General features: G+C 44.2%; 1 protein-coding gene across 1 annotated transcript; it reads left to right on the forward strand.

Moving 5' to 3' along the window:
- Nucleotides 1-26,575: 26,575 nt before the first annotated feature.
- LOC137423324 (secreted frizzled-related protein 1) lies at nucleotides 26,576-101,343 on the forward strand. Its single transcript, XM_068110351.2, has 3 exons — nucleotides 26,576-27,345; nucleotides 41,695-41,772; nucleotides 97,804-101,343. Exons 1-3 carry the CDS (start codon nucleotides 26,817-26,819, stop codon nucleotides 98,133-98,135), a joined length of 939 nt encoding a protein of 312 aa, XP_067966452.1. The 5' UTR covers nucleotides 26,576-26,816; the 3' UTR covers nucleotides 98,136-101,343.
- The last annotated feature ends 4,936 nt before the right edge of the window (nucleotides 101,344-106,279 follow it).

Raw genomic sequence — 106,279 nt, forward strand, 5'->3', positions numbered from 1 at the left:
CACGCTCCCCTCGGCACCCAATGGCGCACAGGTCCTCAAGTGGGAGACAAAAGGGGGGAAGACAATTGAGCGAGGGGTAAGGTCACAAGGGTACACGTCAATAAAGGCAATGCAGGGTGAAGTGCGTACGGAGAGCGAAGTGAGAAAAAACTCATCCCTACCGTACGTCACCCCCCCCCCCCCCCCTGTCACCTACACTACCCTTGCCCTTACCCCATATTTACAAGAATTTACACCTTTACAAATTCGTCACTACGTCTTGTCTTCCCCATCTTTCCCTTCTACACCAAATTCGTCTCCAATCCCTCTACTTCAAAATTTGCCATCATAGTGTAGCAGCATAGCAAACCTGTTGTGCATTTTGTGATACAAGCACCAAATTTGGCACAAATGTACATTAATATGTTGCGAACATTTTCAGATATTGGGCCACTTGAAATTCCGTAATTTTTTTTTTCAAATTTTTTCAAATTTCGTAATTTCAAATTTTTCGGGTGACACCGTCACAATTTCAGTCTTCGAGGCCGGCCGATATAGTGGGGCGGCTTAGCCCAAATATTCAAAAGAATTGTGCATTTTGTGATACAAGCACCAAATTTGGCACAAATGTACATTAATATGTTGCGAACATTGTGTGGTCAGCAATGAAGACGAGAGTCTGAATTACATGTATGCAAAAGACCTTGTGAACCAGTGAAGCAAATACACGGGTAAGCATGAATTAAATCTAGGGCATGATATAATTTCCATGATGTTTACCTCTACACTCAATGGTGGAAGGAGGTAATGTTTTGATCCCAGCTTGTCTGTATGTCTGTTTGTCTGTTAGTCCACAAAATTCCAGACAAAGCTTGTAGTAGTGGTAGTTGTAGTGGTAGTGGTGATAACAGAAATTGTTATATAGAACTGAACTTATATTATTATTATATGCAGAAAATAACTTCATTTCTATATGCCCTGCAGTGGACAGGTTAATTGGTTTATGCACTGAAGGGGTCACCCTGGTGTGCACTGCTGTGTTCTGCCTCACTGAGTTGTTCAGGTATGATGTACTCAGCACAAGCTTCCGGTCGGCCCGGAGGTGGAGGTGCGGGGCCTGTCACGGAACGTCAAAACAAACGGCCTGCCGGGGCCGCCCAAAAGTCGGGCGTGAGGGGCGCGTCCACTAATGGAACGCCTCTCGCTTCCCAGATCGAGGGCCACGTGGTCAGGAGAACCTCGTCCCTTCCGGTCACACTTTGCCTATCGGCCGGCCTCGAAGACCGAAATTGTGACGGTGTCACCCGAAAAATTTGAAATTACGAAATTTGAAAAAATTTGAAAAAAAAAATTACGGAATTTCAAGTGGCCCAATATCTGAAAATGTTCGCAACATATTAATGTGCATTTGTGCCAAATTTGGTGCTTGTATCACAAAATGCACAATTCTTTTGAATATTTGGGCTAAGCCGCCCCACTATCACCAAATTCATCATCAATCCTCATAAGGAGGAAGAGATGGAATTACGCACAATGTCACACCCACGTCATGATGCGTCTCACAATCCAAACATTTGCATTAATGAAAAATAATAAAACATGGCATGGTGTGGAGTTCCTGTCACCTCAGGTGAGTGGATGCAGATGGTGCGAGGAGACTTCATCCTAACTACTTTCTAAATGACATTAACACACTTTACACTACCCGGGGTCTCTCCCTGCCAATCCATTGGCCAACTTACACTATGGGTTCTAAAAACCAATTCCCATTGACCAAACTGTGGTGCTTCTCAATTTGGGGTCTCACTCCCCCGATTCATCTCCCGGTGCCCTCGCACAATTTCTGGGCTGCGACGTGTAGCTCTCCCAGCAGGTCTACCCACCTGCACACCTCCACCACTGCAGTTGCCACCCGAGCTTACCTAGCTCCTCACCCTAACCTAACTAACTGGGGAAGGCCCTCTCCTGGCTCTGTCACCCCTTGGTGCCCTCTGGCACTGGGCTACCCGGGTCCGTCCTCCGGATCCTCGGGCCCCATCCACAACTACCGGCTCCCAGAGCCCACCTGCGGCCTCACCTGGCCGACATCCTCACAGTGGTGGAGTGCCCAAACCAACTACACACACTAACAGGCTACACGCCCAGCCATTTCCACAACACTAATGCACCCATCCAAAGACCATTCTTTCACCCGCACCACAGATGCCAATATCCAACCACAATTTACCTGTACCCTCTACCTAACACTTATACTACCCGCCCCGGGTATCCGTGATGGGGGTCCACTCTTCCCCCATTCACACCTTCGCACCATCCACTCCACTCCACAATTTCCACCATACTCACTCCACGACCATCCATTCCAATACTCCATTTATTCCATACCATTTATTCCACACAACCATTCTCCATACCTGTTGTTGCACACCTGTGCACTCACACCTGGTGCCACCTGCACCCTCCTTTCTTCCTGGACCATTTGGTCATCACAATACCCATCATCATCACTCACTCATACACTGCTCCATTCACCTGTTCAGTTGCACACCTGTGCAATCACACCTGTTCAATCCTCAAACACACGGCATCATCTCATCTAACTACTCCCCTCTGAAACTTGCGCTTCCCAGTCGTCCCTTTAAACTATTGCGCTCCCACGTCATTATCATCCACACTAAACTACCTGCGTCCCCACTACAGGTATCAGTCACTAACTAAACTTAACGTTACCTAATGTCATCTTCGCTAGATCCCTACACACGATATATCCTAACCCACCCGGGCTAGTTTTCACTGCCATCAACCCCATAAACTATAGCGCATTTGCCCCCACCTTCTGTGAGGGATGGTGGATTTGCCATCCCACCACATCGGGGAGGTCCTATCAATTTCGCTCGTCCAAATCCAACAAATCAAAAATTTGCCATTTACCACTAATCACCATACCATCATCAAATTTTGCTTTTTTCTAATTTTGGGTCCAAAACACTAACCTCATCACCCGTCTACTTATTAGATCCTCTCGGTGCGCCAATTCACGTCTACAGCCCGGCTTCGTACAGCCGAGCAATGAACGCGGGTTCTTTGGTGCCGGCGGCTGGATGCGTCCGGCACTCGGTGCAGGGACGGGGGCTTACCCGTGCCGAGATCCCACGCACCACCTCGGCGCGGAGCCATCCAATGTCCCGATCTCGACCTGCCGGCACGTCGCAACAAAAAGTGGTCGCCATGACGACCCTTCCTATCGAGCTGCCCGCTCCGCCTAGTGGAGCACGGACGCGGCCGTTCAAAGCGAGGCCCAGCGTGGATCGCGTACGGCGGTCCTTTCGAACCCGCCGTGGCTCGGATCCCCGCTGGTTCTCGCGGCACGCGAAGCCCGGCACGCACCGAGGGCCCGATTCGGCTATAAGTCGCTCTAACCGCTAACCCGGTTACCGTCGATGCCTCACCTGGATGCTTACATGCATACGCTACCCCTTTCTTGCTCATACCTCCAGCTGTTCCCATGCTCCTCGTACCTTTCCTTACACACCTCGGTACACTCATTCCGCTCCCAGACTTGGTCACACACCTGACCACCGAGCACCTTGGCACACATTCGTCGCTCGCACACCTCACCAACACACCTCTTCGTGCCCCTTCCTCGGTCACCTCCTCTGTGACAATCACAGGTGTGCTTTCACTCGCACACCCAACCACGTGCCTCACGACCAACTCAAGTGTGCATTCCCACACACGCTCTACCATTCCAGGTGTGCATCCTTCCATTCCAGGTGTACATCCTCGCTCACCTGTCACAACCAACTCACGCTCCGTGCCACTCTCACTACTTCCACCTCCATTCTTGACCGCGCACTCACCCTTACTCCCGACAGCACACTCTTTCCTCATGCACCTGTCCGTTACACACCTTTCTCGCGCACACTCTCGCGCACCCTCTTTCGTTACTTCCTCCGTAACACTTACCACACCGCGCTTCCATGTACCCCCTCGCACACGCGCTTCGACCAACTCACTCTTGACGGCACACTCACTCCTCGGCGTGCACTTTTTCCTCACACACCCCATGGTCGGACATTCTCGCACACCTCTTTTTTCGCACACCAGACCTGTCGCACACTTCACCAACGGCCTTTCACGAACACCCGGATCCAAACCAATCCCCAAGCCGACTGAAGCTTTCCTCACATCATGTACATTTCCGATTATATCGCCACTCACCTTGGCACCTCGTCTCCGCACCTCCTTTGCCACCTGCAAACTCTTTATTTGGTTAGTGAGCAGCACATTATGAGTTGAGCACCGACCTTGTACCAATTCCATTACCTCCTCCTGGATTTCTCTCTTAGTTTCTGTCCGTCTCTTCTTAATTTCACTCACCTCTTCTTCCACTTCCTCTAATTTTTGTTTAACCTCTTTTATTTCTCGGTGCGTCTCCTCAAGTTCGTCCTCTAAGGCTACCGTGACCGTCTCTATGTGCATCCTCACCTGCCGGTCCTTTGTCTCCATTATCTCTGTCACCTCGTCCACCCTCATTGTCAGTTCCTCACGTACCATCTGACATTGCCTCTGTGTCGCTATTAATTCGTTTTTAATTTCTTTTTGTGTCGCCTTTAACCCTCCTAGTACCGCAGTGTTCTTTTGAACCTGCTCCACTAACTCCGTCTGTCCCTCTGTCAGCTGTTCCACCTCCTCCATCAGATCTTCTATTCCCCCCTGTAACCTAGCCGTATTATTCCTCACCTCTTTCTCCATACGCTTCTCACCTCGCTTTACCTCCTCGCGTAGCCCCGAAACCTCCTCACTTACACCTCGTCGTATCTCCTCCATCTCCTTTGTAGATGCCACCCTCATCTGTCCCAATTCATCCCTCTGAGCATCCAATTTGGTTTCTACCCCGATTTTTACCTCCTCTATCTGGTTCCCCATTCGTTTGATTTCCCTGGCAGATTGTTCCCCTATTTCCCGCAATTTGTCCTCCATCCTATTTTCTAACCCCATTAACCCATTTTTCACCTATTTTATCCCGTTGTCTAATCCCTCAAAATTATTGTCTAACTTCCCAAATTTCTTGTCTAACTCCTCCAAATTATTGTCTAACTTCCCAAATTTCTTGTCTAACCCCTCACCGGTACCCCTCGCTTCGTCCCTCATTACCCCCATTTGGTTTCCCATTACCCCCATTTGCCCCATAAGGGCCCCCATCATTCTGCTTTCCATTTGTTCCATACTGTCGTTTTTTTTCTGCATTTCCACCATGAATTGGGCCATGAAGGCTTGTATTTGGGCCGCGCTCATTGGTTCCGCGACCGTGGCCCCCTCAACCACGTGCGCGAGAGCGCCATTTTGTGCGTCTGAAACCTCCGCAACCACATTGCCATTTTTCTCCTCCTCCATTTCCTCCACATACATTTCCCCGAGGTCCTGGGTCGATTCCACCCTGTCTATCTCTCCCACCGACATCCGATCGCCTTGATTGTCCATGGCGAGATCTCAAAATTCGGGTTTTTCTTTAAACAAAACAAATTTCGGCAGCTCGTAATTTTGACCAAAAATTTTTTCTAGACGTTTTAAAAATTTGGTTCGGGCCTCGAATCCCACTCCCAGACACCAATTGTTACAGACGCGGTTTAGATGTTATGATGGGCCGAGCGGATGGTCCATCCGCGACCTAACAGGATCCCCAATTGGCCCGATTCCACCCGACGTTGACCAGATCGCACCGCAGATATTCAATCGGGAAACCTCTAAAGCGACCGAAAGAGAAGGAAAAAGAGAAGAAGACAGAGTACGGAGGAAGAACAGATTTATTATACACACACAAGCAAAAAGAAAGAGCGACCAAAATTATTTACAGCAATGGATGGAAGAAGCAGTCACACAGTGCATCGTTAGCTTATCCTATTCAATTTACTTAACCCCAGGACAACGAGTAGGACAGACGACGTTCACACTTACACGGGGGATATTGCAGGCAGGGATGGCTTGAGGTGGATTGCTGGAGAGGGAGGCAGGGTCGGAGGCAGCAGCTCTCAATTCCTCGCGGTTTTGGCGGGAAAACCCTCCGTCGCGTATCCGCTGCCGATGCTGTAGACGTCACGCGCTGGCTCGGTCACACCTGCTCCTCTCCTTCTGGTGGAGCCGTCTCCCTCCTCTCAGTGCGTCTCTCCAAAGCTGGTTTCCTCTCCGAGTACCTCTCCTCTTTGGCTTGGAGCGTCCCGCATCTCACCGCTCACAGCTCAGCTCGTATGTCACCTCTTCGCTCATCTGGTGAAGCAGTCCCTTCCAGTCCCCTTTATTACTCCGGGCGGAATCAAGCCGCCGGCTGCGAGGGCACGCCTACCGGGTCGCTAACCGCGGTGCTGGTTGGCCAAGTGGGGGTGGCTCACTCCTCCCCTCTATGACGAGGTGGAGACACGCCTTTCTTCTCCGAGATTAGCACATGGGCAATGGCGGCTTGCGGGATTGAACACCACTCGCACCGCTTTTGAAAGGAACTTTGGAGAGCGGAGATGATTTGGGAAATTGGAAGGGCCTACGCTTATTTTGTTTGATACAATGCAGAGTCAATCTAGTGGGAAACACATATTTAACCTACATAGAATAAGGAAATAAACTATTTAAAAAGATATATCGTGGCCTGTGTGTAAGTTTCATGGAATTAACTAGGAGGACGGCTGCGACCATTATTTACATTACCAGGGTGTTACACATAACAAAACCATACTTTTTACATTCGTTACACTTCCTCCAAAATTGTTACACTTCTCAAAAACCGTTACACTTCTCAAATTCGTTACACTGCTCAAAACCGTTACACTGCACCCTCCTTTCTTCAGGGCCGACCTCGGGCCTACAAAACTTTAACTTAGTGTGACACGTAGGTGTAATTCCCTCTACTTTTAACCTGACCCTGAGTGTGACAATCTTAAAACACAAATAAGTATGTCCCCCTACTGCATTGCACCCTGTCTAACAGACTCAAGCCCACAGCTAACCGAATTACGGAATTATTCTCAAACTATACATTTACGGTGGGGAGCATTATTTACAGTAACGTTATTTCTTATTTACAACGCAACCCAGGACCTGTGTTTTTTTTTTCTTTTTAGGGAACAAGAAAAAGAAATTCCTGTTGGGAGGGAGGAGACAGCACGCATTGCATCGATGCACCAGTACCAATACCACCAAAGCACCCAAAAGCACCACAAAGCACCAAAAGCACCACAACGCACCAAAAGCACCACAACACACCAAAAGCACCACTCGGTGCACAGTCACCACGGTTTATAATAAACACAACAAAACAACTGGTGGTGGTCTTCTCTTTCTCTGCTGGGCCGATGTTCTTCCCGACGTCTTCTGGCTTCATGCGGCCTACTTGGAAATATAAAAAGCACAAACCGTGTCCATTTTTATTTAGGGCAACAGGGGCCAACTAAGGGTGGTCCACCTGTTTGGCATAGGTGCCACCTTACCGAGGTCCGCAAGCAAGATTCCCTGGCCACTATGGCCGGTCTCCAACAGAGGTGCCCTGCCCCAGAACCTGGGGTCCATCAAGTGGTACTTGGCCGCAGAACAGCGGTCCATAAAGTGGTACATCAACGCAATGCATGCTGGTTCTGGGAATCTCGTGCGCACAATGGCCACCTCACGCACGCTCCCCTCGGCACCCAATGGCGCACAGGTCCTCAAGTGGGAGACAAAAGGGGGGAAGACAATTGAGCGAGGGGTAAGGTCACAAGGGTACACGTCAATAAAGGCAATGCAGGGTGAAGTGCGTACGGAGAGCGAAGTGAGAAAAAACTCATCCCTACCGTACGTCACCCCCCCCCCCCCCCCCTGTCACCTACACTACCCTTGCCCTTACCCCATATTTACAAGAATTTACACCTTTACAAATTCGTCACTACGTCTTGTCTTCCCCATCTTTCCCTTCTACACCAAATTCGTCTCCAATCCCTCTACTTCAAAATTTGCCATCATAGTGTAGCAGCATAGCAAACCTGTTGTGCATTTTGTGATACAAGCACCAAATTTGGCACAAATGTACATTAATATGTTGCGAACATTTTCAGATATTGGGCCACTTGAAATTCCGTAATTTTTTTTTTCAAATTTTTTCAAATTTCGTAATTTCAAATTTTTCGGGTGACACCGTCACAATTTCGGTCTTCGAGGCCGGCCGATATAGTGGGGCGGCTTAGCCCAAATATTCAAAAGAATTGTGCATTTTGTGATACAAGCACCAAATTTGGCACAAATGTACATTAATATGTTGCGAACATTGTGTGGTCAGCAATGAAGACGAGAGTCTGAATTACATGTATGCAAAAGACCTTGTGAACCAGTGAAGCAAATACACGGGTAAGCATGAATTAAATCTAGGGCATGATATAATTTCCATGATGTTTACCTCTACACTCAATGGTGGAAGGAGGTAATGTTTTGATCCCAGCTTGTCTGTATGTCTGTTTGTCTGTTAGTCCACAAAATTCCAGACAAAGCTTGTAGTAGTGGTAGTTGTAGTGGTAGTGGTGATAACAGAAATTGTTATATAGAACTGAACTTATATTATTATTATATGCAGAAAATAACTTCATTTCTATATGCCCTGCAGTGGACAGGTTAATTGGTTTATGCACTGAAGGGGTCACCCTGGTGTGCACTGCTGTGTTCTGCCTCACTGAGTTGTTCAGGTATGATGTACTCAGCACAAGCTTCCGGTCGGCCCGGAGGTGGAGGTGCGGGGCCTGTCACGGAACGTCAAAACAAACGGCCTGCCGGGGCCGCCCAAAAGTCGGGCGTGAGGGGCGCGTCCACTAATGGAACGCCTCTCGCTTCCCAGATCGAGGGCCACGTGGTCAGGAGAACCTCGTCCCTTCCGGTCACACTTTGCCTATCGGCCGGCCTCGAAGACCGAAATTGTGACGGTGTCACCCGAAAAATTTGAAATTACGAAATTTGAAAAAATTTGAAAAAAAAAATTACGGAATTTCAAGTGGCCCAATATCTGAAAATGTTCGCAACATATTAATGTACATTTGTGCCAAATTTGGTGCTTGTATCACAAAATGCACAATTCTTTTGAATATTTGGGCTAAGCCGCCCCACTATCACCAAATTCATCATCAATCCTCATAAGGAGGAAGAGATGGAATTACGCACAATGTCACACCCACGTCATGATGCGTCTCACAATCCAAACATTTGCATTAATGAAAAATAATAAAACATGGCATGGTGTGGAGTTCCTGTCACCTCAGGTGAGTGGATGCAGATGGTGCGAGGAGACTTCATCCTAACTACTTTCTAAATGACATTAACACACTTTACACTACCCGGGGTCTCTCCCTGCCAATCCATTGGCCAACTTACACTATGGGTTCTAAAAACCAATTCCCATTGACCAAACTGTGGTGCTTCTCAATTTGGGGTCTCACTCCCCCGATTCATCTCCCGGTGCCCTCGCACAATTTCTGGGCTGCGACGTGTAGCTCTCCCAGCAGGTCTACCCACCTGCACACCTCCACCACTGCAGTTGCCACCCGAGCTTACCTAGCTCCTCACCCTAACCTAACTAACTGGGGAAGGCCCTCTCCTGGCTCTGTCACCCCTTGGTGCCCTCTGGCACTGGGCTACCCGGGTCCGTCCTCCGGATCCTCGGGCCCCATCCACAACTACCGGCTCCCAGAGCCCACCTGCGGCCTCACCTGGCCGACATCCTCACAGTGGTGGAGTGCCCAAACCAACTACACACACTAACAGGCTACACGCCCAGCCATTTCCACAACACTAATGCACCCATCCAAAGACCATTCTTTCACCCGCACCACAGATGCCAATATCCAACCACAATTTACCTGTACCCTCTACCTAACACTTATACTACCCGCCCCGGGTATCCGTGATGGGGGTCCACTCTTCCCCCATTCACACCTTCGCACCATCCACTCCACTCCACAATTTCCACCATACTCACTCCACGACCATCCATTCCAATACTCCATTTATTCCATACCATTTATTCCACACAACCATTCTCCATACCTGTTGTTGCACACCTGTGCACTCACACCTGGTGCCACCTGCACCCTCCTTTCTTCCTGGACCATTTGGTCATCACAATACCCATCATCATCACTCACTCATACACTGCTCCATTCACCTGTTCAGTTGCACACCTGTGCAATCACACCTGTTCAATCCTCAAACACACGGCATCATCTCATCTAACTACTCCCCTCTGAAACTTGCGCTTCCCAGTCGTCCCTTTAAACTATTGCGCTCCCACGTCATTATCATCCACACTAAACTACCTGCGTCCCCACTAAAGGTATCAGTCACTAACTAAACTTAACGTTACCTAATGTCATCTTCGCTAGATCCCTACACACGATATATCCTAACCCACCCGGGCTAGTTTTCACTGCCATCAACCCCATAAACTATAGCGCATTTGCCCCCACCTTCTGTGAGGGATGGTGGATTTGCCATCCCACCACATCGGGGAGGTCCTATCAATTTCGCTCGTCCAAATCCAACAAATCAAAAATTTGCCATTTACCGCTAATCACCATACCATCATCAAATTTTGCTTTTTTCTAATTTTGGGTCCAAAACACTAACCTCATCACCCGTCTACTTATTAGATCCTCTCGGTGCGCCAATTCACGTCTACAGCCCGGCTTCGTACAGCCGAGCAATGAACGCGGGTTCTTTGGTGCCGGCGGCTGGATGCGTCCGGCACTCGGTGCAGGGACGGGGGCTTACCCGTGCCGAGATCCCACGCACCACCTCGGCGCGGAGCCATCCAATGTCCCGATCTCGACCTGCCGGCACGTCGCAACAAAAAGTGGTCGCCATGACGACCCTTCCTATCGAGCTGCCCGCTCCGCCTAGTGGAGCACGGACGCGGCCGTTCAAAGCGAGGCCCAGCGTGGATCGCGTACGGCGGTCCTTTCGAACCCGCCGTGGCTCGGATCCCCGCTGGTTCTCGCGGCACGCGAAGCCCGGCACGCACCGAGGGCCCGATTCGGCTATAAGTCGCTCTAACCGCTAACCCGGTTACCGTCGATGCCTCACCTGGATGCTTACATGCATACGCTACCCCTTTCTTGCTCATACCTCCAGCTGTTCCCATGCTCCTCGTACCTTTCCTTACACACCTCGGTACACTCATTCCGCTCCCAGACTTGGTCACACACCTGACCACCGAGCACCTTGGCACACATTCGTCGCTCGCACACCTCACCAACACACCTCTTCGCGCCCCTTCCTCGGTCACCTCCTCTGTGACAATCACAGGTGTGCTTTCACTCGCACACCCAACCACGTGCCTCACGACCAACTCAAGTGTGCATTCCCACACACGCTCTACCATTCCAGGTGTGCATCCTACCATTCCAGGTGTACATCCTCGCTCACCTGTCACAACCAACTCACGCTCCGTGCCACTCTCACTACTTCCACCTCCATTCTTGACCGCGCACTCACCCTTACTCTCGACAGCACACTCTTTCCTCATGCACCTGTCCGTTACACACCTTTCTCGCGCACACTCTCACGCACCCTCTTTCGTTACTTCCTCCATAACACTTACCACACCACGCTTCCATGTACCCCCTCGCACACGCGCTTCGACCAACTCACTCTTGACGGCACACTCACTCCTCGGCGTGCACTTTTTCCTCACACACCCCATGGTCGGACATTCTCGCACACCTCTTTTTTCGCACACCAGACCTGTCGCACACTTCACCAACGGCCTTTCACGAACACCCGGATCCAAACCAATCCCCAAGCCGACTGAAGCTTTCCTCACATCATGTACATTTCCGATTATATCGCCACTCACCTTGGCACCTCGTCTCCGCACCTCCTTTGCCACCTGCAAACTCTTTATTTGGTTAGTGAGCAGCACATTATGAGTTGAGCACCGACCTTGTACCAATTCCATTACCTCCTCCTGGATTTCTCTCTTAGTTTCTGTCCGTCTCTTCTTAATTTCACTCACCTCTTCTTCCACTTCCTCTAATTTTTGTTTAACCTCTTTTATTTCTCGGTGCGTCTCCTCAAGTTCGTCCTCTAAGGCTACCGTGACCGTCTCTATGTGCATCCTCACCTGCCGGTCCTTTGTCTCCATTATCTCTGTCACCTCGTCCACCCTCATTGTCAGTTCCTCACGTACCATCTGACATTGCCTCTGTGTCGCTATTAATTCGTTTTTAATTTCTTTTTGTGTCGCCTTTAACCCTCCTAGTACCGCAGTGTTCTTTTGAACCTGCTCCACTAACTCCGTCTGTCCCTCTGTCAGCTGTTCCACCTCCTCCGTCAGATCTTCTATTCCCCCCTGTAACCTAGCCGTATTATTCCTCACCTCTTTCTCCATACGCTTCTCACCTCGCTTTACCTTCTCGCGTAGCCCCGAAACCTCCTCACTTACACCTCGTCGTATCTCCTCCATCTCCTTTGTAGATGCCACCCTCATCTGTCCCAATTCATCCCTCTGAGCATCCAATTTGGTTTCTACCCCGATTTTTACCTCCTCTATCTGGTTCCCCATTCGTTTGATTTCCCTGGCAGATTGTTCCCCTATTTCCCGCAATTTGTCCTCCATCCTATTTTCTAACCCCATTAACCCATTTTTCACCTCTTTTATCCCGTTGTCTAATCCCTCAAAATTATTGTCTAACTTCCCAAATTTCTTGTCTAACTCCTCCAAATTATTGTCTAACTTCCCAAATTTCTTGTCTAACCCCTCACCGGTACCCCTCGCTTCGTCCCTCATTACCCCCATTTGGTTTCCCATTACCCCCATTTGCCCCATAAGGGCCCCCATCATTCTGCTTTCCATTTGTTCCATACTGTCGTTTTTTTTCTGCATTTCCACCATGAATTGGGCCATGAAGGCTTGTATTTGGGCCGCGCTCATTGGTTCCGCGACCGTGGCCCCCTCAACCACGTGCGCGAGAGCGCCATTTTGTGCGTCTGAAACCTCCGCAACCACATTGCCATTTTTCTCCTCCTCCCTTTCCTCCACATACATTTCCCCGAGGTCCTGGGTCGATTCCACCCTGTCTATCTCTCCCACCGACATCCGATCGCCTTGATTGTCCATGGCGAGATCTCAAAATTCGGGTTTTTCTTTAAACAAAACAAATTTCGGCAGCTCGTAATTTTGACCAAAATTTTTTTCTAGACGTTTTAAAAATTTGGTTCGGGCCTCGAATCCCACTCCCAGACACCAATTGTTACAGACGCGGTTTAGATGTTATGATGGGCCGAGCGGATGGTCCATCCGCGACCTAACAGGATCCCCAATTGGCCCGATTCCACCCGACGTTGACCAGATCGCACCGCAGATATTCAATCGGGAAACCTCTAAAGCGACCGAAAGAGAAGGAAAAAGAGAAGAAGACAGAGTACGGAGGAAGAACAGAATTATTATACACACACAAGCAAAAAGAAAGAGCGACCAAAATTATTTACAGCAATGGATGGAAGAAGCAGTCACACAGTGCATCGTTAGCTTATCCTATTCAATTTACTTAACCCCAGGACAACGAGTAGGACAGACGACGTTCACACTTACACGGGGGATATTGCAGGCAGGGATGGCTTGAGGTGGATTGCTGGAGAGGGAGGCAGGGTCGGAGGCAGCAGCTCTCAATTCCTCGCGGTTTTGGCGGGAAAACCCTCCGTCGCGTATCCGCTGCCGATGCTGTAGACGTCACGCGCTGGCTCGGTCACACCTGCTCCTCTCCTTCTGGTGGAGCCGTCTCCCTCCTCTCAGTGCGTCTCTCCAAACCTGGTTTCCTCTCCGAGTACCTCTCCTCTTTGGCTTGGAGCGTCCCGCATCTCACCGCTCACAGCTCAGCTCGTATGTCACCTCTTCGCTCATCTGGTGAAGCAGTCCCTTCCAGTCCCCTTTATTACTCCGGGCGGAATCAAGCCGCCGGCTGCGAGGGCACGCCTACCGGGTCGCTAACCGCGGTGCTGGTTGGCCAAGTGGGGGTGGCTCACTCCTCCCCTCTATGACGAGGTGGAGACACGCCTTTCTTCTCCGAGATTAGCACATGGGCAATGGCGGCTTGCGGGATTGAACACCACTCGCACCGCTTTTGAAAGGAACTTTGGAAAGCGGAGATGATTGGGGAAATTGGAAGGGCCTACGCTTATTTTGTTTGATACAATGCAGAGTCAATCTAGTGGGAAACACATATTTAACCTACATAGAATAAGGAAATAAACTATTTAAAAAGATATATCGTGGCCTGTGTGTAAGTTTCATGGAATTACCTAGGAGGACGGCTGCGACCATTATTTACATTACCAGGGTGTTACACATAACAAAACCATACTTTTTACATTCGTTACACTTCCTCCAAAATTGTTACACTTCTCAAAAACCGTTACACTTCTCAAATTCGTTACACTTCTCAAAACCGTTACAATATATATATATATATATATATATATATATATATATATATATATATATATATATATATTGTTACGGATCTCTCCATCGGCCTCTTTTCCCCTTATCGAGGGGGGATTAATCCCCTCGTCTATGACTGACCGACGTGGTCCTGAAGTTGCCCAAGCTCCCTCCGGAGAGGCAGGTGCGCAACCTCGTTCGCGACCGCGGACAGATGTTGATTGCCGAGCGGTTTAGCAACCGCGGCACGAACCATTAGCAGGTAACTGACCCGATTCTTAACGTTGGCCAAATCGTGCCACAGGTATCCAATGGGGAAATCACTAAAACGAAACGGATGTAAAGGAAAGAAAGGCAAGGTAGGAAGAACAAATATAATTTATTACTAACTATTATTTACACAATCAAAAGAATCAAGGAGAAGGAAGGATAATAAAATAAAGACAGAAAGAATGGAAGGACCAGAAGACACAGTGCAATTACTAGCTTATACTATGCAGTCTTACTTAACCCCAGGACAAGACACACAAAACAAACTCACGTACACGAATGGATGGATGAGGCCAGGCACGGATGATTGGAAGGGGAGGAAGGTTCGGCTGGACATGGGAGGACGGCCAGGCCAGGAGTGAGCAGCCGCCGCCCTTCCTCAATCGTGTTCGCCCGGCGGCGTTGCTTCGCAAAAGCTCAAAGCTGCGGTGGTCACAACTGCGGTGGTCTCAAAGCTCATGCGTGCTTCTCTTTCCCTCAATCACCTCCTTCCTCCACTCGTCTCTTCTTCTGGTCTCTACTCGTCTCAGGTGGGGTGCGTCGCGTGCTCTCCAAGGACGCATCTCTGGTGGGGGCGTCCCGCCGCGGGTTATATAGGCCACACCCTCTCAAGCCATACCCCTGAGCCTTGGTTGGTCGTTCGGGGCTCCACCCTTCATGATGAGGTGGGGGCCATGCCTTTCTTCTCTGAACCGACCGCGTGTTTAATGGAGGGCGAATGCAGTTGGCAATCGAGGCTTTGGGAATGAAAGGGAATCTACCTTATTTGAATTCGGTGCAATGCAGTGTCAATTAATGGAAGACACAGCCTTAAACTAATACACACAATAAGGAAATAACTATTTAGAAGGATATATGATTTGCTACGTGCATGTATATGGATTAACTAGGAGGACGACCTTTGACCTTTACACTACGGAGGGTGATATTTACAACAAGATTCATTACACTACACAGTGTGATATTTACAACAATTCTCAAATCCACAACAATATATATATATATACGTATATATATATATATATATATATATATATATATATATATATATATATATATATATATATATATATATATATATATATATATATATTGTTGTGGATATGAGGATTGTGTTTTTTTATTGTGTTTTTTTTTATTGCTTTATTCTGGACCCTCCTGCCTCCAGTCTGTGTGTAAAGGTCAAAGGTCGTTCCGTAGTTATTTCATAAACAATCACGTTAGCCAATCATAGATTTCCTCCTTGTTGGTAGTTATTTCCTTATTCTGTGTATTAGGCTAAGGATTTGTCTTCCATTAATTGACACTCCATTGCACCGAATTCAAATAAATAGATCCCCTTTCATTCCCATTCCCAAAGCCTTTCCTGCCAACCGCATTTGCTGCAGCTGTGGGTTGTTGTTTTCACCGCGACTCTATTAGCCACGAGGTAGGCTCGTAGAAGAAGGGGGAGGAGCTGCCGAATCCTGGGCGTGCCGCCCATCGTCATCAAGGGTGGAGCCAGAGGGCCCGTGCCGACCAATCAGGGCCGAGGCGAGCTCACCGATGGGCGTGTTCTAGCGGCCGGCGGCTTGATCGCCCGCGGCGTTATAAAAAGCGCACACGGAAGCCTTTGAGAGGAGTGATGAGAAGGAAGCCTCTGAGAGAAGTGCGCGAGAGTGATGAGAAAGAGTCGAAGGAGGGTTGCGTAAAAAGAGACAAGTGTCAAGAAAGAGTTGGCTCCACCAGCAGTTTGGCTCCACCAGCAGTTTGGCTCCACCAGCAGTTTGGCTCCACCAGCAGTTCGGCTCCACCAGCCGTTTTGACTCCACCAGGAGCTTCGACCCGTGACCCCGCGGGAACCAGATTGCAGTGGCATCGGTGGCCGTCAAGCTCCAGCCAGCTCCGTGCCTTCCTCCCCTTCTCTGCCATCCCAAACCATTCCAGTCCTTCCATTCCTGCCTGCAAATTCCCCATTCGTGTGAGTCCGTCTTTGTTTGTTCTGTCCAGGGTATTAATTAAGACTGTAATAGGTAAGCTAGAATTTTCACTGTGTCTTTCTGGTCCGTCCCTCTTTCTGTCTTTATTTTGTTATCCTTCCTTCTTCCTTGGTTTCTTTGGTCCTGTAAATAGTAATAAATAATAATCGTATTTAAAACCTTTTTTTTGTCTTCTTCTTCTTCTTCACATCCGTGTCGCCTTTGTCTTTTCCCTCATTGAATATCTGTGGCACGATTTGGCCAACATTTCAGGATCGGGTCTAGTCTTGGTAAACGGTTCGGGCCGCGGCGCCATCCGCTCGGCAAATTAACATCTTATCCGCGGTCTGTAACAATATATAATCAACGACATAACAGCGTGACGAGCGCTGTCCCGATCTCCTGTGGACCAAAGTCCTAGACCAAAGCTTCACCTCCGTCCCGGAGGCCTCAGCCCGGCCACTCTGTCAAGAGACAGAGATTTATTCTTTGGTCCCCATTGGCTAAACATCAAGCAGAGCCGCCAATCCAGATTTCGGGCTTATTAACCCTGTTTTGGGGCCACAGGGAAGGCCTGCCTTTTTTGCTATGAAAAAAGGTAAAAAGTCAAACATTTGAACAGCCTTGGAGGTGCACCTTGACCCCATGGCCAAGGCACAACGTCAACAAGGCTGTCCCAATAACATTACACATGCGCCTCAACCCCAAGGGGGAAGCACATGGTCATTCAAACGCATGCATCATGCCCCCGAGGGGCCACAATGCATGGTCATACAATTGGGACCACTCCTCTTAATAGGAGTAAGACCCCTTGATCCACCGACAGGGCATTACTCCTGCCAGGTACGATTTTGCAGGCTTGTTTACCGCCATCAGGACGGCATACTGCAAAAAATCTAACCAATGAGGACCAAACTCGTCTATTAAGTTGATCAAGGACGAGTTAATAGACAAGTTTGGTCCTCATTGGTTAGATTTTTTGCAGTATGCCGTCCTGCTGAGGGTTAATAAGCCCGAAATCTGGATTGGGGGCTCTGCTTGATGTTTAGCCAATGGGGACCAAAGAATAAATCTCTGTCTCTTGACAGAGTGGCCGGGCTGAGGCCTCCGGGACGGAGGTGACGCTTTGGTCTAGGACTTTGGTCCACAGGAGATCGGGACAGCGCTCGTCACGCTGTTATGTCGTTGATTATTATCCCCGCCGATCGCACCGCACCCCCTGGTTTTGGTTTGCACTGGCGGGAACGATGGTCTGTGTGGCAGACAGGCTGTTCGTTCCTTGCGGGTTATGCGGTTTTTACCGTGTGAGACATAATCCGTGGCTGGTGCTCACCATTAAAGCTAGGAGGTGCCTTGATCAACATATATATATGTATATATGTATATATGTATGTATATATATATATATATATATATATATATATATATATACATATATATATATATATATATATATATATATATATATATATATACATATATATATATATATATATATATATATATATACATATATATAATTTTATATATGTATATATATATATATATATATATATATATATATATATATATATATATATATATATATATATATATATATATATATATATATACTGTATATATATATATATATATACATACATATATATATATATATATATATAGTGTGTGTGTGTGTACATCTATCTATAATTCCACTAATCTCTGTGTGTGTGTATGTTTGTATGTTTGTATGTTTGTATGTTTGTATGTTTGTTTGTGACCGCTGTTTCTCGACAACCACGGGTCCGATATACTTTAAACTTGCCAGGTATATTGCTGGGGACCCGAGGATGTGCCTTTTCAAGGTTTCATATTAATCGGACAAGTAGTTACCGAGCTATGTCCAAAAAACGATTCAACCAATCAGAGAGCAGCGAGTTATCACGTGTGCCGAACGTGGCGAACAGACTCTGCCTCGGACGGCACATTTGAGAGCGTATTCATTTATTTCACGTTGGCAAACTATGTTGGCGTTAAACTATGTTTTAAAACTAATTAAAACTACTATCTATAATTCCACGGGTCCGATAAAAAACACCGTACTCGCAAGCCGTTCGCTTTGGACCAAACCATTTCATGTAAATAGAGGGGGGGGATTGTCACCGTACTCGCAAGCCGTTCGCTTTGGACCAAACAATTTCATGTAAATAGAGGGGGGGGATATAATTTTAGATATATATATAGTACGGGCATGCCCTAGTCTTACTTAATTCACCAAATGTCTGTCTGTCCATCTGTCCCTCCGTTCCCAGGTACCGCAAAAACGGCTGAACCGATCGCAACAAAATTTTGGGTGGGTAATCCTGGGACCCCCTTGGAGTAAAATAGGCTATATTGTTTTTCCAATTTTTCAGTTTTTCCAAACACGATAGAATAATATTTACTGATATGAACAGTGATGTGGCTTTTATTGAAATTCTACAAATACGGTTTAGATTTTGATGATTTGCGTGTGATATGATTTAACGAATGTTTATATAAATTGTTTAAAATAAAAAAGCCTTCAACATCTGATATTTTGCCTTTTCATTTGGGCCTCCCAATTGAAGCCCCGCCCGTACGCTTTTATTTAGGAAAAAAATGGAATGATTTTGTACCTCTTCTTCAGCTTAGAACTTCAGGATAGACGACATTGCTTAATGTTTAATGGACGTTTAATGAGCGTAAGAATAATGTTTAATGATCTTTAAATAAATGAATGAATGAATGAATGTAATGAATAATGCCATGGCGTCGCGTTGGCAGCAGTGACAATATAAAAATGTTTGCCAAGAACTTCAAAGAGAGAAAAGGAACTTTTATCAGCAATGTCGTCTATCCTGAAGTTCTAAGCTGAAGAAGAGGAACAAAATCATTCCATACCGTTGCTCATCGATTGTAATTTATAGATGAAAATTATCAATGTGTGCCCATTATATCAATGAGTTTGCAGAGCGTTCACGGAGTGGCTCGCTTCATTTTAAACACTCAAGCAAGCACACCAAAGAAACTGTTGATAAGCAACAGCTGGCTTGGCAAGCTGATTATTAACGGAAATACATTATTGTCCAAACAGAAAACCAAATACCGTATTGCATTTGAGTCATCAGAAGGAACCAAAAAAAAAAAAAGAAGTAAAGAGCAAAGATGGAGTAATCAGGAGGATCTTGAATAGAATTCGGGTTTCAACCACTACTTATCTTCCCTCAAACCCATCCAATCACAGCCAATTGAGCCTTCCAGAAAAAAAACATTCTGCAAGAATTCACTTCTCTGAAGTCAGATGGATAAAAAAGAGAGAAATAAAGAAGAAGCAAAAATTTGAATGAATAAAGAGGAATATGAAAAAGTAGAAAGAAATGTGAAAGGAACACAGATAGGGATCTGATGTTCCCAACGTTGGAAAATTTGAGTTTGACCTAACTTAGGAGTTTGACCTAACTCCTAGCCCTAACTCCTAGCCCTAACTCCTAGCCCCAACTCCTAGCCCTAACTCCTAGCCCTAACTCCTAGCCCCAACTCCTAGCCCTAACTCCTAGCCCTAACTCCTAGCCCTAGCTCCTAGCCCTAACTCCTAGCCCTAACTCCTAGCCCTAGCTCCTAGCCCCAACTCCTAGCCCTAACTCCTAGCCCTAACTCCTAGCCCTAACTCCTAGCCCCAATTCCTAGCCCCAACTCCTAGCCCTAGCTCTTAGCCCTCACTCCTAGCCCTAACTCCTAGCCCTAACTCCTAGCCCTAGCCCCAACTCCTAGCCCTAACTCCTAGCCCCAACTCCGAGCCCCAACTCCTAGCCCCAACTCCTAGCCCTCACTCCTAGTCCTCACTCCTAGCCCCAACTCCTAGCCCCAACTCCTAGCCCCAACTCCTAGCCCCAACTCCTAGCCCCAACTCCTAGCCCCAACTCCTAGCCCTCACTCCTAGTCCTCACTCCTAGCCCCAACTCCTAGCCCCAACTCCTAGCCCCAACTCCTAGCCCCAACTCCTAGCCCCAACTCCTAGCCCTCACTCCTAGTCCTCACTCCTAGCCCCGGCTCCTAGCCCCAACTCCTAGCCCCAACTCCTAGCCCCAACTCCTAGCCCTCACTCCTAGTCCTCACTCCTAGCCCCAACTCCTAGCCCTCACTCCTAGTCCTAACTCCTAGCCCTAACTCCTAGCCCTAACTCCTAGCCCCAACTCCTAGCCCCAACTCCTAGCCCCAGCTCCTAGCCCTCACTCCTAGCCCTCACTCCTAGCCCTCACTCCTAGCCCCAACTCCTAGCCCCAACTCCTAGCCCTCACTCCTAGCCCCAACTCCTAGCCCCAACTCCTAGCCCTCACTCCTAGCCCTAGCTCCTAGCCCTAATTCCAAGCCCTAACTCCTAGCCCTAGCTCCTAGCCCTCACTCCCAGCCCTCACTCCCAGCCTGGTTGTCGTTAAGGATGCGGAAACTGCCTGGAAACCACTAAGCCACGCCCCTCGCTCCGCAAACTACCCATAACCGACGGAAGACGGAAGCCAAACAGTTCAATCTTGGTTTCATCAGACCACAGAATCTTGTTTCTCACAGTCTGAGAGTCCTTTCGGTGCTTTTTTTGCAAACACCAAGCGGGCTTTCATTTGTCTTTCACTGAGGAGAGGCTTCCATCTGGCCACTCTGCCATAAAGCCCAGATCGGTGGAGTGTTGCAGTGATGGTTGTCCTTCTGGAAGTTTCTCCCATCTCCACACAGGAAATCTGGAGCTCAGCCAGAGTGACCATCGGGTTCTTGGGCACCTCTTTTACCAAGGTCCTTCTCCCGCGATTGGTCAGTTTGGCCAGGCGGCCAGCTCTAGGAAGACTCCTGGTTGTTCCAAACTTCTTCCATTTAAGAATTATGGAGGCCACTGTGCTCTTGGGAACCTTCAATGCAGCAGAGATTTTTTTGTAGGCTTCCCTGGATCTGTGCCTCGACACAATCCTGTCTCTGAGTTCTGCAGGCAGTTCCTTCGACCTCATGGCTTGGTTTTTGCTCTGATATGCATTGTCAGCTGTGAGACCTTATATAGACAGGTGTGTGCCTTTCCAAATCATGTCCAATCCATTGAATTTACCACAGGTGGACTCCAATCAAGGTGTAGAAACATCTCAAAGATGATCAAGAGAAATGGGAGGCACCTGAGCTAAATTTCAAGTGTTCAAGTGTAGCATTTCAAGTGCTAAATTTCAAATCCTGCAAAGGGTACGAATACTTATGTCAATGTGATATTTCAGTTTTTTCTTTTTAATAAATTTGCAAAACTTTCTAAAATCCTGTTTTATTTGTCATTATGGGGTATTGAGTGTAGATTGATAAGGGAAAAAATGAATTTAAACGATTTCAGCATGAGGCTGCAACATAACAAAATGTGAAAAAAGTGAAGGGGTCTGAATACTTTCTGAATGCACTGTATATATATATACAGTCGTGGCCAAAAATATTGGCACCCTTGCACTTTTTCAAATAATGTACCATTTCTTCCAAAAAATTGTTGAAATTAAAAAATCTTTTCGTATCCACACATCTATTTCTTTGGTTTGCAGTGGAACAAAACAAAAAAGCTGAAAAATACTAAATCTTAGCTTATTCCACATAAAAATCCTAAAATGGCCTGGACCATATTTTTGGCACCTTTTAGAAGTTGTTGGAAATATTTAGATTTCAAGCAGATGATTCGCCTTTTCTTTGGAATTTAACTCACCTACGGTTAGTTGCAGGTGCCTACAATATAAAAATCCCTCATTCAACCAGTTTGAATAGAGAAAAGTTTCTGCTGTTTTGTGTGTCACTGTGTGTACCGCAATGAGCATGGACAAAAAAAAGAAAACCAGAGAATTGCCTGAGGAGGTCAGACACAAGATTGTAGCCAAGAATGGACAGTCTCAAGGCTACAAATCAATCTCCAGAGACCTTGATGTTCCTGTGCCCACCGTACGCAATGTTATCAGGAAGTTTAAGGCCCATGGTACTGTAGCCAACCTCCCTGGACGTGGCCGCAAGAGAAAACTTGATCGAAGATTGCAGCGAAGGATTGTTCGAATGGTGGAGAAAGCACCTCAATCAACTGCCAAACAGATTCAAGCTGATCTTCAGACACATGGTACGACAGTTTCAACTCGCACCATCTGTCGCCAACTCAATGAAAGGGGTTCTTTGGGAGGAGACCCAGGCTAAGAGTTACCCAAGAAAGAGAAAAGCAAAAGAAAAAGAAAAAAGCCAAGAAAGAAAGAGCAAGTTAACATTCTAAAGAAAGAGAAAGTTACCCAAGACCTAAACCCAAGAAAGCCTGACTGGTGTTTTTCAAAACACACCTGAACAAGACAAAATCCTTTTGGGAGAATGTCCTGTGGACAGATGAGACCAAATTTGAGATTTTTTGAAAAGCACATCATCTCTATGTTTACATAAAACAAAATGAAGCCTTCAAAGAAAAGAACACCTTCCCTACAGTTAAACATGGAGAAGGTTCCGTGATATTTTGGGGTTGCTGTGTTGCCTCTGGCACTGAGTGCCTGGAATGTGTGCATGGCATCATGAAATCAGAAGATTACCAAGGCATTTTGGAGCGCAATATTCAAGCCAGTGTCAGAAAGCTGAGTCTCCGTCAAAGGTCATGGGCCTTGCAGCAGGACAATGACCCCAAACACACTTCAAAAAAAATTCAGGAATGGTTCAAGACAAAATGCTGGACTGTTCTGAAGTGGCCAGAAATTAGTCCAGATCTAAATCCCATTGAACACCTGTGGGGAGATCTGAAAACAGCAGTTGGGAGAAGGCACCCTTCAAATCTGAGAGAACTGGAGCAGTTTGCATAAGAAGATTGGGCCAAACTGCCAGTAGAGAGGTGTCGGAAGCTCATTCATGGCTATAGGAAGTGCTTGACTGCAGTTATTTTGTGCAAAGACTGTGATACCAAATATTAAGTCTTGGGTGTCAATAATTCTGTTAATGCCATTTCTTTTTATTTTCTGATTTTAATGGATATATTATGTTCTGAATCATAAACAAAGGTTCTGTAATTTTAACAGTGAAACAAAGAATTGTGGAGGCCAAATATTTTTGTCAATTTCAATTATTTTTTAGAGAAAATTGTGAGTTATTTGAAAAAAGTACAAGGGTGCCAATATTTTTTAGCCACGACTGTGTGTATACAGTCACGTGAAAAAGTAAGTACACCCCATGTAAAGTTTTGACTTTTTCAACATATTTCAACATACAGCTATTTGATCTTCATTTCAACGATATTGATAGATAAAGGTCATATAATATAACAAATATCATGAAACATTTACATTTTGTCGTCCATTGTATAATTTAAATAAACATAAATGCAAATTTCGCTTGTGGGAAAAGTAAGTACACCCTTGGCTCTAATAGGTGGTATTGCCCCCTTTGGCAGAAACAACCTCAAGTAGGCGTTTCTTATAACTGTCCACCAGTCTCTGACATCGACTAGGAGAAATTTTTGCCCACTCCTCCATGCAGAATTCTTTCAGCTGTGCGATGTTTGAAGGGTTTCTTGCATGCACAGCTCGTTTAAAATCCCCCCACAACATCTCGATAGGATTTAGATCCGGGCTTTGACTTGGCCATTCCAGAACCCTCCATTTCTTTCTTTTCAGCCATTCCTTGGTGGATTTACTGGTTTTTTTATTGTCATTGTCATGTTGCAAGGTCCACCTTCGGTTGAGCTTCAACTTTCCGACAGATGGCCTCACATTATCCTCAAGCACCCTCTGGTACAATGAAGAATTCATAGTGGATTCTATGATGGTGAGCTGCCCAGGCCCTGATGCAGCAAAGCTGCCCCAAACCATAATATTTCCACCACCATGCTTTACAGTTGATATCAAGTTCTTGTGGTGAAATGCTGTCTTTGGTTTTCGCCAAACATGTCTTCTGGTACTGTGGCCAAATAGCTCTACCTTTGACTCATCTGTCCAGAGCACATTGTTCCAGAAGTGCTGGTCGTTGCCTCGGTGTTCATTGGCAAACTTTATTCTTGCCCTGATGTTCTTTCTGGACAGCAAAGGTTTCCTCCTGGCACACCTCCCATGTAGATCAAATTTGTGCAGCCTCTTTCTAATGGTAGACTCGTGCACTTTGACATCAACAGTGGCAAGAGCTACCTGTAGGTCCCGTAATGACATTCTGGGGTTCTTAGAGACTTATTTCAGCATCTTGCGGTCTGCTCTCGGGCTGAACTTTCTGGGGCGGCCTGGCCTGAACAAATTGGCAGTTGTTTGGAATCTTCTCCACTTGTAGATGATCTTCCGGACAGTCGAATGATTGATTTCAAATTGTTTGGAGATCTTTTTAAATCCCTTCACAGACTTGTCGGCATCTATAACCTTCTTTCTGAAGGCCTCAGAGAGCTCTTTTGATCTAGGCATGGTGACGCCACACACTTCAACAACAAAGAGCAAACCAAACTAAATGTCTGAGGTTTAAATAAGACAGGTTCCTCCAAGATCCTCTCTAACGATGTTCTAATCATTTGCACCTGAGCTGGTGCACCTGATTCTAATTTTAGGTATTTGAAGTAGTGATAAATGTAGGGGTGTACTTACTTTTTCCACATGCGAAATTTGCATTTATGTTTATTTAAATTATACAATGGACTACAAAATGTAAATGTTTCATGATATTTGTTATATTATATCACCTTTACTATCAATATTGTTGAAATGAAGATGAAATAGCTGTATGTTGAAATATGTTGAAAAAGTCAAAACTTTACATGGGGTGTACTTACTTTTTCACATGACTGTATATATATATATATGTATATATATATATATATATATATATATATATATATATATATATATATATATATATATATATATATATATATATATATATATATATATATATATATATATATATATATATATATATATATATATATATATATATATATATATATATATATATATATATATATATATATATATATATATATATATATATATATATATATATACAGTCATGTGAAAAAGTAAGTGTGCAAGGGTGCCAAATCTGTGCAGTGTCTGTGTTGTGTTGTGGTGTGTTGTCTTGTCTTGTCTTGTCACTGAGCTACTCCCTCAATCTTTTGTGAAATCGTACCAAACTTCTGGTATGCACCTATCTCTCCCGTGGGTATGTCCTAAGGGTATTTTTGTGAAATTTCTTGAAAAATAGAAATGTTGAATTTTTTGGGGAATTTTTTTTTTTTTTACTTAAATCTTCAACTTCAATTGTTTATAAAATGTAATATCACGTATATTACAAATACATTGTGCAAAATAGTTGTTTGTATTGTGATTGGTGTAAACTATGACAAAACAGCAACTCAGGTACGTGATATTTATATGTATATATATATATATATATATATATATATATTTATATGTATATATATATATATATTTATATGTATATGGCATTGTATATTTATATGTACACATATATTTATATATATGTATGTATATATATATATATAGTATATATATATATATATATATATATATATATATATAATTATACTGTATATATATAATATATATCTATATATATATATATATATATACATACATACATATGTATAAGCTGTGAATGATTTTAAACCAAGTTAAAAATTGGGTAACAATATGTGTTTATTATGGAGTATGCTGGATTTTTTTTAAAGCATTGAGCACACTGCATGTGAGGCGCTTTCCTGAGGACGATTTGAAACCCGTAATATAAACGAAACGAAAAGTCTTTATGGAGAGAGATGCGAGTCTGGGGCGGTGCGCGGGGGCCAAGAGGGCATGCGAAGTACCGCGATGGAGCACTGGGGGTGGGACGGAAAGAGAAGCTCTTTGAGAGCTCATTGGCTGTCCCTAAAGCTGAAGGCCAATCAGCTTTTTCTCCCTGAGCTAGTAACAGCAGCGGGAGGGCTGCCTCGCCTGCAATCAAGGGTTTAAGCCAGCGCCCCGGTCCGGGGTTCAGGAAGGGGGTGGATAATCTGCTACCCACCATTGAGTGCACCTGGGGGCGGCCGGGCTCAGACCCGACCACATCTATGGTTGAGTAGGTCTTGCTTCAAAACTGCTGACTGAAAATTACCAAAATTGCGAAGGTCGTCCCTTTAAACCGTGCACGAGAACAACATTCGCATCATGGTCTCTCAAATCCCTGGGGCGCTCGCTTTCCTATGTTTGCTCCCTTTGACTCTGATGCCAATGTCTCTTGCGATGACCAGTCTCTACGAGGACTACGGCTGGCAGGCAGACTCGTACGCGACGGGTCAGCACTTCTACTCCCGCTCGGCCGTGTGCGTGCCGATCCCCGAAGACCTTCGACTCTGCCATAACGTGGGCTATCGCGACATGCGCTTGCCTAACCTACTGGAGCACGAGAGTATGCAAGAGGTCCGCCAACAGGCCGGAGCGTGGGTCCCTCTCCTCGCCAAGCGCTGCCACCCAGACACCCAACTGCTCCTGTGCTCGCTTTTCGCTCCCGTGTGCCTGGACCGACCCATATACCCGTGTCGCTCCCTCTGCGAGGCCGTGCGGAACTCGTGCGTGCCTGTCATGGAGTCTTTCGGTTTCCCATGGCCTGAGATGCTTCGCTGTGACAAGTTCCCACTGGACAACGACTTGTGCATCACGGCGCAGGCGGCCGGGGGGACTCCTTCAGAAAGCCCTGGTCGGTATTTCAGGCTCCTCTAAGGGTTAGTTGGTCTTGACAATAATTTAACGGTGTCAAGGTTTCGGGTCTCGGCACAACTCCGTTATCCTGTAAAGTTATAGCACAACCGAGGCAGCGCACGTAAATCAATAAGTTATCAAAACAAGGACTCAATGGTAAACAAACAGTTATCCGTCTGTGTTACCTGCCCTGATAGTTAGAATGGCTCGATCTCTCGAATTACATTGCTGTAAGATGTCCTTTTTTCATTCTAATTATTTTTATTCTTCTAATTATTTTTATTCTTCTTATAGTCTTCTTCGCATTCACCCCCTTTAGCAACCCTTGAAAGCGTGCGCAACCACAACGATTGTGCGTCCATCATTTTTTGGTGTTCTCTTACTGCCCGTTACGAGTTGTATGAGTGGTTGGTTGAATTTTCGTTTCAAAGTGAGTGCGTTTTCGAATTTTGATGGAATTTTTTCTGGTCTCTCTCTTTCTCTCCCACCCCTCTCCCTGTCTCTTTTGGATCTGCCTTCCATGGTATAAAATAAAATAAAAAAATAAAAAAATTTAAAAGATCTGCCTTCCATGGTATCTGAAATCAAATTTTCGTTGGAGAAATCCCACTAATTATACCATAAAACAAGAGCGAGAATTGCTTTGCAATGCACTTCCCCTACTGATGTTATATTTTCGAAGTCCAAAAAGAGCATAACTCTGAAAAATTGGCGAAACGCCCCGAAACTAGAACTTTTTCTGTAACTTATCGAAATTAAGTAACGTACCAAGTTTCAGGTGACTGTTAAAGGTTATGGGAAAACAAGTCTGAAAAACCACAGTTGGGATGGACTGTTGGACGGACGGACAGAGAGGAAACCTAAAGTTGCCTTCGATGAAACCGGTAAAGCACTAATAAAAATAAAAATTCTTTATTACAAAATGTCCTCCACAGACAATGATTCGGTTGACAGAGAGAAAAATAAACTTTTGGATATTATTGTGAATTCCTGATATAATGTCAGAAATATCTCGCAGTCAATAGTGGACTCAGAGGTATAATGGAGGACTCGGAAGGACAAAACGATAACTATGTTTCAGACATTGGCTGAACATTTTGGACAAAGGAACTTCCTTCTAATGAAAGTCCAAAATTCCAGAATCACAGCTCACCTCCACTCATTCGTTCCTTTTTTTTTTTTTTCCACTTGTGCACCCAACTTCCACATTCTTCTCATTCTTCCCTCCAGGTCTTCAAGACAGCTGTTCACCACCATCTCAGATCATCCCCCATCCATGATATTTCTACCCCCGTTAACACCCCCCTCCCGAACCCGCAAGCCCACCTCTTCCCATGTTTACAGTTTTTTATTCCAGAGAGTTTGCTTCTGTATCCATCTTGTCCACCTCTACCTCTCATTCTTCCCCTCACACCTTATCTGTCCAATCTCCTTCTATTTTGTCCCTCAACCATTCTGTTGTATGTCCCTCTCCCCCATTTCTATTGTTCTTTTTGTTCCGTTGCGTCTTGATACGTTCATTGTTCTTGCTCTTCCACGAGCCTCGACTTTATATACAACAAAAGCTGCTTGTGTCTTGAGTGTGATTTGAACGGTGCTACATTTTAAGTCCAGGATTGAATATTCTTCATGGACATTAATTGGGACTAACCAAATTAGTCAGACAATTTCTAACTACACTTTTCTTCCCTTTTTCTGCAACCCGTTTCGATTCCACTCCACTCTACAAAACAATATAACAAAGAGCTGCCTTCATTTCCTCACTCGTATGCAAGGACTAATTTGCAATTTCTACAAAATTTGAGGTACGTACAATTTCACATCGGAACGATGTACAAATCACCAGTATGAAATATTTGTTTTTGTATTTTCAGAGTTTATTCCATAATTCTAAGTTTATTTCTATTCAACATATATTCCAGCGATTTATAGGTGGCACGTATTACGTTTCATTGAAGCCATATTATATCCCATTAATTTAATAGGAGGAGGCCAATAGGCTCTTCAAAGCCTGCGCTATGATTACCAACCTATGGTAGTTTGTTCGTGTTCTATCCTTTTAAATGCTTAAATGGACGGTACAACACACATATGAACATCAAACGACGAAGTGGCACCTACAGTACCATTTTTAAAGTCTCTGGTCGAATCTATCACAGTTTACTCATCTTGTAAGTTTAATCCTCTCCTTACAATTAACTTGATCTACTCCTGATTTAATATCTCCATCGGTGTATTATTAATTGACTTTTATGTGACACCCATCAGAAATATACATGCAGCTTTCTTGTACCTTCATATTTTCCCTTGTTTCTCCCATAACCCTCCCTTCCTCCCCTTCTCCTGCTTACTCCCCTTATCCCCCTCCCTCCCCTTCCTCCCCTTCCTCCCCTTCCTCCCCTTCTCCCTCTTCCTCCATTCCTCCCCTTCCTCCCCTTCCCACCTGCCCACCTGCCTCTCCTTATCCCCCTCCTTCCCCTTCCTCCCCTTCCTCCCCTTCTCCCTCTTCCTCCATTCCTCCCCTTCCCAAACCCTGTCCTCCCCTCCCTTGCCTCCCTTCCTCCCCTTCCCACCTGCCCACCTGCCTCTCCTTATCCCCCTTCCTCCCCTTCTCCTGCTTACTCCCCTTATCCCCTCCCTCCCCTTCCTCCCTTCCTCCCCTTCTCCCACTTACTCCCCTTCTCCCTCTTCCTCCATTCCTCCCCTTCCCAACCCCTGTCCTCCCCTCCCCTCCCTTTCCTCCCTTCTCCCCTTCCCCCCTTCCTCCCCTTCCTCCCCTTCCTCCCCTTCCTCCCCTTCCCCCCTTCCTCCCCTTCCTCCCTTCCTCCATTCCTCCATTCCTCCCTTCTCCCCTTCCTCCCTTCCTCCCTTCCTGCCTTCCTCCCATTCCCACCTGCCTCTCCTTCTCCCCCTGCCTCCCCTCCCCTCCCTTGCCTCCCTTCTCCCCTTCCTCCCTTACTCCAGCCAATCTTCAACGCCCACCCATTTCTCCCCAAGTGTAGGTGTTTACGTTTCCGTGTGAATTGCTGATAGCCATCTCCACATGTGGAGTTCGACGTGGCTTCACCTCTGGCAAAAAGGTCTAAATTCGTATTTATATTTGATATTTCACATTGGAAAAGCAAAGCAAACCGTCGAAACACCATTTGAAGGTAGACCGTCCGTAGTGGCCTCTGGAGGTCAATGTTGAAAGCGTGCGCGTGCGTGCGTTTCGTGCTGCGTTGGTGTTCATTTCATCACTCTCGCTGTTCCGTCGGTACAAGTCGGTATAAATCGGTATAAATTGGTATTTTGTGCACTTCTTGCTTTTACAGGACACGCATGTAAGCTTGTTCATTTACATGTTCATAAACCAAAGGTTTTCCTTCGTTATTGTCTTTTTTCAATGTATATTAATTTTAAACATATTGTTCCCAACCTACCGCGTATTCTGCCTTTTTGGTGGAACAAATACTTTTGAGTTTGCGTTGTAGCCTCGATTTTAATGAATTGACAGAGTGCAAAACTGTCAGTATGGTATAAAATAGTGGAGAGAGTTGGAAGGCAGTACGGTATAGTACTTCTCAATAAAGGGGAGGGAAGGGGGAGGAGAGGGGTGGGGGTCGTGTTGGTGTGTACAGAGTGAGGTTGGGGTGAGGGGGGTGGAGGCTTGCGACATGGAGGATGGGGATGGTAACACGTCCAACACATTTGCAGTTTGCAGACTAAATAAATAATGACTTCCTTCTGCATAGTTTTTAATTTTCAGCAACTTTTACAATATTTAAACCCTTTTAATGAAGCCTTCGTCTTCATTAATGGATGTATTCACTTCCAAGGCTAAGACTCCTTGATGGATATCCTAGAGGTATGTATATTCCCCTCTGAGTTCTCTATCCTGGGTTTAAATCCCGAACCAGCTATAAACTATTATCTTGGTGTTTCACAGGTAGGGGTTGTCATCAAGGTGTGTGCCATCCCTCCGATTGGGGTTAAACTGAGCATCCCATCTGATAGTATTAGTTGGTGGATGTCAAAGATCACAAGGTGTCTTTTGAGAAGAGTAGGCGAGTTATCGCCGGCATCATGAACAAATTACAAACTCCTGCACTCTGTCATCGGAATGGCGACCCGTCCAGGATTGTAACCCCGAGCCAATAAATGTTTGCCTGTTAAATCTCTAGTTTGGTTAGGATTTGGGTTTGCCTGTTAAATCTCTAGTTTGGTTTGGATTTGGGTTTGCCTGTTAAATCTCTAGTTTGGTTAGGATTTGGGTTTGCCTGTTAAATCTCAAATTTGTTTAGGATTTGGGTTTGCCTGTTAAATCTCTAGTTTGGTTAGGATTTGGGTTTGCCTGTTAAATCTCTAGTTTGGTTAGGATTTGGGGTTGCCTGTTAAATCTCAAATTTGGTTAGGATTTGGGTTTGCCTGTTAAATCTCTAGTTTGGTTAGGATTTGGGTTTGGCTGTTAAATCTCTAGTTTGGTTAGGATTTGGGTTTGCCTGTTAAATCTCTAGTTTGGTTAGGATTTGGGTTTGGCTGTTAAATCTCAAATTTGGTTAGGATTTGGGTTTGCCTGTTAAATCTCTAGTTTGGTTAGGATTTGGGTTTGCCTGTTAACACTCTTATTTGGTTAGGATTTGTGTTTGCATGTTAACACTCTTATTCTATTAAAATATTGGTTTGCCTGTTAACACTAATATAGTTAGGATTCAGGTTTGCCTGTGAACACTCTATTATGGTTAGGATTTGGGTTTGACTGTGAAGTTTAATTTTGTTAGAATTTGGGTTCGCCTGTTAACACTCTAGTTTTGGTTAGGATTTGGGTTTGCCTGTTAACACTCTAGTTTGGTTAGGATTTGGGTTTGCCTGTGAAGGTTAATTTGGTTAGGATTTGCGTTTGCCTGTAAACACTACTTATTTGGTTAGGATTTGGGTTTGCCTGTTAACACTCTCATTCTATTAAAATTTTGGTTTGCCTGTTAACACTCTAATATCGTTTGGATTCAGGTTTGCCTGTGAACACTCTAGTTTGGTTAGGATTTGGGTTTGCCTGTGTTACGGATTCTTCACTTCCGCTGTTGTGGTTTTCATCCACTGTAAATATTTTTGATTCCATGTACTATTATTGTTGGCGTTTAAGGGAAATAGATATTACTATTTTCAAAAGGTAAAAAAGTCAATGTTTTAAATGAAACCGGAACCGGACGATGACGAAGAGGAAGAGGAGGAGGAGAATGCGGAGCGAGTGAGTTGGGGAAGAAGCCTAGCTGCTTCGAGTTCTGGGGCAAAAACGTTGACGAACGGAGGTCACAGGCGAACTTCGGGTTTCTCAGGAAAGGGATTCCTGTGACAGAGTTGTTATCGCTGTGACAGATCACCCTGCGTGACAGGTTTTGTGGTTGATTCCGGAGAGAATCACCAGAGTGCCGTTACGCCACGAGAGCGGTTCGTCGGCCATTTTGACTCGCGCAGGACTTGCGCTTCGCTCAAGGTTTCATCTCGCTTCAACCATTTTCACCGCATTCGGACGTTTATCTGGTGTGTGTGTGTGTAACGTGGATTTTGAAGGTTAATTTGCGGCTCGCCGACTGTGAGCCATTGAACGTCCATACCCGAAGGTGTGATTTCCTGGTCACCTGGAGGGCGCCTTTGCGCAGCTTTGGCAGCAGGACTGTAACTGCCAACCCAACGGGATTCTGGTCTCGATACGACATCATACGGACGATCACTGGAGTGGATCGACTTTGGCTTGAAGCCGGGAATAGAGACATTGGGGATGTTCTTCTTTTCGCTCACTTGGAGCACAGTGAGTTATATTGTACGAACCTGATGGTACCACCATAGGAAATATATATTGGTTGTACAATTGATTACTATTGTTTTTGTGTTGTTATTCTTGCGTGACCTTAATACAATATTTGTTTGTTGGTAGCAATTGGTGTGGTTTCACCATTGATCTTTGACACAGAATAACACATCTTTCTGCCGTGACTCCTCTTGGGGCTCGGAGGTACACCGTGACCAGGGGGTTTGGGGAGGAGCACGTAACAGCCTGTTAACACTCTAATTTGGTTAGGATTTGGGTTTTCCTGTTAACACTCTAATTTGGTTAGGATTAGCGTTTTCCTGTGAAGTTTAATTTGGTTAGGATTTGCGTTTGCCTGTAAACACTACTTATTTGGTTAGGATTTGGGGTTGCCTGTTAACACTCCAATATAGTTAGGATTCAGGTTTGCCTGTGAACACTCTATTATGGTTAGGATTTAGGTTTGCCTGTGAAGTTTAATTTGGTTAGGATTTGCGTTTGCCTGTAAACAAACACTACTTATTTCGTTAGGATTTGCGTTTGCCTGTAAACACTACTTATTTGGTTAGGATTTGCGTTTGCCTATGAACACTACTTATTTGGTTAAGATTTGGGTTTGCCTTTAAACACTACTTATTTGGTTAATATTTGGGTTTTCCTATAAACACTACTTATTTGGTTAAGCTTTGGGTTTGTCTGTAAACGCTCTAATTTGGTTAGGATTTAGGTTTGCCTGTTAATACTCACATGGTTAAGATTTGGGTTTTCCTGTGAACACACTAATTTGGTTATGATTTGGGTTTCCTTGTTAACACTCTAATTTGGTTAGATTTGGGTTTGCCTGTTAATACTCTAATTTGGTTAGAATTTGGGTTTGGTTGTGATTCAGGTTTGTCTGTTAACGCTCTATTTTGGTTAAGATTTGGGTTTGCCTGTGAACCCTCTAATTTGTTTATGCCTGTCAACACTAATTTGGTTACGAATTCAGGTTTGGGTTTTCTTCTTTTGGACTTGTTTCTTGTTCGGATTTGGGTTTGTCTGTTTTGCATTTTTATCTTGTTAGGATTTGGATTTTGTTGTTAAGCAATTGTATGTGGTTCAGATTTGGGTTTGCTTGTTTAGCACTTATATCTTGTTAGGATTTTGGGTTTGCCTGTTTTTCATTTATATCTGGTTAAGATTTGGGTTTGCCTGTTTTGCATTTATATCTTAATCCGCAGCTTAATTATGTTGCTGTATTAATTATGTTAATCATGATGCTGGGAAGTTAAGTTCAAATCCTATGTACTTTGTTGACTTACCCATTGTCTACTAAGAGCCTTGTAATTCATGTGTAAGTGCAGTGATGTCTCACAATGTCTTGTTTTGCATGTGCTTTCTGTACAAGCAAAAGCTTGAATCTTCGACAAATGTAATAAAAATATTACGATTGGATTACATGCAAGCTTTTGCCTGATACTTTGCAAGCAGGTCATTCAATCAGGCAGTATGCCAAAAATTCTGAGGTTTTAAGGCCCTTATCACATCTCCTGGCACTTGCATTGGGATTTTAAAAGATCCTACATTATCTTTCAAAATCCGTAGACTATTGGGTGCCGAATAGCCCTGACGAAAAATTTCATCCTCTTGTTTTTCCATTAGAAAGACAATGGCAAACAAACCTATGCATGCTTGCCAGTCTCCTACTTTGCCAGCACTGGATATCCATGTACATGTGTTATATATAAAGTCGACACCCCTTTCAAATTTTTCACCTTTTGTTGCCTTATAGCCTGGAATTAAATTGCATTAAATCAGACTTTCTCCACCTTTATTTACACATCGTAACCCATACCTTCCAAGTGAAAAACAATTTTTCTTTTTTGTATACAAGATCGAGGCTCGTGTAAGAGCTAACATTAATCACAAAAAAAAAATTGACACATAAAACATACAATAAAGGGAGCGGAATAAAAGATGGGGAGAGAGGGAAGCACACAAGTACAACATTTGAGTGCAGGGACATCGGGAGATCTGTGGGAGGCAGAGGACTTGGGGTGAGGAGGCATGGGAAGGGGGAGTAGGGTGGGAGAGGTATAAAACACAAGGACACCAAGGACTTCAAGGAAAGAAGTCAGTATTTCAAAAAAGTGGATCTGGGTTGAAATTAACGGGGGTAGAAAAGATCAAGGTTTTGGATGGGGGAAGATAAGAGATGGCGGTGAACAGCTGTTTTCAAGACCTGGAGGGAGGAGTGGGATTGAAGAGACTGAGAGAGTTTGTTCCAGAGCCGGGAGAAATTTCAAAATATTAATTAAAAATACAAAACTAGAATATCTTCATTGGATAAGTGTCCCCCCCCCCCCCCCCCCCGAGTTAACACTTGCTTGAAGCACGTTTTACAGAAATTAGAACTGTGAGACTGTTGGGATAGGTCTCGACCAACTTTGCACACCTTGATTGGGCGAACCTTGATCTTTTCTACCCCCGCTAATTTCACCCCAGATGCACTTTTTCGAAATACCAACTTCTTTCCTGGAAGTCCTTGCGGTGTCCTTGTGTTTTATACTTCTCCCATCCCCCCCACCCCCCTTCCCATGCCTCCTGCCCCCAAGCCCTCTCCCTCTCACAGATCTCCCGATGTCCCTGCTCTCAAACGTTGTGTTTGTACTTCCCCCTCTCTCCCCATCTTGTCTACCGCTACCCTTATTATATACTTTGTGTGTCTGTTTGATTTTTTGTGTGATAAATGTTAGCTCTTTCACGAGCCTCGATCCTGCATACAAAAAAAAAAAAAAAAAAAAGGTCTTGACCCAACTTTGCACACCTTCATTGGGCAATATTTGCCCATTCTTCTGTACATAACTGTTCAAGCTCAGTTACGTTTCCTGGGGAGTGTTGATGGATAGAAATCCTCAAGTCATGTCACAGATTTTAAATCGGATTGAGGTCGGGTCTCTGACTGGGCCTCTCAAGGACATTTATCTTTTTGTTCCTTAGCCACTCCAGTGTAGTTTTGGCCGTGAGCTTGGGGTCGTTGTTATGCTGAAAGGTGAACTTCCGTCCCAATTTCAGCTTTCTTGCAGAGGGTAGCAGGTTATCCTCGAGGAATTTTCTGTATTTTTCCAAAGTAAATTGCTCTCTCTCATGCACAAATTTATCCCATCTCGTCTTCAGTTGTCATACCCTTCCTCTCGTCCATGGTACACTGAATCTTGTGATGAGGCAGTTGCCCTGAAATAACTTGCCTTTGCCTCATGGAAGCCAAATCCAACGGAAGGTAATCTCAGGTCCTTTCACAAAGCTCGGAACCAGTGTGTGTCTATTCTCAGGAGAGCCAGGAAAAAACATCCCTCTAATCTCAAGACGGAACTCTCAAACCTGTCTCCCTCCTCCAAATCATGGTGGCGTCTGGTCAAATCAGTTTCTGGTGTTTGTTTCCCCCTCAATCCCCTCCCTTACCTCAAACGGCTATACAGCTGACTCCGCACGTGAAAAAGCCGAATGCCTCAACTCTGTGTTTGTTTCAAAATCTTGTGTCCCAAACCCGTCTCTCTCTCTGTACCCACCTTACCCAGTTGTACCCAGCTGCTCCTGGACTCTGTGTCCTTCTCTCCAGACAAGGTGGAGAAGAGTCTGTCAAACCTCGACTCTGATTCTGGAACTGGACCAGACGGCATCAGCCCACGGGTCCTAAAATCCTGCTCTGCCACTCTATCTCACCCTCTCTTTTGCTCAAGGTCATCTGCCATCAGCTTGGAAATCAGCAGACATTACCGCTTTACACAAAAAGGTGCAAAAACAGATCCTTGCAACTACAGACCAATCAGCCTGCTTCCAATTATCAGCAAAGTCATGGAATCCATCATTGCTTCAGATATCAAATCCTTCCTCTTCTCCAATGGCTTGATCTCTGATCATCAATTTGGATTCAGACCAGGTCATTCTACTCTGGACATGCTGCTTCTGCTGTCTCAACAATGGATGGATGTCCTTAATGCCAAACAGGAAATCAGAGCTGTCTCCCTTGACATATCACGTGCCTTCGATACGGTCTGGCACCCCACCCTGCTGACCAAACTTTCCTCTTATGGTATCCATGGAAGCTTCCACGCATGGCTTGCGGACTTCCTCACTGGTCGCAGCCAACGTGTGGCCCTGAATGGATTTCTCTCATCTCCCCTTCCTGTTCAGGCTGAAGTTCCCCAAGGCAGTGTTCTGGGCCCTGTGCTTTTTCTGGTCTTCATCAATGATCTCTCTGACTCTGGAAAAGCCTCTCTATCTCTTTGCTGACTACTCCACTCTGTGCCACTCCATACCTCATATCGGCAGTCTGCAGCCTCCTCACTCTCTGCAGACCTGAACAAAATCACAGACTGGTCAAACAAGTGGAACATGTCTTTCAATCCTGACAAATCTCACACTCTCACTATGTCTCTCTGAAAACACCGTCTGGACAACCTTTCCTTCTACTTTCTCAACAATCCTCTCCAAGAAGTTCTGTCACTCAAGCTTTTGGGTCTCACTATCTGCCAGGATCTTTCCTGAGAAAACCACATTTCCAAGCTGACCTCCAAAGCCAGCCACCAACTGGGCATCCTCCGTCGTGTGACGTCCTTCCTTGGCACACCTGAGCTTCTCACCACATACAAGACTTTTATACACAGCTTGATGGAGGACTGCTCTTCCCTCTGGGTTGGTGCTCTTGTCGCACACCTGGCTCGGCTTCACGCTGTTGAAATCAAAGCTTTCAGAATCGTTGGAATCTCCTGCGATGAAGCTCATTCTGAAGGCCTTTCACTCACTCACCACAGGCAGGTTGGTGGTCTCAATTGGCTGTTCATTCTTCTGTACACCGATTCTGTACACACAGCTTCTGTACATTCTTCTAACGATTCCTCTTCGGCCTAGTTCCCCCAGCTCTGTCTGTGCTCTGATCACCAAATATTCCTTCAGCTTGCACAAGATTTGTCAGGAACCCTCTTCTGGTGAAACTGCCAAAATCAAGACTCTGCTCACCTTCACTCTTTCATTCTTCTTTTCTCCCGCCTCTGGAACAAACTCCCTCACTCTCTTCAATCCCACTCCTCCCTCCAGGTCTTTTAAACAACTGTTCATCACCATCTCTTATCTTCCCCCATCCAAAACCTTGATCTTTTCTACCCCCATTAATTCACTCCAGATTTTTTGAAATACCGATTTCTTTCCTGGAAGCCCAAGCAGTGTCCATTTGTTTTATACTTTTCCCACCCACCCTATAGATCTCCCGATGTCCCTGTTCTCTACTGTTGTACTTGTGTGCTTCCCTCTATCTCCCCATCTTGTCTCCTGCTCCCTTCATTACATGTTTTATGTGTCCGTTTATGTTTTTTGTGATTAATGTTAGCTCCTACACAATCCTCTATCTTGTATACAATAATAATAATAATAATTAATTGCCTACCGACTTTAGATGCTTGGTTGGAGACTTTCTGATGAACCCTCATATCATTGTTATGTGGTTGCACGCATCTATGTTCTTTCAAGTCTCTTTTTCTTTTTGGCGAACACAACAAACACAAAAATGGCGATGTTGAAGAATTTTGTTGGAATGGAAAACCTCCAAACACATTTTTTGAATGCATGGTTATTATTAATGATTGCTTGAAAGTCGTGGTTTCAACAACTCCAAAATTCAAGTTCAACGTGAATCCTTAAAAATGGCGGTATCTATAAATCTCACACCATTCTACGTAACCTGTGATGTTTGACGATTGAGTGGCCTATCGTGGCCAACACATCTATCAGAGACAACGGAGATGGTTCCGCAATGTGTCAAAATGATAGGCAGAGAAGTTGACACAATTAAAAGAGCAGGTGGAACGGAAGGAAAATATTAATGAGCAGCAACTGCTTTGTAATACATTGTGTGTGCATGAGAAGTAGAAATCAACCTGGCCTTTCCATGCATTCATGCCATTCATTGGAGGAAGTGGGTTTGGCAAAGTCACCTGGACGTGCATTAAATCCCTCTGCGCTAACATATGCAGGCCTGCTGTGCGTGGGGCCAATTTGCTTGTGTTACTCCTGGGAACCCAAATGGCGTGATGACAAATGAACAAACAGTGGTGGGTTGGACTCTGCAGGTCATTCTCTATAGGCTGTGCTGTTAATGAGTCCTTTTGCCTTCTGAGTGGTTGACAGTGCCCTTTCCCATAGGCCAGGGGGGCAGGGTATGCTGGTTTGAAACGAGAAGGCGTAAAACATGGCTTCACCGTACACTGGACCTCTTCTTCCATTCCTGAATGGCGCAGCTTGTTCATTGAAACTCCAAAGAATGGTGAAATGATGCTCTAGCCGTGCTGTTTACCGGTAATGGTCAGCAGGATCGGTATAGCAAATGGCTGGAAATCTGTGGCCCTTCACTTTCTTGGGAGGGGATTCTTAAATACAAAACAATGTATTTATGACAATGAGACACCTGCTGCCCTATAACACCCTCTTGCTCCCTCCTCACTCCACCTCCAATGACCCAAGTCAGTCCCTCTCCCCCTTTTCCTTGCACCATCCGCCTCCAATTTCTCCTTCCTGGGGAACCCTGCTGCCGGTGTTTCATTAGATTTGGGCATTAAAAGCTCCACTGTGGCTCCCAATAAGAAAAAGAAGTCGCTAAACAAACCAGAGAGGCTCAACATAAATGAGTATCTCAAAAACTATCACATCTGCTGTCAATTAGTATCACACATTCAATCAACTAGTTTATGTCGATGCAAAACTTGGTTTCCTCGAAATCATCTCATCAAGTCACGTCTATGTGTTCATTGGCCGAATGCAAGGTTTTGTTGAAATAGCAACACACAAAGTGGGAATTATGGACTGAATAGGACATTTTCTTTCATTATGTAATTACTGGACCACAAGAAAGGGAGGTCACTCGAAGTCCACCATCAATTTTAATTTGTGAAAATTGCTAAACGTTGGACCTAAGATACTTTTCAGACATGCGGTGGCAAAAGAATGTTTTGTTTCAGATTTGTCGTGTCTGATTGAATCTTTTGCAAGCCAATTTTTTTGTTTGGTTCTGCAAGAGATTTTACCAGGTGCACCATGCAGAGCTCGTATACGGCTGACCCTTGTTATTCGGATCAACGGTGCCTCGAACTTCGTCGCAAATTAATTTTGCAACTGCCACATTTGGTCTACACGTGCAGCCCCTACCAACCTTCCCTTCGACTTCTCTCCGATCCTTTCTTTTTTTAATACCTAAAAGGCTTGTTCTACCCAAATTAAAATCTGTTGCGTCGCTCGGCAGCTGCTTGACTCCCACTTGTGCATCATGTTCCGCGCACACCCGTGTGCCATGCATGCTCACAGCAGGGCTTTGTGTGCCAGCCATGCTCATTTCCACTTCTCCAGCCGGTCAAGGCAGGGGCTGCAATGAAGTCGTGAGCAGTCCTGCAAAGGTAGTTGATGGAACGAACTATATTTATGCCTATAATATACAGTTCATTGGGAAAGACTGGGACCTATTATTGTCGTGCAGGGAATGCCAAAATAACACTTTTAATGGACCCCGCGGAGTGGCTTGTGTGTGTATAGGATTGTAGTCACAAGGTCTTATTTTATTTAAGAAATTTGGAAACTTAATGAATGATTCCACGTGCCGACATTGTCAGCGGAGATTACTCCGTGCGCACAATAATGACTGTTAGCAGTGCTTTCGCCTTCCAACCCTGAGACCTGCCTATCAAACGAACTTTCCTTTACCGATTTGTCAGTCTAACCCTTGAGTGAAAAGTGCTGCTTTCATTCAACAGATTTGGATTCACGTCGAGTAACTCATTTCTTAGGGAAAAACGTAATTTTCACCTTAATTTGAAGCAGACCGATTTACTCTTTGTAACCCGACCAAGTCAAAAAGCAGCGAAGGCAGAGCCTGTACCTGGTGTAAGCCCCCAAAGGATTCTAGCAACAAGATGCATCACTTGAAATTGATGTCACCATTAGTTCTTGATTAAACCATACGCGAGCGGCAGGGAAGGGGGTAACCCAAGAATGTTTTCTTTTACCTGTGGAATTTGCTTTGCAGAATAGCTGTAATTGTTTCCAAACCTGCAAACTACACGACTTTAAAGCGGGCACATTTATGAGGGCTTAATTTGGACTTTCAAGCTATGAAGAGCGTGTGGCACTCTTGAGTGAACAAATGGTTCTTGTTACTTTTTCTGGGGATTGAAAAATGCAACTCTTGATCCAATCAGACAATTTATTAAGCACTGATTGCTGCTGCTGGTTTAAACAGTCCGAGGAGATGTGGCTGATTTAAATGGTCCAGAGAGATGCGGAGATGTGAAAGACGGCCATTTATGAAACCTTCCCCGGTGTTATACGGCTGACATTTTAGACGAGACACCAACACCCGCATCGGTCAAAATCAATTTCTCCGCATGTGCAACACTACCCGTTTATTTGTGTTCTAACTCCCTTCCCCCTGTTTTGCCCCACAACCGCATTCCTTCCCTCGGTTTTCCCGGATCATGAATCCTTCACCCAAACCAAATGCCGTTCCTATCCGGATCTCCTGGCCGCCTCTGCACTCAGAAACCAAGAAATGTCCTCCTTGCGACAACGAGCAAACGATGGAATCCGTCACGGAGCACTTTTGCGCGAGCGAATTTGGTGAGTGTCGGCCCACCTTGATTTCCAATTTACTCCCCTTCTTAACAAAATGGCTTTCTCGTTCCCAAATGTTTGCAGCTCCAAGCCTGTTGTTCCAAGGATAAGCCTGAAGACCTGCTGTGTTTGTTTGCCTTTATCAAGATCTAAATGTGTTTCTTTTTACAATGAATGTGTTTGTTTCTTTCTGCAAGGAGATCAGCCACAGGAGATGGCTTAATTACAGATACTGGTCATCAAAAGTATACCATACATTGAGTATTCTCTCGTGTCCCATTGAAAATTGTTGTTCAAGTAATGTCATAATTTCTTGTTAAGCCGAGGTTAATATGTTCAATGTGCTGCATGTTTTGGTTTTTTGAAGGTTTTAGTACATCTTCATGTTGCAGATTAGTTGAAGGAGTTGCACACCCAGTTGTATTTGAAATTCAAAACAAATGGAATGGTAAATGGTAATGATTTACTGCTTTACCTCAAATAGAATTTCAATTTTTTTTGGGACCCTTACCAAAAAGAAGAATTTCCTATGCGTTTGTGATAAGACTATTTTTCGACGTTTCCCATGAAAACGAATTGGAAGATTTTTGAAAGGAGAGAAACATTAAAGTTGGCTCTCCAATCTGCAATTTAGTGCTTGCAGGACAGTTTCGACTTTAGAGGTATGCGTACTTGTCTTTGAGCTGTCTAGCCTGTGTGTGTTTTTTTGTATACAAGATCGAGGCTCTTACAAGTGCGAACATTAATCACAAAAAGACAAACGGACACATAAAACATAAGATAAAGGGAGCGGGAGACATGATGGGGAGAGAGAGGGAAGCACACAAGCACAACATTTGAGAGCAGGGACCTCGGGAGATCTGTGGGAGGGAGAGGGCTTGGGGGAAGGAGGCATGGGAAGGTAGGGGGGGGGGCGGTGGGAGAGGTATAAAACACAGGGACATTGCTAGGACCTCCAGGACAGAAGTCGGTATTTCAGAAAAGTGGATCTGGGTGTATTAACGGGGGTAGAAAAGATCAAGGTTTTGGATGGGGGAAGATAAGAGATGGTGGTGAACAGCTGTTTTAAAGACCTGGAGGGAGGAGTGGGATTGAAGAGAGTGGGGGAGTTTGTTCCAGAGGCGGGAGAAAAGAGGGATGAAAGAGTGAAGGTGAGCAGAGAGTCTTGATTTTGGCAGTTTCACCATAAGAGGTAAGAGGTGTTTGAATCTGGACCGAGCTATAATCTGCCAAAATAATGCAGGGTGACATCCATGCGTATGCCATCCAATGGACGGACGATAAGCTTGAGGACGCATCTGTCAGCGTGGGTCATTTGCGGACGTTGAATATCCAGCAGTGCCTGTTATAAAGACGAGTCGAGTTGTCGCTCGCACCCTGGCTAGATTCGAGCAACCTTCAGTCAAATGTCAGGTCTGGCCAGTCGGTTCATGGGAAGATTTTGGCCCAAAACGTTTCCCGGCTCACTCCACCAAACGTTCCACCTCCACCGTACCAACCGTCAATTCCTTTGGGATGTTAAAATAGTAGTAGTCGACACTCTTCTGAGATTTTTACATTTAATGATCCTCCAGTATCTTTCTTAAATGTCGGCTTTTTGGCTGGCACATTATCAAAATTCAAATGCTGTACTGTATATGGCTGTCAGGTATGGCTGAACACTTTCCTTCATGACGAACCTATGAACCGATTAGCATGTCAGTCACCTGATGAGGTTATATGAGGTCGATATTCAATTTTGTATCAATATTTTCTTGTAATTATGTGCAATAATGATCTTATAATTTGGTTTGTAGACATGTTGAAAGATCATTCCTTCGGTGAATACATTTATTTTTCAGGGATGATGTCCTGTTTTTTGTGGTTGGTGAAGAATTCTAGATTTTTATAACTTCCCTACCTTTGCTGTCCTTTTTGCTTTGGCCGATAGTAATTCTAAAAATCACAAGCAAAATCTACCTTTAAAGATTTCAAACTCTGTGATCCAAGTCTGATTTTGGTAGACGCAGTCTAAGAATGATCTTAAAGGGGTTTGTTGTCAATCCTTCATGCAGGGATCTTTCCCTTAAGGAATTCTTTAGCTCAAGACTCCAAAATGTTCCATTCCAAGCTAATTCGACCTCTTCTGGCAAAAGAGTAAGAAACAAAATGATCCCTAACCACGTAATGATTTAAAAACTCACTGAATGCCTTTTTGTGTACTCAAAGCGCTCTTTCATTCTACCCTGAATGGTTTTCCAAGTACGATGGCCATATTCCAAAGAACTGTCGTATCCTTCTCCTGCGCGACTATTCCCTTTGAGCTGCAAAGACTAATTAGAAAAATTGCTTCAAAGGGGTAACCCTAATAGCAGTGGCTAACAAATCAACCATTCCACACCTGTCTCCCATGTCTCCTACTCACGATAACACACCGCCGCATGTTTCCTGCTATCTGTCTTTCTAATCTTCTGCAATCTGGAACCTCTTGCCTCTTTATTTGTTATTGTTTGGATGTTAAAGAAACAAGGCTGAAAGCCTGCCTGGCCAATCGAGCGAGACCATAAGTCGTTAGGTAAATTGCCAGAAGATCACGTGGAAATGTTTGTCACTTGTGCCGATAAAAGTTGTAATTTTATATCGGTAAGTATAAAATATTCACCCGAAGACCAAGATATTCACATTTATCGGGGAAACGGTTCATCCTTCTTAAGACGTGATGTTTCAAAGAGCCAGGCGACTTGTTCGTGTACGTGCCGCGGACCACCCTGCGGAGAGTACCTTGGTTTGAATGGGAGGAGGTTCCCACGGAGGCACGCACGCCGCCAGGATGTGCAGGCACACGATCGCTTTACAGCCTCCACCCGGCGCATTGACACTTTGATGGCAAACGTGGGCTGTGCCATCTTGTGCCCGTGGTGGGTATGGATGGGGGGCGAGAGAAGAGAAGGGGAGTGGTAAATGAGGAAAATTCTAATGCTAAAATGTGGGAATAAGGAGAAGTATGGATTGCAGAATCTTTTGATTTTATTATTGTCACATTAACCAGCATATGGATTTATGAGACTCCTTTCTCTGTACATAAGGTCTGGTGTTGGCTTAGCGGTTAGGGTGGGGCTTGGCATCCTTGGATCCTGGGTTCGAATCCTGGTTGGTTGCTGAATTAACACCTGGGGGGTTGAGTCAGCCTGTCATCCTTCCGAGGTCCACAAATTGAGTACCAGCTCACAGGTAATTCCCTGTGTGTCGCAAGAGGTGACGAATAGGGCTGGCGGCAGGAAGGGCATCCGGCCATAAAACATTGCTTCAAAAAGGGGACCAAGGTGCCTGAAAGGGTCAACCCCTGCTCTGTGGGGAAAAATGGCCTCTAAAGGTGTTTTTTTTTCTCTGTACATAAATGTTCATTTCATGTACGAAAACCTGGCAACGCACAGACATCAGATATTCTCAACGTCCGTTACACATGTCCAAATCTTTCGGGAGCACCTCCGAACCACAATGCAATACATAACGCGTACGTATACATATACATATGGACGGATGATCCTTCCTTGCACCGTCAGGCACAAAATGCTGCTGTGGCAGTTTCATTGGCTAACGAGCATAATCCTATTCGACACAGCATACTCGAAGGGCTCGCCCTTCCCAGCAACCGGGTACTCATTTTGCCGACCTCGGAAGGATGACAAACCGAGTCATCCATCCTCGGAAGGATGACGCTTCCCAGTGTTATTTTGGCACTGCTGGGGCTTAAGCTCAGGACCGTAAGATCCGAAGCCAACTGCCTTAACCGTTAAGCCACCACCAAGCTTTTCTACACAAACGTATATGTACATATGCATGTACGGCGTGTTAGGAACCCCTACAGATCTTTATTGGGAAAGAACACACTAAATGAAGAGCAAGGAAGAATAATGCACTGAACTGATCCCCTTGTTCATCAGTACACAATGACATTGATGCACTAAATCATCCATTGGTTTTCTCACCATAGACTGAGGAATATCAGCACTGCCATTCCGTATGTTGGTAATACAATCTGGGGGTTTCATCCCATAAACTATTTCCTTCAGATACCAACACAACCAAAATCACAAACCATCAAATCAGCTGACTTTGCTGACCACTCATTTGCTCCCAATCCGATGTCCAGGAAGTGTTTTTTCAAGATGTGGTGAGTTGTGGATGGTGGCTGAAAGAGAATAATATGGCGGGGCATCATCCTGCTGGAACAGATGTTTCAATATTTAAAATATTTTTTTGTCTCCAAAGTCTAAGTTGATGGAAGAACAGGAAGGTTTTGTTGTCTTTCGTATGCAGCCTGTGGCTGCTGGTTGCATAATTTCTCTGGAAGTACGTTTGTACCTCTGATGCAGTGCCCCAATTACCAGTGAGCTGGTAGTCAACTTTCCGGCCTCGGAAGGATGAACAGGCTGAGCCAACCCCAATGGCATTAATTCAGCAATCAACTGGGATTCAAACCCAGGATCCTGGGATCCCAAGCCGGCACCCTAACCGCTAAGCCAACACCAGGCTATAGGAAGGAAGAAAGAATACATACAAACAGTGGGCAACTGAATGAAAAAGCAAGGGAATGTAATGATGAATGAAAAGAGGGGAGAAGTGAGCGGTGGAACATAGCAACCTGTGAATAAGAGAGCTTGGATCGGGTAGGGTTAATTGGAGTATTAAAAATCATTGGTACGTAGACGAAGGATTTCATGACTTCGGATGGTGGTCCAATGCCACCTTGAAGCCTTGTAGAGAAGAGACTGATGGCAATGCCTCAGGAATGTGGTTCTACAAGCAGGAGAAGAGAGGAACAAAGGAATGGAGGTGAGCAGTAAGTCTGGATTTTGATAGTTTAACAACGAGGGGGTCGATGGAAGAATGCGTGCATCCTTGAGGAACTGGGGAGGGTCAGAGGGTTGAAAGATCTTTCTACAATGGGAGAGCAGCAGGCCTTGTGCTTCAGCTTCTACATGGATGATGTCAATGATTTGGATGTCACAGCATCCAAGAGGGAGTGCAAGGGGGGCAGAGGGAGGGTAGGAGAGGAGGAGGGAGTTATATTGGAAGTGAGGGCTATAGCCCATAAGGCTGAGCAGTATTCCATTGAACTATGGAGAAAAGCCTTGTAGGTGGTGAGAAGTTCAAATTTATCTTGGAAGTACTTGGCATATGAAAGAAGCCCAGGCTGCGGTTGGCCTTGGAAACTAGCTTAGATAAATGTTTTGAAGAGGAGAGGTTATGACTGATGATGACATCCAGAAGCCCCAGTGGCTGACTACAGAAATAAATTGGGGGGAAATGTATAGGTGTTTTTTAAAGACAATGTTTCTGTAACTCTGATCTCTAACCATTGGGTTGGCTTCGGCCTCGGTCCCTTAATGTCAAACAAGAAATTAGAGCAATCGCACTGCACATCTGTGCATTCGATCCTGTGTAGCATCCCTCCCTGATCTCCGTACCTCCTCTCAAATCATTGACACTTTCGCATTTATAAGCTGTCACAGGTCTACAAGAGCTTTGTGTTGTTGTTGTTGTTGTTGTTGTTGTTTGCTGGGGTTCGTGTTGGGGGTCGATTTTTGAAATGTGCACCCATTGGTCAGACAGCTGCCAGACACCCACATCTGTCGCTTGACTCCACCCTCCATAGTGCCAAGACAAAATGATATGGCCACCATCTTGTTTCCTGGTGGGCCTAGCACATTAGGCCTATATAGGCCTCTGCTGATTAAACACAGTCTGGCTTTGTTGTGTCAGATTTCCATTGGCTTTGTTTGGGTCGAGTGTTAAATTATTACAAAAGTTTAATCAAGCCGTACATGCCTCCCGAAAAAAATAGCATTACATAATTTTTGAATGGCGTCATTTGTGTGCTTCCCAATCGGCCCGTTGCCGGATTTTTAATGCCAATTCCCTCGCGCTTATATTGACAAAGTCCCATACCTCGAATGACGACGTACAGGTTTTTATGAACTAAAGGTTTATTACCACAGAGAGAGCGGTAGGGCGGAAACTTTCTAACTGAATATACACCCCTGACGTTCTTGAAGCCCGAGCCTAGATCTACTGTAATCTATATACTCCACAGTGTATGATAACATAAATCTTCCTGTCGCTCCTGTTCGGAGTGGGTGCACTAGCTGCTTGAAACCAGACCCAGCTGTGCATTAGACTCATAATTGATATTGAACAAAACCAGGAAGAACACCGGAGATTAATTGTAAAATACCTTCAACAGCAAGGATGAGGGATTTGAGTGGACAGAGGAAGCGAAAAATATATGTTTGTGTCTTAGATTGTTGCCACAGTGCAGTCAATCTTGTTTTGGTACGCAGGGCCTCCTGCCCAAATTGGTTTGATTTCCTCTCCAAGTAGAAACAGCAGATGGCCCTTGATGGTATCCTTTCCTATAATATGATGATCCTTCATTTCAGGCTGGAAGTTTCACAAAGCAGCACCTTAAGGATGACGTTACACTTGATTTATATGAATTATCCCTCTGATCTTGTTAAAAACAATTTTACTATTTTGCCAATGATTCCACCCTGTGTAGAACAATACATCACTCTTATGAAAGGGTGGCCACTGTGGAATCTCTTTTGTCAGATCTGGAAAAGAGAAGCCACTGATCAGCTACTTGGAACATGGCATTATATTATGGTAAGTTGCACGTTCTGACTCTGTCTCTTCACAAGGATCCGCAATCACACTATCCAAATCCACTTCTTTGGACATCCATTGGAGAAGCTGCAGTTCCTTGAACTACATGGCCTCACAATCTGCCATAACCTTTTGTAGGAGTATCATATCTCCATACCATCAAAGGCTAGTCACTGTCTGGGTATTGTGCATAAAGCTAAGGCGTACATGAGCTGCACCGTGAGCTCATAATGGTGGACAATGCTTTCATATGGAGCTCAATATGGAGTATGGCTTCCCACTCTGAGCTGGTGCTCTTACTTCCCACCTGGTTCCTCTTGAGGTGGTTGAAAACAAGGCCATCCACATCATTTGGAATCTGAAGACAGGAGGTGGATTACTACGGATTGTCGCTTTCACACCAGTAGCAAGTTGGTGGGCTCTCTATCTTGTACAGAATTACATTTGGCCCTGTGCCTGTTGTTATATCCAAATTCTGCCCTTCCCAAGCCATCCCAGGTCATATACATTCCTCAATAAACCATTGCCTTTTCACCCTCTAAAAGACAGTCTGGTTGCCCACTTACATTCATTTGTCCCCTTATTATCTCAATTGTGGAATCATCTCTCTGTGTCTGTTATCTCATCTTCCTCACTTCAGTCTGTCAAATGTACTGCCCTTCACTACTTCAAGCATTCACCCATGCACATCAACGACTATTTATACACACGCTAATGCATCCCCATCTTGTTCCTCGCTGGGCAATTGTTACTCATTTTTATGTTTTTCCTAACGGTGGAAACCAAGGCCTTCACAATCTTTGTAATCTCTCACAAAGAAGCTGAGTTTTCGGGGTCTGTTACTCTCAGGTCCGGGACAGAATCCAAATTGATGGTCAAAGATCGGTGGGTTTGAAAACAGGAAAAACTTGAATAGATACTTCCTCATCAACATTAACAACACCTCACGTGTTCTCGATAACCCTCTATTTACACAGATGATTCTGCATTGTGTCATGCAGTACCACATCTCACTGCAGCTTGCATCACTCTGCTGATTTGAAAACAATTAGTTTCTAGTCTGATAAATGGAATGTGTCCTTCAATCTCGAATATTTCTCATGTTGCTTCAAAAAATATGTCTCACCCTGTTGCTTCAAAAGTAAAGTGCACTCCATAAGTATTGGAACAGTGAAGTAAAATTTGTTATTATTGCTATATATTCAATAAGTTTGGATTTGAGATCAAAATATGAATATGAGGCAAGAATACAGATTGTCAGCTTTTATTTATTGGTATTTCTATGCATATGTTTTACCATTCTAGAACAACAGCACTTTTTATGTTCAGTACCCTCATTTTAGGTAAGCATAAATATTGGAACAGATTCACTTAAAGTAAATTAAAGTAGTATCATAGTTCGTATTTGGTTGCAGATATTGCATGAAAGGGATGTGCATCGAGCCTGTGACGCATCGACATCAGCAAACTCTTGGTATCTTCCTTTCAGATGCTGAATACGAGGCAATCTTGGTCTCATCTATCCATAAAATTTTGCTCCAGAACTCACTTCTTGTATCTCTGTACTTGGCAAATTCTAATCAGGCCTTTCTCTTTTTTGTGCTGATGAGAGGTTTGCATATTGCGGTGTAGCCTTTGTAATTCTGCTGTCGAAGTCTTCTGCGAACAGTAGATTGTGATACTGTCATTCATGCGGTTGTTAGTGACGTCACTAACAGTTTTTTTTTCACAGTTCTGATGATTTTGTTTGTCGTCAACTGCAGTTGTTTTTCTTGGCCGACCTGGCCGTTGTCTATTGCTAAGTACACCATTGGTTTCTTTTTCTTTTTCAAGATATTCCAAATTGTTATATTTATGATGCCTAATTTTTGTTCGATGGGTCTAATTAAATTATTCTGTTCTTTTCAGTTTCCAAATTGCTTGTTAGCTCACCTGGAACAGAGTTATGCAATGGTGCGTTGTCCGTCCGTCCATCAGTCCCGTAAACACTTGCAACTTCTTCTCCAAAACCACTGAAGGGATTGTGACCAAACTTGGCAAACTGATATTTGTTGTATGGTGACTGAAGTTAATTCACGGCATAAAAAAAAATCGGGGTCTAAAAGGTTTTACCAGGGGTCAAAGTGGATCCAGGTTTGACCCCCCAAAATAGATTTGCTTTCTTCTCAGAAACTACACACACGATTTCAATGAAACTTGACCACAACCATCACCACCCGTGATATACTAAAGTTTGTTGACGGCATTAAAAATTCTGCCCCTTTAGAGGTCTAAGGGGGGAGGTTGCCCCCCAAAATAGGTATTTGCTTTCTTCTCAGAAACTACACATGCAATTTCGATGAAACTTGACCACAACCTTCATCACCCGTGATGTACCAAAGTTTGTTCACGGCATTTTAAAAAAATCTGCCCCTTTTTTGGTATACGGGGGTAAAAAATAAGTTTTTTTTTTATTTTATTTTTTTTAAATCTTATGATTATGTTAGTATGATTCTACATGCTGCCCTATCTTCTAGCAAACATTGAAATTGGTTTAAAATACCTTGAGTCAGTGCAGTATACTGTTTATTCTACCAGGTGAGTGCCAGGGCTATTACCCCTATGTTTTTTTCTTTCATTGACAGTTCTCTGGTCTTCTTGATGGTTTATGCATACTGACTCCAAAGGCAGACTCCCAAAGCAAAAGCAAAGGCTAAAACGAAGACTAGCCATTCTCAGCTCTTTTGTGTGTGAACAATCAATGCAACAAGAAACACCTGAGCAACTAGAAACATCTGTGGGTCATTTGTTCCAATACTTATGCTAACCTAAGATGGTGGGACTGAACACAAAACGTGCTATTGTTCTACAATGGTAAAACATGTATGTATATAAATACCAAAAAATGTACTCTTGCCTCATATTCATCTTTTGACCTCAAATCCAAATTTCTTGAGTATATAGCAATAATAACAAATTTGACTTCACTGTTCCAATACTTATGGGGGCAGTGTATGACCAAACATAGCATCCGGTTCAGTCTCATCAACTTCTGGGTTTCATCATCAGCCATGCCTCTCCTGTGCTGACAACATAGCAACTTGGCCAACAAAGCCAGCCACAGGCTGTGCATCCTTCATCATTCTAGGTCTTTCCTTGAAATATCAGAGCTACTCAAGTCTACAAGGCCTTTGTCTGTAGCTCCATGGAGTGCTGCTTTCCCCTAATGTCTGGTGTTCTTCTCATCTCTCTCTACTGGATGCTTTGGAATCCAAAACTCTCAATATCGTTGGCTTCTTCCACAAAGAAGCCGAAACACAATGCCTGCCACTCTCCCATCAACACCAGGTTGGTGGCCTCTCTCTTTCTTTTTTAATCTTTTACTTATACCACCTCTATCAAGTTCTTGCTGCCCCTGCTCTTTCAACCTTCTGATCCTCCCCAGGGTCTCAAGCATACATGGTTTATTTGTCTTTGGTACGGGCCCAAATACTATTCTTCTTATTCTTGTAAAGGATGCCTTGTGACCTTTTTCTCTTCACGAGTAGTTTGTGGGCAGAATGACCAGATGAGTTGTGTCCCCCCCCCCCCCCTCCAATGTAGGACAGTGATTTTAATGATACAACACGCAGTCTGTTTCACAAAATGGCAGTTTTAATGAGGATCTCTTTCATCAAACGAATAAATAAACAACTTCGAGGTTATCATTGGTGTTTTTTGTGCTAATTGAAATATATCTCTCCTTCCATATCAGGGTCATTTAGCCTGGTGTTGGCTTAGCGGTTAGGGTGCCAGCTTGGGATCCTCGGATCCTGGGTTTGAATCCCGGTCGATCGCTGAATTAACGCCAGGGAGGTTGACTCAGCCTGTCATCCTTCTGGGGTCGGCAAATTGAGTACCAGTTCACTGGTAAGTCCCTGTGTGTCGCAAGAGGTGACTAACAGGGTTGGCGGCAGGAAGAGCATCCGGCCATAAAACATTGCTTCAAAAAGAGGACCATGGTGTTCGAAAAAGGCCAACCCCTGCTCTAAGGGGAAAAGTGGCCTCTAAAGGTGGTTCTTCCATATCAGGGTCAAGAATCATTTATAGTGTCAAACTCCACTAAACCAACGTGTGTCCACAAACTTAAGCCCTTGCTTTATGTGGCCTGAGAAGCAAAATCGCTGATTTTAGGATGGGCTGTGTATATGTCCCTTCTGGACTTAGAGAGTACTGGATACTGCCACACAGCATGCTACTGTATGGCACAAGCAGCCTCGGGCAGCCTCTTGATTCAAACCTTCAGATCAATTCTGTGCAGCAACACATTGGGCATCCAGCCAAAGACCCAGGGGCAATAGGGAAGCAGGCAGTCTTTTGATTGGACAGCAGCCAGCAGTGAAACCAGACGAGTCAAACTTGGTAAGGGCTCTAGGTTGAGTCTAAAACCTCTTGGGATTGAGGAATTATGCTCAGGATTATTTTATTGTTATAATCACACGCTTTATCGCCGATTTAAAATAATTTTATTGTTATAATCATACACTATATACACTGCATGTTAATTTTCCAATAATTGGGAAATGCTGACAGTGGAGTTGATGGATAAAATTGAGGGAGACTTGGACAATGAATGTGGGGATGCATGGTGGGGGGGGGGGGGGGGGGGGGGGGGGAGGGGGGGTGGACATGGTAGATACAGAAGGAAAATTTCATGAAGAAAAACTGGAGATTTTGAAGGAATGGGTGTTGGGTGTGGAGTTAACAAGGGTAGAAAACATCATGGTTTTGGATTGGGGATGATCTGAGATTTTGGTGAACAGCTGTCTTCTTATGTGCCATACTCTGTTATACAGTTGTGGCCAAAAATATTGGCACCCTTGCACTTTTTTCGAATAACTCACAATTGTCTCTAAAAATAGGTTGAAATTGACGAAAGTATTTGGTCTCCACAATTCTTTATTTCACTGTTAATATTACAGAACCTTTGTTTTTTATTCAGAACTTAATATATCCTTTTAAATCAGAAAATATGAAGAAATGGAATTGACAAAATTATTGACACCCGAGACTTAATATTTGGTAGCACGGCCTTTGGACAAAATAACTGCAGTCAAGCGCTTCCTCGAGCCATGAATGAGCTTCCGACACCTCTCTACTGGCAGTTTGGCCCACTCTTCTTGTGCAAATTGCTCCAGTTCTCCCAGACTTGAAGGGTACCTTCTCCCAACTGCCGTTTTCAGATCTCCCCACAGGTGTTCAATGGGATTTATATCTGCACTCATTGCTGGCCACTTCAGAACAGTCCAGTCTTTTGTCTTGAACCATTCCTGGGTGCTTTTTGAAGTGTGTTGGGATCATTGTCCTGCTGCAAGACCCATGACCTTCGACAGAGACCCAGCTTTCTGATACTGGGTTGAACATTGCACTCCAAAATGCCTTGGTAATCTCCTGATGTCATGATGCCATGCACACATTCAAGGCACCCAGTGCCAGAGGCAGCACAACAACCACAAACACCACTGAACCTCCTCAAAGTTTGACTGTAGGGAAGGTGTTCTTTTCTTTGAAGGCTTCATTTTGTTTTCTGTAAACATAGAGATGATGTGCTTTACCAAAAAGCTATAATTTAGTCTCATCTGTCCAAAGGACATTCTCCCAGGACTTTGGCTTGTTCATGTGTGTTTTGGCAAACTTCAGTCGGGCTTTCTTTAGTCTCTCTCTCAGCAGTGGGGTCCTCCATAGAAATCCCTTTCATTGAGTTGGTGACGGATGGTGTGAGTTGAAACTGTCGTACCTTGTGCCTGAAGATCAGCTTGAATCTGTTTGGCAGTTGATCAAGGTGCTTTCTCCACCATTCAAACAATCCTTCGCTGCAACCTTCCATCAAGTTTTCTCTTTCGTCCACATTCAGGGAGATTGGCTGCAGTGCCATGTGCCTTAAACTTCCTGATAACATTTCGTACGGTGGACAAGGAACATCAAGGTCTCTGGAGATGGACTTGACTTGTAGCCTCGAGATTGTCCATGATTGGCTACAATCTTGTGTCTGACCTCCTCGGACAATTCCCTGGTTTTCTTTCTTTTTCTCCATGCTCATTGCGGTACACACAGTGACACAAAACAGCAGAATGACTCCTTTTCTCCATTCAAACTGGTTGATTGAGTGATTTTTATATTGCAGGCAAATCACCACAGATGAATTCAATTCCAAAGTAAATGAGAATCACCTGCTTGAAATCTAATTATTTCTCACAACTTCTAAAAGGTGCCCATAATATTGTCCGGGCCATTTTAGGATTTCTGCGTGGAATAAGCTAAGATTTAGTAATTTTTTCAGCTTTTTTGTTTTGTTCCACTGCAAACCAAAGAAATACATATGTGGATACCAAAATATATTTTTATTTCAACAATTTTCTGGAAGAAATGGTGCATTATTTGAAAAATGAAGCAAGGGTGCCAATACTTTTGGTCCACGAATGTGGAGCGTCGGTGCTACTGAAGCAGATTCTTGATGAGGGATATATGCTATTGCCGTCCCAGCAGTAGATGGGGCAGAAATTTATATTTCGTTCAGGCTTCTGGCGATAGCTTGCCTACTCTTCGTGAAGGACACCGTGGGATCTTTAGCGTCCACCAACTGGTGCCGGCAGATGGGACGCCAAGTTTAACGTCCATCTGAGGGACGCACACACGTTGATGAATCACTCTGTCTGTGAAACACCAGGATGACAGTTTATAGCTGGGCCGAGATTCGAGCCCAGGCTAAGCTGTCATCTTGCATTCTTCTTGTGAGGCAAGTGTGCGTACCTCCAGGCCATCGTGCCAGCCCACGATGTGTGTGATTATAAGAATTAAGTTATTTGTATTTTCTATTACGAATTTGACTTGCAAATTTGACTTGTACCTTTTGCAACTTTGTGAAAAAGCTTCTTTTTTCCTCATGTTATAACATGAATTTATTGCATTATCCACTTTTATACTCCGAGCATTGAACGGCTAATTCAAAACAAAACAAACAAAACAAAAAGTCCTTTGGACTGTCGTGTTAGAAATGACAGCATCATTTAAATCCACCACATTTTCTGGCAGGAGCTTGAATTTGAGCCACGAAAGTGTATTTTTCCCCCATAATAATTAATCCTGTCATCATAAGTTGATAGTCTCTAAACTTTTATTTAATGCCTCTGAAACTGCAGAATGATGGAAAATACTCGTACTAAATCCCAATTTGAAAAACTCTTAATTTCACTGTCACAAATTGTGCATGTAAGCATGTGGTTCACTATTATGGGCCTTGGGGCAGTAGCTACAGCAAAATGTAAATGCATTATGGGAAGCAGATGTGAAAGCATTTAAAACTAACCACAGCAGTTTAACTATGTTGTTTGTATTGCTTCTAGCAGTACTTCTAGCAACACACATAAGAAACTTCTTTTTTTAAACCATGGAAATTAAGCGTAAAATTTTCCTTCCCGCTTTCAACAAAACAATAAAACAGATGTTCCGCTGCTAAGCTGGGATCTTTGGATTGCATTTTCAACCTAAGAACCTCAATCCTGGCCTCATCGCAATGATAATTAAGTCCAACAGAGGTTTCAAAATGCACAAACAATATATAGTCATGAAAATCGTTAAATGTCAATTTGGAGGCGTACTGACATCCTAAATCAATTTGATGTCCTCTTATTTCCTGCCTGCAAAGCATCACATGGGTAATTTGTCATTCAGATATATTTGAAACTGTTAATGGTCTGCATACTAGACATCCAATTCCACATGGATATGCTGGATTTTCTGCAGATTTTTTTTTGCCCATCCCGTTGAGTCCTGCTGCAATCATCGGTGACTGGCAAATAATGAGCAGACATGATGCCCAGATGGAAGTGTGGTTAGCAAGTCCCCTGTGGTCATCTGTTGTTGGAACAGTCCCCATTTTTGCCAAGCAGTCATTTCGTGCGGAGTTGCCGATGGAGGAGTGCTTGTGCGTAAAAATATACGCATCTGTTAAGCATTAGAACAAAATAGCATTGCTTGGCTTGCAACCAGCCCTCAACACCGATGAAGAATTTTTCTGGAAATTACGCAGACTTCACCTTCGGGAAGTTGGTGTCGGCAGAGGGCCTGAATGATTAGCAAATGGTAAACAAGGCAATGGCAGTGAAGATTTGGCAAGTTAAATTTTTTTTATTTGCATTGGAATGATTGTTCACAAGCAATGAAATGTACATGGGCCCACATTCATCCTTTAAAAAAAATAAAAAAATTCAGACCATCTGTCCCATATTTATTCTGCAATCCACTTCCAGATTGAAAAATGTTTTTAGCCTCGAAGCATAGTGAATATAAAGATACCTACATGTGTGCTTTTATGAGCATTTTTAAACTTATGGCACTCTGGGAATTGTTAAAGAAAAGTTGAATGCATAATTTTAAAGTTCACCGATCAACATTTATTCCCATTTTTGATATACGAGTGTTTTTTCACGGAAATTCCATGCATTTCATCATGCACTTAGCTTTGCTTGGAAACATTCACACGAGCTGTGTACATTTCTATGCCTGAAAAGTTACTACTTGTAGCAACGTCATTGAAGCGCAATGCAATTTGTTTTCTGCTGTTCATGGTAAGAATTTTTGTGATAATTTTAAAGATGCACAAGCTTATACATTTTGCTTCCTTCTTTTTATCACATTAAATTATCCTTAAAATTATGAAAAAAAATAAAAGTGCATATTAATTATTTTTCTGAACATTTAAAGTAAGATTTCCCCCCTTAATTCCCACATTCTGCAGGAGTTTTTTTTTCTCCAAGTTTGTTGTTTGTAATGGCCATATTTGCAACATTCTCCAAATGCTAGTTTCCCTCGCAGCAGTATGTGCTGTCGGATCCGGCCCTAACTTGGAAATGTTTAATAACTCAAGTTTAGACTTTCAAACTTCCCCTGTTGTTTTTTTTCAGCTTTTCAATTGATGCACATGTAATACAGGTGGTTTCGTACTATCAAGATAAAGGATAAGATAACGTCACAATATTTGTCTCTATCGCTCTAATCCTAGACTTCATGCAAACAAGACCACCAACAATCAACCTTGGGTGGTCTTGCAGATTAGCCTGGGCTGTGAACCCACAATGAAGCAAAAAAGATTCTAATTTAAAATGGGGTGAGATGTTTTCCAGTGAAGTTACTTATAACATTGTTCTCTAAAAAGGTTCATTTAAATGTATGCTGAGATTCCAACATCAATACATGGTAACTTGAGAGAGCAAACTATCCTCAAATAGTGGTGATGGTGGGGGTTAGGTTGGGGTGACTGAGGTAAAACCCTTTTGGGCAGTATTTTGGCAGAAGGCTTGCAAACTGGAAGACTGCAAGAAGCGGAGAGAATGGGGAATTGGCACCAGAATTTTCTGTTGAAATAAGAGGATGGTGATGGATCATGGAAGGGTGAGGACAAATGCAGCTTAAACTGTTTAAGCCAAATAAAGGTGGTCCTGCTGTGAAAAATAACAAGAAGGTCAGTGACCTCTAAGCGTTTGTTGTTACATATTCATTGATAGCAGGAGGGTGCTTAATTTCCTGTTCCCACAATGAGAAAAGCTTCTTTCATCAGATTAGTGATGGCCAGCCTCGAGTGGACTATAAACCTTGCATGGTCTACTTTCAGGATCATGTCCCAAATCCAAGAAGCACATATAACCTGATCCTCAAACAGATGCTGATTTTAATTTGGGTCATTTAAGCCACTCTGTCAATTTATACCCCCTGCAATGGAGATATGAGCAACTATTATTGGTACGTTAACAGATCATGTATGGAAATAACAGGAACAAGCAAAATTGTATTTATATGGTGGTGTGAAAAACACCATTAGCAAAAATGGTGTTTTTTCAGACTTTCAGACTTGTCTCAGACTTGTCTCTGAAACTTGTCTCTGAAAAGTTGTCTCTGAAAAGCCTTTTCAGACTTGTCTCTGAAAAGTAATAATAAAGATGCATACGTCTGTCACTAGGATCTTCAAAGTGGAGGTGTGCTTTTTATGGGGTTGTGTCAGATCAAGGTAGTGTCCCCCTCCTATATATATATATATATATATATATATATATATATATATATATATATATATATATATATATCTATATATATATATATATATATATATATATATATATATATATATATATATATATATATATATATATATATATATATATATATATATATTGTTGCGGATATGAGGACTGTATTTTTTTATTGTGTGCTTTATTATTATTATTGTTTATTCTGCGCCTCCTGCCTCCAGTGTTGTGTAAAAGTAAAAAGGGCGTCCCGGTAGTTATTCCATGAAACACCACATTGCAGGACCCGATAAAACCCTTGTTCAGCAGTTTATATCCTTATTATGTGTTTTAGGGTAAGGCCTTGTCGTCCATTAACATGACACTCCATTGCACCGAGTAAAAGAGATATATTCCCTTCATTCCCATTCCCAAAAACCTCCATTTCCCCTTTCGTAATGGCCAAGCCTCAATTTGGCAATTACATCCCCTCCAAAGCCGCCATTGACCACGAGGCAGGGTTGGGGAAGAAAGGCGGGTCTCCACCTCGTCATAGAGGGGAGGAGTAAGTCGGCCCCGCTCATCCAACCCAGAACGAGGGGTTTGGCTTGAGAGGGCGAGAGAGAATGCTTGGGGGAGGTTCGCAAAGGGTGAAGGGCGGGGCCTATATAACCCGCCGCGGGACGCTCCCCAAGCAGACAAGCAGATGAGTCCAAGAGATGAGCTGAAAGGCTGAGCTGAGCTGCGTGGTGAGGTGGACAGGAAAGGGCTGGGTCGTCAGAGCAGGGCTGAGTCGTGAGATCCAAAAGCAGAAGATCATCCAGGGAAGCACAAAGCCTGCTATTCGTCACCTTGCTCGCCAGCAGCAGCGTCTACAGCAGCAACAAGACTCGACAGCCGTTTGGGGCCTGGACGGCAGTTTGGAGCAGGGCTGCGAAGGGACGGCGGCTGCCGAACGCGCCTATTCGTGCTGCCGAACAAATTGGACTTTCCTCTCCTTCCAGCCAATTCCTATCATCATTCCCCGTGTGAGTCGTCTTTGTTTGTTCTGTCCTGGGTAGGTAATTAAGTCTGTATAAGCTAGTATTTTCCCTGTGTCTCTAAAAGCTTCTGTATATTATATTCTTATCTTTCCTTCTCCTTGGTTATTTTGAGCCTGGAAATAGTAAATAAATTTAGTAGTATTTTCAACCCTTTTCTCGTCTTCTTCTTCCTCTTTGCATTCGTCGTCTTAGTCTTTTCCTCATTGAATATCTGTGGCGCGATACGGCCAACGTTTGGGTGAATCGGGTTTAGTCGGGGAACAACTGTTCGGTCGCGGAGCCTTCGCTCGGCAAACAACATCCTTAACCACGTACCGTAACAATATATATATATATATATATATATATATATATATATATATATATATATATATATATATATATATATATATATATACAGTCTATATATATATACTATATATATATATATATATATATATATATATATATATATATATATATATATATATATATATATATATATATATATATATACTCGCCGAATGCACCCGGCGCGGCCCGGGTTCTTTTTGAATGAATTTACTACTATAATTCAGCTTTTACTTGCGGCCATAGAAGATTGACTACTATAATTCAGCTCAGCTTTTAATTGCGAAATGGGCCCAGCCCAGCCGAGGCGGCCTCGACCGGCCTCACCACCTAGCCTATAACCTTCCCGGGGCCCGTTCTGACATTTTTTGTTTCAGAGGTTTCCTCCTATCTTTCACCGGTCAGGAGATTAGCACGTGCAGACAAACAAACAAACGAGAAGACGTCATGCGGAGCACGATACTTGCAAAATCCCCCCCCCCGCCTCCCAAAAGTTTTCCATTGATACAGCAAATTGTCCATTTCATGAAGATTAAAATTTGCGATCTTGATCAAAGCTCGGGTCAACAGGATGAAAAGTGACGTTTTCTCAGATAAAAAATTATGATTTTAGAAGTTTGACCTTCAGTTGACCTTTGACCTTTTGACCTCAAAAATAGTTGGTATTCCTATTTAGTGACACTGTGTAAATGCTGTTCAATTCCCAAGTCAATCGGATGAAAATTTATGGTTTTTCAGATGAAAATTGATGATTTTGGAAGTTTGAGCTGCAGTTGACCTTTGACCCTTTGACCTCAAAAATAGTTGGTTTCCCAATTCAGTGAGGCAATATGCAAAGGCTGTTCAATTTTCAAGTCAATCGGTTGAGAATTGATGGCTTTTTAGATGAAAATTGATGATTTTTAAAAATTGACCTTGAGTTGACCTTTGACCTTTTGACTTCAAAAATAGTATGTTTCCCAATTTATTGACTCGATATGCAAATGCTGTTCAATTTTCAAGTCAATCGGTTGAAAATTGACGGCTTTTCAGATGAAAATTGAAGATTTTGAAAATTGGCCCTTGAGTTGACCTTTGACCTTTTGACCTCAAAAATAGTTCCTTTCCAAATTTAGTGACAACATACAAATACTATTCAATTTTCAAGTCAATCGGATTTAAAATGGCAATTTTAGAAATTTGACCTCCAGATGACCTTTGACCTTTGACCCCAAAAACAATAGGCTTGATTTCTCAATTGGGACGACCTATACAACTTGGTGAAGTTTCGTGATGATTGGTTTAGAATTGTGACCTGTAGTGATTGTGACAGACAAACAAACAAACAGACAGAACCACAAACGCAATCCACCAATATACTTGAAAAATCTTCGATTTTGTAAGTAACAAACAAACAAACAAAAACTTTCTTTTATTTTTATAGACGATATATATGTGTATATGTGTATGTCTATATATATATATATATATATATGTATATATATATATATATGTATATATATATATGTATATATATATATATATATATATATATATATATATATATATATATATATATATATATATATATATATATATATATATATATATATATATATATATATATATATATATATATATATATATATATATATATATTGTTGCGGATATGAGGATGGCATTTTTTTGATTGTGTGTATTGGATTGTGGTAAACTGCTGTGTACCATTGGTTGGATATGGCCCCTCTTGCCTCCAGAGTTGTATAAAGGTAAAAAGGGTGTCTCGGTAATTAGTCCATAAAGCCTACATGTCAGCCAATCATAGAATACCCCTGTTCGATAGCTTATATCTTATTATGTGTCTTAGGGTAAGGCTGTGTCTCCCATTAACTTAAATACTCCATTGTACCAAGTGAAATAAGAGTAGATCCCCTTTCATTTCATTTCAATGGCCAACTGCATTTTGGGCGGTTTTCTTCAACCACCATTGGCCACGAGCCAGGGTTGGGGAAGAAAGGCGTGTCTCCACCTCGTCATAGAGGGGAGGAGTGAGCCAGCCCCGAACAACCAACCGAGCACGAGGGGTTTGGTTTGAGAGGGCGGAGGAAGAGCGTTTGGGGGAGGTTCGCAAAGGTTGAGGGGCGGGGCCTATATAACCCGCCGGCGGGGCGTTCCCCAAGGAGTTGAGACAAGGAGGGAGGAGACAAGAGCTGGGTCGTCAGAGAGTTGCGCTTTTACTGAGTCCAAAGAAAGAGCTGGGTCGTCAGAGAGTTGCGCTTTTACTGAGTCCAAAGAAAGAGCTGGGTCGTCAGAGAGTTGCGCTTTTACTGAGTCCAAAGAAAGAGCTGGGTCGTCAGAGAGTTGCGCTTTTACTGAGTCCAAAGAAAGAGCTGGGTCGTCAGAAAGTTGCGCTTTTACTGAGTCCAAAGAAAGAGCTGGGTCGCCAGAGCAGATGCGCTTTTACTGAGACAAGCAGCTCCGACCCGTGACTCCGCGCACACGACAGGCTCGGTGGCATCAGCGGCCGTCGAGGTCCAGCCCGACGTCCCGTGCGGGATCAAGCTCCAGCCAGCTCCGTGCCGTCCTCCCCCTCCAGCCACACACCTCCTTCCAGCAATCCACTCTGCAATTCCCCGCGTGAGTCAGTGTCTTTGTTTGTTCTGTCCTGGGTAGGTAATTAAGCTTGTATAAGGAATTCACTGTGTCACCTGCGTCTCATGTCCCTGTAAATAATCGTGACTGCTCCTTTTTGCTTGTGTGTAAATAATAATAAACCCCGTTACTCTTCTGTACGTCTTCTTCCTCTTTGCATTCGGTCGCTTTAGAGTTTTCCCGATTGAGTAGCTGTGGTGCGATACGGCCAACGTTGGGTGAATCGGGTTTAGTGGGGAACAACTGTTCGGCCGCGGTTACACCACCGCTCGGTCAAAATAACATCTAATCCGCGGACCGTAACCAATTGGTGTCGGGGAGTGAGATACGAGGCCCGAAGCGCGCTTAACGTGCTCAAAATTACGAGCTGCTGAAAATTTGTGTTTTAAAGCAAAACCCGAATTTTGAAATCGCGCCATGGCTGGTCAAGGCGACGCGATGCCGGTGGTAGAGATAGACGGGGTGGAATCGACCCAGGACCTCGGGGAAATGTATGTGGAGGAAAGGGAGGAGGAGAAAAATAGCAATGTGGTTGCGGAGGTTTCAGACGCGCAAAATGGCGCTCTCGCGCACGAGGTTTCAGGCGCACAAAATGGCGCCTTTGCGCACGCGGTTACAGCGGCACCAAATCTAGCCGCGCCCTTGACCGTAGCAGCGCCGCTGGGGGATTCGGACCTTTTTATGGTGCAAATGGGGGCCCTTATGGAGAGGCTAGAAGCAAAGATGGAGCAAATGAGGGCTCAGAGTGAGCAATTGGAGGGCCGAATGGGAGACCAAATAGGAGGTTTGAAACACAGTATGGGGGTAATGGGGGGCGAAATGGGGGGCAAAATGGGAGAAATGGGGGAACGGCTAGAAGCTAAATTTGAGGGGTTAGACAATGGGATAGAAGGGGTGAAAAATGGGTTAATGGGGTTAGAAAATAGGATGGAAGACAAATTGCAGGAAATAGGGGAGCAATCCGCCCGGGAAATCGAACAGATGGGGAACCAGATAGAGGAGGTGAAAATCGGGTTAGAAAGTAAATTGGATGCTCAGAGGGATGAATTGGGACAGATGAGGGTGGCATCTACAAAAGAGATGGAGGAGATGAAAGAGGAGATACGACGAGGTGTGAGTGAGGAGGTCTCGGGGGTACGCGAGGAGGTAAAGCGAGGCGAAAAGCGTATAGAGAAAGAGGTGAGGAATAATACGGCTAGGTTACAAGGGAGAATAGAGGACCTGACGGAGGAGGTGGAACAGCTGACGGAGGGACAAAAAGAACTAACGGAGCAGGTTCAAAGGAACACTGCGGTACTAGGAGGGTTAAAAGCGACACAAAACGACATTAAAAATGACTTGATAGCGACACAGAGGCAATGTCAGATGGTACGTGAGGGACTGACAACGAGGTTGGACGAGGTGACAGAGGTAATGGAGACGAAGGACCGAGAGGTAAGGACGCACATAGAGACGGTCAAAATAGCCTTAGAGGACGAACTTGAGGAGACGCACCGGGAAATAAAAGAGGTGAAGCAAAAATTAGAGGAAGTGGAAGAAGAGGTGAGTGAAATTAAGAACAGACGGACAGAAACTAAGAGGGAGATAAAGGAGGAAGTAATGGAATATGTACAAGGTCGGTGCTCACTCATAATGATGTGCTCACTAACCAAATAAAGAGGTTGCAGGTGGTGAAGGAGGTGCGGAGACGAGGTGCCAAGGTGAGTGGCGATATACGAGGAAATGTATATGATGTGAGGGGAGCTTCAGTCGGCTTGGGGGTTGTTGTGGACCCGGGTGTTCGTGAGAGGCCGTTGGTGAAGTGTGCGACAGGTACGGTGTGCGAAGGAGGAGGTGTGTGAAAATGTCCGACTCTGGGGTGTGTGAGGAAAAAGTGCGCGCCAAGGAGTGAGTGTGCTGTCGAGAGTGAGTCAGTCGTTAGCGCGTGTGCGAGGGGCACATGGAAGCGCGGTGTGGTGAGTGTTACAGAGGATGTAACGAGAGAGTGTACACCTGTGGTGAGTGTTATGGTGGAAGTAACGGGAGAGTGTGCGCAAGAGTGTGCGCGAGAAAGGTGTGTAACGGACGGGTGCATGGGTAAAGAGTGCGCTGTCAAGAGTAAGGGAGGATGCACACCTGTGGTGAGTGTTACGGAGGAAGTAACGGGAGAGTGTGCGCAAGAGTGTGCACGAGAAAGGTGTGTAACGGACAGGTGCATGAGGAAAGAGTGCGCTGTCGAGAGTAAGGGTGAGTGCGCTGTCAAGAGTGGTGGTGAAAGTAGTGAGAGTGACACGGAGCGTGAGTTGGTTGTGACAGGTGAGAGAGGATGTACACCTGGAATGGAAGGATGCACACCTGGAATAGTAGAGCGTGTGTTGGAATGCACACTCGAATTAGTAGTGAGGCACGTGGTAGGGTGTGCGAGTGAGAGCACACCTGTGATTGTCACAGAGGAGGTGACCGAGGAGGGGGCGCGAAGAGGTGTGTTGGTGAGGTGTACGAACGACGAATGTGTGCCAAGGTGTTCAGTGGTCAGGTGTGTGACCAAGTCTGTGAGCGGAATGAGTGCACCTGGGTGTGTAAGAGAAGGTGCAATGACGAGGAGCATGGGAACAGCTGGATGTATGAGCAAGGAACGGGCTGCGGGGTGTAAGCATGCAGGTGAGGCATCGACGGTAACCGGGTTAGTGGTTAGAGCGACTTATAGCCGAATCGGGCCCTCGGTGCGCGTCGGGCAGCTTCCCGTGCCGCGAGGACCAGCGGGGATCCGAACCACGGCGGGTTCGAAAGGACTGCCGTACGTGATCCACGCTGTGCCTCGCTTTGAACGGCGGCGTCCGTGCTCCACTAGGCGGAGCGGGCAGCCCGATAGGAAGGGTCGTCATGGCGACCCCTTTTTGTTGAGACGTGCCGGCAGGTCGAGATCGGGCCATAGGATGGCTCCGTGCCGAGGTGGTGCGTGGGATCTCGGCCCGGGTAAGCCCCTGTCCCTGCACCGAATGCGGGACGTATCCAGCCGCTGGCACAAAACAACCCGCATTCATTGCTCGGCTGTACGAAGCCAAGCTTTAAAAGTGAATTGGCGCACCGAGAGGATCTAGTAAGTAGACGGGTGATGAGGTTAGTATTTTGGACCCAAAAATTAGAAAAAGGCAAAATTTGATGATTGGCAAAGGATTGGCAGAGTGATGATTGGTAATGGTACAGTGATTGGCAGTAATGATTGGCAAATTTTTGATTGGTTGGAATTTGGTGAGCAAAATTGGTAGTGGAATGGCCCCGATGTGGTGGGATGGCCAATCCACCATCCCTCACAACAGGGGGGCAAAGGAGCACTAGTTTTATGGGGTTGATGGCAGTGAAAACTAGCCCGGGTGGGTTAGGATATATCGTGTGTAGGGATCTAGCGAAGATGACATTAGGTAACGTTAAGATTAGTTAGTTCCAATGACACCTGTAGTGGGGACGCAGGTAGATTAGTGTGGATAATAATGACGTGGGAGCGCAATAGTTAAAGGGACGACAGGGAAGCGCAAGTTTCAGAGGGGAGTAGTTAGATGAGATGATGCCGTGTGTTTGAGGATTGGAAGTGTATTGAGCAGTGTATGAGTAAGAGTGATAGTGATAGTGATGTGTATTGTGTTGACCAAATGGTCCAGGGAGAAGGAGGGTGCAGGTGGCACCAGGTATGATTGCACAGGTGTGCAACTACAGGTGAATGGAGAATGATTGTATGGATTACCTGGAGTGTGGAGTGAGTATATGGAGTATTGGAATGGATGGTCGTGGAGTGAGTATGATGGAAATTGTGGAGTGGAGTGGATGGTGCGAAGGTGTGAATGGGGGAAGAATGGACCCCCATCACGAATACCCGGGGCGGGTAGTGTAAGTGTTAGGTAGAGGGTACAGGTAAATTGTGGTTGGATATTGGCATCTGTGGTGCGGGTGGAAGAATGGTGATTGGATGGGTGCATTAGTGTTGTGGAAATGGCTGGGCGTGTAGCCTGTTAGTGTGTGTAGTTGGTTTGGGCACTCCACCACTGTGAGGATGTCGGCCAGGTGAGGCTGCAGGTGGGCTCTGGGAGCCGGTAGTTGTGGATGGGGCCCGAGGATCCGGAGGACGGACCCGGGTAGCCCAGTGCCAGAGGGCACCAAGGGGTGACAGAGCCAGGAGGGGCCTTCCCCAGTAGATAGGTTAGGTTAAGGAGCTAGGTAAGCTCGGGTGGCAACTGCAGTGGTGGAGGTGTGCAGGTGGGTAGACCTGCTGGGAGAGCTACACGTCACAGCCCAGAAATTGTGCAAGGGCACCGGGAGATGAATCGGGGGAGTGAGACCCCAAATTGAGAAGCACCACAGTTTGGTCAATGGGAATTGGTTTTTAGAACCCATAGTGTAAGTTGGCCAATGGATTGGCAGGGAGAGACCCCGGGTAGTGTAAAGTGTGTTAAAATCATTTAGAGGATAGTTAGGATGAAGGATCTCCTCGCACCATCTGCAGCCACTCACCTGAGGTGACAAGTACTCCGCACCATGCCAGGTTGTTTAATTATTTTTTATTGTGCAGATGTTTGGAATGTGAGACGCATCATGACGTGGGTGTGACATTGTGCTTGATGTTCCATCTCTTCCTCCTTATGAGGATTGATGATGAATTGGGTGATGGCAAATTTTGAAGTAGAGGGATTGTGGAGATGAATTTGGTATAGGGGAAATATGGGAAAGATGTGACGGTAGCGACGGATTTGTAAATGTGAAGGTTTTTGTACATATGGGGTAAGGGCAAGGGTAGTGTAGGTGACAGGGGGGTGACGTACGGTAGGGACGAGCTTTCTCACTTCGCCCTCCGTACGCATTTCGCCTTGCATTGCCTTATTGATGTGTACCCTTGTGACCTTACCCCTCGCTCATTTGTCTTTCCCCTTTTGTCTCCCACATGACCTGTGCGCCATTGGGCGCCGAGGGGAGCGTGCGTGAGTCGGCCATTGTGCGCCCGGCACTCTCAGAACCAGCTGTCTGCATCGATGCACCACATTATGGACCACATGTCTGTGGCCGAGCACCACTTATGGACCCCATGGGTTGGGGCATGGCCCCTCTGCTGGAACCGGCCATGAGGGCCCAAAATCTTGCTGGCGGACCTTGGCCACAGGGCACCGATGCCCCACAGGTGAACCACACGTAGTCGGCCCTGTGGGCCATAAATAAAGATAAATAAAATGGACACGTTTGGGCAAGCTTTATTGCAAATAGGCCGCCAGTAAGAAAATGAAGGAAAAGACAACAACTGGAAGAAATAATAATAGCCAGCAGAAGGAGCCGAAGAGCAAGAGATCACCTGCAGGGTTAGGGGTTGTTGGTTTATTTTTATTCATTGAACAATGGTGACTGCACCGATTGGTGCTTGGGGGTGTATTGGTGCTTTCATGGTGCGTCGATGCAGAGCAGACTGTCTCCCCCCCCAGAAAGAACAATTACAGGTCCTGGGTTAGTTTTGTAAATAAAAGTAGCGTCAATTGTAAATAATGCTCCCCACCATCAATGTATAGTTTGAAGACCATTCCGCAATTCGGTTAACTGTGGGCGTAAGTCTGTTAGGCAGGGTGCAATGGAGCAGCGGGACACATTTATTTATGTTTTAAAACTGTCGCACTCAGGGTCAGGTTAAAAGTAGAGGGAACTACACCTACGTGTCACACTAAATTAAAGTTATAGGCCCGGGACGTGCCTAAGAGGAGGAGGGTGCAGTGTTGCGGATATGAGGATGGCATTTTTTTGATTGTGTGTATTGGATTGTGGTAAACTGCTGTGTACCATTGGTTGGATATGGCCCCTCTTGCCTCCAGAGTTGTATAAAGGTAAAAAGGGCATCTCGGTAATTAGTCCATAAAGCCTACACGTCAGCCAATCATAGAATACCCCTGTTCGATAGCTTATATCTTATTATGTGTCTTAGGGTAAGGCTGTGTCTCCCATTAACTTAAATACTCCATTGTACCAAGTGAAATAAGAGTAGATCCCCTTTCATTTCATTTCAATGGCCAACTGCATTTTGGGCGGTTTTCTTCAACCACCATTGGCCACGAGGCAGGGTTGGGGAAGAAAGGCATGTCTCCACCTCGTCATAGAGGGGAGGAGTGAGCCAGCCCCGAACAACCAACCGAGCAGCGAGCATGAGGGGTTTGGTTTGAGAGTGCGGAGGAAGAGCGTTTGGGGGAGGTTCGCAAAGGTTGAGGGGCGGGGCCTATATAACCCACCGGCGGGGCATTCCCCAAGGAGTTGAGACAAGGAGGGAGGAGACAAGAGCTGGGTCGTCAGAGAGTTGCACTTTTACTGAGTCCAAAGAAAGAGCTGGGTCATCAGAGAGTTGCGCTTTTACTGAGTCCAAAGAAAGAGCTGGGTCGTCAGAGAGTTGCGCCTTTACTGAGTCCAAAGAAAGAGCTGGGTCATCAGAGAGTTGCGCTTTTACTGAGTCCAAAGAAAGAGCTGGGTCGTCAGAGAGTTGCGCTTTTACTGAGTCCAAAGAAAGAGCTGGGTCGCCAGAGCAGATGCGCTTTTACTGAGACAAGCAGCTCCGACCCGTGACTCCGCGCACACGACAGGCTCGGTGGCATCAGCGGCCGTCGAGGTCCAGCCCGACGTCCCGTGCGGGATCAAGCTCCAGCCAGCTCCGTGCCGTCCTCCCCCCTCCAGCCACACACCTCCTTCCAGCAATCCACTCTGCAATTCCCCGCGTGAGTCAGTGTCTTTGTTTGTTCTGTCCTGGGTAGGTAATTAAGCTTGTATAAGGAATTCACTGTGTCACCTGCGTCTCATGTCCCTGTAAATAATCGTGACTGCTCCTTTTTGCTTGTGTAAATAATAATAAACCCCGTTACTCTTCTGTACGTCTTCTTCCTCTTTGCATTCGGTCGCTTTAGAGTTTTCCCGATTGAGTAGCTGTGGTGCGATACGGCCAACGTTGGGTGAATCGGGTTTAGTGGGGAACAACTGTTCGGCCGTGGTTACACCACCGCTCGGTCAAACTAACATCTAATCCGCGGACCGTAACAATATATATATATATATATATATATATATATATGTATGTGTATATATATATATATGTATGTATATATATATATATGTATGTATATATATATATATGTATGTATATATATATATATATGTATGTATATATATATATATATGTATGTATATATATATATATATATATATGTATGTATATATATATATATATATGTATGTATATATATATATATATATGTATGTATATATATATATATATATATATATATATATATATATATATATATATGTATGTATATATATATATATATATATATATATGTATGTATATATATATATATATATATATGTATGTATATATATATATATATGTATGTATATATATATATATGTATGTATATATATATATATGTATGTATATATATATATATATATGTATGTATATATATATATATATATATATATATATATATTATACATAGTGGAGGGTTTGTGGATTCTCCCATGGAAAAAATTGGAATTAATGGTGTCTCTGAGGATTTCCTAGTATGTTTTATGGCATACATAAATCCTATGATTCATGGGAATAATAGAAACAAGTGAAATTTCAAGCGGTTTTGGCAGCCTGGCAGATTGAAGTTCGGTAATATTTTTCAAAATGTTAGAATTTACAGGTTATTAAAAATACCAAGTCAGAATTTTGATATGAAGTATTGTGTTTTACCATGAGCCTCATATGGCTACATACAAAAGAACTATGGCAAGTCCCAGGTCGAAACACACCGAGTTGAAATTCCATGCTCGATTCAAAATCTTCAGATGAGATAAAAGAGGAACAAATGAGGGAAGGTGAGCAATGAACCGGGATTTTGTGAGCTACTCTTAGACTGCGTGCGACGTAAAGAAACCTGGACAGAACATGGAAAGAGCCGATGATGCAAGACCAGAAAGGAGGTGGCAGAAGAAGACAGATATGCCAGTGTACATATATATGTGGGAGTAACAGGCTGAGAGATTCAGCTTCATCTGGGGAGATTCCAATGATGTCAAGCTTTTGTCTCCATGGCACCAACATGTGAAAGATGTGAGACGGGCACCAGCCCATAGGGGAGTACAGTCGTCTCCGGAATTGTAGATTATGGCCTTGGAAGATTTTAGAAGTTTGTATTTACCAAGGAAAATCTTGACATGACAAAATATGTGGTTTGCCCATTGTGGCTGAATGGTAAAACTCAAAAGTAGGTTGGACAAAGCTTTGCCATATGTTTACCAGGTGGTCCTTTAGGAGAGACAGAAAGAGTATGAGATTTGTCTGGGTTGAAATACTTATTCCGAGAGTTGGACCGGCTCCTAATTATATCAAGGTCTGCAGAGAGAAGGCAGATAGCTGCCTGCCTACCTGATGGATGAGGGATGCTATGACACACAGTGCAGCCATCAGCAATATGACAAGAAGAGTTTTTGAGAGAATCAGCAAGATCATTGAAGAAGATGAGGAATAGGATTGGGATCAAGACAATGCCTTGGGCACTCAGGTCTTGACAAGGAGCTGCAATGAAAGGATCCTATTGAAAACTGCCCGTAAAAGTGGAGGAAGTCAGTAAGCCATGAAGAGGGGTCGGCCTTGGATGCCATAGGCTGAGAGTTTTGAGAGCAAGGTAGGGTGCAGGACTTTGTCAAATGCTCAATATACAGACTTGGCATTTAATATGGAATATTTTTTTTGTGGGGGTGAACTTACTTTTCAAGATGACTTAGAACCAAAAGTTCATTGGAATTATGTTGAAATTATTCTAGATTTTGTTAATGTGACCTTTAAAAGAAACAAAAACCACATTTGACATTTCAAAACAAATAAAATGATCCTTGAAAGTGATGTAAACTGATATCGAACCCAATTCACGGACAGTACTGCGTTAAACTTCTGTACGTTTTCCAGAAGTATCTCTTTATTTTGCACATTAGCCAATTTTTTTTTTTAACAAAAGTTAAATTACGACTGGGATTACGGACAGTAAAATTACAGTTCAGTACTTCGTGTAACCCCCACGAGCATTCAGGAGAGCACGTACCCATTGAGGCATGCTGTTCACGAGATTTGCCAAGGTTTGGACAGGAATCGTTTGCCATGCAGTGACAATAGCCTGCTGCAATTCACGCACAGAGGTCGGCTGCTGGTCCAAGTGGTCGATTTGACGCGTTAATTCTGCCCACAAGTTCTCTATCGGATTCATATCTGGGGACATGGCAGGCCACTCCATATGCTCTACACCGCAGTCAACAAGAAAGTGTTGGATCATGCGAGCACGATGAGGGCGTGCATGGTCATCTTGGAAGACAAAGTTTCCTCGAAAGGCTGCACGAGCAAATGGAAGCAATGTTTCTTCCAGAATGGCCCTGTACTTGAACTGGTTCAGGTTTCCATTCAGAACAGCCAGGTCAGTTTTGCCCCCTGCATGAAAAGCAGCCCAAACGGTCACCCCACCACCTCCAGCTTGGACTCTTGGCACTATACAATTTCGTTGTGGGCTTCATGCACTTGTCTGCGCACTCGGACGCGGCCATCTTGATGAAAGACCAGAAATCTAGACTCGTCACTGAAGGTCACGTGATTCCAGTGTCCTGGCTGCCATTGACGGTGCTCTCTGGCCCACTGCAATCGGCACTGGCGGTGTTGTCTGGTCTGGCGTGGCTTTCTCAGGGGACGCCTGGCACGAGAGCCTGCTTGAACCAGTCGTTGGTTGACTAGCCTTCTGGATACAGGCACATTTGTCAGTTGCTGCCACTCAGCCCTAAGCCGATTAGCTGACTTGGTACGGCCATTGCGGACTAACCGGTGCAGCCGGCGATCATCCCTCCTTGTGGTTCTGCGGGGACGTCCTGGCCTCAGTATTGGAGTAGGGACACCCGTCTGAGCATTTCGTTTCAGGATCTTTGACACCTGAGCTTGAGTGATGCCATACTGCCGAGTAATAGCACGCTCTTTCATGCCGTAATTTCGTAAAGCCACCACTCCATGACAAACAGCATTGTCGAGTTGACGGACCATCTCCAGAGGAAGCGGCAATAACTTTTGGAGACGTGCAGCAGTTCTTTTCCACTAATACAGAACGCAACAACCCTTGTATACCCGACTGTGAAGCCAATCATCAAATGCACCTGTCCGTACATTTTGCCACGCCACCTGTGATATAATCCTGTTGTTGACTTCTTGCTGCGACAGACAATCAGTGACATGGTTCTTTTAACAAATAAATCACCAAAGTGTAAAAGAAACTCACCAGATTGATATACTGAGTTAAGAAAGTAAACCCAAGTCAAGTAAAAAAAATATTCCATATTAAATGCCAAGTCTGTATGTCCAGATAAATGGCTCTAATCTCTTGCCTGAGATCTGATATTCATGGCTTCCATTCATTGTTAGCGAGCAGAAGCAATTTATCCAGGTTGTAATGATTGCTGATGATGACAAAAGTGCTGATGCCAAAAATAAACTGTCATACGTTGGGTACATTATGCATGCAGAAAAATAAGTCTGGAGCCATCAACAATGCTGGGAATGGGTGAAGGAAGAAGAGGAGGAGGGGGCAGGCCTTACATGTGCTACATGGATGGATGGCAGGAAGATGACCTCGACTTTAGCATGGGCCACCTACAGCTCCTCGGGATGGCCAGGAGCATTGTCCACCAGCAGAACCTTAAAGGAGAGGTTCTAGTCTGCCAGGTACGTCTCCATTCGATGGACGAAACAGTTGTGGAACCAATACATGAAGATGATAGCTGTTACTCACGCCTTCTGTTGACCCTCCAAAATACGGGCAGAGTTTGCTTGTTTTTGCCCTAGAGAGAACGCGGGTTCAGGGCACAGTACAGCATCATTGGCTTTATCATGCAGTACCATTTGGCGTTGGCGCAGAAGAGAAGAGATACCCAATCATTTGCAGCTTTAAAGCCCGATGCTGTCCTCTTTTGCTTCGAGATGAAAGTCCGCGTGGGCATTTTCTTCCAGAACAGGCCAGTTTCATCTGCACTGAAGACCTGCTCCAGTACATACCCTTCTCCTCGATGAGCTGTGCGAGTTGAGCAGGGAAAGTTACAGCTGTTTCATGGTCTGCTAAGGCACACTCACCTGTGAGCCTTACATTGTGGAGATGCTGCTTGAAATGGTCAAACCGTCCCCTGCTGGCTGGGAAGGGACTGGGGCCAATCGTACCCGCAACACTCGTATCCGCATCACTCGTACCCGCATCATTTGTGTTTGCAGCACCACCAGTGCCAGACAGATGATCGTACATGTGCTTTGCCTTTTCATGAATCAGAAGTCCACTTAAAATAATGTTCCTCTGGGCATTGTCCTCTACCCACACATTTAATGCCTTCACTGCTTCGATGTGAAGGCCCCTGACCTGGGTAACCACTTTGGTTTTGGGTACTGACACTAGCTGTGACACTTTCGCGGATCGCCTTCTTATTTTTCTTTATCTAGTGCACAGTCCACTCTTTCAGTCTAGTGCCTACCCACAGCGGCCGCACTCTCACCTCTTGACAGACGGTCAAGCAGCTCCACTTCTGGCTCAGGCACATTACTTTTTTCTGCCTCTTGGGAGCAGACACATCTCCTGCACTACTCATACACTTATAACCTACGATCAAAAGGTGTGTGCAAAAGTTTACGAGTGCAATGCATCACAGTAGGTCAAGGCAGCGGGATGAGAACAAAAGTGAGACCCAGGATACGCTGCATATAAGTAGTCGTGCAAGGGTTGTAGATAAATGGAGGATTTATAAATGCTCAATATATGTCCGGAGAGAGACAGCCCTGATCTCTTGCCTGAGATCTGAGATCCATGGCTTCCATTCATTGTTGGTGAGCAGAAGCAGCATATCCAGTTTGGAATTATTGGGTCAGAAAACGATCAGTCTAATATCAGGCCATTGGAGAAAAGGAGGAATTTGATGTATTTTGCAATGAGGATGTATCTATGTATATATGTACAGTATATGTATATATGTATATACATATATACAGAAAGCGTATGAGCAGGTAAAGGCAGCGGAGTAAGTATCTGTATTTCTGATACAGTAATGCTCCCTGTTGCAAGGTGAGTTAGGGATACTTTTTCAGGTTTATTATGTTCATGTTTGTTTACAAATTGCATCCAGTGGTCTGTTGATCCTTGTTCAAAGATGAGGTTACTTAGTGGGTCCAGAGCCAGACAAAACAAAAGGGGGGAAAGACTGTCTCCCTGGAAGATCCCACACCGTATCTTCACATCTGGTATTTCGATATTCCTTTCTGAGTGTAATATCAATGTGGTATTCCAGAGCTCCATTGCTTTCTCAATCAGTTTGATTATTTTGGGATTGATTTTGTATATCTGCATGCATTTTGTCATCCATAAATGTGGGACACTGTCAAAAGCTTTCTTATAATTTATCCAGGTGGTGGACAATTTAGTTCTTTACATTTTGCAATTTTCAAGTATGGCGTTTTTTTTTTTTTTTGTATACAGATTCGAGGCTCATGTAAGAGCTAACACATTGAACATGAAAGCATGCACAGACACATAAAACATACAATTAAGGGAGCGGGATACAAGAGGGGGAGAGAGAGGGAAGCACACAAGCACAACAACAGTAGAGAACAAGGACGTCGGTAGATCTGTGGAAGGGGGAGGGCTGTGGAGGAGGGAGTGGTACACGGTATAAAGCAAATGAACTCTACTAGGAGTTTCACTACAAGGAAATTCAGGAAAGAAGTTGGGGATTGAAAGAGGTGGATTTGGGTTATTTTAATGGGGGTACAAAAGATCAAGGTTTTGGATGGGGTAAGATAAGAGATGGTGGTGAACAGCCGTTTTAAAGACCTGGAGGGAGGAGAGGGATGAGGAGAGTGTGGGAGTTTGTACCAGAGGCGGGAGAAAAGAGGAATGAAAGAGTGAAAATGAGCAGAGAGTCTTGATTTTGGCAGTTTCACGAGAAGAGGGTTGCTGGCAGATATTGTGCGACCTGTAGGGATATTTGGGGGACAGAGCACAGACAGAGCAGAGGGAGTAAGGCCGGAGAGGAATCGGTAAAAGACAGAAAGACCACCAACCTGCCTGCAGTGAGAGAGAGAAAGGTCCTCACAATCGGCTTCATCGCAGGAGATTCCAATGATTCTGAAAGCTTTGGTTTCAACCGTGTGCTGCCGAGCTAGGTGTGAGGCATGAGCACCAGCCCAGGGGGAAAGCAGTATTCCATTGAGCTGCGGATGAAAGCTTTGTATGTGTTGAGGAGCTCAGAAGTGCCCAAAAAGGACTTCACACGACGGAGGATGCCCAGTCGGCGACTGGCTTTGGAGGCCAGCTTGGAAATGTGGTTTTCCCAGGAAATAGCATGGCAGATGGTGAGATAGTGAGATTTGGAGAAACAAAGTGAGAGTGTGAGATTTGTCAGGATTGAAAGACATTTCCACTTGTTTGACCAGTTTGTGATATTGTCCAGGTCTGCAGAGAGTGAGGAGGCTGCTTCCTGCCGATCTGAGGGATGAGGAATGGAGCGGCAGAGAGTGGAGTCATCAGCAAAGAGATAGAGAGCATTTTCCAGAGAGTCGGAGAGATTATTAATGAAGACCAGAAAAAGCACAGGGCCCAGAACACTGCCTTGGGGAATTCCAGCCTGAACAGGAAGAGGAGATGAGAGAAACCCATTCAGGGCCACACGTTGACTACGACTAGAGAGGAAGTCCGCCAGCCATGCGTGGAGATTTCCATGGATACCAAAGGAGGAGAGTTTGGTGAGCTAAGCGGGGTGCCAGACCGTATCGAAGGCACGTGATATGTCAAGGGAGACAGCTCTGATTTCCTGTTTGACATTGAGGACCTCCATCCATTGTTGAGACAGCCGAAGCAGCATGCCCAGAGTAGAATGACCTGGTCTGAATCCAAATTGATGATCTGAGATCAAGCCATTGGAGAAGAGGAAGGATTTGATGTCAGAAGCGATGATTGATTCCATGACCTTGCTGATTATTGGGAGCAGGCTGATTGGTCTGTAGTTGCAAGGATCTGTTTTGTTCAGTAGTTGGTGGTCAATTGTTCCATAACAACCTCTCTTGCATCCCTGTCGTTCTGCCTCGAAACCTCCTTGCTGTGTTAGATGATGGTACATCATTTCTGTGATGATTCCTGTCAGCAGTTTGTATTTTGGTGGATCATGTTATTGGCCGGTATTTGTGGTGAAGTTTTATTTCCTCCGATTTTGGGATGAGAAAAGTGTTCCCTTCTACGAGCCACTCATCCACTGCCTCTTACTCTTGGATCAGTTCGTTAAATGTCCTGGCATAGTAATTGTGAAGAGCATCAAGTTGTTTTAACCAGAAATTTGGAATTACATCTGGGCCGGGGATTTTGAAGTTTGGCATTTTAAAAAGTTGTTTTCTGATTTTTCTCTTCATCAATTTATAATCAATGGGGGTATTTCCTCGCGATGTTGCTGCTTCTTTTCCACGTTTGGGATCCATTCTGTTTCATTGGTATGTTATTTTGGATCTTCAAAAATTCCTTTCCAGAATTTTTCCAGTTTTTCTTTTTCAGGGGGAGTTGACACATTCTGCTTTTGTTTCCCCATTTCACTGTGTGTGTGTGTGTGTGTGTGTGTGTGTGTGTGTGTGTGTGTGTGTGTGTGTGTGTGTGTGTGTGTGTGTGTGTGTGTGTGTGTGTGTGTGTTTCAAGGGGTCTCAAATCTGTGCTAAGATGGACTTGTTACTTCTTTATTGAAAGAGAAGCGCAATAGAATCCCAAAATATTCATTTTGCCTCCTGATACACATGTGTAATGCTCCCTGTTTCACCCATATTTTTCTCTGGTCTAGATTTTAGTTCCCTCTTGGCAAGACATAAACCATATAATTCGACTTGATGGAATACCCAACAGCCTTTTCATCTTGTGCTGTACTGGTGCTCCATTTATCACAAAACCATGCCAAAATAATTCCACAAACTTTGATATATCCTCCAAAATCCAGCTCTCCCAGTGCAAAAATGATTTTATTTAGATCAGTCCCAGCTCCGCAAAACACAACTGGGCACCATCATTCTGAACAAGCACGAGTTTGGCAACAATATTCAAAGAACTATGGACTGGCTTTTTAGGCTTTTTTCAGGCTTTTTCACTGATGTCTTTGCGATGAGGGCAAGGTTGCCACCAGATTACATCAACTTTAAAGAGCCTGGGTCTTTGAGTGAGCTCGCTTCTTGTAAGGGTGTGACATTTGGCAAATCCTACCACTCGGTCTTTTAAGCCAGCCAGAAACTCTCTGATGCTGATGAAAAACTCAAGCTTTCAAGCTAGTTGGTAGCCTATACTATATTATAGGTCAGTGAGAAAACATTTTTAGGATACAAAAACAAACAAACAAGTAACCAATCATTGTGGTAGAAGGTGTGACGAAAAATTAAAAAAAATCTTCTTCACCCAGCAGTGAATTCAATGCAATTGCAACAACATACATTGGCAACATTTCAAGGTGGAATTACAGTGCTGCAGAAGTATTCATACCACTTGATAGTCCATGAGCTAGAGGGGCCCACCAAGCCCCCCCCACCACCCCCCCCCACCACCAATCAACGAAACTATATTTTTTTGAAACTTTGAAATGTACTGTTTGAGAAATTATATGTTGACATGCGATAAATTGGGACTCAGTATGGATTTTGAGAGACTGAAAGTTGCTATTTCCTCTTATGATGGTATATTGGTTATACTGTTATGTATATATTGATACGGAATCCGGGGGACGGCACTCCCGTTAGCAAGGGGGGGTTAATCCCCTTGTCCTGTTAAGCTGGCCGTCTCCGCCGGTCCTGGAAGTATGACGTCACTGATGGCCGATGGTATGTAGGGTCGTAAGCCCAATTAGTCTTAATACCTAAGTATTACCACCGGCCGTCAGCGAGGAAATACCCCCGCCCGTGCCGCAGCGTAATTGATTGATTGCACTGAGCGAGCGAACTGCGGCGCGGGCCGTTAGCAATGACTAACCCGATTGCGAAGCGGTTGGCCAAAAATCGTGCCACATGTACTCAATTAAGAAATCACGAAAGCGATCGGATGAGAATGAAAACCCAAGAATAAGGAGGAACAGAGATTTATTATTATTTACAACGAACCAAAGAAAGAAGAAGAACGAAGTAATTTACAGAAAGAGCAGAGACACAGTGCAATCCTTATAACAAGCTTAACTTATACCCCAGGGACAAGACAGAACAGAACAAACTCACATACACTAAAGGAATTCTCAGGCAGGTAGGAATGGCTGGAAGGAGAGAAGGGTCCGTGCAGAACGGCAGGGCTGGAAGCGAGCGACGGCCGACTCTCCGCACTCGGGTCCACACGGCAGGGTTGTTCGAAGCAGCACGTCAGGGCTTCATGCTCCGGGCTCGAAGCGAACAGCAGCCGGCAGCTCCGCATCTCCACAACCGGCGACAATAGGGCCCTAGAGGGTCTTGGTTTATTGCCGCAATGTCAGCACCCCCTCACGTCTTTCTCTTGTTCAGTTGGATCACGCATCTCTCTTTGAATAGGCTTGCGCGTGCGCTTATATTGCGCCTGGTGCGATCAAGCCGCCTGCCTTTTGGAAACGCCCACCGGTGAGCTCGCCTCGGCCTTGGTTGGTCGCGAGGGCTCACCAGTCCTGCCCCTTGATGAGGCGTTGGCAGAGCCACGCCTTGTTCCTGGCACTTGGCTGACTCCTCCCCCCTTCTTCTCCGAGATGACCTCGTGTTCAATGGAGTTTGGGGCGATGATGATGCCAATAACAACCACCCAATGCAACGGTGGCGAACGCCGCCGTACTGGCGCTTTGGAGGCCACGGCGATATTGTAGGGGATCTATCTTATTTGATTGATGCAACGTAAGATCGACTAGTGGGAACATAGCCTTAACTAGAACACAGAATAACGATATAACTATAGAGAGGTTCTATGATTGGCTACGTGCTTGTACATGGACTAACTAAGGTGCACTCATTTCAATTAACAGCCAATTAAGGGGAAATGTACACAGGGGTTATTTATAAGGGATTTTAATACTAAATTTGATAAAGTGAAGGTTCTAAAAACTGCAACAATATTGTTATATTGTTATGATGGTATATTGGCTATATTGGATGTTATCATGGTTATACACGATGGTATACATAAGCAGAAGATTTTGTTTTTTCATCCAACCAAAGGTGGCTGACTGGCGGCCTTTAACTACAGTGCATTCAGAAAGTATTCAGACCCCTTCACTTTTTTCACATTTTGTTATGTTGCAGCCTCATGCTGAAATCGTTTAAATTCATTTTTCTCCTCATCAATCTATACTCAATACCCCATAATGACAAAAGACAAAACAGGGTTTAAATTTAGCTCAGGTGCCTCCCATTTCTCTTGATCATCTTTGAGATGTTTCTACACCTTGATTGGAGTCCACCTGTGGTAAATTCAATTGATTGGACATGATTTGGAAAGGCACACACCTGTCTATATAAGGTCTCACAGCTGACAATGTATATCAGAGCAAAAACCAAGCCATGAGGTCGAAGGAACCTGCAGAGCTCAGATACAGGATTGTGTCGAGGCACAGATCTGGGGAAGCCTATGAAAAAAAATCTCTGCTGCATTGATGGTTCCCAAGAGCACAGTGGCCTCCATAATTCTTAAATGGAAGCTTGTGTACATGGAAATGGAAGCATAAACATACATGGAAATCTTCTGCTTATGTATACCATCGTGTATAACCATGATAACATCCAATATAACCAATATACCATCATAACAATATAACAACATATGCATAACAGTATAACCAATATACCATCATAACAGAGGAAATAGAAACATTCAGTCTCTCAAAATCCACACTGAGTCCCAATTTATCGCATGTTAACAAATAATTTCTCAAACAGTACATTTCAAAGTTTCAAAAAAATATAGTTTTGTCGATTGGTGGGGGGGGGGGGGGGGGGCTTTGTGGGCCCCTCTAGCTCATGGACTATGACTTTTTCACATTTTGTTGTTTCAGCCTGAATTTAAAATGGATTGCATTGATATTTTTTTCATTGAGCTACACATAATACTGATCTACACAATGTCAAAGTGGAATTATTATTTTTAGAAATTTTTACACAAAAAAAAAAAAAGAAATACAGAAATATCAAATTTACACAAGTATTCAACCCCCTGAGTCAATACTTCGTAGAAGTGCTTTGGCAGCAATTAAAGGTTTGTGTCTTCTTGGGTAAGTCTGTGTCAGCTTTGCACATCTGGATTTGGGGAGTTTCTCCCATTCTTCTTTGCAGATTTGCTCAAGCTCTGTCAAGTTGGATAGGGAGCTTAGGTGGACAGCAATCTTCAAGTCTTTCCACAGATTATCAATGTGATTCAAGTCTGGGCTTTGGCTGGGCCACTCAATGACGTTCACGTTCTTGTTCTGAAGCCATTCCAGTGTTTCTTTGGCTGTATGCTTGGGATCATTGTCCTAATGCTACGTAAAACATCGCCACAGTCTCAAGTCTTTTGCACTCTGAAGCAGGCTCTCCTCAAGGATTTGCCTGTATTTGGCTCCATTCATAGTTCTCTCCATCCTTAAACATCTCCCAGCAACTGCCACTGAAAATCATCCCCATAGAATGATGCTGCCGCCACCATGCTTCACGGTAGGTCTCACACCTACCCATGATTACATGGGTGATGAGCTGTGCTTAGTTTCTACCAGATGTATAGCTTTGCATTCAGGCCAAAGAGTTCAATTATCGTCTAATCAGACCACAGAATATTTTACCTCATGCTCTCTTTCATGTACCTTTTTGCAAACTCCATGCATCCTGTCATGTGCATTTTTCTCAGAAGTGGCTACCGTCTGACCACTCTCCCTTAAAGCTTTGATTTGTGTAATGCTGCAGAGATTGTTGTCCTTCCCGCAGGTTCTCCCATCTCAGCCAAGCAACTCTGTAGTTCTGTCGGAGTGGTCATTGGGTTCTTGGTCACCTGCCTGACCATGGTCCCTATTGACCAGTGGCTCAGCTTAGTCCGACGACCAGCTCTAAGAAGAGTCTGGGTAGTTCCATATTCTTTCCATATCCTAATGATGGAGCTCACTGTGGTCTTGGGAACTTTCAACACTAGAAATTGTTTTATACCCTTCCCCAGATCTATGTCTCCTCACAATTCTATCTCCGAGTTATACGGACAGTTCCTTGGACTTCATGGTAGATTTTCTGCTCTGACATGCACTGTCAACTGTGGAACCTTGATAGAAAGTTGTGTTTCTTTCTAAATGATGTCCAATCAATTGAATTGGCCACAGGTGGACTCCAATCAAGTTGTCAAGTCATCTCAGGGATGATCAAAGGTTATTGGATGGACCTGAGCTCAATTTCGAGTGCCATAGCAAAGGGGTTGACTCAAGACATTTCAGCTTTTCATTTTTAATTATTTTGTAAAAAAAATAAAAAAACGAAATTCCACCTTGACATTATGTGGTATTATGCACAGATCAGTGACAAAATATCTCAATTAAATCCATTTACAATTCAGGCTATAGCAACAAAATGTGAAAAAGTCAAGTGGTGTGAACACTTTCTGAAGGCACTGTACATGCATCGATTCAAACTTTGAGTCGTCCTCCCTCATGCCACCCAACAGTGTGCACAGCCAGTCATTCAGAGGAACCAAATCATGGGTAGCAGGATCATCTTGAGGTTCGCACACTCGTCTGTAGGCTGTCCAGCCTAGGTTCAAATCCCGACCCAGCTATAAACTGTCGTCCTGGAGTTTCACAGGCAGGGCGAATCATCAATGTGCGTGCCGTCCCTCATTAAGCTGGTCGTTGAGCTGGTCGTCCTGTGGTGCGGCATTAGCTGGTGGACGTTAAATACCCCACAGTGCCCTTCGCGGAGGCGAGGCATGCTATCACCGGTATCATGATCAAATTACAAATTCCTGCCCTAACCTACAGAGGGCATTGCATCAGCGGCAAAGCTGTGCCCTTAACCAATGATGCTATCCTTGCCTTGCACTGCATACAAAAGAAGAATAACAAACAATAATTGATTATTCTTTGCAAAAAAGTTTTCTTCTTGTCTTTGATATTTTCGTGCAAATGTCACTTGAATGGGCTTGAAAGTCTAAAAATGTTTTGCAATTGCAATCGTGATTTCGATTCACCCATTTTATTTATTCCTCTCCTGCCTTTGTTCCACCGCCAGTTGCACAAACTGATCCTGGCTCATCCACCAACTTGTTTCTTTGTTGCCATCCCCAAATCTCCGTTCACTGCTTATTATCCCTCCAGTTGAGGATATCTCTCTCTCTCTTTCACTTTCTCTCGCTCCCTCGCTCTCTCGCTCTCTCTCTCTCACGCTCTCTCTCTCGCTCTTTCTCTCTCTCGCTCTCTCTCTCGCTCTCTCCCTCCCTCCCTCTCTCTCTCTCTCACGCCCTCTCTCCCTCTCTCTCTCTGTCTCTCTCGCTCTCTCTCTTACTCTCCCTCTCTCTCGCTCTCTTTCTCTCTCTCGCTCTCTTGCTCTCTCTCGCTCTCTTGCACTCTATCGCTCTCTTTCTCTCTCTCTCTCGCTCTCTCTCTTACTCTCCCTCTCTCTCGCTCTCTCTCTCTCTCTCTCTCTCGCGCTCTCTCTCTCTCTCGCTCTCTCTCCCTCTCTCCCTCTCTCTCGCTCTCTTTCTCTCTCTCGCTCTCTCTCTCGCTCTCTCTCTCTCTCGCTCTCTCCCTCCCTCTCTCTCTCTCTCTCTCTCTCTCACGCCCTCTCTCCCTCTCTCTCTCCTCTCTCTCTCTGTCTCTCTCGCTCTCTCTCTTACTCTCCCTCTCTCTCGCTGTCTTTCTCTCTCTCTCGCTCTCTTGCTCTCTCTCGCTCTCTTGCTCTCTCTCGCTCTCTTGCTCTCTCTCGCTCTCTTTCTCTCTCTCTCGCTCTCTCTCTTACTCTCCCTCTCTCTCGCTCTCTTTCTCTCTCTCGCTCTCTTGCTCTCTCTCGCTCTCTTTCTCTCTCTCTCGCTCTCTTTCTCTCTCTCTCGCTCTCGCTCTCTCTCTCTCTCTCCCTCCTTCTATCTCTCTCTCTCTCCCTCCCTCTATCTCTCGCTCTCTCTCTCCCTCTCTCTCCTCTCTCTCTCTGTCTCTCTCGCTCTCTCTTGCTCTCCCTCTCTCTCTCTGTCTCTCTCGCTCTCTCTCTTGCTCTCCCTCTCTCTCGCTCTCTTTCTCTCTCTCGCTCTCTCCCTCTCTCTCAATACCACTGGGAAGCTTTTCTACTTTCATTAATCTTGCCCCCACTGTCTTCCTTTTAAATCTGCACTATCTTTTATGAATGGTCATCATCTGCTGCTCCTCTCCATGTTGCTCATCTCGCTCTTCCATGAACCTGGACCTTCGTAAAAAAAAATCCCCAAAATATTTTTGTCAACATTATTGAGTAAATATCAAAATCAAAGTAACAAGTTACTTTCAAAAATACTCGTACATGGAATGTTGAACTTAGAAGTAATACACAGAATAAGCCATTTTGTGTTCCGCACGAAGGAATATTGATCATTTTAGTCTTTTCCAATAACCTGAACACATCATCCATTTCCAAAATTCAACTAAATGAAATGCAGCCAAGCCTAACGATCAGCTCAATGAAGTAATCAATTCGCTCTGGATCGTTTGAACAGCTTTACCGAGCAGCAAAATGATTTTTAAGGCCATGCTTGTCCCACAGCGTCGCAGCTCTCAGTTGTTGAAATTCCTGCTTCCGCTGCGTAATGCAGTCCAGCAGCAAGGATGCTCAAGGTTAGAGTGAGTTGGACCTTGAGAAACGAGTTTAGGAACGAGAATGAGAAATAATCATCCACGCTTTGAACTTGGGTTGGGAAAATGGAAATATTTACCTTAAATTGCCTTGAATTATTGAGAATACTTTGAGCAATCCTGTGCCTTGCCTTGTTCTGAAATTCCGTTTGGACTTTGTTGAACTTTTTTTTTTGTTCTCCAACTTAAAATGTCAAAATATGGTTCTTAGAAGAACCAATGTTGGTTGTTCCGATGAATTTTGTTACCAGTAGGCATGTGCTGCACTTAAAACCTCATAAGTAAACCAGAAACTGTTTGCAAACGACGCCAGAGAAGCCCAATCGGAGAAGATTGCCCAAACTTTTGACTTGTGGCTTATAATGCAAAGCAACAGATGAGCACAGCAATTGAAATAACTGTTTTGGATTTTTTCCGAGTAACGTTGCTGTTGACCCAGAGACCATGTCTGCTCGCAGTATGTAAAAAAGGAACAAAATGGCCGTCCAACAAGAGAATGGAGCAAGAGGAATGCCACTTTGACAGACTAAGCTTTCTGCCTACAAGGAAATAATCATTTTGACTTGAGGGAAAGTAGTTTGACTCTATTCCGGACTGGAATTCCCGGTGTAATCTGTGCTCGACTATTCGTAGCATTTATTGTCGCAATAGCGCTCGCACACTCACTGTGGAACGCTTTCAACCAAACTTTACAACCATTGCAAGATATTGGGTCCTAGCCCAATTTACACCAGTTGCTTGTTTGATCACCACATTGAATGTGATATCTCCTTTTTTATTGAAGATTTTCTGAATGTTTTTCTCCCTTTTTTTGGTGTTGTTGCTCTTTTTTTTGGTGTTGCATAATCGGGGAATTTACTTTGCAGATGCACATTTTGGGTATTAAAATACAATAGGTCAGGGAAAGCAAACTGACCTTTGAGCTGGCCTAGTCTGGGTTCAGTTCCTGGGATAGATTATATGATCCGACTTCAAACTCTCATTCTGGTGCACTGTAGTTTGGGAATCTGCATCACAGAGAAGGTCGTTCTTCAAAGAGGAGAAGTTCATTCTGCTCTTCTGTCTGCTCACACTCGATTGTGGATGTTATCTATATATAATGGAGTAAGTGTATGTATGTCCTTAAATGGAAGCTCGTATATATGTATGTCCGCTCTTCACCTGTTGCTTGGACAGCTGACCTGACTCCACCCACAACTGCAACCTGAAATACTTAACCTAAAGTACCCAGAGGACCCAAAAGATCCCCTCCCTCCCCAATCCCCCGAATACGCAAAAGACCCCGAAGATCCCAAAGACCCTTAAAGAGGAACCCAAACGCATTTTCTTTTCAGAAAACCATTGAAAATTATTAATCACGGTCTAATTTGAAGGGAATTTTTTTTTAATTTGCATTTGCCAATCACAAAGTTCTGAAAAAGCCCTAGAGTGTTGATTTTTGCTTTTGCCAGTGACGTCACATTATGTACTCACCGTAGTCCTGACTGTGATGGTACATAGAGAAACAGTGCATTTCGAGCTCGGATTCCGATACTGATTGGGGATTGAGGATGGTGGAGGGGGGTGGGCGTGTGGGGTGGTCGTGGGTATTGTTAGACGGTTGATGGGGGATTGTCGACATATGGTGGGGGTGAAGGAAGGAGGGTGGGATGGTGGTGGGAATTGTTAGCTTGGCAAGGTGGAGTGGGGGGGGGGGGGGGTTGGGGTGGTCGTGGGTATTGCAAGCTCGGGTGACGGTTGATGGAGGATTGTTGGGGGATGGTTGAGAGGAGGGGTGGAGTGTTGGGTGGTCGTTGGTATTGTTAGCTAGGGTGATGGTTGATGGGGGATTGTGGGCATATAGTGTGGGGGGAGGAGGGTGAGGTGGTTATGAGGATTGTGGGGTAATGGTGGTGGAGGGTCGTGTGTGGGGTGGTCGTGGGTATTGTTAGCTAGGGTGATGGTTGATGGGGGGTTGTGGGGGGATGGTGTGGGATTGTCGTGAGTATTGTTAGCTCGGGTGATGGTTGATGGGGGATTGTGGGCATATAGTGTGGGGGGAGGAGGGTGAGGTGGTTATGAGGATTGTGGGGTAATGGTGGTGGAGGGGAGGGGTCGTGTGTGGGGTGGTCGTGAGTATTGTTAGCTAGGGTGATGGTTGATGGGGGATTGTGAGGGGAGGGGAGGGTGGGGGGCAGGGGTCGTGGGGGCTGTCATGGGCATCAATGATCCACATGACCCAGAGGACCAAAAAGAAACAGAGGACCCAAAAATTTGAAAGGGTCATGCTTCAGACATTGGCACACTCACGAGGCTGTACCGTCGAATAAACTGTTCCAACCCATAAGTTTTGACTTGCCTTTTGACTCGTGTGTTTCATACTAGAAGAGCCTACCCATCGTTTTGCTGATGAACCAATTAGTCAACACATCTCTTGCTGCTCTTGCTACACTTGCAGGTGGTGCTGCACATTATATATTTACATAGATAATTTATGTTCCCCCCCAAACTCCCCCCTCCCCCAATCCCGGATTCCCCACACCTCTGCATGAAGCCACGGCCACATAGCCTGTGTTACTCCCATACAAAGTTGTATTTGTACCCTGAGTTTGGAGATTGTAACGTAAGAGATGTGGCCGTGCATAAGGAACAAAGAAAGACAGAAAACCACAGACAGACAATGACGTGTGTGTGTGTGTGTGTGTGTGTGTGTGTGTGTGTGTGTGTGTGTGTGTGTGTGTGTGTGTGTGTGTGTGTATGTATATATATATATATATATATATATATATATATATATGTATATATATATATATATATTATATATACAGTATATATATATATTGTTACGGAACCCAACGTCGGCCTCTTTCCCCCTTATCGAGGGGGGATTAATCCCCTCGTCTATGACTGACCGACGTGGTCCTGGGGGTATGACGTCACGCCCGGTCAGCGCTGGGTAGGGTATTAGGCCCACCCGTCCTATGACCTAAATACCAGCGCCTCTCGGTACGCAAGGAAATACTCCCACTCACGGCCGCAGCGTAATGGATTGGTTGCGCCGAGCGAAGCGAACTGCGGCGTGAGCCGTTTATCGAAGGGGCTAAACCCGATTCATATGCGTTGGCCGAATCGCGCCACGTACACTCAATTTGGAAATCGCTAAAGCGACCGAATGAGAAAGAAGGAAGGCAAAGGTACAGAAGAACAGATATTTATTAATTATTTACACAACCCAAAGAAAAGAGAGCAATCAAGGTAATATACAGGGAAATGGAAGGAGCAGAAGACACAGTGCAATTATTAGCTTATACTATACAGGCTTAACTTAAGACCCCAAGACAACACAGAGGACGGACAACGAGCAGACTCACACGACTGGGGGGATGAAAGGGATGGCAGATTCGAATCCTGGCAGGGTGGGGCATGGCCCAAAGAGATCGCGACAGGAAGGTCCGGGGCCAATGGCTCGATGTGGTTTCCCCGCTCAAGCGTCCACGCGCCGATTCCGCAGAGAAGGCGTGAATCAGCCTGCTCCCAATTAATCAGCAAAGTCATGGAATCCATCATTGCTTCGGATATGAAATCTTTCCTCTTCTCCAATGGCTTGATCTCTGATCATCAATTTGGTTTCAGACCAGGTCACTCTACTCTGGACATGCTGCTTCTGCTGTCTCAACAATGGATGGAGGTCCTCAATGCCAAACAGGAAATCAGAGCTGTCTCCCTTGACATATCACGTGCCTTCGATACGGTCTGGCACCCAGCTCTGCTCACCAAACTCTCCTCCTATGGTATCCATGGAAATCTCCATGCATGGCTTGCGGACTTCCTCTCTGGTCGTAGTCAACGTGTGGCCCTGAATGGATTTCTCTCATCTCCCCTTCCTGTTCAGGCTGGAGTTCCCCAAGGCAGTGTGCTGGGCCCTGTGCTTTTTCTGGTCTTTATCAATGATCTCTCCGACTCTCTGGAAAATCCTCTCTATCTCTTTGCTGATGACTCCACTCTCTGCCGCTCCATTCCTCTTCCCTCAGATCGGCAGTCTGCAGCCTCCTCACTCTCTGAAGACCTGGACAAAATCACAGACTGGTCAAACAAGTGGAACATGTCTTTCAATCCTGACAAATCTCACTCTCTTACTATGTCTCTCCGAAAAGATCGACTGGACAACCCTCCCATCTACTTTCTCAACAATCCTCTCCAAGAAGTTCTGTCGCTCAAGCTTTTGGGTCTCACTATCTGCCATGATCTTTCTTGGGAAAACCACATTTCCCAGCTGGCCTCCAAAGCCACTGGGCCACTGGGACTTGGGATGCCGACTGGGCATCCTCCGTCGTGCGAAGTCCTTCCTCGGCACACCTGAGCTCCTCACCACATACAAGGCTTTCATCCACAGCTCAATGGAATACTGTTCTCCCCTATGGGCTGGTGCTCCTGCCTCACACCTGGCTCGGCTTCATGCTGTTGAATCCAAAGCTTTCAAAATCATTGGAATCTCCCGCGATGAAGCTATCTCTGAGGGCCTTTCACTCACTCACCGCAGGCAGGTAGGTGGTCTTTCTGTCTTCTACCGACTCCTCTCCGGCCTTGCTCCCCCAGCTCTCTCTGTGCTCTGTCCCCCAAATATTCCTACAGGTCGCACAAGATCTGCCAGCAACCCTCTGATGGTTAAACTGCCGAAATCTCGGCTCTCTGCTCACCTTCACTCTTTCATTCGTCTTTTCTCCCGCCTCTGGAACAAACTCCCACACTCCCTTCAATCCCACTCCTCCCTCCAGGTCTTTAAAACAGCTGTTCACCACCATCTCTTATCTTCCCCCATCCAAAACCTTGATCTTTTCTACCCCCACTAATTCACCCCAGATCCACCTTGTTTGAAATTCCAACTTCTTTCCTGGAAGTCCTGGCAGTGTCCATATGTTTATACCTCTCCCACCCCCCCCCTCCCACCTTCACATGCCTCCCCCCCAAAGCCCTCTCCCTCCCACAGATCTCTCGATGTCTCCATGTCTCTCGGTCCCTGTTCTCAAATGTTGTGTTTGTGTCCTTCCCCCTCTCTCCCCATCTTGTCTTCCGCTCCCGATGTTATTTGTTTAATGTGTCTGTTTGTCTTTCTGTGTGATTAATGTTCGCTCTTTCACGAGCCTCGATCTTGTATACAACAAAAAAAAAAGGCTCAAGAGTAAGTTCAAGAGCAAGGCAGCACAGCGAGGCAGTGAGCGGGCTCAAGCGCAGACGAGGTACCGCAACGAGCAGGGCGCACGAACCATCTCCATCATCATCTTGGTCAAAGGCCTCCGCCCGCGCTTTTATATCGCGCTTTGAGATCAACCCGCGCCACGCCCGTGATGGTATCTCACCAGCCCTGATTGGCTGGTGGGGGCTTGCTGGCTCCACCTTCCGATGACGAGGGGCGGGCAACGCCCTTCTTCCCCGGGTCGACCGCATGGAACAATGGCTTCTTGTGGAGGGATAATGCCAACAACCACCCGCACCCTTTCGAAGGGAGAATGGGCCTACGCTTCTTTAATTGATGCAACGCAATGAACTAGTGGAAACGAAGCCTTATGCTGACATTTACTAAGGACATAACTACTGAGGGAAACTTATGATTTGCCACGTGTGTGCGATGGCCTAACTAAGGATGACCTTTGACCTTTACACTTGGAGGTATTTACAAGGAATATTTACAGCACACAAAAGGGTATATTTTACAACAAATTACACACAGGATTCTCAAATCCTCAACAATATATATATATATATATGTACAGTCACGTGAAAAAGTAAGTACCCCATGTGAAGTTTTGACTTTTTCAACATATTTCAACATACAGATATTTTATCTTCATTTCAACAATATTGACAGATAAAGGTGATATAATATAACAAATATCATGAAACATTTACATTTTGTAGTCCATTGTATAATTTAAATAAACATAAATGCAAATTTCGCATGTGGAAAAAGTAAGTACACCCTTGGCTCTAATAGGTGGTATTTCCCCCCTTTGGCAGAAACAACCTCAAGTAGGCATTTCTTATAACTGTCTACCAGTCTCTGACATCGACTGGGAGAAATTTTTGCCCACTCCTCCATGCAGAATTCTTTCAGCTGTGCGATGTTTGAAGGGTTTCTTGCATGCACAGCTCGTTTCAAATCCCCCCACAACATCTCTATGGGATTTAGATCCGGGCTTTGACTAGGCCATTCCAGAACCCTCCGTTTCTTTCTTTTCAGCCCTTTCCTTGGTGGATTTACTGGTATGTTTAGGGTCATTGTCATGTTGCAAGGTCCACCTTCGGTTGAGCTTCAACTTTCCCACAGATGGCCTCACATTATCCTCAAGCACCCCCTGGTACAATGAAGAATTCATAGTGGATTCTATGATGGTGAGCTGCCCAGGCCCTGATGCAGCAAAGCTGCCCCAAACCATAATATTTCCACCACCATGCTTTACAGTTGGTATCAGGTTCTTGTGGTCAAATGCTGTCTTTGGTTTTCGCCAAACATGTCTTCTGTTACTGTGGCCAAATAGCTCTACTTTTGACTCATCTGTCCAGAGCACATTGTTCCAAAAGTGCTGGTCTTTGCCTAGGTGTTCATTGGCAAACTTTAGTCTTGTCCTGATGTTCTTTCTGGACAGCAAAGGTTTCCTCCTGGCACACCTCCCATGTAGATCAAATTGGTGCAGCCTCTTTCTAATGGTAGACTCGTGCACTTTGACATCAACAGTGGCAAGAGCTACCTGTAGGTCCCGTGATGACATTCTGGGGTTCTTAGAGACTTCTTTCAGCATCTTGCGGTCTGCTCTCGGGCTGAATTTGCTGGGGCGGTCTGGCCAGAACAAGTTGGCAGTTGTTTGGAATCTTCTCCACTTGTCGATGATCTTCCGGACAGTCGAATGATTGATTTCAAATTGTTTGGAGATCTTTTTAAATCCCTTGGCAGACTCGTAGGCATCTATAACCTTCTTTCTGAAGGCCCCAGAGGGCTCTTTTGATCTAGGCATGGTGACGCTGCACACTTCAACAACAAAGAGCAAACCAAACGAAATGTCTGAGGTTTAAATAAGACAGGTTCCTCCAAGATCCTCTCTAACGATGTTCTAATAATTTGCACCTGAGCTGGTGCACCTGATTCTAATTTTAGGTATTTGAAGTAGTGATAAATGTAGGGGTGTACATATTTTTTCCACATGCGAAATTTGCATTTATGTTTATTTAAATTATACAATGGACTACAAACTGTAAATGTTTCATGATATTTGTTATATTATATCACCTTTATCTCTCAATATTGTTGAAATGAAGATCAAATAGCTGTATGTTGAAATATGTTGAAAAAGTCAAAGCTTTACATGGGGTGTACTTACTTTTTCACGTGACTGTATATATATATACATACAGGTGTCTTCTGATACCTCAGGGAGATGGATGCCACTGCCTTGCATAACCCCAGGTTACCTGTGGGCAAGGTGTCGTACCTGTCAGCCCCCCTTGCCAGGGTAACGGTCCGCAGCCATGCGGTTTAAATGGCAGATGGCTCTGCACATCTGGTGGATGAGAGTCCAGTCGACTCCAACAGCACGTGTGGAAGAGGGGCAAATTCCCCAACGGCCAGCAGAGGGACGGAGAGGAGTGGAAACCCCCCGTCTATACCACACACTTACCCATGTTTACCAGCCATAGAAAGGCAATGCCATCATTGCCCGAGGAGACTCGACGTCAAAAATATACATAAGATTAGGCCATTGTGTTGTTCCAGTGTTCTGGACTCTTTCTGAATTCCATGCCAGAAGAACGACCCAGCCTATTCGTTGCCATGAAACTGCTTCAGCAGTACATGGACTCGTCAAAATAATGGAAAGGTGACGGGAAGGAACGGTGACAGTAAAGTGTGTTGGTGCCATTTTGCCTGATGCCTGCTTTAGAATGCAATATTTTACAGTTAAATCCAACTAAAAATGCCATGATGGTGGTCCCAGCAAATCCGAGCTGCATTGTGCAATTGTCGACCATGATGTCCTTTGCAAGGCCTTGTTTGTATGTTAGTACCATTGGCAGATGCAGATGATTCGATCGTAAATTATGCTTTTTCTCCTTCTCAATCTCCTCATTCACCTCTTCTTCTTCCTCTTTTCATTCTAGTTATTCTCCTTACAACATGCCATTAGTATGGGGCAGGAAACTCATAGACACATATAGTTGGATCAAGTCCTTCACCAATTGGCTGGCTATGCCTGATGATTGACTGTACAGGGCATAAGTTTGGGGTTTGGCCAGGTGCCTACCATAACGCACCGATTCATTGGCAAAAAGGATCTTTGATGTATATTAGCAAAATGCTGGTGGATGCCAAGATGGGTCCCCAGCTAAACCTCCATCTGATGGCCTTCACAGCCATTGATAACCTGGCCTTGGATCACCAATGCCATTTATAGTTGGGTCGAGAATGCAATCCAGAGAAGACATCTCAAAAGCAAGTGCACTACCGCTGCACCGTCCTGATTGGTAGATTGGATGATGATGTAATATGGGATTTAGACTTTAGGAAATAATGAACCTTAAGTAAATGAGATATCTGCTGAAAGTAGATGGATTTGTATTAAAAGTTAATAATATGCAGATCTGAATGAAAATGCAAGTTAAGTAATCAGGTATGCCACAGGTGTATTACTCCCCGCATAACCCTGTATTGTATTAAGGTCAGAGAAGGCATTTGGCCAGGGCGCCTCCTCGAATGACCTCCACCAACTAATTGTGTCTCACGGGACGCCCTGTTCGACATCCGTTGGAGGTACAGCGCACACATTGATGCCTCACCCTGCCGATGAAACACCAGGATGTCCGATTATAGTCTGGATTCTAACCCTTGGCTGGACAGCTCAGTGTGTACATACATCTTGGCCATCCTGCCAATGCTTTGCTGCAGAGGAGCCGAGCGGTGCTATGTCCTCCGACATGACACTGCTAAGGTTTAAAGTACACAGTCTGGTTTTATATGTTTGAGTAATTGTTTTGGTTTACATTTCATCAAGATTAATCACTTGGTGTTTTTAAAAAGTTCTCTTCAGGCTTTGTGCACCAGATCCCTGACGAGGAACTTCATTGCAGGAGGAGGCAATTGCAGGCCCAACAAAGTCTGTGCTATTATTATCAAATTATGGTGTTTTCCCATGCTATATCCCTATTAAATTCAGAGCGTCAAGCAAGGAAGCCGTCGTTGGTTTCAGTGTGTGTGTGTGTGTGTGTGTGTGTGTGTGTGTGTGTGTGTGTGTGTGTGTGTGTGTGTGTGTGTGTGTGTGTATATATGTGTGTTTGTGTGTGTGTGTGTGTGTATGTGTGTGTGTGTGTGTGTGTGTGTGTGTGTGTGTGTGTGTGTGTGTATATATATATATATGTGTGTGTGTGTGTGTGTATATATATATATGTGTGTGTGTATATATATGTGTGTGTGTGTGTGTAGGTGTGTGTGTGTGGTGTTTGATAAACTTGCACACACACACCTTTTTATTAAAATGGTCTAATGAACAGTTTAGAAGGCAAAAAACGTGCTCAAGTCAGTGACGCCAAGGCCAGGATGTTATTAACTCTGGCCCCGAAGGTGGTTTCACCTGTCTGTTTGTCTGTGTCTGTTTTCACTTGTCTGTTTGCCTGTCTGTGTGTTGGACATCTCAAAATGTTATGGACGGATTTCGACGGAACATGTTGGACAGGTTGGGTGTGTGACAAGGAAGGATTTCTCCAAATTTGTTGAAGATTCGAATCCCGATCCGACAATTTTAAAGTGATTCTTCACCATTGAGAAATCGGGCCAAAAACGATAAACAGCATGATATCTCAAAAAGTTGTGGACGGATTCGGACAAAACTTGGTGGATGCGTTGGTTAGATGACAAGAACAAGCCAATTAGATTTTGGATGCAGCTCCGGCCCATCAGTTGGATACAAAACGCAAACTGTTCAGCCTTGCGGAGTATGTGCTCTACCGTGTCGTTCTAATTTCAATGAAATGCATGCGATGCCGATGTATGTGGAGCGATATCAATTATTCTCGGATCTGATGTAAAACAGTAATTAACATAATTGAAATGTTTTCATTTGTCGATATTTTAAACTGAAATTCCAGTAATTTATTTTAACTTTTACACCCGCTCACTACGGGAGGGGCAGGAAGTGTCAATCCTCTTTAGGGTATATAGATTACAGTCGATCCATGGTCGGGTCTCAAGAACATTGGGTGTGTTCATTTACCAAGTTTCTTGTGGAGAGATCGCCAAGTGGTTTCAGCATTCGAGCAAGCACTCCCTTCAAAACCGTCGAGGAACGGCTAGCTTGGCAAGCACGAGCTAGCTGCTTGGTAAATGAGCCAATTGGGGAAGTATCAGGTATCAGGAAACTTTCTCATCATGGATAGGAAACTCAATGAACAGGCTTCCTCCCTTTCAGTTTCGTTTTAAACAGAAGGAGCGAGTTTCAAAAGTTCACTGCGAAAAACGCCATGTTAGCGCCAGGAAGGGTCATGTTATGAACCCAACACTTATGGGGCACCTAGAGTACAGTGGGGAGGTTGGGATATTATTGGTATTAATATTGTTTTGTAATAACATTAATATTACTAGGGCATGCCCGTACTATATCTATATCTAAAATTATATCCCCCCCCTCTATTTACATGAAATGGTTTGGTCCAAAGCGAACGGCTTGCGAGTGGTGACAATCCCCCCCCTCTATTTACATGCAATGGTTTGGTCCAAAGCGAACGGCTTCCGGAGTTTGGTAAAGAAATCGCCATCGCGTGAACAAACGCGCAGGAAAGCGAATGAATCGCAAATTCGTTTTTATTAGTTGTAAAACATAGTTTAACGCCAACATAGTTTGCAAACGTGAAATAAATGAATACGCTCTCAAATGTGCCATCCGAGGCAGAGTGTGCCCGCCACGTTCGGCACACGCGATCGTTCGCTGCTCTCTGATTGGTTGAATCGTTTTTTGGACATAGCTCGGTAAGTAATTGTCCGATTAATATGAAACCTTGAAAAGGCACATCCTCGGGTCCCCAGCAATATACCTGGCAAGTTAAAAGTATATCGGACCCGTGGTTGTCGAGAAACAGCGGTCACAGACAAACGTACAAACGTACAAACGTACAAACGACTGCAAAGCCGCAATGAGCCGGCGAAGCCAAAGCCTCTTGCCACTATTTTACCCATCACTAAGGCATCAGTAGGTTAGGTAGATGGTAGTAGGTAGGTGTAGTAGGTACCGTACCTAGCAGTCAGGGCCCTTGGGGATATTTTGGTTCAAATTCTTCCAAAAGCATCAAATTTGCCGCAGATGTTGCCCATGCCATACTGTTTCGATTTTAGACGGGCGCCAAGGGCGGTATGATCCGGGGACCATACCGGTCCATCCCGCCATGTCACCTGACCTATGACGTCATAATTAGGATATGCATCCAATCACATGGCGTACTATAAGTGGTCAAAGTTCAAAATGAATCGATCGAAAAATGAAGGCAGGGATCCATTTTTAAGGTTTTCATAAAATCCAATATGGCCGCCAAGTCACATGACCTATGACGTCATATTTATGACATGTATACAATCCTGTATACATGAACCCAGATCATGATCGCACAAAAATTAAACACAAGGATATGGCATACAGTTCATAAAACATCAAAATCCGTACCTTTGTAATTAGACTGATGAACTGCATATGCCTGAAAATAAGGAAATAGACATGTAAATATTTCCTCTAATTGTCAAAAATGAGGTCAGAGTTCGATTACCCAACCCAGAAACATAAAATGGTGAACCTCGCGTAAATGTTGACAAAAAACTCAAAAACCGACATGTTTGACTCAAAAATGACCTTTAAGATGACCTTGAGGGTTGACCTTGACCTCGAATCATCAAAATACCATCATAATTGGATTCCTCGACCTCGAAAACCCCTGAAAAGTGGTATCATACATGATTCCAACCCTTTTGGTTATTTAACTGATTTTCCTCTAATCCGGGTGGCGGCCATTTAGTATTTCGCCAATATGGGGCCCCAGGGGGGGGCGCCCGTCTTGGCGCCCGTCAAAAATCGAAAGAGCCAGTGACGCCAGTGATGAAAGAGCCAGTGTTGCATGGGCAACATCTGGGCCAAATTTGGTGCTTTTGGAAGAATTTGAACCAAACGGCCCCAAAATATCCCTCAGGGCCCTGACTATAGTTCAAAATGACACCATTTGAATTCTGGATGAGATTAAAATTTATAAAACTTCCTTATTGATTAATTCGGTGAATTCCGTCTCAACTTCGGATATTTCCGGCCGTGAAAAACTATCCCCGACGGCCGCGAGATTTCTAAAAAATAATTATTCGTCAATTTTAGAATATTTGACGCCGTTTTCAGCCTCCAAAACGCGGCAATAAGCTTTTTTGAAATATTTTTTCAAATGCTCGAATCTCATTGGTTCCGGTGTTTGGTGACGATTTTCGTTGAAGATAACCAGGGCCCATGTAGGTCCGGGGAACGAGGTTGGTCTGAAAGTTTTTTAATTACAAATTAGAGGTGCATAACATTGTGAATCAAACAAAAACGGGTGAAACAAACTCCTATTGAACTTTTTCGCAATTTTTTATGCATACTTCCGCATCCGCAATATGGCGGCCTCCATTGAGTGATTTGGTGCGTCAAAGCTTGGAATTCTCAAAGGATCCAGCAAAATCTGGTTTTTCAACATAATACGTACGCGTTCATTCACAACACCGGCTTCGCCGGCTATTATCGTTAGTTTTGTTATTCGAAGTGACCTTGGAAAAACGCCACGATAAAGCTAATTTAACACTGATATACACCTCAACATGCAACCCCATTGACGGCAATGGTGGGGAAAACCCACTCGGGGGAGAAAAACCCCTTGGGGAGGGGGGCAAATGAATGCGCTACAACCTTCATTATGTAACCGTTGGTGATCCTGTCAGGTTTGGGTTAGATTGGATAAGTAACAACAGAATGTATTGGGGTCAAAAATTTCATCAGCCAGACACCAAATGGCGTATTTTAGTATGATAATCATAAAATTTAAATTGAACATTCTTCTTGTTTAACGTGCTGTGATAAACCAGAATAAAATTTTTTTTTTAAACTCACCACATCTATCATTTCTTTGTCCAAAAACATCATTCTCTTTTTCTGCATTATGGTGACAATTTTTCCAACGTCTGCGTAGTTCCTCCACTCAATCATTGAAGGTGTCAGCTCATCCTTATGTTTTGTGAAATCCTCTATGAGCTTTTCTATTCTTCATTTGTCAGTTCTAACATCTCATTGAGCTTCCCTTTCACACTGTCAGTGTATATACTCCTCGGCCATATTTCTTGCAGCTCTTCCATGAGCTTACACATCTGTACTGGTGCTGCAGGCAGGGTGTTGTACCAAAGGGTATGGTATGCGACCTTCTTGAAGGAAACTAAACGCTTCATTGTGCTGCCAACTGATATGTTGTTGATGTTGTGTACTGACAAGATGAGAGTTCTCTGTTTTTATTCAATGTTTCTCTCACAGCTCTCAAGATGAAGATCAAGCAGGTGAAACAAGAGGGCAGCGACAGAATCATCATGGCAAATCCTCGCAAACAGAAGATCGTGAAGAGAGGTTCACTGCGACGAAAGCAGTTCCGTCGCTTGAAGCTTCACCTCAAGAACGGAAACGGATGTCCTTGCCCACAACTTGACGACACATCAGGAAACTTTCTCATCATGGGTAGGAAACTCGATGAGCAGTTTCTTCTCACATCCATCCACCGCCTCGAGAAGAAATCTGCACAGCTCAAGAACATCGTTAAGAAGCTAAGACGGCACAAGTGCACAGCATTTCACTCCACCTTTGAGGGCTAAGCCACATTTCATCTTACCCACATATCTCATGGCCATGCTTCATTTCTGCACCTTACAGCTTTTTACAATTCAAAACCTCAAGTTACAATGTATCTGTTTGTTCACACATAAAGGCAATTTGTTTGTTTATCGATCATCAGTCTTTTGAACATTTGGCAACATGTGTGATATTTGACCTTTTTCAGCCTTATTGATGCAATCTGATCGGTGTTGAGTGTTTTGAGGATACAATGATTTTTTGTTTTGACAATATGTAGATTATAATAATAATACTGGTATTTAACCATTCTCCAGGATGTCCATAAAAAATGTTCTTATTGATTTCGTTTATTCAAAACACAAAAGTGTATATTATGTAAATCAGTAACTCTTAAGAGTTTTTCCAGGACCTCCAATAAACTACTCATTCTTTCATCAGTGGTGATTAAAATTAATTGATTACTGAAGTTTTTTACACTTTTTTTTGCACATTACACTCAAATTACTGAAGCACCTTGTGCAATTCGATCAAAGATCTGACAAAAAGCCAAATTTATTCAATAAATGGGAGCACTTTTACATTTATTTTATGGACATCCGATAAAAGTCAAAACCCAAACTCTGCACAATCATTTACTTCGATGTATTTATTGAATATTCATCAACGTCGCATCATAAATGCATTAACGTCGGTACCTTGAGATTCCTACATTTTACTCTCGATGGTCGTTGGTACCGATTAGCAAAAGGAATTCCGAATGGAAATGTTGGAAAAGTTACACAAATATGCCAATGATTACACACTGGCTGCTTAACAAATTGTTGCGCATGGTCGCACCAAAAGCAACTTTTGAGGTCCTGCGTAACTTCGTTAGTCAGGGTAAGGTGGTAGGCGGAACAGGATGAGACCATTAACAGTGCGGCTACCAGGCTGTTGATATATTTGGTGTTGGAAAAAGCAAGTGGCTGTTAAAATGGACCATTTTTGGAATAAGAGCCACGTGCAATTGATTGACAGGAATGGGAATAGACAAATATTGATGCAAAAGCGGTGATATCCTGTGTTGTAATTTTTCTCTGGATAGATGCTCGTTTATGCCGCCAATAATAGTTTTCTCTTATAATAACCATAGTTTGCAAAGTTTAGCTCGAAAAAAAAAATTGAAGTTTTTAAAACTACCGTAACAATTGAATTTCCAGCAACAAGGAATTGCCGTCAACTTTATAAGCTACAGTCGTGCAGCTCCAAATGAAAACGCATTTGATTGTCTCACTCTTCGAACAATCAATCCAAACCATGGACAGCGATGAGGTTTGTTTTGTTTAGGGAAAATGTGAGTAATTTAGACCACGCCTACTTTTCCCATAAATCAACGCGATGACGATTTTGTTTGGCTGATTGGGCAGCATCTGGCACTTCCTTTGATACAGCGCAAGTGATCAAAATGGCAGGCAAGGAATAAGTGAGCCACAATATTAATTGTCATTGTTTAATGTGTAATTTCAGTTGAGAATACTTGATACACAATTTTTTTTCTTATTAAAGAAAACGTCTAATTTCAAGCATCCACACTAAAGGCCTTTTACTTGGCAAATCTCATGCAAAATTTGACATTTTTCTAAAGACGTTTTCCTAAACCATGCTCTGAACTTGAATTTAAGAGCTTGAGTTTAATGCCATTTAAAGTAGTCATCAGAACCGTTTCTGTTTTGGATGGAAACAAAAATACATTGGTAAGGAACCATAATTTGGGCAATATCCACCTGTGTGATGTGAAGATATGTGGAATAACGAATGTATCGATCATGGAGCCTTCCCGTCGAAGTACCAATTCAGAATTTCACTTTCGACCACTTCAATGCTTATTAGGAAGTGTTTGCAAGAGACATTTCCCCTGTGCCACAAAATAAACCCAGGGTAACGAGGGATTCATATGCTACTAAAACCCGAGACTGACATCCAGAAAACCTACGAGCAAACACTTTCCAAGATTCCATACGGGGATGTCCAAAAATTGTCAGACACGGACACTAGGATATGATGGGACGTAAGGAGGATATGATGTAATGTCAAGTGTGTGAGGGATAAAGTGCACAATATTTGTGCTGAGATGAAAACAAGGTCATATTATACTTGTGACAATTACCAAAATCGGTAAGAAGTTAAATTACAGTTGAATAACATCGACATGTTTGCTAGAAACTCATGAAAGACAACTGTATGGATAGTTGACTCTGTCAGGGCATTCTGGAGTTTATGCCTCGTGGTCCATTTTTGATTATTGTGTTTGTCTCCATGGAGGGAAATTGGACCAGACCCTATCATATGTTCTTTGTCAAAGTTTCATAACTTTTCCTTGCAGAAGCACATAGTGTCTGTGCGGGTTGCCTCATAGTATCGCTGTATATGGAGAAGAGAAAGTCTTTATTTTGACAAGTTTTCCTGAGGTGGTCCAAATTATCCACATAGCCTTCAGAGACCCCACACCTGTAATGAAAACCACATGAGCAGCACCACCACTCCAGCCATATTTACCCGAGTACATATTCAAGGTTTTCCTTGGCAAGCGTCTCGCCATGTGTTAGCCAGACATGGGACTTCGCTCTGTTGGACTTGGCTGGATTATCCCGGATCTCCCTCACACTGCGCTCACCTCAATATGTCCACAAGGGAAAGGTTTCTAAATGGCAGGAGGACTTGCTGTCCCAAAATGCTCTTTTTTAACCCCGTATACTGAGATCCACAGAAAGCTCCATCTATTTGTTATTCTGCTTTTGGTTATACTTCTTCTTCGGAAGATTATCATCATCTTGGAGATCATAAGACAGAGTGAAAAGAAACGGGATGAGCTCGCATGGTTTGAGTCGGTCAGGAAAATGGGGCCTTGTTATGCTAGCTTTTGTAATGTATTACAAACAAAAATACAATTGCATTATACTTTGTTTTATGAAATTCAGAAATGAATTGTGACCAAGCTAAAGTACAACTTTAAATATATTATATTCATTCTGTGCTCGGAGTTAGCTTGACGCATTACACTAATGGAAAACCAGTCTAAACAATGAACGGCTATTTGGTAAAATGATAGTGACTTTTTGTATTACAATGAGTTATAACGCACGACTAAAGTTTCACCTAGCAATGGGACATTATTACGATTTTAATATTCCTACAGTATATTAATAGATGTTTTTTGTAACTTGTTGTAATAAAAATATAAAATATCTGCTTTTGTATTCTTCAAGTTGCTTTGACATTTCAAACACTTGCTATTGTGATTGGGGGCTTGTGGGGGGGACGGAGGGACGATATTGAGACTTCATTGGTGTATATAAGGTGAGGTATTGATTTTTTTAAAGATGGAACCTGGATTTTGACAACAAGATTGAAATAAAAACTAAAACTTGATTGTGTGACTGACATAAGACATTATTAAAGTTTGCATCAATTACAATGACAGGAGATGATGGCCAAACATGGTATTTGGGATTTGTAGCCATCGGTTTATATGGGAACACTAATAGAGGTGAATACATAGGGATTATCACATCGAAACTATCACAATAACACAGGTTGTGTTACAATGCAAAGTACTTGTCGTGAGGACATGAAACAACTTCTGAAGTGTGTAGTTTAGTTTGATCTAAAATGATGGTTGTGGCACGAAATAGTCTACAACTACAACTTATTTAATGCCATGGACTATTCTCATGTTCTTATAGGGTTGGACAGGGAAAGTTTCTGGTCCAAGTGCCAGAAACTGGCTGGCTCGGCCTGATGTTTCACTGAAGGTGACATGAATTTGGATCTTGGCTGGGGTGCCAATGTTGACTAGCTCAATCAATGCAAAAACACCATGGGATTGTTAACATCAATCAACCAATACAAGCAGAAGGGATATTTTGTCGATAAAGACGGGGCCCAGGGAAGACCTAGAACCAAAACAGAAATGGAACAAAAAAGAGTAATATGGGTCGAAGGAGAGGGGGGAAATATAGTTAACCAATAAATTATTTTGGGAGGATTAATGAGGGTAGAAAGGATCACGAGTATGGATGGAAGATGACCTGAGGAGGATAATAACATCTTGAAGTCTGAAGATTTTGGTGAAGATCCGGATGCAGATCCGGCCCATCAGTGAGATACAAAGTGTAAATTGTTCAGCCTGGTGGAGGCTTGCTCTCTACTGAGTGCTGTTCAAGTTACCTCCGCCACCAAACGTGCATGCTGGTTATGTTTTCACCCCTGTCTGTCTGTCTGTTTGTGAACAAAATATCTCAAAAAGTTGTGGACAGATTCGGACGAAATTTGGCAGAGCTGTAGTGTACCTGACACCGACGAAATGGTTAGATGTTGGTGAGGATTCGGTTCCGGCGAATATAATTTTAAAAATTATTCTTCACCATTGGGAGATAGTCATGGCCAAAAATATTGGCACCCATGCACTTTTTTCAAATAATGCTCCATTTCTTCCAGAAAATTGTTGAAATTATAAAATCTTTTGGTATCCACAAATGTATTTCTTTGGTTTGCAGTGGAACAAAACAAAACAGCTGAAAAAATTACTAAATCTTAGCTTATTCCACACAAAAATCCTAAAATGGCCCGGACAATATTATTGGCACCTTTTAGAAGTTGTTAGAAATAATTAGATTTCAAGCAGATGATTCTCCTTTACTTTGGAATTGAACACACCTGTGGTGAGTTGCAAGTGCCTGCAATATACAAATCACTCATTCAACCAGTTTGAATCGACAAAAGGAGTCATTCTGCTGTTTTGTGTCACTGTGTGCACCGCAATGAGCATGGAGAAAAGAAATAAAACCAGAGAATTGTCTGAGGAGGTCAGACACAAGATTGTAGCCAAGCATGGACAATCTCAAGGCTACAAGTTCATGTCGAGACCATGATGTTCTTGTGTCCACCGTACGCAATGTTATCAGGAAGTTTAAGGCCCATGGCACTGCAGCCAACCACCATGGACGTCGTCGCAAGTGAAAACTTGATTGAAGATTGCAGCGAAGGATTGTTCGAATGGTGGAGAAAGCACCTCGATCAACTGCCAAACAGATTCAAGCTGACCTTCAGACACAAGGTATGACAGATTCAACTCGCACCATCCGTCGCCAACTCAATGAAAGGGGGTTCTATGGTAGGAGACCCAGGAGGACCCCACTGCTGAGAAAGAGACATAAGAGAGCCGGACTGAAGTTTGCCAAAACACACCTGAACAAGCCAAAATCCTTCTGGGAGAATGTACTGTGGACAGATGAGACAAAATTAGCGCTTTTTGTTAAAGCACATCATCTCCATGTTTACAGAAAACAAAATGACACCTTCCCTACAGTCAAACATGGACGAAGTTCAGTGATGTTTTGGGGTTGCTGTGCTACCTCTGGCACTGGGTGCCTTGAATGTGTGCATGGCATCATGAAATCAGGAGATTACCAAGGCATTTTGGAGCGCAATGTTCAATCCTGTGTCAGAAAGCGGGGTCTCCGTCAAAGGTCATGGGTCTTGCATCAGGACAATGACCCAAAACACACTTCAAAGAACACCCAGGAATTGTTCAAGACAAAACGCTGGACTGTTCTGAAGCGGCCAGCAATGTGTCCAGATCTAAATCCCATTGAACACCTGTGGGGAGATCTGAAAACAGCAGTTGGGAGAAGGCACCTTTCAAATCTGGGAGAACTGGAGCAGTTTGCACAAGAAGAGTGGGCCAACCTGCCAGTAGAGAGGCGTTGGAAGCTCATTCATGGCTGTAGGAAGCGCTTGACTGCAGTTATTTTGTCCAAAGGCCGTGCTACCAAATATTACGTCTTGGGTGTCAATAATTTTGTCAATGCCATTTCTTTTTATTTTCTGATTTAAAAGGATAAATTAAGTTCTGAAAGAAAAACAAAGGTTTTGTAATATTAACATATACTTCTCCCTCCCCCCCCCCCCCCCCTTCCCACAAGCCCTCTCCCTTCCACACATCTCCCTGCTCTCAAATGTTGTGCTTGTGTGCTTCCCCTTCTCTCCCCATCTTGTTTTTCCAATCCCTCTTTTTATATATTTTGTTTGTCTGGTTGATTTGTTTTTGAAGTAAATGTTAGCTCTTTCACGAGCCTCGATTCAGTATACAAAAAACAAAAACAAACAAACAAAAAAAAACAGTGAAATAAATAATTGTGGAGACCAAATACTTTTGTCAATGTAAACTTATTTTAAGAGAAAATTGTGAGTTATTTGAAAAAAGTGCAAGGGTGCCAATATGTTTTGGCCACGACTGTGGGCCAAAAACGATACATAGCAGGATATCTCAAAAAGTTTTGGACGGATTTGGACGAAACTTGGTGGACCGGTTGTGTGTCTGACAAGGACGATTCGATTCAATTTTGGTGAAGATCTGAATATGTATTCGGATATGATAATTATTTAATTTTCTAAGTGATTCTTCACCATTGGGAGATAGGGACAAAAACGATACATAGCAGAATATCTCAAAAAGTTATGGATGGATTTGACGAACCTTGAACAGGTTGTGTGTGTGACAAGGAAGAATCGATTCAATTTTGGTGAAGATCCGGATCCAGCTATTATAATTTTTTAAGCGATTCTTCACCATTGAGAGATATGGCCAACCAGGTGGAGGTGTGCTCTCTACTGAGTGCCGTTCTAGTTCCTCCTTTTTTGCTTGTATATGTCCACCCCTACATCCCAGCCAATACCATTTCGTAGTCTGTAAACCTGTTGCCCATTGTTTTTTCTTCCATGAGCCTGGACTCTTTGAAAAAAAAATATATCCAAAGCAATTTCAACCTGTGCCATATGTCCAGAATGGGTCTGGACATATGGCACACATCCCAAGCTAGTGATTCAAACGAAAAGGAAAGATATTGTGAAGTTTTTTATTTATAAAAATAGAACTATCAATAGTCATTTGCTTTATAAAGTATTTGTGTCCCAAACAAAATCAATCTATGAATAGGAAATACAAATCAAAATCAAAATAAATTCTCGAGCACCTCATGCTGTCAAATTTTGATCCTTATTCCAATAAAACATTAAAGAAAAAAATGCTTTTTGCCATTGAATCTACAAGTCTCAACACACAATAAGCTGTTAAGGCCCAAGTTGTTGTGAGCAACATTAGATGGTGGAGAAAAACAAATGCACTTCCAATCAGGGATAAGCCATTGAATGGAACAGGATGGTTAACATTGGCATTAGCGGCTATAAAAATTGACATGACAGCTTTACATCCACATAAACAGCCAAGACGAAAATGGACCACTTAGGCCAGGGCCTAGCAGAGCGCCAACAGGATTCATGGAAGATTTGTGTGCATTTGTGGTGAAAGAGAAACTCATAACTTGAGCAAAGTGCTTTTTTCTTGCCATATTCACAGCAATTTGAGGAGCTTGTAAATGTGGTTAACAAATGACAACTCAAGAACTACAACTTTCAAATCAATCTCCCTATAAACCAAATAAGATTGCCAATCTTGTGTGATTAGCACACCCATCCCACTTACAACTAGACAGAAGGCCATGACATTCAAAGGTTTCTACTGTACACCAGACATAACAGGTTGAGATCCTCCTCAGGCCATTACCATGGGCCAAGACTTTCCATACAATTATCAGGGAGAGGGGGGGGGGGGAAGGAGGGAGGAGGGAGGGTGGGAATGGGAGGGGAGCCTCACATAATTGATTGGCATGTGTTATCAACGTCATACATTTAATTGTTCACTCACATCAGGTCATTGATCAGATGTATGAAGTTTGTTTTTTTTGGACACGGATTTCAATTCAACCAATTTTGGCTGGAATACCACTTCACCGATGATGTCATCATTATCACCCGATACACCATGGGAATTTCATGACAAATGCCAAGTTTCAAATTTTTTCGTTGAGTGGTTTCAGAGAAAATGATGTTCAAATGTTTTCCTTTAATCCAATATGGCTGCCATACCATGTGACCTATGACATCATAGTTATAACGATAAAATATTCTCCATGGGGAGTCCCTCATATGTTTAAAGTTTCACATAGATCAGACAAGTGGTTGCAAAGAAAACCATTTTTAAAGTGAAAATATATAGACGTGGACAGTGGACACACACAGACATACATACACACATACAGTGCATTCAGAAAGTATTCAGACCCCT

The sequence above is a fragment of the Myxine glutinosa genome, chromosome 3 (assembly GCF_964187855.1).
Source record: "Myxine glutinosa chromosome 3, kmMyxGlut1.1, whole genome shotgun sequence".
Lineage (NCBI taxonomy): Eukaryota > Metazoa > Chordata > Myxini > Myxiniformes > Myxinidae > Myxine > Myxine glutinosa.

Bases quoted from the DNA above. Each gene is read 5' to 3' on its own strand.
- LOC137423324 (XM_068110351.2), top strand. From the start codon at position 26,817: ATGGTCTCTCAAATCCCTGGGGCGCTCGCTTTCCTATGTTTGCTCCCT. The intron at 27,346-41,694 runs GTCGGTATTTCA...CTCTGCACTCAG, and splicing joins GACTCCTTCAGAAAGCCCTG to AAACCAAGAAATGTCCTCCT. The intron at 41,773-97,803 runs GTGAGTGTCGGC...TTTCTCTCACAG, and splicing joins CTTTTGCGCGAGCGAATTTG to CTCTCAAGATGAAGATCAAG.